At 41.5% G+C, this 140,384-nt stretch overlaps 1 protein-coding gene, 1 non-coding gene and 2 pseudogenes across 3 annotated transcripts; 2 read left to right on the top strand and 2 right to left on the bottom strand.

The window, feature by feature from the left end:
• Nucleotides 1-14,432: 14,432 nt before the first annotated feature.
• LOC147790254 (uncharacterized) lies at nt 14,433-14,648 on the top strand (the record flags this gene model as incomplete). The annotated part of the gene is made up of 1 exon (XM_087128647.1): nt 14,433-14,648. A coding segment is annotated over one exon (216 nt), but the record flags the coding sequence as incomplete, so codon positions are not given.
• Nucleotides 14,649-38,339: 23,691 nt separating this feature from the next.
• LOC147790253 (uncharacterized) lies at nt 38,340-40,599 on the bottom strand (annotated as a pseudogene).
• A 105-nt stretch (nt 40,600-40,704) lies between these two features.
• On the top strand, nt 40,705-91,542 carry LOC147790252 (uncharacterized; annotated as a pseudogene). Its single transcript, XR_015422969.1, has 5 exons — nt 40,705-40,894; nt 40,962-41,375; nt 41,562-41,672; nt 90,601-91,333; nt 91,438-91,542. The product of XR_015422969.1 is annotated as an uncharacterized LOC147790252 (transcript).
• A 30,050-nt stretch (nt 91,543-121,592) lies between these two features.
• Nucleotides 121,593-121,679, bottom strand: TRNAS-UGA (transfer RNA serine (anticodon UGA)). Its single transcript has one exon. It is a non-coding gene; the product is annotated as a tRNA-Ser (tRNA).
• Between the last annotated feature and the right edge of the window lie 18,705 nt (nt 121,680-140,384).

The following is a 140,384-nucleotide window of genomic DNA, read 5'->3' as shown; positions in this document are numbered from 1 at the left end:
AGTAGATCTATCGATTACGTTCATCTCATAAAGATGTTACTTTTCACTCCTAAATTCAAGCACAAAACTAAACGACAATAACATCACTCCTAGCGCAAAAGAGTAGCCGCTGGCCTATGCTGCTATTTTCTTTCCTATAGAGCTTGGACTCACGCACAAACTCCTATCGAAAAGCTAGTAAGTAGCCTTTTTCTTTCTATAGCTTCAAAGCCAAAGAAAAGAGGAAGTTTCTTCTGATTGGAAGGTTTCCGCTGTATCAGTAAAGAAGAAGAAGAAGAAGGAAATTTCTGCTGCTAAAGAGTTGTTTCAATACCAAAGGAGTGAACTATCAAGGTTATAGAAAGAAGTGCATCACAAGTTTCTAGAAAATGAAAGAAATGCTAAAGGGTTTGAATAGTATATGGAACGCCTGCTTACTCCCATCTCCTCTTATGTCCAAGAAAATAATGATCTCATCTCGAGAAATTTCGCATTGATCAGGGCTGAGAATCTCCACTTTCTTCAACCGCCCCTGTTCCACTAGTAGAGATAATCAAAGTTCAGGTTCTTCCTCTTCCCCTCAGCCAATTCCCGACCGCTTTCCCACCTTAATATCAAGGAAGCCCAACCCAGTATCATGAACGCAGAGCGCCAACTGTAACAACCGTGATGCTGTCGCGGAACAGAAAGACAGAAAGAAATGAAGTTCAATATCTTTTTCTCAACGGTGAGGTTTTGAACCCAGTCACTTTACACCTAGTGGGAGTCATTGAATAGCATAGCTCTGATCCATTGAAGAAAAAAGAAATGAATCGAATAGGAACTCTCATTGACCTACTTAACTCAGTGCAGTGGTTAGAGTCTGATATACGGCATCGGTTCACGATCCAATAGATAGTAGGGAGAGGTTCTTGCTACAAGACCAAGACTTGGAAGAACAGGCAGGCATTTCCATCCATTTCTATAGAGCAAAGGAAAGGGGAAGCTCACGGAGCTTTCTCGATGTTTTAGAAGGGAGACGGGGCTGCTATCCCAAACCCTTACTGCACACACAAACAAAAAATAGAAAGCACTGCCACCCTATTATGTTGATAGGGAAAACTAAGGCCTTACCTTTACAAAGGGCGCTCCAGGGCTTGACTAAGAGTTGAGAAAGGAGAGGGGAGAAGCTGTGAGACAGAGTTTACTATGATAGAATAACGAACTCGAATTAAGGAGAAAGATCAGAGACCGTAAAGAAAGGGGAGAAGCTGCGAGACTGTAAAGGAGAGAAAAATAGCTTTGAATTTGAAGAACCTGTAAATAAAGGAGAGGGGAGAGTGAGACCGATAGGTTCAGGAGTAGGAGACACACCGTATGAGTTTTTGTAGGAGCAAACAGACCTACAGAAAGAAAAGAAGGGAATGAGGTCAGATCAGCCGAGTGAAAGAATCAGAATACAGTTTACAGAGTTCAAGAATAAAGAGGAGAAAGAACAGAAAAGAGACATAAGGAGAGAAGCAGAGGTGACGGTTTGAGGTTGAATCTTGAGTTGAGGATTGACTGACAGTGAACGATCATTGATTCTTCTTTCGTTTTTACTTCCAGTTCACGATCATGAATGAATAAGTCGTGTTTACAGTTTCATTCATCTGAAGGATTGACTTATTAATTACCTTTACTAGATTTGATCCCTAAAAATAAGGGAAGGGTAGACTTTTCTCCCTAAAAATAGACAGAGTATAGGAGAATTCTAGTTTTTTGAGTGTTTACAGGAGAGTGAAAGAGTGAAATCAAGGAAAATAGCCCCAAAAATAGGGTAAAGCATCCATTTGATCCCCAAAAATAGGGTAAAGATACACTTTGATCCCTAAAAATAGGGGGGAGGATAGGATCTTTCTTGTTTTTTGAGTGTTTACAGGAGAGTTCCCGAGGAAAATCAGGGAAAATGGACTCTTTTATCCCTCAAAATACGGGGGGGGGGGGGGGGGGGGATAGAATTTCTTTTCTTTCAGCTCCAGCTATTAGGGGAAAACCGCTTTTAATGTTTTACCCCTATGCTGGATACAAAATCTTTTCTTTCAGCTCTCGCTATTAGTGAAAAAGCTCTGACGAACTTTGACAGTTATATGGGGATAGAATTTCTTAGCTTTCCTATGCTGCTGTTAGGGAAAAACCGTTTACGAGGTTTTACAGTTATATGGGGATAGAATTGATTTGATTTTGGAAACAAACCCATCTCTTCTTTTCGTTCCTATAAAAATGGGAAATGCCCTACCTTTCTTTGAGTGCGATTTGAACTATTGATTTACGTAATTGGAAGTAACCCATTAGGTTTACGACGAAACCTAGAAATCGATCACTGATCCAATTTGAGTACCTCCACAGGATAGACCTCAACAGAAAACAGAAGAGTAACGACAGCAAGTGATTGAGTTCAGTAGTTCCTCATATCAAATGACTCTAGAGATATAGTAATATGGAGGATCAGACTAAATTGTTTCAAGCACCGATAGAACCAGAAGGGTCCCTTGTTTCAAAGAGAGGAGGACGACGGGTTATTCACATTTCATTTGATGGTCAGAGGCGAAAGCTAAGCAGTGGTAATTCTATCTAAGGATTCCCGAGGGGCAAAATAGAGATGTCTCCTACGTTACCCGTAATATGTGGCAGTATCGACGTAATTTCATAGAGTCATTCGGTCTTCATGCTAGATGAAGAACATAAGCCAGATGAAGGAACGGGAAGACCTAGGATGTAGAAGATCATAACATCAGTGATTCGGCGGATTTGGATTCCTTCCTTCCTATATATATATATCCACTCATGTGGTACTTCATTGGACGATATATATAAGATCCATATGTATAGATATCAATCATCATTTACATCCAGAAAGCCGTATGCTTTGGAAGAAGCTTGTACAGTTTGTTTGGGAAGGGGTTTTGATTGATAAGAAGAATCTACTTCAACCGATATGCCCTGAGGTGAGGCACGGCCATACATAACGGAGAAATCACACACACTTGGGAAGGGGGGACAATTAGCGTCAGCAGCAGGTGCTGTAGGGAAACTGATTGCAAAAGAGGGGAAATCGGCCACATTCAAATTACCTTCTCTTCTGGGTAGGTCCGTTTGATATCCCAAAATAGCTGAGCAACAGTCGGACAAGTGGGGAATGCTGGGGTAAACTAGAAAAGTGTGGGTAGAGCCGGATCTAAATGTTGGCTAGGTAAGCTGTAGTAAGAAGAGTAGTTATGAACCCTGTAGACTAGCCCCATGGCGGTGGTGAAGGGAGGGCCTCAATTGGTAGAAAAAAACCCGCAACCCCTTGGGCCCGCACTTGGAAGAAGAAGTAGAAAAAGAGGAATAGTGAGAATTTTCTTCTTTGTCGCCTAAATAAGAGAGAAAATAGAATTAGATTCTTCGTCTTGACTTTACAAACAAAAACAAATAGGAGGGAAATTCAGCCCGCTCATTAAGAAAAAGAAATAAGCTTATATATAACCCGGAGAAAAAGAAAGAATTGTAACTTGGTCCAGGCATCTACCTAGCATTATACCCACAATGATTGGGCGTACTCTTTCTATTCATAATGGAGGGACCATTTGCCTATTTATATAACGGATCGCATGGTAGGTCATAAATTGGGATAATTTGCACCCACTCGACATTTTCGGGGGCATGTGCAAAATGATAATAGATCTCCTCGTTCATAATTCATATTATTATTATTAAGTGAATATATATACCTTTCATTACTAAGAGGTAACCCCTATGATAAAGAAGATCAAAAAGCATCCATCTACATCAGTATACGCTTTAGGTCAACATATATGTATGTCCTCTCACAAAGCGCGAAGAGTAATTTATCTGAATCATGGTCGTTCCTACTAGGAAAGACTGGTAATACTCAAACTCATGCCTTATCGAGCATGTTATCTTCCTATTTTGGATTTGGTTTATTCGGCAGCAGCAGTAAAGCGTAAGTCAACACTACTGTGACAAAATGAAAACCTCGAGCTAGAGGGCGAAGTTATCCCACGACCCACTTGTTCTATAACTATTGTATTGAAAGACTTTTGTCTTTTCTTCAGACAAGTTGAAAAGATACCAATACAACACATATTAGACTGAAACAAACCTGATAGATGGATAACGAAAGAAAAGTACCCAGCCAGATATGACGTCTTATGACATGTATAAGAATGGGTAGGGGATTATGGGACAAAAAGGAAATCCACTTGGTTTTAGACTTGGTGTAACCCAAGGGCATCATTCTCTTTGGTTTGCGCACCCCAAGATTCCGAAGGTTTACAAGAAGATCAAACAATACGAGATTGTATCTGGAATTGAGTACAAAAAAACATGAAAAGAGTCTTGGGAATTGCCACGTATCGAAATGCAAAAAAGAATTGATCTTATATTCAAGTGATAATCTTTATGGGATTCCCAAAGTTATTAATAAAAGGTGTGTCTCGAAAAATAAATAGAAGAATTACAGATGGATGAATTTACAAAAAGAATGAAATTCTGTGAACCGAGAAAACTCAACATTGCTTTTACAAGAATAGCAAACCCTTATGGACACCCTAATATTCTCGCAGAATTGATAGCCGGATACAGAATACAGTTTCATTTCGCAAAGCAATGAAAAAAGCTATTGAATGAATTAACTAAACAGGCGGAAAGGGAATTCAAGTCCAAATTGCCAGACGTATAGACGGAAAAGAAATTCCACGGGTCGAATGGATCAGAGAGAGAAGGAAGGGTTACTCTACAAAACATTCGAGCTCAAATTGATTGATTATTGTTGCTATCCAGTTCGAACTATCTATGGGGTATTAGGCATCAAAATTAGGATATTTGTAGACGAGCAGAAGCCCTTACTCAACTTGTGTTTACCTTTTAGCCAATGATCGACCAAGAAATGACAAAGACGAAAATTGCTATGCTTAGTGTGCGACTCGTGGGGGTTTTTAAGGTTAGGATTCAAACCAAAAATCATGATCAGCCCATATAGAATCTAAATGAATAATTAGACTAATAACCAACTCATCGCTTCGCATTATCTGGATCTAACCAACCAGTCAAGATATGTTATATTGGTCATATCATTCTAGCAACTTCAATCCTTTTTGCATCAAAATCAATCCAGAGTTGTAAAGCAATAAAAGTATGCCGCTAAATAGAAGGGTGAAAGAAAGAGAGAAAAAGAATATGAATGATATATGATTCCAATATGTAAGGTCGATGGGTCATCTCATAAAAAGTAGTGGAATAAAGCATTAAGACTGATGGATTCATAATTAGAGAAATCTGTAAAGACTGAGAAGATTGATTGAAGAAGAAATTAGCGTTTGATTAAGGACTCCATTATAGAATAAAGACCTAACCATTAATCCAGAGGCGATGGGAACGAGGGAACCTGCGAATACATAATATTCTATTGAAAACAAATCCTAATAATGAATTGGGTAGGATGGTGTAAGGAACCCAAGACAGACCAATCCATTTATTATGAGAAGTCGGGTCATGGGCTGGGCTAACTAACCCGAGCGAGAACCGAAACATATATAAAAAGAGGAAATATTCATTCCCCCGCACTCAAAGAATCCCATGATTCAATCTATTATTCAGAGTAAATACATGGACATTGTTGTGAATCGTTTCATTCGCCAGGAGCTGGATGAGAAGAAACTCTCATGTCCGGTTCCGGAGTAGAGAGAGAATTGAGAAATATAATAACCATACATAAACGAGAACTAGAAAAGAACCAGAGTAAACACCATAGAGGCAGAATGAAAGGAATATCTTAGCCAATCGTATTAGCTTCGGTAGATACGCTATTCAAGCACTTGAACGAACGAACCCCCTTCCCCTTGGATCACATCTAGACAAATCGAAGCGGGACGAAGGGCAATGACACGAAATGCAACGGAAAACTATAGGGATGGGACGTATATTTCCAGACAAACCCGTTACACTAAGACCCATAGAAAGACGTATGGGTTCAGGGAAAGGATGGATACCCCGAATATTGGGTAGCTGTTGTGAAACCAGGTAGAATGCTTTATGAAATGAGTGGAGTAGCCGTATAGCCAGAAAAGCTATTGAAATAGCGGACGGCATCAAGCCTATACGAACCCAATGCATTACTTCGGGATAGAAATGTAGAATCAAAGGAAAGCGGTCTTTGTTTGAGATGAAAACAGAAACAATGGAGGATTTCTTTTCTTCGCCCTTTGCATTGAAAGAAAAGATTCCAAAATCAGATGATTCAACCTCAAACCCTTTTTAATGTAGCAGATAACAGACAGACAGCGGAGCCCGAGAATTGATGTGTATTCGAATCATAGGGGCTAGTAATCCACGATATGCTCATATTGGGGTGACGTTATTGTTGCTGTAATCAAGAAAGTCGGCCCGGCCCAAACCTAACGAAAGAGGAAGAAGTGATCAAAGCAGTAATTGTACGTACTGAACTCAAACGAGAAACAGTATGATAATACGATATGATGACAATGCTGCAGTTGTTATTGATCAAGAAGGAAATGCAAAAGGAACTCGAATTTGTGGTGCGATTGCCCGAGAATGGAGACAGTGAAATTTCACTAAAAGAATTTCATTAGCACCTTCAGTCTTATAAGATGAGACCGTGAGATAGTTAGAGTATTTGAATGAAATGAATTAGTGTGTATAACGTATATACCTTTTCAAATGAATAACTATTTATGAATCAAGCCAAGCCAAGCATGTTGATTAGATCACAATGAAAAGTAACCAAGAATTAGCCTTTCTCATGGGTAAGGACACTATTGCTAACAGAATAACCCCTCTCCCTCCCGGTCGAGCTCTTTCACTCTCCTGTAAACACTCAAAAAACTAGAATGATCCTATCCTCTATCTATTTTTTTGGATCAAAGTCTACCCTTCCCTTATTTTTAGGGATAAAAGAGAGTCAAGGTAATTATTAAGTCAATCCTATCGAAGAATCAATTCGACTTAACTGTAAGTAAATCCGAAAGATTCCTTCTTTCACTCTTGAACTTGGTCTCGCTCTTTCACCCCTCTCCCTCTGCAATGCTGACATGAATAGAAAAGAAATGGTTCGAATACCATCTACTCACCGAAAACACTGTGAAAAGACTTTTACGAGAAGGTTTTATTGAAAACATAAGGAAACATAGGGAAAGCAACAAGGATTTTGGGGTTTGAACCCTACGACATAGAAGAGAAGGACCATAGAAAACAATTAGAAATTGAAAACGGATCAATAGACCTGGTCTCCGAATCTATTCTAACTATCAACAAATTCCTAGACTTTTAGGCGGAATGGGCATTGTATTCTTTCCCCTTCTCGTGGTATAATGACAGACAGACCGAGAAGCTCGACTACAGGGAATCGGCGGAGACATTTTGTGTTCCATTATATTATAATTAACTAACAAAAAGAGGTGTATTTGTAATAGCACTCCCCTTATCATTAATTGATACTTTGAACCGGGTTTCATCTGGAATGAAAGAACATAAAAGGATTTATGCAGAGTTCATTACTGAATAACTTACCAATGGTATCTTTGGGGTTTGTTTAGATAATGAGTGAGGAACCCATTCTAGGTTACGTTTCAGGAAGGATTCGACATAGTTTGATACATATACAAGGTCATATAGAGTCAAAGTTGGAGTAAGTAAGTAAGGTGTTAGGATTCAACCAGAACCAGAGGGCGTATAATTTATAGACTACGAAACAAAGATTCAAATGATTAGGTGAAGTAAGTATTTGACTTGCAATATTCTTTTTTGCGGGGATACTCAAGCAAGTATTTTCTTAAGGGGATTCGGAATAAGGAATGACAAATATGTAAGGGCCTCCATTCGGCTAATTTGTTCCAATCCGAGACATAAACAAAGACAAGGAGAATATTGATCAAAAAAGGACCCCTAAAGTAAAGCCCACCCACGATATACACATAAAAAGAAATGAAAGGATCCGGTTTGACATGAAATGGGTATATCCATATATCTCTCACTTCAATCAATTTATGAGATGAGAAAGGCAAAACCCATAGCAAGAATCGGTTCACGAAGAAATGGACGTATTAGCTCACGGACAAAGTACGCGTAAAATAACAAAGGGAAAGGGCCTTATTCATATGAAAGCAAGTTTAAACAATACAATTGTGACTGTTACAGATGTACGGGGGCGGGGAATTCCTTGGTCCTACGTTGGTACTTGTGGATTCAAAGGGCCAAGACAAGAAGAGGGACACCATTTGCTGCTCAAACCACAGCTCGAAATGCTAGTCGGGCAGGAGCAGATCAAGGTATGCAACGAGCAGAAGTCATGATAAAAGGCCCTGGTCTCGGAAGAGATGCAGCGTTAAGAGCTATTCGTAGAAAAGCGGTATACTCTTTAGTTTCATATGGGATGTAACGTAACCCCTCCCTCATTGAAGAGAAGTTGAAAGAAAAAGATATAATTCAATGATTTGATAAAAAAGGATTACTATGGTTTGAGAGAAAATCAGAGGAGTATCGACTCGGACACTAAAGTGGAAGTGTGTTGAATCAAGAGCAGACAGTAAGCGTCTTGATTATGGAGGCTTTATTCTGTCTCCACTTATTAAGGAAGGGGCAAGCGGATACTATGGGCATTGCGATGCGAAAAGCTTTGCTCGGAGAAATAGAGGGTAGGGTATCCAAATCAGAAAAAATCCCACATTCAGACTCTACCATAGTTGGTATTCAAGAATCCGTACATGAAAGACGAATGAATTTACAAGAAATTGTATTGATTGAGAAGTAATCTATCCGTATGGAACTCGTGATGCGGCTATTTGTGTCAAGGGTCCTGGCTCTGGCTGGATAGATGCGTAACTGCTCCAGACATCATCTTACCACCTTCTGTGGAAATCGGTTGATAATACATACACAGCATATAGCTAACCTAACGCAGCCAATTCATTTGTGTATTGAATGAAAGATCGAGAGGAATCGCGCGTATACAAACGCCAAAGAATTTGCAAGACGCAAGTTATCCTATAGACGCTATAGACGCTATATTCATGCCTGTTCGAAATGCGAATCATAGTATAAATTCTTAATGTAAATGGGAATGAAAAAGAAGAGAGACTTTTGATCGAAGGAGCCCTAAGAAGAAAAATAGCTAGGACAGTTCGGGAAGGACCAAGGGGACAGCCATTCCCTTGTCAAAAACTCAGTCATTTGAAAAGTCATTTTTCATTATTTGGCGAAATAGAAGCCGGTTCGATGAGATCCTTAGTCTTGGATGAATCCTCTTGAAAGGAAAGGGGTCGATCAAGCAAGAGAGATTTGGCAATTCCGGATGTTCCACTTTCACGGGGGAATCGGCTCTACGCCCCCATTTCGGTGCCCCACCTGGCCTCTTTATGAATATTCCGAGGCAAGAGCTCTTTCTTCTCTCAAATTCCTGTCCAAATTCCCTTTGTGATCAGGAGCGGGGACTCTACGTCGGGGCGGATCCTCTTGGTGGGGCCGGCAACCCGACCAGCTAAGAGCAACCAACTACAAGCTCCGGTAATCTTTTTCTTCACACTGGTTCTTGACTTTTAACGGCAAATGCGGTTATTGGGGAATTTGTCTCTCTCTCATTGATGCGTCCAAGACTTTTTCACTTTGATGCAATTTAGGATTGGATTAGGAACCCTACCCTAATTCTGTGAATCTTTTTCCCCCAATCTTTCTTCTTTGCTTAAAGATATGAACTGAGTGAGGAGGTCTTTTGCTTTCTTTTGCCAAGAGAGAATCTTGCTGCTTACTTGCTGAGTGAGAGCCCAGACCATAGCGGCTGACGAGACTTCTCTCTCGACCGGCGACATTTTCTCCCTCTGCTGGAAGTTTCAGATTCGATTCTGGGCCTCTCCTTTGTCGCTTCGATTGTTCAGAGAATCAGATCAATTCTATTAAGGACAGCAGAAAAGTGTCTGCTTGCAGAAACAAGGGAAGAAAGGTAAAGTGGAAGGGTAAGGGAACTTCGTGTCGCGGCTGCTCCAGAGGAAGACTTTCCCAGCAGGAAAACCACTTTCACGTTCAGAGAGCACTTTAGTCCTCGTTCCCTTTCGTGTTCATTCCACAGCTTGGATGTTCTCCCCTGTGCCGAACGCCACCGAACACTAAAAACCAACTAGCTTCATCAGGCAACAACGGTTCTGCCTGCAAACTCTGAGCGGGCTGACAGGTTTCGCCCTTATTTATTTGAGACATCTTTGCCTAGAATTGAATGGGCAGAAATGGCCAGGTGGATTGAATCCAATCCCATCCATTGCTCTTTTTCCTTCTCTCCACGAAATCACAAACGGAAGTAAGAAAGAAGAACGCTACTCATCAACGAATTCCGACAAAATAGAAGATCCAACTACATCAACAACCAGGGGGAAATTCACAGGTCCTACCTAATTCAATGATTAGAATAATGGAGAAGGGAGAGATCTTCAAAAAAAACCTATACTACCACTTCCCCTTATGAGAGATTTCCAAAAGGTGAGATTGACCTATCTGACTAATAAGAAAAAAGGGAGGGCGCCCCATAATAAGGGTGAGCGCTCACTCTTTTGGGGAGAACCGCATCGAGACAAAATCAATGTTTCGGCCTGCAGGAGAGGCATCTTTCCTACTGACTGAATCACTTGAATCAGTTGAAGGAGGTTTCTACAGGAGGAGTTGCGACTCCACGTCAGGGCGGGCGGGGGTTCATTACGAGTGGGCATGAACTGTAACCAAAGAAAGAAAAGTCAGCCAACCACGAATTCCTGAACCGGGAACCACCCTATAAAGTCAAGAGCCTCGCCTAACCAAACCCAGAGCTGAGAACAAGATCGAAAGCGCAACTTCTACTTCTCATTCGAAGCATGAAAGTGGTTAGGTCACAACAAGCCGGAAGAGAGAGGAGTGGCCTTCTCAAAGGTTGGGGGTTGCTCGAAATCTGTCAAATACGAGCCCTTCCTTCTATATTCAATCTACAGCCTACCTCCTCGATACACCTGTGTCACAATGGCGGATCTTTTGAGTGAGGGAAGCCGGAGCATTGCTCAAGAGAGAGAAAGAAGAGTAACTATAGATCAAGAAAGTCACATTAGCTACACCAGACCAGATACACCTTTTTTTGTTATCCTCTTTTTTGACTGACCGGATCCCCCAACTAAGACATTTCTTCATCAATTCCTCTCACCCCCCTATCACAACAAGGCAGAGCTAACCCAACATTCTACTGCTAATAAAAGGCCAGCCCATTCGACGAAGCAATCTTGGACCCTCTTGGCTGCGCTGTGCTTGGATACACTTGTATTCCACACGCCAGCGATGAGATTCAAACCGCCCCCATTCAGTGGTTCCCGTGCCACCACAATGGCATGGCATCGAAAGAGTGACCGGAACCTGTCCCTGACCAGCTCGTGAGTAGCATCCCGGGTCGGCCGTAGCGTCAAAAGCAGGTATTTTGTGATTTCTCCGCTGACCTTTTCTAGGCCTCCTTCTTGGGAAACTGGATTGTCGATATCGACCTAATTTGTACTAACTGAAGAAGACAAAAGCTCTTTTTTCTGCAAGACTGCCGAAGCCCTATGCATTGTTTTTCCTGCTGATCTTATTCATACCCCAAGTGATTGATTCCCTATTTGTCGATTTTCTTCTTCATTCAATATAATGGCAGCTTACTAGACAAGGCAGAAGGTTGATTCTTTCCATAGATGCCCGATTCCTTTCCGATATGCGCTTCCCTTCCATCCGACTACACTGAACTCCTCCTAACAAAAGCGCGTAAGGGGCAACCAACCCTTTCGCCTTAGCCCTCTCACTCCCTAAGGAATGAAACACATCTAAGTCCAAAAAACTGGAATACGAATGAGATCCACAATGCCATCATTGTATGGCAGATAGTAGTACATGGCTTGACTTGGCATCTTTCCTATCTTTCTCTTTCTCGAAGAAATTCACCCCTCTCCTATCCTGCCACTGATGACATTAAGAGCTCCAAGGCTTGAATACCGTTTTCACTGCCTGGATTATGGCAACTAGTCGAGCAGCATACTGCTTTCATCTCGAGTTACTCTATATCCCCGGAGCTGACCGAGCAAGACTTTGTGTTACGTCTAACTAGGTGTATCGCTCACGAGTAAGGGAATCCAAATACGACTCCAGAATGATATCAGCCTTTAAGCGCAAAGTCTCTGCGGAATACGATGCTGGCAGGTCGAAGCCAAAAAGTTCGGGATTTGTGGCTGGGTCGGGATGTGGTTCTTCAATTTCAATTGACTACGATTCAATTTCATTCTCTTTGGCTTTTCCAGTATCTATAGAATGAGCACTGTGAACTATTTCAAAAAGATAGTTGGTTGAATGAAACGTAAACCTTCTTTCTTTTTTCCCATCTATCACAAGGGGGGCCTCAGGCTCAGGGACGAGTTTAGGAGCAATTAGATTAGATGACGATGTTCTTTCTCGCTTGGCTTGTAATCGGAAATTATGTGCCCTCCTCTCTTTCTCGTTTACTCTGAGTGAGGAAAATGAACCTCTACGGAAAATATATATGATAAGGTAACACCCAAAAGGCCAGTCACCGTGTAGAGAGCAACTGAAAGGGTTTGTTTTCCTCCTTCTTTCTTTCGTAAATTTCCTACGCTGTGTCTGTGCCACTAGATCCTAATTCGGCTACCTCTCCCACTCATCATGGCAGAACATCAGAAGTGAAACGCCAAGGGAGCTTATCAAACAAGGTACGCTTTCTTTGCCCATGAACCTACAAAAGTCTCAGTTACTGGAGTGTTGCGCTTCTCAGGGCCGAGTCAGAGCAACCCCGCCTGGGCGATCCCGTCACCCGGAGAAGAGTTGAGTTGTGCTTACTTACTTATTCGCAAGCTCACCTAAAGGCCTGAATAAGTAAGGGAAAGGGGTCTCACTCTTCTTCTGAAAGAGGAGTTGCCGAGCTATCTTAAAGTCAAGCTCTCTGTCCCCTATCTATACAGATAGAATAGATCTTTTCATGGATTTAGATAGATTCATTCCATGGATTCTGTTGGGGCTTAAAAAGCTCGTCGATTCTTCCCTTCCTTTTATCTTGGACATCTCACTTGTAATGCTATTCATTCTTTTCGATCTTGTACTGAGGCTGAATACCGACCCAATCTCGATGAAAAAAGCAAAAACGTGCGTAACTACATCAAAAACCTCTATTCCTGAAGTAAACTCTAGTCGCTCTCGCTCCGTTCATATACTATTCGAAACCGAGAAAACAAAAGAATCAATGGTATACTCGTCTGACAGAGCAAAGACCCCTCCGAAGTAGTCTTTTAGTACAGAGGCATTCTGAGCCGACTACTACGACTACATGCGCATCTAGTGTAGTGGCTTAGCTACCTTGACCATCTTCCAAAGAAAAAAAGAATAGACAGACTGATCAAACGCGGACGGACTGCTCTACATTCAGCCACGCCACTCTGACCCCCGAAGCGATCTTCTTCTAGTTGCGGGACGAAATCCGGCAGCCAATTGCTGGCTCTGAATAACCTGCCCTGCAATCCGTTCAATTCTTCCATAACATAAGGGGGCGGGGTTGCGCGCGAGCCGAGTGCCGTAGGTGCACAAGAGTACTTCGGGCCACAACCATCTCTTTTTTATAGGTTCTACGTACCGATGCCTGCTGCTTCATCTGGTAGAAAAGAATCATTGATATGCCGGTCATTAGAAGGAAGAACCACCATAAAAATCTTCCTCGTGTATCATCTGTAGCAAAACTATGAACGGGAGCTAGCAATTCGGACCGTATTGAAAAGGTTCCTGAGACACAGCATGGAAAAGTCACAATATTCAGAAACGAGGTCCAAGAATGAAGAATGGGTAAAATGACTGAATGAATACGAGCTGTGGCTAATACCCGAGGCATAAAAGAAGCATTTTCAACGGGATCCCAAAACGACCAGCCACCCTAACCTAATTCATGATGAGCCCACCAACTTCCTGGCAAGATGCCTACGGTTAAAAAGCACCGACATATCAAGATCCAAATTCGAATGGGTTCCTGGTCCTGGTCAGAGACCACTGTGTTCGCGCCGGCAGTCCAAGAAAGAAGCGAAGTAGTGGTCTCTTTCTTTGCATTACGAACGACACGCTTCGCCAGCTCCCTCCCCGTGTCCATTAGCCCTCCCGACCAGAGGGAAGAGAAGGCGAAAAAGCACCGCCGAAGCAGCATGAGCAGGCTTCTATTGCTACGCACCAATAGAGCAGGATAGCATTTTGCGCCCACATCTTTGAATTTGAGGGTAAAAAGCTCGCTTCTTATACGGGATCCGACGCATCCAGCAGAGCGAAGCAGCGTTCCATTCTTTTCGGGGGCATCCTTACGCATTGGCGGGGAGTGAAGTGCCACAATCCCATTCATCATTTTGGATCTACATAAGCCAAAACCCATAGCACTGGCGACGTCTCCGGCATAAATACAAGGAGGATGTATAGCTGATATAGGATCTTGTGAAACAGGATTCGATTCTGCAAGCGGTTCGGTACGAACGAAGAAATTTCGAACAAAAGGATCGGAACTCGCTGATAGGAAAGGAGAGAAAAACAAAGCAATGCCAAGAGTTCTGTCAATCCGCTGTTCATCGATAGACGAAGCTCTCTCTTTATCATCTCATGCCAGATGCAACAAAGGATGAGTCCTTTTTACTTCTCGCGAACCACAGGAGCGCCGGGAGCCCAGAGGAGCAAAGCTCATTTGACTTTCAGGGTAAAGCGGCGCATAAAAAAGGGCTGGCCCGTCAAAAGTCCGGTTCCTCCGCCAACGAAGTTCAGAATCAACAAGGGTTCGGAGAACGAAGGGAGTGCACAACAGGGGCGCAGACCCACTTTTTTGGTCGTAACGAGGGAGATCTCGAATGGGGTTCTTCACGAAGTTCGAAAGAAAGGAATAAAAAAGAGTTTCTCTATGGCCTCCTCGTTTTAAGACATTACGGCTTTGGGGGCGACCCCGGTAACAAAGAAGGAATCCATAAACACTTGGGATCCGACACCATGATAAAATACTACCCTCATGATTAGACCATGTCCCTGAGATTTGATAAAAGAAAGGTGCATTCGCGGTTAATACGTTGGAATTGGATAAGTTATTAGGAATATGACGGAACGAAAGACCAAAGAAAGAAAGAAGAATACACCAAAATGCAGGTGCTGCACCAAACGCTGGTGGTTCTTTCTTGTTGTAAGTGAATGCAACGAAAAGACCGGGAAATAACGAATAATGAAACAATTCATATATTGACATTTCGTGCTCATTTCTGCTTCTTATTCCCATCATCCGGTAACCACAAGATGATCCACAAGAAAGGTGGCAGGATTCGAACCTATGGCCCCCCCTCTCCTTTCAAGTCGAGCTTCTTCGGCCCTGACCTGCTCGGTTGGGTGGCCGGGTTAGCACCCCTCCTCGCCTCTGTACCCGAAACAGATGCGCTGCGCTAACTAGCGCGTAACCTTCTTTACCCTACCCCTCCTCAGGTTATGCCATTACCAATCGCGGGGAACCCCAAGGCCAGCTGCTGCCCCTGACCTAATAAGAACCATTATCCTTATGACCAAACAAGGACCAGCTTACTTACTTCTCGAGCGAGAGTTCCACGATCCCGACTAGAAACTTGTCGGCAGTAGGGGCATCCAAACTTGCCCAACAAACACCTATTTACAAGGGGCTTGGAGATCGAGGGGTTTCTGGGGGAGATACAGACAGTAGAATAAGGTTGGATTTGAAAAAGAAAATAGGACTAGATAACACATGTTATGAAACTTGTTTGTTAAGAATTTTGTTGATCTCGTTAGACCTAAACTAATATAGACGCAGAAAGGGACAGATAGTGCTTCGGAAAAATTGGGGGTTCGTATGATGACCTGGGAGAGGAAAAAAGGAAGCTGCTTTACCGAGGTGAATGAGATCAGCAGCGAGACCGAGTGAAAGAACACTGACTTAGTCCTCTTCCTCTTATTTTTCTTTCTCGAGAGATCCATGAATCGGGATTCTAATGCATATAGATAGAAATGGTCCAATGGGAGTGGGAGCAAGAATTTCCAGGAACATTTCATTTCTGAGCAGAAGAGCCATTTTCAAGTAGTGTTCGATCGATTACGTATTAATCTATATTCGCTGGATTGGTCTGAGGTTATCTATAAAAAGGATTTGTCTGTCTAAGTCACTTCCTTTCTTTTTGTCCAAGTTTCTTCTATTCTAACTCACTTCCTTTTTTCTTTGTGAGTTTCGGGAATATCCCCATTAATAGGTCCGAGATCCACATCTATGAATTGAAAGGTCTGAATGATCAACTCTGGAATCAGTTGTTAGAATCAATAGGTCTTCAAAGAGTTTGAATTTGACAAAATGGAAAGCCTTCTTATTGGATGATCATGAGACTTCCCAAAAAGAGAAATTCTTGATCAAGAACAATATAACCATTTCTTTTTCTTCAATAAGATAGCAAAGTGGATGATTTACTCATTCCATACGTCAAAGAATCGCAGGAAATCCTTTGATCAAACTCTCCTATTTCTCAATGATATCCCACGATCAAGACAATTGGCTAAATCCCGTGAAACCATTTCAGAGAAGTTCATTGATATCTTCTTTTTATAAAGCAACTCTATCTACTCTGCTTCTATTGTAACAAAAGATTCCCTTTTGATGTATGTTGTTTATGTGGAAAAGGCCCGTATCAATAATTATGATTTGACGTATGGACAATTCCTCAATATCTTGTTCATTCGCAACAAAATCTTTTCTTTGTGCGGCGGTAAAAAAACATGCTGCTGGGAGAGAGATACTATTTAACCAATCGAGTCACAGGTATCTAACATATTCATACCTTCCTATTTTACACAAAGTGGAAAGGTATAACTTGTACAAATCTTTCCATTTTCTAATTCGATCCGATCCATTCGTTCGTCGAGCTATTTACTCGATTGCAGACATTTTTGGAACACCTATAACCTAACAGAGGGACAAATAGTCAATTTTGAATGAAAGAACTCATTGTCAACCTCTTTCAGATATGAATCTATCTTATTCAGAGGGAGGGGAAGAACTTGCATCAGTATCTCAATTTCAATTCAAAGATGGGGCTTTGATTCACACTCCATGTTCTGAGAAAGATTTACCATCCGAAAAGAGGAAAAAACGAGAGTCTTTATCTAAATGCCTTGATCAAGGGCAGATGTATAGAACCTTTCAACGAGATAGTGCTTTTTCAACTCTCTCAATTTGTAAAGGAATCTATTCCAAACATATATGCCATGGTTCCTTACTTCGACAGGGTACAAATATCTCACCATTTTGAGTTTAGAGACTTTTTCAGACCTATTGCCGATACTAAGTAGCAGCCACTAATTTGTATCCATTTTGAATGATATTATGCATGGATCAGATATATCATGGCTCATTCTTCACAAAAAATTGTGTGTGTCTTCCACAATGGAATAAGTGAGATTTCGAGTTAGTGTTTACATAATCTTCTTCTGCCCCAAGAAATGATTCATCGAAATAAATAATGAGTCACCATCGATATCGACACATCTGAGATCGCCAAATGTTCGGGAGTTCCTCTATTCAATCCTTTTCTTCCTTCTTCTTCTTGCTTTATATCTCGTTCGTACACATCTGATCTTTCTTTCTCGAGCCTATAGTGAGTTACAGACAGAGTGAGAAAAGGTCAAATCTTTATTAAGTTGCGAAAAGGGTAGGTATCCCACATCTTCACTTCATTCTTTCTAGTTAAAGAATCTCTTTCTAGTTGCTCTGGAACAATTAGGAGGTTCTCTAGAAGAAATAGGGTAGGGGGTTCTGCTTCTGGTGGCAACATGCTATGGGGTGGCGGTCCCGCTTATGGGGTCAAATCAATACGTTCGAAGAAGAAAGATTTGAATATCAATCAATCTCATAAGTATCATACCAAATCCCATCAATAGAATAAATAGCTTTTTCGAGAAATACGAGACATCTAAGTCATACAAGTAAAGAGAGATATTATTCATTGATAAGAAGAAATGTGAACGGTTATTGGATTGATGAGAAAGAAAGAGAATTCTTGGTTCAGTTCTCCACCTTAACGACAGAAAAAAGGATTGATCAAATTCTATTGATTCTGACTCATAGTGAGAATTTCTCAAAGAATGACTCTGGTTATCAAATGATTGAACAACTGGGAGTAATTGACTTACGAGACTTAGTGGACATTCATCTTTAGCAGAAAGATGGACATTCCTTGCTCATTATCAGACAATCACTTATTCACAAACCTCGTGTGTGGCTAATAGTTTGTTTGTTTGAATTTCCCATCTCATGGAAAACCCTTTTCCCTCCGCTTAGCCCTATCCCCGGGGGTATTTTAGTGATAGGTTCTATAGGAACTGGACGATCCATCCTATTTGGTCAAATACCTAGCGACAAACTCCTATCTTCCTTTCATTACAGGTATTTCTGAACAAGTTCCTGGATAACAAGCCTAGCCTAAGGGTTTGATTATTGATGATAGTGGCGATATTGATGATAGTGACGATATCGACCGTGACCTTGAGGCTGGAGCTTCTAAGATGAATGCGCTATGGATATGATGCCGGAAATAGACCGATTTGATATCACCCTGAAATTAGAATTAGCAAAAGCAATGTCTCCTTGCCTAATATGGATTCCAAAGATGAATGATCTGGATGTGAATGAGTCGAATTACTTATCCCTTGGTCTATTAGTGAACTATCTCTCCAGGGATTGTGAAAGATGTTCCACCCACTAGAATCTTTCGACTGGAACGAGAATCTCGATAACCTAAACAAAAATGCAGAAGTGAGCCTACTCCTCTCTCCCCCTTTTTTAGCCAACACCATCAACCCCATTCATTTTGAACCTTGAATGAGTCAAAGCAAAAAATAGAAGATAAATAGAAGGAAAGGAGATCAGAAAGATACGTGGACGACTTGACTCTCGTATAGGTCGGATGTTTCCGTGAACAGTAAGCAGTGGATCTCCCCTAATTTTGGGAAAGCTGGTGTGGTGGCCGCGTGTGAATTCTCTTTCAAGGCAAGGGGCCTGATCGACATTCTTGTTTACTCTGATCCGGTCGAGGTGGTTTTCGTTTACCAGCGCGTAGGTGGTCTAAGCTCCTATGACCGAGTCTTTCTGACCCCTGTGAACATCTTTTCTTAATGTATTTAAAGAGGGCCTCTCTAACCGGTGAAAAATGGTGGGTGTCCACTAACGGCCATTCCTGGCTCGGCTCCGATAATGCAATTCCAGGAGGAGTCGGTAGTTTGGCACTGGATCCCTTCGGACCTGGAGAACGTGGGACGCTGGGTCGGGGTTTGGTGAACCAACTGTCCTCTCCTTTACAGTCTCGCTGCTTCTCTCCTATTTATTCTTTATAGAGGTAAATAAATAGGTGTTTTCATCTTCCGTCCTGGACTGATTGAACAAGGTAAAGCGTCTTCGCTCCTCTCCTTCCTTTACAGTCGAGTGTCTTTGCTCCTCTAGTTTCAGTATCGGGCCTCTTTTTCGTTGCCTAGATTACACCTTCGGAATACCCCTGAAGGGAATTTAGCTTTACTTCTCTCAATCTTCACTTTACGCCACGCCGACTGCCCTTTCGTCATAAGGCGTGGAATTAGACCAAGGGGAATCTCCATAGGAACTAGTCCGTCCCTCTGATTTCGCACGTAGGAGATCGAGACACTGCCCCAGGGCGGCTATGGACAAGTAGATCGATCGCCCTATCTCGACAACTAGATGGAGGGTCTGACGTTGTATATATGTACTTTGATTTCGTTCCCCCCGTAAGATCAATATTGTTGAGTTATGGAGTCTGCTCCCTGTATTTATAGCTTGGTCAATGGCTATATCCGGTAAAGCTATATATGGTACATAGCTATATATAGTAGATGGTTAAATCTGGTAAAGCTATATTTAGTAGACTGAACCATATATATATCCCGTCCAGTAAAGCTCTTAAATGTACTTTTCTATTCTCTGTACTCTCTTGTTGTACATGCCTGAAGTCATCAATAAAAAATCCTTTTAACCAGAGTTCTCCTTGCAACTTCTCTCTATCCTTCTCTTTGTGTTCATCTAGATCGAGCGTGTGCGTTGTTGTGCGATCCTAACAACTGGTATCGATCCTAACAACTGGTATCAGAGCCAAGGCAAAATTCACCACGATCTGTGAAGATGGAAAGTTCAAAGATTGGAATTGAGAAGTTCGATGGATCCGATTTCGGTTTCTGGAAGATGCAGATTGAAGATTATCTGTACCAGAAAGATCTTCACGAACCTCTGTTGGGGGTGAAGCCGGATACCATGACCACAGAACAGTGGAAGCTCAAGGATCGACAAGCCTTAGGGATGATCCGGTTGACGCTATCCAGAAACGTGGCGTTTAACATCATCAAGGAGAAGACAACGTCAGATCTGATGAAGGCGCTGTCAAATATGTATGAAAAACCGTCGGCTATGAACAAGGTGTATTTGATGCGTAGATTGTTCAATCTACAGATGTCTGAAGGTGGAAGTGTTGCGGATCATATAAATGAATTCAATATGATCATAAGTCAACTGGGTTCGGTGGAAATTAATTTCGAAGATGAAATTAAAGCGTTGATTTTGATGTCATCCTTACCCGAGTCATGGGATACTGTTGTTGCCGCAATCAGCAGTTCCCGAGGATCTGATAAACTGAAGTTTGATGAAATTCGAGATGTAGTTCTCAGCGAAAGTATTCGCAAACGGGAAACTGGAGATTCATCAGGCAATGCTCTCAGTGTTGATCGAAGGGGAAGAAGCAAATCAAAGAGCTCAAACAAACATGGGCGTTCAAAATCAAAGAACCGGGGAAAATCTCCAAACAAACCCAACGTAACGTGTTGGAGCTGTGGGGGAAAAGAACACTTTCGGACAGATTGTACAAAGCTAAAGAAGAAGCAGAATCATAAATCTGAAGATGATGATGATTCTATATACACAACAGAAGATGCTGAGGACGTTTTAATCCTTAGTGTGGATAGCCCAGCTGAATCCTGGATTTTGGATTCAGGTGCATCGTTCCATTCGTCTCCAAGTAAGGAATTGTTTCGAAATTTCAAATCAGGAAATTTCGGGAAGGTGTATCTTGCCGACAATAAAACCTTGGAGATTGAAGGAAAGGGAGATGTCTCCATACAAACTCCAGCAGGAAATCAATGGACATTACAAGATGTCAGATACATTCCTGGTCTCAAGAAGAACCTGATCTCTATTGGTCAGTTGGATAGCACAGGCTATGCAGCAGAGTTTGGAAAGAGTTCCTGGAAGATTGTGAAGGGCGCCATGGTTGTTGCGCGTGGCACAAAATCTGGAACCTTATACACTACTGCAGAGTGTATAAACATGACTGCTGCTGCTGAGAGTGCTTCCAATTCAAGTCTATGGCACAATAGACTTGGACATATGAGCGTCAAAGGAATGAAGATGCTCACTGCGAAAGGAGCTTTAGAAGGCTTAAAATCTGTTGATATGGGTCTTTGTGAGAGCTGCGTTATGGGCAAACAGAAACGAGTTAGTTTCACAAAGGCTGCCAGAGAACCGAAGAAAGTGCGGTTGGAAATGGTCCATACAGACGTCTGGGGACCATCTCCAGTTTCATCACTTGGAGGATCAAGGTACTACGTCACCTTCATCGATGACTTCAGCAGGAAGGTATGGGTTTACTTTCTGAAACATAAGTCAGATGTGTTTACCACCTTCAAGAAGTGGAAAGCTGAAGTTGAAAATCAGACCGGCTTGAAGATCAAATGCCTGAGGTCTGACAATGGAGGAGAGTACAACAAATCAGAGTTTATAACATTTTGTGCAGCTGAGGGAATTAGATTAATAAGAACAATTCCCGGTAAGGCAAGACAAAATGGTATTGCAGAAAGGATGAACAGAACCTTGAATGAGCGAGCAAGAAGCATGAGGATTCATTCTGGATTGCCAAAGGCATTCTGGGCTGATGCTGTGAACACAGCAGCATATTTGATTAATAGAGGGCCGTCAGTACCCTTGAAGTTCAAATTGCCCGAAGAAGTATGGACAGGAAAAGAACTCAAGTACTCTCACTTGAGAACCTTTGGCTGTACTGCATATGTTCATGTTGATCCAGAGAAGAGAGATAAGCTTGATGCTAAGGCTGTGAAATGCTACTTCATAGGCTATGGCTCTGACATGTTCGGGTATAGGTTTTGGGATGAGAAAAATATGAAGATCCTAAGACACTGTGATGTGACCTTTGATGAAAATGTCATGTACAAGGACAGAGAGAAGATAAACTCTGAGACTACGAAGCAAGTGGGAGTTGAATTTGAGTGGCAAGAAAATTCACACAGTGATGGTACAACAGAAGCTCAAGAAACTCCTGATCCTATTGCTGAAGAACCAGACGTGGCTGATCCTATTGCTGAAGAACCAGACGTGGAGCAAGTTGCACCTGAACAGGTGTTGAGAAGATCATCCAGAACTACCAGAGCACCAGACAGATATTCAATCTCATTACACTATCTGTTGCTGACTGACGAAGGAGAACCAGAGTCCTTTGATGAGGCCCTACAAGTGGAAGATTCAACTAAGTGGGAGCAAGCCATGGATGATGAGATGAGCTCACTTGAAAGGAATAATACGTGGGTGCTGACTGAGTTGCCTACAGGAAAGAGAGCTCTGTTGAACAAATGGGTGTTCAAAATCAAGGTTGAACCAGATGGCAGAAGGAGGTTTAAGGCTCGGTTAGTAGTTAAAGGATATTCACAAAGAAAAGGCATTGATTATGCTGAGATCTTTTCTCCAGTTGTGAAATTAACTACTATCCGAATTCTACTGAGTATTGTTGCATCGGAGAATTTGCACCTTGAGCAAATGGATGTAAAAACGGCATTTTTACATGGAGATCTAGACGAGGAGATCTATATGCAACAACCCGAAGGATTTGCAGCTCCAAGCAAGGAGCACATGGTGTGTAAGCTCAATAAGAGCTTGTATGGACTGAAACAAGCACCGAGACAATGGTACAAGAAGTTTGACTCCTTCATGAGCAAGAGTGGTTTCCACAGAAGTGAAAAGGATCAGTGTTGCTACCTCAAGAAATACACTGATTCTTATGTGTTTCTACTCCTGTATGTGGATGATATACTAATTGCTGGATCAAGTATGAGGGAGATAAACCACCTGAAGGCAAGCTTGTCTTCAGTATTTGAGATGAAAGATTTAGGTGCAGCGAAGCAGATCCTTGGGATGAGGATTTCTCGAGATAGATCTGCTGGCACATTAAATCTATCCCAAGAGCAGTACATTGAGAAGGTGTTGTCCAAATTCAAGATGAATAACGCTAAACCCAGGACTACCCCCTTGGCAAATCATATTAAATTGTCAAAGGGGCAATCTCCCAAGACAGTTGAGGAACGTGAGCACATGGCATCAGTTCCGTACGCTTCTGCAGTTGGGAGTTTGATGTATGCTATGGTCTGCACTAGACCTGACATAACACATGCAGTGGGAGTTGTTAGCAAGTACATGGCAAATCCAGGGAAGGAACATTGGGAAGCTGTGAAGTGGCTTCTAAGATATCTGAGAGGTACATCCAATACTACACTTTGTTATGGCAATGGCAAAGTAGTTCTGCAAGGTTTTGTGGATGCTGATCTGAGTGGAGATGTAGACTCCAGCAAGAGCACATCTGGGTATATCTACACTATAGATGGAACAGCAGTGAGTTGGATGTCTAAGCTTCAGAAATGCGTTGCTCTTTCATCTACTGAAGCTGAGTACGTGGCCATAGCTGAAGCTGGAAAGGAGATGATATGGATGACAGACTATCTAGAAGAATTAGGCCGGAAGCAGTGCAAGAAGATCCTTTATACAGATAGTCAGAGTGCCATACAGTTGGTGAAAAACCCAGTCTATCATTCAAGAACAAAACACATTAGAAGACGGTACCATTTCACTCGCAGGTTAGTGGAAGAAGGCGATATGTGTTTGGAGAAGATAGAGGGTGCAAAGAATCCAGCAGACATGTTGACAAAATGTGTTGATGTTGGAAAATTAAAGCTATGCAAAGCCCTAATTGGTATGGTGTAGGATCAGTCTCCAAGTGGAAGAATTGTTGAGTTATGGAGTCTGCTCCCTGTATTTATAGCTTGGTCAATGGCTATATCCGGTAAAGCTATATATGGTACATAGCTATATATAGTAGATGGTTAAATCTGGTAAAGCTATATTTAGTAGACTGAACCATATATATATCCCGTCCAGTAAAGCTCTTAAATGTACTTTTCTATTCTCTGTACTCTCTTGTTGTACATGCCTGAAGTCATCAATAAAAAATCCTTTTAACCAGAGTTCTCCTTGCAACTTCTCTCTATCCTTCTCTTTGTGTTCATCTAGATCGAGCGTGTGCGTTGTTGTGCGATCCTAACAACTGGTATCGATCCTAACAAATATCACAACCAATATTCTTAGAAAGGGGATTTTTAGATATCGCTAGTTGTCCGGTCATACCCAAACAGTAAGATTCTAGAGGAAAATGCACCTAAGATCAAATATTTCGAGCCGGCTTCCGTGGAAATTCAGACTTTCTTTTGGATGCTGCCATCACATAAAAACATAAACTTTGAGGCTCAATAGCTAAATACATGGAAATTGAATCATGAGCCGAGATCAGATAGAGCATACTGCGAGTAGGAAGTGGAATTAATACAATGAATTCAAAAGCATCAAACCTCTCTTGTTCGAAAGAATCGAAACACATCGAAATGGTACCAGTCGTACTTAATAATAGAAGGATTTGGCAGAAATATGTCAAATTGTCCCTCCTAAAAAGATTATTCCAGAATAAATGGGCAATAGTTAGGAGAGGTGCGCCAGCGGCGAGCAGAAGCAAGGTTATTAGATACCTCAGGAAAGCCCGGCCAGAACCACATGTGCAAGTTTCCCTGCATGTGGCTCGTCCGTGATAACTTCTTCGGATTTGCGTGAACTAGCGGACCGATCACTCAGTGTGGATGCTCCCTACAGCATGAGCGAACCTTTTCGGAACAGCTTAGGAATGGGGGCCACGAGACCAGCCCGAATCCAGCCAGGTTCTCTTTCTTCTCATCTACCCTTCCCAACAATTGTACCTTGTCTTGGGGCTTCGCTTTACGAGAGAAAGCCCGCAAAAAAGTCTTTCTCTTCCCTCTCCCGTCCCGGATCATATTCAGGTGCGTCCACAGAAGAGGAAATCGTAATGCATCTTGCTCAGCAGGCGTAGCTTGGAGTGGGAGTGTATGTAGTAGGGTGGGTAGTAAGGTAAGGAGGCCACCAGAGAGGAAGCCAAACGGCCTATTAAGCGCAGCTAAGCTAGGAGAAAGCCAGGTGCCGGAGGTAAGCTCTATTCGGGCCGGAGCATTGATTCCCCATAACGAATAGGCTAGCTCGAGATCTCAATTGCCTATCCTGTGTTCGAGAAGGTCCCGCAGTTCCTGGGCAGCACCTCGAAGTTTTGTTTCTTGTCTTACATGAGACTCGAGATATTCCTCACTCCATGGCATGGCACCTTTCGCTCATCCATTATGCCCGTGCAGACGCCCTTTTTCTTTCATTATCATCTACCGCACCTTTCTTTCCTCCCGGCTATTCACGCATGAGGCTCGTTGTATGTATGCTCGACTTCGTTTGCCGGTGCTATAGGTAGGAGTACATTATGGCAGGATCAGTCACCGGGGCAAACACCCCTCCTCCAAGAAGAATTGTGCTATGCCCCCCCGATCCCTATAGATGGAAGGAGCTGCCTGGTGATCCCTAGGTTGCAGCACGTCTGGTCGTTAACTCCTCGTGCCGCTGCCGCCGTTTCTAGGACCGACCGACGCCTCACCTACACAGGTACCTACGTAGTGTAGTGTCGGTGGCACATTCAACATAGCGTTCGGACTCATGTGCCTTCCAGAACCAGGGGTCTTCAAGCCTGCTGCGTACGATTAGCCAGCCTTGCGGCGGCAAAAGGATTAGAGGTCCCCCCATGCTACGGTTCCCTGCAGCCCGAACCCGGTGCCACATTAGGTTAGGGAGTTTGGCGATAATAGCTCCTCTGCGTCCCCGCGCTGCCCTCCTAGGCGCGCAACACTAAGTAATCCAAGCCAACCCACATTACTGACTAACGGTGGATAATCATATTTCTTAGAGGTACTAAATACAACTCCATGAATGAGCAAAATGAAAGTTGCATTAATGATAAAGATCTCTGGAGAAACCGCTAAAAAAAGATTGAACATGTGGGTGGAAGGATCCGAACAAATTCTGCTTTCATTTCCCCCGTATAGAGCACTGAGTTACTTACGTTTCGGTCTTCAACAGGCAGGCTGCACTGACAATGGCGGCTAGGAGGGATTGCTAGACCAGCAGCCAGACCAACAATGAATGTGTAATGCTTGTGATTCCACACCAGGCTCAACAATAAAGAATTTCATGTCGAAAGGCCTCTAAACGAAAAAGGAGTCCATGACCCCGCGTATGAGGTCGAATTCCACACTTTTCTCTCGAGTATACCCATCATCATCATTACCAAAAAATGGACGTCACTTTGGGACACATGCGGATAGCCGCCCTATCGAAAGGGCTAAAAGTCAGCCAAACGAGCTCAAACTATTTTTTTTGAGTTCCCTTTGAGTTCCACTTCTCAAGGAAAGTAGAGTCTTATAAAAGACGCCACTCTACGAGGGAAGTCCCCGGGTCGAGTCTTTGCGAGTTCATCCTAAACAAAGCGAACCCCTTCTTTACTGGGTCTTGGTCAGGAAGATGCAGATAAAACGCCAATAGCCTGATACGGCATAAGCTTGAAAGAAGAGAGCTATTAATCATCATCAATTTGTCTTTCTCTCTCTCTTCCGAAACGAAACAAAATCCGTCAATAAATAACGAACCCCCTTATACAGATGATAGGACAGGGCTAAGGCAGTAATCTTGACGGAGATTAGGATGAGCTTTGATGAATAAAAGAGGAATCTGTAGAAACTCTCATGGGTGAAGCAAATCAAACCCATTTTCAGACAAAGAAGATAAAAAAACAAAACGAGAGTGGCTAGGAAAGCCCCAGAGATTCTATGGGAAATTGGAAACGTCGAAGTGAGCTGTGGCTTATAAATAGGAAGATGAGGAGATAACGGGCGAAGGATATTCATGATATTAGGTTCGATTTATGTTCTCTCGCTCCCCTATTCTTTATGGTCGAGTAGCTGAGCTTATTCGCCTCTACACCTCGGGCTCATAGCTTCGCTCCTCTCCCCTTCTCGTCAAGTAGCTTCGCTCCTTGATTGCGGAGCGGCATACCGAAAAAGAAAAGAAGAAAAAGCCCATCTTCCATTAGGGCCCCTCTTTCACTATCAAGAGTGGGGCGAGACTATATTGCTAGAAGCTGATTTTGCATTCTTGGAAAATGAAAGAGAGAAGATTGCGTTCAATATTGCGTTTGACCTGATAGTTTATGGAGCTATCATCTTTCCTAAGCTGCGTTACCAGCCCCGGGAAAAAGATTTCTGCTTTTTTTCCAAGTTCTCAGGATCAAAGCGCTGCGCATGCGGAAATAGAAATCCGAGCGAGACAATCCCCGGTGGAGCATTTCGGCCTGGACCTGTTCTTCAAGGACCCCTCCTGTCTTGGCTTTGAGCGACCCTTTCTTTCAGTTGGGCCTCCACAATCGCCCTAATGCGGGCTGGATCCCTTTCCCCGTACACATCCATATCAGGTTCGCCTCCTCAATCAATGGTAACTTCTACTTCTTCCCATGGAGGCAGATCGAGATCCATGTCCCACCCAAGGAAAGAGTTTGAGCTCGATGCGCCTGAACCCCGAACCATCTTGACCTCGGCTAAGTACGGGAAGCCGCTTACCGTCCGTACACTCATCCCAAGAATCAAAATCAAGTCCTTTTAAAGAGAATGCGAAAAGCTAAGATCCTTCTTTATTAGAAAAATGAATAAGAGGTTGAGCTCAACATTCAACTTCAACCTTTTGATGTTGAGAACCCCAAGAAGATCTCGTACTCTTTCATGTGGAATCATTGCAGTTTGTGAACTTTGAGTTTGGACTAAACTAATAAATAAGGATGCCCAGATATACTCAATCCTAAATGAAGAGCTCCCTCCTATGTTGACACCAACAACTGGCAAAAGAATGATGTGAATGAAAAAGAGCGAACGAACGGGAAGCGCTTCGCTGATGTACTGACCCAACAAAGAAAGATTACAGTATGTGCCTCTCTTCTTTATGACTTTTCTTGTTCGACGCTCAGGATCTTTCCCTCCCGCAGTACTCAAATCAGAATGGAAATTTGTCTGTAAATCCCCATCCTTCTTTTTTGATTGAGTCTATAGGCGTGAAATAAGGTCTATTATCGACCTCTCTATATGAAAGCGTGTAAAGATGCCTTCTACCATAGGCTCAGAAAGAGCGCAACTAATCAAAGTGAGACCAGCTCGACTCGAATATCGAAGAAAAGTTGATTTGTGTGTAACCAACTCCAGCTCTGGGAATCCATAGATTCATTTTGAAGAGTAAAACGTAATCGAATGAATCCATGTCGGCCATGCCAATGATAGAGAGAGGAGTACGACATATGAGCTCAGACCCTTATGTGAGCTTACCTACCTACCCTAGCCTCCCCGCATGTGCCCATGTCCGCCTCGCTACTCTTCTTTCAGGCATATTACACTAATTCCTGATTTTGAGTAAGGTATCATTACGCCCCTATGAAATGAAATAACACATTTTTTATCTAACTTGAGATCTATGATATTGATTGCTTTAACACGTCCCGTCCTCTTGCTAAAGAAATACGACCGACAATACAGACAGATATGTGAGATGATCGATACAGCCTATATTGGAGAGTGGAAGGAGAAGTCTCTATTTACATAACGGAAAGGATGGGAATGAAGAACGGCGCCCAGCCCATCCATCCCGAGCGGAGAGCTAACCAGGAATGGGCTGCATTTGAATAAAAGAAGGAACTTAACCGAAGAACTACAATTGAAACAAGACCAGGCAAAGAAGAAGAAGAAGAACAAAAAACAAGAGATTTCTAAGGAAACCCAGAAACTCAAATAGAAATTGTCGAAAGCTTTGCTTTTGGTTGAATTTAGTTGTAGCTTGCTGATATGCTTGTTTGATCAATTCCTCTCTTTGATATTCTCTATGGATTCTGGGCTAAGTACCTAAGTTAGTAACTAGCATAGTGGGGGGAAAGCCTAACACAAAGAGTATTGAACCTTAATAAAAGCATAAGTCTGCCCGATGCTCCTTCGGTTTGTTCTTTATTTCGTTCTTTCATGTGCTTTTTGTAATCATAATTCTTCTTATACCATCGCTCGGCGGATCTGCCTACTAATCAATCTCGTTGAAGTCGAAAAAAGAGGTTTGACCTATCCCACTATGTCCTAAATACCCATTTCTATTTCTTTTGAAAAAGGGGCTTTGCATTAAAGACAGTTGATTCACTAAAGTTCGAAGTTACTAGAATGTATGTATTCTTCGGGGTAGAATTTATGAAAGTCATTCGTACCGCACGAGATCAATCAAATACCGCCGGCAGATCCTGGTAATGATTCTATAACTGGCACATCTGTCTTTTGCTCCTCTCTATATGTATGTGCTTTAGCCCTGCCTACCTAATTTGTGAATACTGAAAGAGAAAGAGATTCGTCTTGCTTATGTGCTTGCTTATTGGATGGAGTGCGGGTTAGATGCTTCTGACCGAACGGCTCTTTGCTTGCTTCACCCAAGATGCTGTTTTATTCTATGGATTATAGAAGTTAACATTCTGAAGGAAACCCCGATTTCGTTAGTGTTTCGGGAAAAGGGAAATGAGGCGTTAAGAAAAGGAAAACAAAGCGCCCCTCTCCTTTACAGTCGAGCTTCTTCGCCCCTCTCCTCTCCTTTCCAGTCTTTGCTGCTTCGCGCGTTCGCCCATTGGGTCTCACCGCTTCGCGCCTCTTCTCGTGGAGCTTCTTCTCCCCTCCCCTCCCCTCTTCTCGTCGAGCTCCTTACTCCTTCCCCGATATGACCTGAACTTTACAGGAGAGTCAATGTGTGACTCTACTCTATTATCTGATTGAACTGTAAACAAAGACTATCGAAGAATGAAACTGTCAAGTAAAGACTATCGATGAATGAGACGGAACTAGAAGGAAAGAAGAAACTATCGAAGAATGAAACTGACGAGTGATAGAATAAATTCAGGAAAAAGAAAGATGAATGAGACAGAACCAGAACCGAGAGCTACTGAACCAGAACCGAAACCTAAAGACTATCCGACTTTACAGTGATAGAATAAATAGGGAGCCGAAAGAAAGATGAATGAGACTGTAAACACTATCGATGAATGAGAGTTCACTGTCAGACTCCCCTTAAGATTAATGAGACAGAACTCAATCACTTGTCCCTGATTTCACTCAAACACAAGGTAAAGCGCTATTTGAAGAACCTGCCCCTAAACCGGGTACGGTAAAGTGTCTTCGCCCCTGAACCGGGTACGGTAAAGTGTCTTCGCCTCTTCGCCCTATAGGTCTCAGGGCTTCGCCCCTTCACCGGGTATGGTTTCATGTCTTCACCCCTTCACCGGGTACGGTTTCATGTCTTCGCCCCTGAACTCAATCACTTTCATAACAGTAAATAAAGACGAAAGGAAAGAGTAAATCAAAGAATCAGACTCCTGATCCTGTAAACACCCTTGATTATTTTGTTGATGCTAGACGACTGTAAAGTGTCGTAAGAGCTTTTTCACTAACAGCAGCGGGTTCAATTAATTCAAGTTTATCTAGATGACTGTAAAAGATCATTTTTTAGTTAAAGAAGAAGGAACTGGCAGGCAGGGTGAGAATCAGGTCAAGCTCCGGAACCGGAACCCATTTCTTCTTTCACCTACTTATTAATGAGAAAGAACAGTAAGGAAAGACTAAACTCTCAATTCAACCTCAAACCGTCACCTCTCCCTATTTTTGAGGTCATTTAACTCTTTTACTGGACTGTAAAGCTGCTTCGCTCCTCTCCCTATCGGTCTCGTAGCTTCGCTCCTCTCCCTACGTACTCCCTCTTCTCTACACCCTGCCTGCATTGGACTTCAAACACTCTTTTTCCAGTAAAGATCAATAATGAATTTTTTCTATCCTCTCCCTATTTCTTAGGATCAAATCCTATCCTCTGTCTATTTTTTTTTTTTTGGCTATTTTTGAGGTCAAAGAGTTCTTTCGGCCATTGTTCAAGACTGAAGGGAGACGAAAGAAAGACAAAGACTCCTACCTACTTCTTTCCCTCTGACGGACCATTAATTAATTTATTCTATCCTATATAGGGGTAAAACATTAAAAGAGCTTTTTCCCTAATAGCTTCAGCTTCAAGAAAAGAAATTCTATCCAATATAACTGTAAAAGTTCGTCAGAGGTTTTTCCCTCGGTAAAGCTTTTGAAAGCTAATAAAGTCTATCCCCATATAACTGTCAAAGTTTGTAATCACTTTTGAACTAATAGCGGGAGCTTCAAGAAAAGAAATTCTATCCTCCCCCCTATTTTGAGGGATAAAAGAGAGGTATTTAGGGCCGAGGTAATGTTGAAGTAGAAGTCAATCCTATCGAAGAATCAATTCGACTTAACTGTAAGGAAAGACGAAAGATTCCTTCTTAATCTTGATCTTCTCCTCAACTCTCGATTCATTCAACAGTAAACACTCTCGAAGAATCAATGATCGTTCACTGTCAGTCAAGACTGAAGCAAGACAAGAAAGATGACTGAGACTGAGACTGATTGAACTCGGTAAAAGAAAGAAGGGAGACTTCTTATTCATTCAACTTTACAGTGATAGGGAGAAGAAAGCAAGACAAGATGAAGACAACTGATCCTCCTGAACTCCGTAACCTATTTATTCTGGAACAGCGCTTTCTCCTTTCTTTCTTCATGATCCTGTAAGGACCATTTCTGATTTAATTTATGCCTCTCCGTTTAGGTCCATTTTAGAGGTAATTTCATTAATAGGAAGGAAAGAGAGAGACTGAACAGCTCTTTCTTCTTTCTTGCTTGCTCGGGCTCCCGCCCCTCTCCTTTCCAGTCGAGCTTCTTCGCCCCTTCCCCTTGGCTGGCTTCTTTCTCTGATCTTTCTCCTTCACTCAATCACCTATTTACCCCGTCGTAAAGGTAGAGTCCATTCCATTCATTAGCAGCTTTGAAAGACTCAACCGAAAGCTAGCTACTGAACCTGAACCTTTACAGTCTTTGTTTGAAAGACTCAAGCAAGAAAGACGCATTCTCCTTTACGGTTAGTTAAAGAATAGAAGGAAGGAGTTAGCAGCTTGACAGTCAGCCGAGGAAAGAAAAGAGATAGTGAAACCTGAACCGAATCCATCTCCTGCCCTGGACCCTTATACTCTATTTTCTGATTGTGATTGAAGAGGGTAAAAGAAAAAGAGAAAGACTCCTTACTTATTCATTCTCCGATTCCTTCTTTCACAGTAAAGGAAACTCAATCACTTGTCCCTGATTTCACTCTTAAACAAGGTAATTGGGAAGGAACGACTCAAGCAAGATTCATTCTTTCTCTTTCTCTTCTCCTTTCTTTCTTGAACTGTAAACTAAGAAACCGCCTTCCCCTTCTCTCACTGCTGAGACTGATTACCTTATTGGTCTCACAAGCACTAAGTTTAAGTCAGTTCTTTGCCTGCCCGGATAAAAAAGATGATCTACACCCTGCAATGTACTGATTTCACTCTACAGCAATTTCTTTCACCTTTCGGATGTAAATAGGTGTTTGGTTCTTTCTCCTTCCTTCACCTATCAGCTCTTGGCTTATTCTAATTCGTTCCATTTGTAATAGTCAGAAAAGAAGAATAGAATTTGGAGAGAGTAACCCAAAGGCATAAATTGTAAGCTTCCTTCTCTCTCGGGGAATGGAGTCTGCGGTCAAGCAGCTAATGAATTTACTCGACTGTAAACACGACTTATGAATGAGAGTGAACTGGAAGAAAAGACGAAACGATGAAAGAAAAGGTGAGACTGAACTGGAAGTCAATCCTCAAGATTCATTCAACAGTAAACACTCTTTATGAATGAGAGTTCACTGTCAGTAAATTCTCAAGATTCATCATCGTTCACTGTCAGGAAAGACTATCGAAGAATGAATGAGAGTGAACTGGAAGTCAATCCTCAAGAGTCATTCTTTAACTTCTCTTTCTCCTTCACCTTAGCAGCAGCTTCAATCAAATCTTTTGTATCTCCATATAACTGTAAAAGTTCGTCAGAGGTTTTTCCCTAATAGCTGCATAGGAAAGAAAAGATTTTGTATCCACGGGTAAAACATTAAAAGACCTTTTTCCCTAAGGAAAGCATAGGAAATCAAATAAATTCTATCCAGCATAGGGGTAAAACCTTGTCATAGCTTTTTCCCTTAATAGCTGAAGCTTCAAGAAAAGAAATTCTATCTTTCCCGTATTTTAGGGGTATTGCACTTTTTCCCTTAAGGAAAGCAGCTAAAAGAAAAGAAATTCTATCTTTCCCCTATTTTTCGGGATAAAATCCCGGTATTTAGGGCAGAGGTATTGTTGAAGTCAATCCTTCAGATTCATGAGAGTTAACTGTCAGTCAATCCTCAAGATTCATGAAACTGTAAACACGACTTATTCATTCGTCATCGTTCACTGGAAGGAAAGACTATCGAAGAATCAATGATCGTTCACTGTCAGGAAAGACTATCGATTCCTTCTTGATCTTGATCTTCTCCTTTCCAGTTCAAGAAAGAGTAAATTCATTAGCAGCTTTTCAATCCTCAACTCAAGAGTCATTCGACAGATGGAACTCAAACCTGAACCTGATTTCACTCTGTCTTCGTCTTCGCTCCTGCCCCGATATTACCTGCCCTTCCCGGATTTCACTGTAAAAGATCAATATTCCCGATTCATTCTCATTCACTGTCAGTCAATCCTCAACTCTCGATTCGTTATCCTGAACTGTAAGTCAATCCTCAACAACTGAAAGATTTGCTCATTCACCTTCCCCTGAACCTCTCTTATTCATGAAGTCAATCCTCTCGATTAATTCTCCTTCCCCTTCTTTCACTGTAAAGTGGCTTCGCTACTTCTCTTTGGTTTCTTCTCCTTAACCCCTCTTTCTTTCTTACAACTAGTTGCTGCATGCTATGGGATCTCGAGCAATGGGAGGTTACTATTTGGAATCCCCACTCTCATTACATTACAGTCATTTTGTTTTATGTATGTCGAAAAGGTCTTTTCTTTTGGGCAATGAGTTTCTAATGTATTGGGCGTATCCGTTCTCTATTTATATGGATTCTTTTCGTACTAGCTTATCCGGTGCAGTTTACGCATGGCGAAATGGAGCATTGATTGTAAGGGTCTTAGCTCTAGAATATTCAGACGAAAAACAAAGAAACTGAACTTCAACCCCGGACACTTTCTTGTAATCTAAGTATAAGGGATTCTTTCTCTTATCCTCTATATAGCTCGTCGTTGGTCCTTCGCAAGTACGCTCCGCGAGCACTGTACATCTTTCTTAGATAAGAACAGACGGGTGCCTCAACTAATAAGCAGAGTGAAACAAGAAAAGCAAGCGTGCTTTTATGTTAGATGATGCCACCTCCCACTTGACTTGAGTCCACCCGGCATAACCGCATTTCCACCAACCGACTCACTTGCCTCTCCCAAGGGGATGAGAATCCATGATTTGATCTGCTAGCTTGAATGCCTGGATCATGCCGAGAAGAGAAGGTGAAGAAAAGACTGTCGGAACCGATCGGAGGAGGATTGAAGAGTCCCCTTTACTTTATGGAGAAGTTAGAAGGAAGAGATAGAAAGGTTGGGCATCCCAGCTATGATGACGCAGTTGAGTGTGAATTCGATCCACCACTCGACGCCGATCAAATCGAGACGTTTTTGGGTTCGATCCAGCCAGCAAGTAATCCATAAGCATCAGTAAAAGCAGAAGCATATACAGAAGCCGATACCAACAGCAGTAGAGAAAGACCCACGCTAGCTAATAAAAAGCATATCCGCCGATGATAACGAGAGCAGTACCGATACCCCCGCATCCCTTCGAGTTCCCTTTACTAGTAAGGGGAGCCATCACCCGGGCTGATGATCCAACCCCATACCGAGATGCCCTTCCTTATTATTATGGGCATGAGCCATAGCCGATGTTGGCTAGAAGCAGTCTCCGTTTTCGCTATGGAGCACCCCTTCCTTGTTTCAGATCGATATTGAGTTCCATAGCCTCTGACAGATATTCCAGATGTAGAGACAGATCCAAAGCCATTTGATCGAGATCGAGTAGCTATAGCAGATCCATTTAGAGATCGGAACGCCTGGGTCCACCCATTTTAGTAGCATTGAAGGAATGGTCTTGCTTTAAGGAATATTTGTGTAATCCCTATTTAAATAAGGAAAATCTTCCCTAATATCAAGAGTTGGATTCAAGAGATTGATTGATATATATATTATTACCTAGTATCTAGTAGGGATTTAGCTAGATTTAATTTGACCTAGTATAACGGAAGATTTAGCCTTTCTGTATTATAAAAGGAAGATCTATCTCTATGAAAATAAACGCAGAATTGAGAACAAGATTGTTTAAACTTGCAACATTGTATCAATCAGAGCCTAAAACCAAACCCTAACTCAATCGGTGAAGTCTGAATAGTTGCCGACCTCTCTGTGCATTACCGTAAGTCCAATCGAGTCTCACAGCAACCACCACTTCCAAACCACTGTTTTTTCCCCCGCTTACCACAATTTTGATAAAGTTTCTCGCAAGTCCCAGGAATAAAGCCGCAAGTTGCAAGTCCGCGAACCCACCAATACTAGTCCATACACATCACTGTAACAAGCCCATCCATCCTTACCACTAGCGTATTACGGCAGCAAGCCCAACAAGCCAGCCCATCACCATTTAACTTTATCCATCCATTCCCACTACTGCCATAGTCCATCTCTTTCTTAGATTCTTAGTCCCACTACCGCCAATAATTCTATCCATCACAGATTCATAGTCCTCCCCAATTGCCAAAAGTCCATCAAGCCCATCTAAGCCAGCCCCAGTGATCCATACACAGTCGATCCATACATAGCATATATACCTGGGTGACCCAGTCGCATATGCAGTAGCTCCAGATCGATACCCCAACCATGTGATCGAGATCTATACACCCCACCCCTTCGTATGGTTACAGGTCCTCTAGTCCTTGTTTGTTGCAGCGCATTAGTAGGTGATCCAAGACCAGAGATAAAAGAGGCAGCGGATTCATATATACTGACCTTAGTGATATAGATCGAGACCTAGATAGAGAACGAGACCTGTTAGTGAGGTCCATATCGGTAATAGAAAGACCTGCCACAAAAAGCATTCGGAGCAGAAGTCGACCCTTCCCCTGCCATAATAGGACCACCTAGCTTCGCAGCATCAGTCTCGTAGTAGCACATATCTTTATTTAGTGATCGTTATAGGGATAATGAAACCAATGATAGAGTTGACCTAGCCTAGCGACATCCATCCCTTGTCTCCGACCGTAAGATAGAGACTACTGAATGCGCAACTTCAACATTTCCTGGGGTAGGCCTTTTTTTTCAAAACCCCCTTCGGAAAACGCATTGGCTTTCACTCGACAGGATCCAAACAAGCAAAAAATACACGTTACAAACGAAAGGTAGATGTTCTGTGGCGAATAAAGAGAGTGCAAGCTATGCCAAAGCAGGTGTTCATGCCTGAAGTTTCTCATCAAGTATAAGGTTCGGCTTAAAGCCATTGGTATGCGGGTGACTTACATGGGGTTTTGACCTAAGAGCCTATTCATGGTATATCGAAGACTTTTCATCGTAGTTCAGAAAGTTAGAAACTTTGATCTCACCCCTTTTTTCCTATTCTTCTGTTTTTGTTTTGTCGATCTTGTTGTTGAAGCCGAATCCTCTCCAACAGGAGGGAAATTGATGCAGTCCATACACAACCTAAAAGAAAAAAAAAAACTCTAACTAAATAGAAGAGGAAAAACAGCAGAAAGATGGAGTTCCAAAAGGGTGGTTGGTTTACCTTTTCATTTTAGTCAGATTTGAAGTAACCCAGTCGATAGAAGATTTTAATGCTTACTTGGTTGGATCAATAAGCAAACTCATTTTCTTGAATTGCTAGTTGGCCTCCACTACCTCTTGAGTAAATAGGTGGTCTTTCTTCTTTCTTTAGGGAAAGCTATTCCTTGAGATACTCCTCGTCTCGATAGTTCCTCTTGCTTCTTGTAGTTCTACCTTTAACGAGTAAAGGCCCCGTAGAAGATCATAAAAAGGCCTTGAATCAGCTTCGAGATTTTGGTCTCCTTTCTCTTTAACCATATACTAGAATATGGTTAGCTCTTTACTCGTTAGATGGGTTAGCTTTATGCACTTGTTTGTTCTTCCTCGGAGTAATTAATTGGTTGGGTCGGGTTCATCTCTTTCTCTAAAGGTCTTTTCAAGTGCACAATCTTACAAGACTACAAGTCTCAGCAAGGAAGATTTTGGGCCCCAACGACAAAGGAACGGGCATTTTCGGGGACTAGCCCGCTTCCCATTACTCGACGAGGGAAATTCCTCGCACATAATTAAGGGAGCCATTGAAAGGTGACTGAAACACCAGAAACTAAGACTACCCGAGCTAATGATAGAGGCAAGAACACTTTCCGGCCAAGTCCCATTAATTGATCATAACGATATCGTGGAAATGCTGCACGAACCCATATATATAGAAAGAGAAAGAGAATCACCTTGATATTAAACCAGATCGAGCCCGGGATCCTCTTGAAAATAGGAAGATCTAGGATAGGCGGCCAACCTCCTAGAGAGAGCGATGTGCATGGACCAGGTGAGTAGGGATGCAGCTCCGTGGACCGCTCGTCGAGCCTGATAGGTGGTAGTATCACACCCTTCTCAAAGGAACCGTACGTGACACTCTTGCCTCATACGGCTCCGTCCCGGCATCAGGACCTACCCTTTCCTTTGACCAACGGGTCCTCGAACCAACCTATCCTCCCTTTCTATTCCTCAGTAAGCGCTTTCTTTTCATTCATTGATTGATTCAAGGTAGAGCTGTAGCTTGCTTCCAAGTCCAAGCGCTAGCGGTAGAAGCTAGTCGCCAGAAGCGAACTTACGGGCCAACTATTAGAATATTAGTAAAGGGGCCTTTTCTTGCTCGTTAGCGCTTTAGTTTGAAATAAGGACGTTTAGGCTTGACTAAGAGTCTCGTTAGGGCGGCTGCTCGTTTAGTATTGCTTTGGCTTCGCCATCTCTATCTTGCTGGCGCGGGAGCTACCACAACTAAAAGTAAATGAATGAAGGAAGAAGGCAGACGCATTAGCAAAGACTACAAAGGCATTCCAGGCCGACTACAAGACTAGGACTACAATACAAGTCATGAGCGATAGCGAAGCCAAGCCGGATCTTTGATGTCGAAAGCCCCAAAACTAGCTATCTTATAGCGGACAACTAAGGCAAGCTTACTCAACAAATCTCAATAGAAAAAACCACTACCTCACTCAACGTCTAGTCTAGTAGTGGTTCGGATCTTAACCGGGTTCGAGCTTCCCAAGCTCTATGCTGTTGGGGAACTCCGCTTCAGTCTGACCCCCTTCTTGATTGACTATATTTGGGTCTTTGGAGTACTTTGGGATTATATTCTGCGCTGAGGATTTGTGCTTGTGGGCTAGGGTGAATATAGCGGACCAGCGGATCTGGTGGTCAACAATCGTTCGTACTTGGTAAAGGTTGTCGCAGCACCTGTAGTACGACAGAAGACTGATTGCGATGCCCGCCGACCAATTTATGATGTCTCCGTCACTGACGTTCGTCAAGCAGGCCACGTGGATTGGCCAGGGTCTTCTTCGGCTAATGATACCTCGATCCCGAAGCCTTCGGAGTATCTTTTTGATAGGCGCCTCAAGATGTATGGGGAATTCGCTGCTGATAGATCCCGCCCAGTGTCCTCCTCTTTCCCCCGCCGCCTTCCGACCCGTAGGAGTATACAATTACAACTTCCCGTCACTCATGCCCGATCGTGAAACTGCCTGTTGAACGTCCGATGGGGCCTTGCTCCGACCTGAGCTATGCAACAACGAGATCCCCCTTGATCTTTGCCGGATGTGCTTGACGGTCCCCCATAATACGCTCACTTGGGGACAGATTACTCCAGCTGTTCCAAGAGTCTCTGCTAGTTGAACCCCGTCCAGTAGACTCCCTCTTTGGCTTATCCCCTTCGTCAGCTCTTTTATCGGGATATTATTACCTAGGTTCGTCAAGTTTGAATGGATGGCGTAGCGTAGGTGGCAAGCAGTTATATGGATACGGTGCTTTACCCGTAGACGCTTCTCGAGCTCTCGCAAGAATTGTATGGGAGTCGTCCTCGGAGGGACTTCCCGAATGACGGTACCAGGGAATTCTACCGTACTCCGTGCAGCTATTGTTGTTGTTCCTGCAAAGCCTACCCAAAGGTTCAGGCCGGATTGTAGGAAGTGGGCGATACGTTTTTGTATTTCTATGAGAAGCTCTACGGCACCCACGATTCCCAGTAGTAAGTCGTCGGCATATCGCGCGTAAGAAATCCTTATTAAGTAATGGGGTTTTAAGGGGGCCAGCTTAGGGGCCAGGCGTCTCTCTGACCTGATAACTAGTCTCGCCTCCTCGCCCAGCTCTATCATCAGTCCTTTTCTTTTGTAATACTTCTCAGGTTCTCTCATGGCCAATTTCTTATTACAGCGTTCTCGACCATAGAATTCGTCCTGAGGGGTCAACCCGGTGGCTTCTATGAGGAAGGCGGCGCAAAGGAGGCTCGAGGGCTTGTTAAGGAAGGCGGCAAGGGCCGTGGGTAAACCGAAAGGCGTTTTCTGGTCTCCCCTGAGCCGTGTGGTGCTTGTGTGTGGGGTGTGCCACGACGAAACAAGGGAATGAAAGGCCGCTTTGCGTTGGAAGCTCTTTACCCTCCCCATAATGAGGGCTCTGTAGTCTTGGGGAGCGTTGAAGCTTGCTTCTTCTCCCGAGTTTGATTGGTCATCACCTGTCCTTAATAGAACCGATCTGATTCTCTGAACAATCGGAATTTCGTACTTCTGTTGGATCCTCCCTATCTCCTGATCGAGCTTGTGTAGGTAGATGTTGCCTGGTAGGGCCGATAGTAGTACACTGTGTGGGACGGAGTAGTCAGGGCCCTTCTCACCTCCTACGAGTCGTCTGCCGGAAAAGACTTGATGAATGGAGTAAAAGAACTTGGGATCATCGATCTCTTCCTTCAAGATTGAGATGAGTCGATGTCGGTCGATGGTGTGAAAACACTTCCTGATGTCGAATTCCAAAAACCAACGAGAGGTTCCCCACTCTTCTTTGATCCGTCTTAGGGCCGAGTGGCGGCCTCGCCCCAAGTGGAAGTGCGATGTGTCTGGAAACTTGGGATCGTAAATGGATTCGAGTACCATTCTGATCGCCTCTTTCATGATCTTTTCTATAGGTCGAACTAGTGTGAGCGGTCTAAACTTCGACCCTTCTTTCTTTCTTCATATTGTAGGAGCAAAGCCCCTTTTTTGCTTCCTCTATCTCTATTGATAGATCAAGGACCCTCTATCATTTCAGTGACTCATAGGGCTTCCCTCAACTCAGTCTTTTTGGTTCTTGAGAATGGTCTCCACCTCTCCCAGGACCAGAATGATTATCCCTGCCCGATGGGTCTACATCCATCCCTGAATGTCGTCGGGTACTGTTCACTTCCCCGCCATTCTTGTAACTGTCACCTGTAATCCGCGCAAGTGTGTCCGCACCCCCCTGAGTGGACAAGAAAGAAAGGAGATTTCTCGGAGCAACACCCCAGGTTCCAGACCCAGGAGTCAACTTTCCCGTATGAGCATTCAGTACATGTATCAGTCCGTGGAAGAGTGAAAGGGTCACCACTACTAATGATCTCCCCCCTAATCTTAGATAGGTCGTCTGAGGGTTCACCGCGGTTCATTGCTGTGCTTACACACTAGGCTACCCTTCTCCGAAAGCTCCGCGGGACCACCTACCACTAGTCTTCGGCCAGAGGGGTTTATTGCACAAAAACGCCGGGACGCAGGCCCCAGAAGAGGGAAGCCCAACGAATCTCAGATGCAAAGCCCCGCACCTCATTAAGATCATATTGGCATACTCTCCCAAAAAAAAACAGAGCAGACCCCATTGAAGACGAGAGTGAGGTACAACAAGGCCATTTCTGTCCACCGCCCTTCTCACAGAGCCGTACGTGGACGTTACAGCTCATACAGCTCCCAGCCAGCAAGCAGTTAGCCTTCCTCTACAAAGAATGGAAGTGTAAATGAATCGACATCAAATAGAGGAATTCGCTTTTTCTTTTCAGCAAGCCACATCTCAGATACGGGGCATCCCTTTCACAAAAACCTATGGACCACCCCAGCACCTTGTGATCTTTGAGAAAGAAGATCATTACGAGCCCTCTCCCTATCGGTAAAGCAGCTTCGTTCCTCTCCGGTCCATAATCTTTTATCTTTTCTTTCCTCTCCATCAATGTTTTTGTAGATTGAGAAAATTCCATGGTGGATCAGGACGAGAATGAATTCGGGAATCCAGGCAGGACATACTCATCCTGGAGCTTCCGCTCTCCTCTGGGGAAGAGTTTATATATATATCTTGGAGGTGAGGAGAGGCAATGGAATTCTGAGACCGACAATGAATAGGTTCAGGCAATGGAATTGTGAGACGAGAAGAGGGTAGCCCCCTTACCGATTTCTCGGAATCTGAGGAAGACCCTGAACAAGAAGAAGCAGCTCTCGATGTGAGATCCTCAGGAAAAGAAAGAAGAGGAATTGGATGCCCCAGAGCAGCAGCCCACGGATAAGCCTTAAAAAACACACACACCACACCTCTTTTTCACTAATAAAGCCGGACACAAACAAAAGAAAGAAGAAAAGGGCCATGATGATTATCCTATCTGAGTTTTCGACCCAATTGATGCGCTCCTAGCTCGCCTACATTCCAGAACAAAGAAAAAGAATCTCTAGATTACTTTGATCAGAGAATCCTTGGTTTGATCGACGGACTACGTGGGAAATACGAGATCTAGGCAAGCCGCTACTTTCCCCTTGCCCTTGAACGATAGAAGAACTACTGAGATTCTCTTAGATAGCGGTCGCATCTATGGTCAATCAATACAAAAGGTCTGCGGATCTATTCTTCTATACTACAAGAAATCGCCATCTCGTAGTACCACCACGACACCGATTCAAGTTCTTTTTCCGAGCCCCCCACCCATGCCGGCCGTGACTTCGACTTTGAGTATGATGAATGAGTGGAAAGATCTTTATAGAAGTTCCCTGTCCGATCCAACCAAAGAGTTAGTATCTCAAAAATCAATCATATATATATGGAGAACTAACAGCGAGTTTTTTCAGAAAAGACTTCCCCCTATCCGACGCGAGTGACTAAGCGTGAGACGAGCCATAACGGGCGAATCGACTACAACTCATCTATAAAGAACTCTTCTTTTTTCGGTCTATTTGCATCAGGCTTTTACCGTACTAGCTAGTAAGAAGGTCCGAAAGGGGACGAAACCTGTCTAAGATCCTGTGTGCCGGCTTAGTAGCACGTAAACAGAAGACGTAGCCTAAGCTACACTCAATATTCAACCAACCTATGATCGATCCATTTATTCTTTCAACTTACTATCAATCAACCATGTCTTAGGTTCTCGTTGCGGGAGATCTTGGAACGTGCCCTGTGAATGCGCATACAAATAGGGTCACTATTCGCCTACTACTAAGTTAAGTAAAGGCAGAGAGTGGATTCTAGATTATATCAGTCGGGTAGGCTGGACTGGGGTTCTGGAAAAATCTCTACGAATTCTTCTTTGCAAGAGACATCCCTGGGTGGTTTAGTGATGTGGCAGCCTTGCTGGGATCTACAGATCGAATAATTAGTTTACAAGAAAGACGTAGGGGTCTTGTTTTCTCGGATTCCTGCTTTTGACTTTGAGGCTTTGACCTGATTGAAGGAGGTAAAAGTAGCTCTTTCCTGAACAGATATTACCTGACCTGTAAACAAAGACTACTTATTCTTGATCTTCTCCTGTTGAACCTCTATTCTTCTTTTCCGATATTCCCTGATTGGATTATGATTGAACAATGAAAGATGAATGAGACTAAACAGTGAAAGAAGAAGAATCAGATCTTCCTTTACAGGAGAGGAAAGACTGAAGCAAGACAAGATGAATTCAATCCTTTACAGGAGAGGAGAGGAAAAGGAGTTCTTGAAGAAGAAGAATTAGAGAATGAATTGATTGAAGAAGAAGGATGAATGATCAATAACTACCTCACCTTCACCGTAACCAGAACCTATTTACCTTATTCATTCAATCCTTCACCTGTCGGTCTCACTGCTTTCGCTTCTCTCCCTATCGGTCGAGCTGCCTTCGCTCCTTCTCTGTTCTTTCACTGTAAACTCCTTCCCCTTCACCTGTCGGTTTCGGTTTCACAATTCCATCTAAGGTTCAGTAAACTCTTATACTTCTCGCATGCAGTATCCAAGTCTTGCCCATGTAAGGAATATGGAGGAGGTATGTGTCCTCTCGCTCGCCTTGACCAATCATAGATCAGCCCGACTAACGGTCGCTTTGATCCGTTACACATCAGCTCTCAAAAGTACCCCTTTCCATTATATAGGGGTGGACGGTAGGGCTAAAACGGGCATAATCGCTGGCTAAAAGTGGGCCGACTCTCTTCCATAAAGATATATATGGATATTCGGCCTTTAATGAGATAGTGTTCGTTACTCAAGTTAGCAAAAAACAAGACTGAGGTCGATAGGGGCATTACTGGTAATTGCTAAGGTGCTTTCTTCAGTATTCACCATTGGCTATCGCTCATCTCCAGCTCTGTTTCCAGCCCCTTTCATTTCATATATCCCGTATGCCATACCTCTGATTCTTTCTTGCTATACGTCCAAGCCTTCTCCCATCGGTAGTTGGAAGCAGAACTGAGACTTGATGTAACTGAAGGAAAGAAAAGAAAGGGGATATAGATACGATAGGAGGCCACGGTTAAGTAAGCAGGTAAGCGAAGGCTCTCTCTCTCGCCTGTGTAAGGGTCTTGTGTAAAGCCTTTCATTATTTATCTTCATAAAAAGTAAGCAGGTCTAAAGTGAGGTGATAGCAATAATAAGCGGGGAAGCTGAAGAGGTCTTCAAAGAACTTTTGTCTAATCAAACTTCCATTTCATTGGTCTATAAGGCAAAGTCTCGCTTAATCGTTCATTTCTCTTTTCTTCTTTCTTCAACCAACCGGTCATATCTGATCTGTAGCTGGTAGCGACATGAGAAAAAGGTACGGAATGGTTTTCTTTGCTAAATTGCGAGTTTCAGGGGAAGGATGGGTCAAGTACGACCTCTAAAAAGATGTGAGTTTCGACTTTTTTAGTAGTCTCTGTCCTTCCCGGCCTGCTGTCGTCAACGGTCCGCTTCCTTGAATGAGAGTTGGTCTTCCCGCTGCGAAAACTGTCCGTTGTCCTTTACTTGTTTAGTGGCATCTGTCTGAGGGCATCTGGAATTGTCTCTTTCGGTATTCACTCTTGTAAACGGTCGCAAAGGCTCATCTGTCTACGACCCTTCTTTTTTCAATATCCCGGTTATCTATCCTTTTAGCGAATATCTCCCGTGCTTGGTTAATCGATTGAAGTACAGGTGCTTCGGTCAGCCAACATGCATGACTAGGTGCTAAAGAAAGATCCGCTTTTTATGCTCAAATTACACAGGATCAACTGTATTGGAAATTGGTAAAGCATGACTCCTCAATCCGTCAATACAAAATCAATACTGCTTCCCTTCTTTTATTCAAGGGGGGGCGAATACCTTGCTTGTAAGTAAGTAACATCATTTTCTTTCTTGAAAGATATGCTACTTCCCGCTCTTCTGTCTGTCATCTGTCAACAGGTATCGGTCGCATCTGGTCAATCAGTACACACGATATCTGTCTGTAAATAAATCGAGATCTTTTTCGTTATGAGTAGTAAGTTGGTTTATCAGAAAGGAACTGAAAGACTATATCTGGGCTAGCTCGACTCCACCCCAAGGCAAGGGCTCAGGCACTGGTAGGGGTGTGAGCGTTAATACAGTTTCACACTATTCAATCAAAAAGAGTCTTAACAATAAGGAGGGAGACTGTATAAAAATGATACAACAAGAAAGAAGCAGAAATAAGTGCATAACAATCAAAATGAGAATGACTGATAAGAGCAATCTCCTCTTCATTTTCGGGCATTACAGAGGAATAGTTATAAAAAACTATATTAAAGGAAACACAACTTCTTTGTTGAGGTTTATTGAAAGGTGGAATTCCCCCGATATCCAAAATGGAAGACTGGTCTTGGTTAACAAGCTTCAACCATGTCTGATACCAACTGCAACAAAGACCCCATACTGAAAACCATTTGAAGTAATGTTAATGTGTGTGGCCTTTCCTGAGCAAGTCTTAGCTAAATTGGGTTGGGTCATATATAGTGCATCATTAAGACTGGGACGATCTCCACCGAGATTCACTATTTCTTCATATTCACAGGTAGGTAAAAGAGGTCAAATGCCCACTCTTTGTTTACTCACTAGCAACAGTGGTGCTTCTATCTCTAATCATCCTTGCAGCTTCCTTCACCGGCGCTCACCTTTTTTGTCTGGGTGCACACAAGAAAGTCCCATCATCAGCATCCTTTCCATTTCTACCCCTTCAAACTGCCCCATCAACACGAATCACCTCAATTAGTTTCCCCTTTTTCCACGGGTCCCAGACCCAGTCAACAACCACAATTCCATTATAATCAAGAGGCCTTCTCCCCGTTGCCACCTCTAACACTACCACACAAAGGCTGTGAACATCTGTCTTCTCAGTGGGAATACCTAAATAAAGATACTCAGGTGCGGGATATCCCATTGTTCCTGCCGGTATAGTAGCTTCTCTTGTATTCGAACAGTGTGACTAAACTTCTGCCAGACCCCAATCCCCAAGCTTAGCATTGAACTCTGCATCAAGCAATATATTGCAAGTCTGAACATTTCTTTGAATGATTTGCCTCAAACATTCTTCATTCAGATAAGTCAGAGCGGAAGCAACCCCCCAAACGATATTCAATCTTTGCTTCCATGACAGGACTCTCGTCGAATTGGAGTTTCTGTGGAGAATATTGCTGAGGCTTCCATTGGGTAAGTAATAAGAAACCAGGACTCACTCAGTATCTGAACAGCACCATCCTTGAAGCTGAACCAAGTTAAGTTCTTGTGCCGTAAACAACCCAGCATTGTTTCAAACGAAAGGATTGCGCACGCATTCCATTGGCCCTCTCAACCCTTTTAATAGGTACTTCTCCACTTAATAGCCACACTTCTCCACCAGATGGAAGAAACAAACCCCTTCTGGTCGCTGATGCCCCTTCACCGGGTACGGTAAAGTGTCTTCGACCCTTCACCTCCCCTGTCGGTAAAGCTGCATCGCTCCTCTCCCTTCCGGTCTCACAGTTGAACTCCTCTCCCTATCGGTCAAGTTGTTTCACTCCTTCACTCACTACTGAACGAACCAACCTGATTAAACTAAACTCTTGAATGAGGGAAACCCTCTCCTTTACAGTCTCGCTGCTTTCTTGCTTGAACTCTTTTCCTCTCCCTTCACGGTAAACACTCTACTCAGGATGAATGAGATGAGAGTTCCCCTTCACCTTTCTGGAGCTACTTCATGAAACCCTGACCGGAACTGGAACAAAGAAAGAAGGAAGGAACCTGACCCGGAACGAACCTTATGAATGACGGAACCTGATTGAACTCGTGTAAAGACCTTTGATGATTTATAAGATACTTTCCCGGGAAAAAGGGGATCAAATCCTATCCTCTGTCTATTTTGAGGGCTATGCCATTTTCCCTGATTGAACTCGGTAACATAGTAAGTAGTTAGTCTTTCTCCGGAACTGTCAGTCAAGAAGAAGGTCAAGCTCCATACCCTATTTCTTCTTTCTCCGGAACCGTAACAGGAAGATCAGCTCCTTCACCCTATTGGTCTCACAGCTTCGCTCCTTCGCCCTATTGGTCTCACAGCTTCGCTCCTTCCCCTCCCCTGTCGGTAAAGCAGCTTCGCTCCTTCCCCTACACCTCTCCAACAAATGAAAGGATGGTCGCTTCCTTCGCTCATTCACCTATCGGTCGAGCTACTTACTCCTATTCTATTAATAATCAAGAACTCATTCTCCTATTCCTATTTATTTATTCAACCACAAGGTAAACTAATGAATTTCTTTCCTCTCCCGTAAGAAAGAAAGATGTATGAGACTGATTGAAGGAGGGAGGTAAACAAGGAATCTTAGCTCTTCTCTTTCTCCTTCACCGGAACCACCTCTATTCTCTGACCGGACGATATTCCCTTCCCTTCTTGAACAGCTTGAATAGTAAACCCCTGCCCCCTATGCCCTGAGCTACTTCTGACCCCTCTATGACCTTTACAGTCTTTGAAAGAGTAAATGAATGAAAGAAGGAAATGGAATTGTTCAACCGAGTTGTAGAGGTGAAGGAAATGGAATTGTTCAACCGAGTTGTAGAGGTTCATGAAATGCAATTGTTCAACCGAGAGGTCAATTCCCTTATTGTGAGTTATGAGAAGAAAGAAGGTAAAGCTCCGGAACAGTAGAGTCAATAGGGTAGGCCGATTCTGATTGAACTCGTGTAAAGACCTTTTCTTATTAATTGAATAAAACCCCGGTAAAAAGGGCCATTTTTTCCCATTTTCTATGATTGAACAGCTTGGTAAACAAGGTCGCTTCGCTCATTCACCTATAGGTCGAGCTAGCTACTTACTCCGGAAATTCAGTCAAGACATGAGAGTGAACTCCGTTCTTGTCCCTATTTCTTCCTTATTGATGGCGGTAAACTAAACTCGGTCTTGTGGCTTCGCACCTTTTCGATTCATGATCCCTGATTGTCCCTATTTCTTCTGGAACAGTAAACAAGGATCGGTCTCACAGCTTTGCCCCTGCCCCCGTATTCCCTTGCCTTATTTCATTGAAGGAGGTCAAAGTAGCTATTTCCTGAACTCGCCTTCACGGCACGGTAAAGGGATTCCTGAGAGTGAACTGTCAGACGAAACCTCAACCCTGAGCTACCAAATTCCCCAGCCCCTTTCTTTCTTGCTTGAACTGCTCTTTCTCCTTCCCCTATTGATTCAAACACTCAGTAAATACGTTCAGTAGCTAATGAGAGGACTCTCTTGTTTGTCCCCGGCCAGTTGGTTCCTTGTCTCACAGCTTGCTTGGCTCCTCTTGATTCTTTCCCAAGGTAAACAGGAGGATGATTATTGAACTCAGTCTTCTGTAAGAGAAAGATTCATTCTGCTTGGACTCTCCCTGTTGGTAAAGCAATTCCATTTCATTCACCTTCTTTCACTCCTCTCCCTTTACTTACTGTCTCGCGGTTGAACTCGTTCGTCTCGTAACCTCGGGCTCACCGCTTTCGCTCCTCTCCCTTTGGTCGAGCGGTTGAACTCCTTAGCTGCTTGCTTTTCCAGACTCAACTCAAGAGGAAAGAGAGTTCAGACTCAGCCTCCTTCTCCTACTGATTGAACAAAGAAGGTAAACTGTAGAGAGGGTCAAGCGACTGAACCGATATGACCTTCGCAGCTACTTCACCGGAACCTTATTCATCAAGTGTTTCAAGGAAAGACTCAAGCAAGACAAGAGGTAAGTAAAGCTAACCTTTCTTTACAATTAAAGAAGAAATTCAGGAGTTAGCTGACTGGAGAGTGAAGACGAAAGAAAGAGAAGCAAGCGACTGAACCAATATGACCTTCGCAGCTACTGAACCTGAACCGGAACAGTCAGTCTCGACTCTCGCAATCAAGATGAATGAAATATCCTTGACTGTTCTAGAATCAATGAAGGAGTTAGCTGCTTTGAAAGACTCCTTATTCATTCTCGTTTACAGTCAGGGCTGAAGAAGAAGAAGAACCCTCAACCCTCTCCCTTTGGTCTCGCGTCTTCGACCCTGTCCCTTCTTTCTCTCCTCTTCTCGTCTCGCTGCTTCGCACCTTTCCTCTTCGTCATCCTGTAAGGACCAATTATTAACAAATTCTATCCCCTCCCTATTTTTGGGGTGATTTTCCCGGTAAAAGAGTGAATTTGCCCTGAACCTTGACTGACGAGAATGAAAGAATCAGAATCCGAGAAAGGCAAGATTGAGTAAGAATCAGAATCAGATATTCCTTGGGAACCTTAACCTTAACCGATATGACCTTTACCTATTTCCCTTATTCATTCAATCCTCTAAAAGAAGAAGAAGATATTCCCTAACCCTATTTACTTACCTTATTCATTCAACAATCCTTAACCTGAACCTATTTATTCACTGTAAAGGAAGAGAAAGCAAGACAAGATGAATTAAAGGAGGGAAAAAAAGATCAGCTCATGAACCGTAACCTTTCCGGAAAGAGAATGAATTGATTGAAGAAGAAGACTCGGACAAGCTTAATTAAGTATCCTTCACTACTGAGTGAGCCTATTGATTCTTGAACTGTAAAGTGGCTGACTGGCTGGCTGGCTTCTCTCCTGCCCCTGCCCCTGTATTCCCTGAACTTATTGAACTCGGGTAATTCATAAGTCAAGACGAAAGAAGAATGAGCCAGATTTCACTCTTTGTACTCTCCTGTAAGTAAGAAAGATGAATGAGACTGATGGAACTCTTTCACAAGGTCAAGCAGCTGTATGAGAGAGAAGAATCAACCGACACCCTTTTCCTGTGATTCCTGATTGAACTCGGTAAACTCCTTCCTTCACTACTGACGGAACTGAACTCTGGAACCTATTTCTTCTTGATCCTCTCCCTTCAACCATGAGGTAAATAGGTGTTTAGCATCTTCCTTCCGTCCGTCCTGTCCTGGCTGGCCTGTACGTTACTTAATGTCTCTTCTCTGTTCTTTCCTTTGATTCTACTTTCAAGACTCAACAAATTCAAGCAAGATGAATGAGAGCATATTATCTCCTTCTTTCACTCTGAGACTCTCCTGTAAACAAAGACGAAACTCAAGGAAGATTCCTTCTTTCACTCTTTTACTCAGTCTCTGATCTTTCTCCTTCACCTGTCCCTTCTGTTATGGTTCGTTATTCTTTCACTACTGACCCTGAACTTTCTTTAACTCCTTAACCTCTCCCTTCCTTATTGAACTGGCTGGGGTTGAATCACTATTCTTGATCTTCTCCTTTCTTTCCCAGACGGTAAACGAAAAAAGACGAAACCTGAACCTTCTTGAGCTCTTTCACAAGGTCAAGCTATTTGATTGAAGAACCTTTACAGTCGAGAAAATGAATAGTGTGTTGAAAGTCAAGACTCTACTCCTTAGGAATGAGATTGAACTCGGTAAACTCAATCACTACTGAAACTCTCCCTATTCTTTAACTGATAAGACTCCTTATTCATGAGACAGACGAAACAAGAATGAGAGTGAACTCCTTCTTCCCTTCCCTGATTGAACAAGGTAAAGCTCCTCTCCCTATCGTTCGAGTGGCTTCGCCCATGAACCTCTCCAACTCTGATTCTCTTACCTCCTTCTTATTCTTTCACGGATCTTTCTCCTGAAACTGAAAGGAAAGACTATCGATTCATGCAAGATTACTGAGAGTTGTAGAACTGAACCTATTCCTATTTTGTATTCTTTAATAGATCTTGATCCTCTCCCTACTTATTATTAATTCTCCTTCACTCCTGAACCAGATGGAACAGTAAGAAAAGAGATTCATTCGGCTGAACAGTAAGTCAAGACTGAAGATTAATGAGAGTTGTAGAACTGAACTCCGTAACCTATCCTGAACCTTCACCGGAACACAAAGATGAGAGGAAATTCAATCCTGAACCTATGTATGTATGTATGTATTCTTCTTCTTTTTCGGAAGGAAAGACTATCGATTCATTAGAGTTTACAGGAAGTCAAGACTCACCAAGCGTAAATGGAAACTCCTTCCCCTCGGCTTCGCTCCTCTCTCTCCTCTGATTCTTCTCCCTACCCTAATAAAAAGAATGATTCTATCTAATTCCTCTCCTCCCTCTTCTCGTCGAGCTGCTTCCTGCTTCGCCCCTTCACCTTCAAACACTGGGTAAAGCATATTCTTTCTCCTGAACCTATTGGCTTCGCTCCTGAACACCTTTTTCCTTCCCTCGGTGAATAAGATTGGAAAAGGGGAAGACTCAGCCAGAGTCAATTCGTTCCTGAACCTATCGGCTTCGCTCCTTCACCTCCCCTGTCGGTTTCATTGCAGAGCTCCCCATTCATTGTCGGTCTCACTCCTTCCCTTCAAACACAAGGTAAAAGAAAATTCAAGGATGTTCAAGAAGACTCAAGATTCATTCTCCTTCACTCCTGAACCGGAACGGAACCTTTATCAATCTCTTTCACTTGTCCCTGATTGAACTGTAAATTCATTCACCTGTATCTACTTACTCATGAACCTTTGACTGATTGAACAAAGAGCTACTGAACCTCTGCTTCTCTCCTTCCCCTATGGATTCTCTTTAACTGTAAACAAAGACTGAACTCAAGAGGAATTATCCTGCCTGAACCTTCTTTCATCACTTTAGGTAGAAAAGAGGAAGAAACCGAAAAGGAGCTACTGAACCTCTGTTGATCTCCTTCACCTATTGATTCACTTTACTTTAACTGTAAACAAAGACTATCGATTAATTAGAGTGAACTCATTCACCTCTCCCTACTCATTCACCTTTGACTGATTTGATGGAACAAGGTCTCGTGGCTTGGCCCCTTGTTCCGTTCGAGTTCGTTATTCTCAGTTATTCTTTCACTATCTCTTTCACTTGGTAAAGCCGCGTCTTCATTTCCTCTCTCTCCCTTCTTTCCGTGTAAAATCAGACTCAAGATGCATTATCTATCCTGAACTACCTACTGAACGAAGCTTCTTTCACTCTGTCCTGTCTTCCTTCTCCTTTCGTGCTCTTCTTTCTTTTTCTCGTTCTTTCTTCTTCTTTTTGTATGCTTATGGGTGTCTCTTTTCTGTTCTTTCTCTTTTGCTTGAATTAGATTCTCCCTTCATTCTCCTGACGAGTTCTAGAAGAAATTCATTAGGAGCTTTGAAAGACGAAAGCAAAAACCTTTTCCTTCAAAGATGAGGTAAACTGGAGGATGATTCTTTCATTCTGGTTGAACTATTCAAACACTGGGCTGTCTCCTTCACCTATTGATTCTATCACAGTAAACGAGGGAAAGGAAAGCAGCTGAGGATTGAATTTCCTCTCCCTTCTTGAACGAGGTAAAGAAGCGTCTTCATTTACCTCGGCTTCTCTTCTCCTTGATTGAGCTGTAAACACAGACTCAACTACTTATTCATGAGACTCAAGATGAACGAGAGTCTCACTGCTTGCTTCTTTCTCCTTCACCACCCCTTAAGGTTTCACGGCTTCGCCCCTACCCCTCGTAAACTATCTGCTTCTCTTCAGCTTCTCTCCGGACGGAACCTAAGGATTCATTCTCCTTCACCAGATGTAACAGTAAGATAAAGAAGAAAGAAGGTCAAGCTCCTTTTCTTTTCCTCTATTCTCTGACCATCTGTTATTGTTTGTTATTCTCAGGAAGTGATTGTGTCAGTCGAGACTATCGATTAATTCGAGTTCCCTCCGTAACCTATTTCTATTCTTTCTTTCACTTACTTACTCTCCGAAAGATTAATTCTCTTCTCATTCAGCTATCCTTTCTTTAGATTCGAGTCAATTCAGATTAAATCCTGTAAACTCCTCCCCTTTACTTTCCAGTCTATCAGCTTCTGCCTTCCCTTCCATTTCCTAAATCTCTCCAACTCGGTTGAACAATTGCTTGAACCAATATTACCTGAGCTACGAAACTTGAACCTGCCCCTTTTCCTCTTGCTCTTGTTTTCATTAGCTATTTTCCTCTCCTGTAAACAAATGAGTTGTCTGCCCTTCCTCTAAGGGGTTGTTTGTTGTGTAACAAGTGCATAAGGATGTTCGAGCGTCTGAGCTCCTTTCCCTTAAGGTCAAGCTGCAGAGCTCCTGAACCTCCCCTGTCGGTTTCATTGCATCGCTCCTCTCTCTCTTGGTCTCACAGCTTCGCTCCTACACCTTTACAGTCTCACTCTCTCCTGTCCTTATTCTTTCTATTGGTTGGTTGGTTGCTGAGCTTCGTAACCTTTTCCTCCCTCTATTCCTTGACCTATTTATTTCTTATTCTTTTTCTTCTTCTTCTTACTCTCATCTGATTTAAGAAAAAGAGTAAGGTCAGGAAGGAGCGAACGAAGCAGCTTTATCGAGTTCTTGAATAAAGAGACAGAGAAAGAAATGATGATTTACCATCCGAAGTCAAAGTCAGAAGACGAAGACAGAGTCTATTTGTTTTTCACCTATTTACACTGAAAGAAAGAAGAAAAGAGAAATTCAAGCACGAAAACTAGTACTCCTCATTCACCTCTCCCTATTTATTCCTTCAAACACGAAGAGTAAAGAAAGACTCAACTCAAGCAAGATTGATTCGAGAGATGGAACTCGGTCTCGTAGCTTCGCCCCTGCCCCTTCAAACACTGGATAAAGCTATTTTACGGTCTCTTCTTTGTTCTTGAATTAAGGAAGGAAAGACTCATCAACAAGATTCATTCGAGCATATTCAATGTATTTACTCTACTGTAACTCAACGAAAGATAAACTCATTATCCTCTCCCTCTCGGTCTCGCTCTTTCACCCCTCTCCAACAAGGGTTTTTAACTATTCAATCAAAGACTGTAACCTCTTTTTCTTCTGTTCTTTAAGGAAGGAAAGCCTAAAGATGGGAATATATCTATACTATTCAGTGTGAAGTTATTGTGAGTTATTCTTGAACGAGGGTTGAACTATTCTTTCATGAACGAGGTAAAGCCTATTCTTTCTCATTATGAATCAAGTCAAGACTCAAGGAAAGATTCATTCTCCGATTCCTTCTTTCACTCTTAGTTAGGTAAATTAAATAGGTGGTTAAAGCATCTTTTGTCCAGAACCTGTTGGTCTCACTGCTTCGCTCCTGCCTGAAACTGATTCAAGTGATTCATCTCTTTCTTCTCTCTTTTCTTTCTCTCGGTAAGTAAATAGGATAGAATAGTAAGTAGTCTTTCTCTCTCCTTAACTGAATCACTTGTCCCTTCTTTCAGGGTAAACTACTGAACCTATGGATTGTTTCTTTCCCTCTGATGTACCATTTATGAATAAATGTTATCCTCTGTCTATTTTTAGGGTTATTTCTGAGGTCATTGAACTTCGCCTCTCCCTATTTTGTTTGGCTATGCCATTTTAGAAGTAATTTAATAGGCTAGAAGGATGAGAATCAGGTAAAGCGACTGAACCTGACCCTATTTCGTCTTTGTAAACTCATTCACCTTCTTTCAGGAACTGTAAACAATTCCATTGCCTTATTCATTCTCCTGAACTATTGAACCTGAACCGAGTAAACTATCAGCTTCTTTCTCTACAGAACCGGAACCGGAGGAGGTAAAGCTGCTATGCTAATTCGATACTATACTGTAAACGAGGGGGGCACTCTTTTACCGTCTCTTCTTTTGGCTTTCCTTTGATTCTGACTCAACAAATGAAAGAAAGATCAGCTGTGAGATAAAGAGAGTGAGAGTAACCCAGCATTTGACTGATTGAACTCTTTGACGATATTCCCTTATTCTTCCTTATTCTTGAAGGAACTGTAAACAAAGACTGAAGATTCATTCTCCTTTACTGTGAAAGAATCAATGAATTAGCGGACAGGAGAGCGGCTTACTCCTTCACCGATATTCCCTGAAGTTATGGTTCTTTCCCTTCAAACACAGTAAACAAGGGAAACTCCTGAACCGATATGACCCGAGGAGCTACTGAACCTAAACCTGATTTCACTTCTCTTTCTCCTCACCCTACTCATTCTGTCTGCTTTTCCTCGAGATATTCCCTGACCTGATTGAAGAAGGTAAAGCTCATTGTATTGTCGGTCTCATTGCTTCCGGTCTCATTGCTTCGCTATTTCACCTTTACAGAGGAGGAAAGAAAAGAAAAAGAGAAAGACGAAAGAAACCGACACCCCTTTTCCTTCAAACACAGTAACCAAGGGAAATAGACGAAAGAAACGAACTGTAAACACTCAAGCTTATTCATAATGAGAGTTTACTCCTCTCCCTATTTCTTCATCATTCTCCGGAACCTATCCCGAACTTGCCGTAACCTATCAATTAATACTCCCTTTATTCATTAGACAGAACTACTTACTGATTCACCTATTGATTTGAATGAAACAGAACTACTTACTGATTAACCTATTCCTATTTCTTCTTTACTATTGAGTGAGGTAAACAAACTGTAGGATGATTCTTTCACTCAGTCTTTGTCTTCCCCTGAGCCTAGATTGAACAGTAATGAAGAAGAAACCTGTCCCTATTGATGATTCTTAAACGAGGTCAAGCTCTGTCAGTTTGTTTGCTTACTCGGGTTTCACTATTCAAACACAAGGTCAAGCTATTTTCCTCTCCTGTAAAGTGCAGTAGCTCTTTTCTTTCACTCGGTCTCTTCTGTTTGCTCCTTCCACTGAACCTTGTAAACTATCTGAAGGTCAAGCTCCGGAACAAGAAGTCAAGACTATCGAAGAATGAGACTGTAAAGACCATTTCTTCTTTTTTCTATCCTCTCCCTATTTTTTGGGATCAAATCTAGTAAAGGTAATGTTGAAGTCAAGACTGCTTATCCTTATTATAGAGAGTTTCCGGAACTGGCTTGCTTGCTTTCTGGCTTTCTTGCTTGCTTTCTCACTCTTTCACTCTGACGGACCGACCAACAAGAAATTCATTCTATCTCTCCCTTATTTTTAGGGATAAAAGAGAGGTATTTAGGGTGAGAGGTAATTCTCAAGTCAATCCTTCAGATGAATGAGAGTGAACTGGAAGTCAAGACTATCGAAGAATCAATGAGAGTGAACTGTCAGGAAAGACTATCGAAGAATCAATTCGACTTAACTGTAAGTAAATCCGAAAGATTCCTTCTTTCTCTTTCTCTTCCCCTTCAAGTGTTGACAGGAAAGACAAAACTAAACATTCGTTATCCTGTAAACACTCCTTATTCGTCATCGTTCACTGTCAGACTCAAGATTCATTATCCTGATCTTACTTCTTTCACTGACGTACTCTCTTGTAAAGACTATTTCTTCTTCTTCAGCTTTTCCTCTATTTCTTCTTTCTCTTCTCTTTCTCCTTCTTTATTCTCTCTCTTGTTTCATATTTGATTTTCATACGAGGAATGTTCAAAGATCTATTTTTCATCATATTTACGGGATTCCTGGGTTCAGGCCGAAGAAGCAATGTAACTCGATCATTATCAAAATCAAACTGACTGCATTTTCTGTCCGTGAAGGATGTCCTTATAAATAAATAAGTGATCTAGTTGTCACTGATATTACACAATGTACATGTGGAGAGAATCCTATCCTATTCATAGAATACTAGCGGAGGAATTTCAGCAAAAACAGGAATTGGCAACGAATAAGAGTATAGAAAAGATAGATCAAAATAGAATATATCCTTTAGTACTCGCCATAAGTACTGCAATAGTTAGAAGTATGCTTCATTCTCAGGAAATATATCATTAATCAAGTAAGTAGAGCAACCTTGAACCCATACCCTTGAGGACCTGATCCCCCTTTATAGAGAGAAAATAGAATAAGAAAGAATCAATCTAGCGCCAAGCTAAGGGCGATAAGAAGTGCACAAAGAGAGCTTTCAAGTCAAGATAAGATGGGCTTAGGAAGGCATTACCGCTGGAGAGGCTTATCTTACTACAACTGGCTGACAAAATGGAGAAGGACTACACTGGAACTTAGAGGGATTATGCTGGCCTGGTAAGAGATTACAAAAGTGGTTTACCAACCTACTCCAGATTCTATTTTCCACTTAATCTTCTGCTCCTATCCCCTGTCTATTTTTTGGGAGATTTTCCTATCCTCTGTCTATTTTTTGGGTGAAAAACGAAACGAAAGAAGCATGAACCTCGGCTTCTCTCCCCTTCCCCTATTTCTTTCTTCAAACACTTGGTAATGAAGTAGCTCTTTGCTTTCCTTTGATTCAGCTTGAAAGACGAAACTCAAGATGAATGAGAGTGAACCGATATTCCCTGAACTACTTCCCCTGAACCTTCAAAGACAGTAAACAAGGTGGCTTCGCTCCTTTCCTTTACATGAGAGTCAATTCATTCATTCAATCCTACACCTATCTATCTTTTACTGTGTTTGGAATCAAAGAAAGAGATTTTGAAAGGGCTCATAGTGACTTGGAATAACCGTTCGTTTCTCTGTGGCGCGAAAGGGAAATAGATAGCCATTTTTGCCTATAGAACGTCTACAAACAAGATGATTGAATCGTCAATATCGCCGGATTCCTTTGTGTGTACCAAATCAATATGAAAATGAAAGAAAAAAGATCTACTGTTCTAATTTCATGCTTATCGGATTGTAACCGCTGACTTATGCCTTACCATGGCGTTCGTTACTCTACCACTTAGTGAAAAAGGCCTATTTGTTTGATTCAATTTCTGACTGAATAAGCCACTAGCCACGATGAGTTGCGTCTCTATAATTATTAGAAATGAGAAGAATGTACATAAATGGGTCTTATCCACTCGCTGATTTAGGAACGAAAAAGAGGATTGATTACTCTACTGAGTCTAGGTAAAATGGTTTGTTTATTGGATTTGATCCTAATTAAATGGATGAGCCCCACCCTAATTAATTTGATGGAGACATGTACACCCTTGAATATAGATCCATTCACCGAATCATTGATAAAGCAGCAATTCGACTTGGCGAGAAAAAGAATTCTAACAAGAACTTGTGGGTCCCTATCCCTCTCTTCCCTAGATTTCCTACCTTCCCTTTTCCTTGAATGAATTTCTTGGCTTAGTGTGAGATCGAAATATACACCTACCTAACCTAATCTTACCAATGAGATTAAGTATGAGAGAGTTTCATCCTGTTCATTTATAGCATATGGCAAACCAATAACTTCCCGAAGGGTACTAGCCTTCGTATGATTTAAATCAAAGAATTGATATATAGAATTCTATCGAATAATGCAAGACAGAAAACTCCTTCGAATTGCATCATATTAGTCGATTCTATTTATATTGACAATTTCGAAAAACTATTCATACTCTTTCTTCTCATAGATAGTATGATGGCAGTCGGGCAAGTATGCCCCCATCGTCTAGTGGTTCAGGACATCTCTCAGGAGGCAGCGGGGATTCGCCTTCCCCTATCTGTGGGTAGGGTACTACGAAAGGAAGTGGATCATGGATTATGAATAAGCTTGGAATGGATTCTTCCCAGGTCGATGCGAGAGCGGTTAATGGGGACAGACTGTAAATTCGTTGGTAATATGTCTACGCTGGCTGGTTCAAATCAAGCTCGGCCCAATACACTAATTCACGTATCCCACCATAAAATGAGATAACCCATTTGTCCTTGGAAATGCTTGATATGAAAGAATGAATAAAAAACACTCTTAATCCATGCTCCTCTCACTAAAGTCAATGTCTCTGTGCATATCAATCTATTCCTCGCGTCTCTGTCTGGTAAAGCCAATTCTTCGAATCACAAATCTACATAGAAAGGTTTGAAGGAAATGAAATCACCAACATATGTTGTACACTTGATTTCCCCGGGATTGTAGTTCAATTGGTCAGAGCACCGCCCTGTCAAGGCGGAAGCTGCGGGTTCGAGCCCCGTCAGTCCCGATGGATCCAAATCCAATAAGAACTAATATGGAAATTTCCATTTCTTCAACGAGTAGTGATGGGAGAAAGCCATATGTGCCATATGTGAATTACCGCACAATTATGGGTAGCATCATATTCCGGAAAAGAAAGAATACCGTACTGGGTCTAGTTGATTACACCACATTTAATGGAATCGAGTACTATACGTTTCCGGGAAGCACATACACAAAGGGAATTTATTTGGACGATACCCAAAAAGGAAGGAGTTTCGAATCTACCTACTTTTCCTTGAATGAATTTCGCTGCTATTGTTTGCTTTGAGTTTGTTTATAAACAGAGGGTAAAGAAAGGTTCGGTATGGATAAAAGATCTTCCTATCAAAACGGAAACAAAGAGATTATTGAAGTCGTCTCTATTCTAGCATTTATATTGCTACTGCACTGTTCGTTCATTATAGTTCCTACCGCTTACTTAATAATAGACGTAAAGAGAGTCAAAGTGATTAATTTGAATTAATCTTGACTTTCTTTGTTCTTATCAATGATTGAAGATAAGCAAAATGACAAGGATTCCCATTTCGCGTCTTAAATGAAATTGGCGGACTAGAATTATCAGTATTCTACGAGAGAAGTCTTCTATGAGATCTGAGAGTATGTTAGTAAAGAAATATATTAATCCTTCTACCATACTCTTATTGTTATTGAAGTGTATCAAATTGTACTCTATAAAACTAGAGGTTGAATATAGATGAATCTACAATATATATCTTTCTATTAGAGATATCATCTCAATTACATATATGTCTAGTTAGTTAATACAATATCCATCGTGGCCCAATTCTATATTCTTTGCTTCATACATTCACCTTGGTTCCAATGAATGAGAAATGAAATAATCGAAAGGCCCCCGCGCCGCCCACTAATCCTTCCTTGTTCTAGCATGATAAAGAAGTAATTGATTGAGCAATTGACAGATAATCCAGGGGTTCGGTTCCGTAGGCACTTTTTCTCTTCGGATTTATAAAAGAATTAGTCAATCCCATCTTTCACGTTTGAGCCATCATATGAAATGAGTTCGATAAAAGAAGCAGAAATCCTACTATTTAGTAAAGAAAAGAACTAAAAGACTAAGAATAATAAATCAAAGAAGTGGGAAGCACCGTAATATGGATGGGGCCGAGGTACTATCTTATTATGAAGTAGTAGATTCTTATGGAAGAGTATCTCATTGGACAACCACTATGTCTATCTTCTTTGCGTGTCGAAAGTATGTATCTACTTTTAAAGGGATAATCCTCTTTTTTACTGTCACAAAGATCCAAAAGTGTTGCAGAAGGATCTATCAAATAAGCCAAAAACAATCCATACGAGACAGTTTCATTCTTCAATTAGTAGTACTTCTAGAGAGAGTCCACTTACTTCTTCCCCATACTCCGAGTGAAAGAGAATAAAGACTACCATTAAAGCAGCCCAAGCGAGACGACTTACCCCATGTGAATTATGTCCCCTATCTCTATGAATAGAAAGAAAAGAATTATTATTCTATAATTGCTCACTCATTATTATTATGAACTAATAATAGTGGAAAGCGCATAGTCAAAAAGAGATTCGGGCACAACACCATTGATGAAACAATCCACAAATATAGAATTATAACAAGTTCTTATATGCTAGTATAATCAAATTAAGTACAAATCAAAGAAAGAGGCGGGGAAACTCTTGGAAGTCTGAAATTAGTACCATGTAGGAATAATCAGACCTAGTCTTTTGTTCTCCTGCATTTCATTACATTACAAAGAGTATAAAAAGAGTCAATCAACCACTAGCTATCGCATACCCAACCATACTATTATTCCTTTCTCATTTGATCTAATCTCCCCCTATTTAGACAATCAGAAGATGGGATGACCTATTACATGCTAGAGCTTATCGAAAAGAAGTTCCTTGGCAGATTCAAAAGGAAATTAGCCATTCAATATAATAGTGATTGACTGCTCGAGCACTCGGATACTTTCATGCATGAGTCCATATATAAAGTATCTTCTTCCCTATCCGTAACTCAAAATCAAATGAGATTCCCTAATTCAAGACTCAATCAGTAGACACCCGGAGTCGAAGGGTTATCATAGCAGCAAGATTTAACGATTTGCATTACTCTACTAAATTCTCTTGAAACCCGAAACCTAGACGAAAGGATGTATAGCATTTTACAGAACCCCAACGATGCTTAGAATCAAGCAAATCTAAAGAGAAAGAGAAAGAAAGAAAAGAGGCTTGCTTGTCTTCTCCTGGAAAATCAATGATAAAGTTATATCAGCTCTAAATCAAAGTCTTTACCATTCTTTTGTTTGTTGATGAGACGACACCCAGCAGATTTGAACTGGGTAAATAGGGAGGGATTCGCAGGCCCACGCCTTACCTTACCGCTCGACCATGCCGCCAAAACAATACTAAATCTTGGATTGGCTCTATCTCTTCGATTGATAGTATCTTACAACACCCAATATCGAAAACTCAAAAGCGAAAACCGGAACCTCGGCTTGGCGCCTTTTCACTATTCTATTCTTTCACTGCTGGGTAAATAGGCTGATCAGCTCCTTCCCCTCCCCTTAAGGTAAAGCTGCTTCGCTCCTGACCCTGAACCTATCTATCCTTTAGGTCTCCTTGCATCGCTCCTCTCCCTTCCGGTCTCGCTGTTGAACGAGTTTGCCTCGTAACCTCGGGCTCACCGCTTTTGCTCCTTCCCCTTTACAGTCTTTGAATCAATGAATTAGCAGCTTGACAGGGGAGTCAATCAAATCAAAGAGATAGTGAAACCGGAACCTTGCCATGAGAGTCAATTCCTTGCAGCTCAATCACCTATCACAAAGAAGGGAGAGGCAATTCAGATTCAATCCTTTCCCTCTCTCTTCTTTACCTGACGAGAATGAATGAGACTGAACCTAAACCTTAACCTTCACCGATATGACCTGACCTGATTCCCTGACCAGATGGAACTGTAAACAAAGACGAAAGGAAAGATGAATGAGAGTGAACAGGAAGGAAAGAAGAAAGATGCATTCTCCTGAACTCCTTCACTTGTCCCTGATTTCACTCAAACACAAGGTAAAGCGCTATTTGAAGAACCTTCCCCTTCACCTCCCCTGTCGGTTTCACAGCTTCGCTCCTGCCCCTCTCCCTCTCGGTCGAGTTGTTTCACCCCTCTCCAACTCGGTAAAGTGTCTTCGACTCTTCTATTACTTGATTGAACTAACTCTTGAACCTTCTAGACAGGATGAGAAGAATCAGGTAAAGCTCCTATTGAAGAACTCTTAAGGGAACTAGGTAAGCTGTATAATCCGAATTCAGGTAAAGCTCCTATTTCACTCTTTATCCGTAAACCCTATCGAACTCTTTATCCGTAACCGCTATTATGCTCTCTCCTAGTAACTGCTATTCCCCCCTAGTAACCGCTATTCCCCTCTCTCCTATTTATTCTACTTCTACTTCATTCTTGAACTATTCTATTGAACCTGACCCGAGGTGTTACAGTCTTTGTTTGAAAGAATGAGTTAGCAGCTTTCCTCTCCCTTCCGGTCTCGCACTTTGTTCCTCTCCCGACGCCCTTTTCCTATACTAGACAGTCGGTAAAAAACAAGATTCATTATCTCCTCCCCTTTACTTACGGTCTCTGTCTGTTCTCCTCGAGCCTTATTACTTTCTTTACTTAAATGATCCTCCTTAACTTAACTACTTTGACTATGTTCTTCGTTAGACTGATGGAACTCCTTGTTGTGAATTATCCTGATCCTATTTATTCTAGATCTTGAACTGTAAGACAAGACTCTCCTACTTCTTTTACTCAATCCCAAGGTAAGGTAGTAACTAGGCAGGATTATTTCTTTCTTTCTTTCTCCTTGCCCTTAAGCTGCTATCGGTCTCGCTCATTGCTTGCTTCTCTGCTTCACCTCTTTATTCCCTTGCTTTATCTCTGTAGGTAAATGGGCTGCTTACTTCATTCTCCTTCGTAACCCAACTCGCTACTTACTCCTGACCGGGACCTTATTCTCGTCGTCTTCTTTCTTTAGCCGGATTGAAGAGTAAAGTGTAGCTTTTTTCTTGAGTCAATGAATTAGCAGCTTTCTTTAGCCGGTGAATAAGAGTTTTAAAAGTCTTTGAATAAAGGGAAAGCCTCAACTACTTCTTCTCCTCCAAATGAAAGACTTATTCTCCTCCAAATGAAACACACGGATTCTACTTTTCCCTCCGTAACCTACTGAACTACCTACTACTGAAACCGGGAAGTCAATCAAGACTGAAACCCTCTATTGCTTTATTTATTCGCGCTTCTTCTCTTCTTTGTTTAACTGTAGGGAATCTTAGCTTAGCTCTTCTTCTCTTTCTGCTTATTCTCTGAACCTTTTCCTGATGATGTATAACTCTTGATCCGGGACCCTTTACTGTTTACTTACTCAATCCTTCACCCCGTAAACTATCAGTCTGTCTGCTGAACTACTTACTCTCCCTATGGTTCTACCCCCTATTTATTGTTGAACTCATTAAAGCTAGAAGACTAAAGCAAGACAAGATGAAGCTCATTCTTATCCTGTTACAGTCTTTGAAAGAGGTAGTAAGTAAATCAAGCATATTCAATTCGTTCCTTATGCATCCTTTACAGTCGAGTAAATCAAAGAATAATCCAGTAGTAAGTCAAGACGACTGAAGCAAGACAAGATTAATGATTCCTTACTTGACGGGAGAGGAAATGAATGGAAAGAAGGAACCTACCTCGGCTTCGCACTCAATCACCTGTGGGTAAAGCAGCTTCGCTCAATCACCTGTCGGTTTCACTGCTTCGCTCCTGAACCGGAACTCATTCTTGGAGAAGGGAAAGCCATTTTACGGTCTCTGTTTCTTGTTCATTATATTCTTTCATAGGTAAATTCAGTGTATTGTTGAGAGTTAGTCTTTCTCCTTACTTTACCGGTATTTTATAATGAGACTGATGGAAGGAACTCTTTCAGTTCACCTTCTTTGTATGTAACTAAGCTGAGCAGAAGGTCAAGCTCATTCACCTATTCTATTGATAAAGCTACAGCTAATGAATTAATTCACTCTTTCACTTCCAACTCTGTCTGAGTCTGAGCTCCGTAACCTGTCCAACTCTTCTTTCACAAGGCAATCCTCAACTACTTCCTTAGTTAGACTAAAGAACGGATTCGATACAAGATTCATTCTACTGACTGATTGAAGGAGGTGTAAAGCAACTTCTTCCCTTTACGATTCGTCAGCCTACACGATCCTTCACTACTGAACGAACTCTTTGACGGACTCTCCAGTAAAGACGAAAGAGAAAGCTAGCTAGCTACTGAACTTCACTTCCAACTCTTACACTTACTACTGCCTACTCATTAAGCTCTATTCATTCCCTGATGAGAACCTATTTACTACTTGACTTACCTTCCTTCAATCCTTTAAGTAACCTGACGAGCAAGCAAGACAACAACATTCATTACATACAGGAAGGGGTAAAGCTAACCTGCCGTGACGAGCAAGACAACAAGAACAACAACAAGAACATTCTTCATTACAAAAAGGTAAAGCTAACCTGACAAGAAAGACAAACAACAAGACAAGATGAATTACAGGAAAGAAAGGTAAGCGCATGAACCTGACGAGCAAGCAACCAAGACAACAAGAACAACAACAAGAACATTCTTCATTACAGAAAGATAAACTCATTCACCTATAAAGCAAGACAAACAAACAACAAGAAGATGAATTACAAGCAAGAAGGTCAAGCTAACCTTTATTCCCAGAAGAAATACAATAAAACACTATTTCTTTATCGGCCGGACACTCTATTTCTTGATTGAAAAAAGACTAAATATTGATGACTAAGATGACTAAATATTGATGAATGAGAGTGAACTGTCAGACTCAACCTCAAGCTCCTGTTACAGTCTTTGAATAAAAGTAACTGCATAAAAGGAACCTATAGTGTTTGTTTCAATCTTCAAGAGAACGGCTTAAGCAAGACAAGATGTGTTCACTCCCTCTTTCCCCTGCCTCGTAACCTGATTGAATTGATATTCTTTCTTTAACTGTAAAAGGATTCCTTAAAGAAAAAGCTGCTTGCTATTTTCCTCGTTATTCTTTCTTCTCGGTCTGGCTGCTTCGCGGGCGGCTTTGCTTTGGTTTTGTCTCCTTAACTACTTCCTTCACCTTCTTTCCTCTACGGCCGGAACCTCTCCCTTATTCTTTCACTCACTGTAAGATCAATCATTCAAGTGAACTCCGTAACCTATTTCTTCATAGATAGGACTTAACTACCTACTCTCTGACGACTGAATAAACTACTCTCTCTCCTTATTGGTCTCTTTTCAATCACTTGGGGGTAAAAGCCAAAGAAAAGGATTGATAGAGAAAATGTGGCTTCTTGACTTCTGCTTGAAAGACTGAAGAGTAAGCGTAAACTAAGACTGAACTAAAGATGAATTAGACTGAAGAACTCTTTCCTTTGTTCCTTCTTTCACAGTAAGAGAAGAAGCAAGATGAATGAGACTGAACCTATTCCTTCTTTCATCTATTCTATTGGTAAAGCAGCGTCTTCATTTGCTTGCTCTCCTGCCGAAACGAAAGAGGATATTAGGATTGTCGGAATGAACTACTGAACCTCTATGACCTTTACCTCGTAAACAAGGGTTTAGCTATTCGAGAACAAGAGAAAGCCGTTTTCAGCCCCGTATTTCTATTTTCAATCCGGCACCTCCACAACAAGCTCTCATTCGTTCTTTCAACTTACACTGAAGAGGAAGTCAGTCAAGCTAAGCTCATTCATTCACCCACCTATCCTTGAACAAACAAGTAAACACTAGACTCCTTGATTCATTCTCCTTAACTACTGAACCTGACCCGGAACCACAACAAGTGTCTTCGCTCGGATTCCTAGTTAGCTACTTCACTCCTATACCTATCTTTTGCTTATTCTTATTCCTTTACAGTAGGGACTAAAAGAAAGAAGGATTAATCAGACTTGACAGGAGAGCAGCTACTTACTCTCTTACCTGATTGAAAAGGTAAATAAAGAAAGACTACTTGCTTACTTATTCTTGATCTGCTCCTCCTGCCCGCCCCTCCTCTCTCCTTTACAGTCGAGTCGCTTCGCCCCTCTCCCTTCACCTATTTATTCTTGAACTAGGGTTGAACTAGGTAAATCTCTCTTACTCGGGTTTCACTATTCATTCTTTCTCTTCTCCTTAGATTATTACCTTCATTCTATTCTGTTTTTGTTCTTTCCCTTCTTTCACTGTAACCTCCTTCACTCGCATATTCTCTTCTTCTTGCTTTAACTCCTTCCCCTGCCCCGGAACAACTACTTGATTGAATGGTAAACTAAGAAAATGAATGAGATTCATTCTTTCATTCAGTAAAGCTATTTGATTTACGGTCGCTTTGCTCCTGGATTCTTTCTTTCTCTCCTTTCCCTCTATACAACAAGGGAAAGACTACTATTCCTTCACTCTGTCTTCGTCTTCGCTCCTGCCCATTCACCTCTCGATTCATTCTCTTCCCCCTCGTAAACTATACTATCTGTTTGCTCCTTCCCGTATTTCTTCTTTGTTTGACTTATCTTTCTCCTTTCTTTCACTCTTTCTTTTACTGTAAAGGCCAGGTTCATGAGCGAAGCAGCTTTACCTTGTTTGGGTTTGAAGGAATAAATAGGTAAATAAAGGAGAGAGAGGAACGAAGTGCGAGACCATAAGGGAGAGGAGCTAATCATCCAACCCCATTTACCAAGTCTTTGAAAGGATTAAGATCAGATCAAGAATAAAACACACACCTATTTAACGAGTGAAAGAAGCTCGGCTTGAGAGAAATACATTCTGACTGACTGACTCTTATCTTCTTCACATCCAGCCTGTTCCAGAGTTCAATGACCTTCAAAATAGGAACAGGAGTAAGGTGAACGATTATGACTAGGTTCCGGTTCCAGATTTCATGAATAGACTCTCCAGTATCAGTAGCTCATAGGAACAAAATAAGGAGTTCCAGAATAAATAGGTCTTTGTTTGGTAATATCTATCGGTGAAGGAAGAAGCCGAGCGACAAGCAAGATAAATTCCCGCAGCTACCATCCCATCGTAGCAGCATGTATAAGAAATCGGGGTAGGACCCTCCCTCCATAGCATCAGGTAACCCTACATGAAGAGGAAATTGAGGAGATTTAGCAACTGCACCCGCAAGCAAATAATGGGGACGGGGCACAAAGTAACAAATAAGAAATTCCCCTCCTTATTATAAAGCAAGTTATTGAATATTTGAAATCAATCCCGACCCGAAATTCTAAACTCCCTCTCTTTGTTGTCCAATAAAGACCTCAAATCCCTAATAATCAACCAAAATCCTCCACGCGATTAGTTACAAATGCCTTTTGCCAAGCAAGCATTTGCCGCGGACCCTATTAATAGATAAGAACACATTCCAAACCTCTTCCCCTTCCCTTCCCCCAAAAGAGAGAAAGATGGATCGATCAAATTCTCACTAGTAACTAATCCCTTTACGTATTGAACAAACTCATATACGCGGGCAATCTCAAATATCCTTGTGAGACATAGAATTTTCACTATAAATAAGAACCATAATCCCAACCAACAGTCGTGATTCATATTGAGATAATACAAGTAACTGGATCGATCAAGTAGCCAGCCCGCCCAACTCTAAAGAAAAAGCATGATAGTCCAAGACCATACATATTGATGGATATAACTACTACTATTTATTTGATCACTAGCTAGATAGAGAAACTGCTAAACTCCTAACTATACTAGACAATAAAATACTCGTAAAAGACCACATACGCCAAGCGAGGTTTTTGGGTTGCGATCGTCAAAAGTAGAATAGAAGTCCCACCCCTCCCTATTAAGATAGTAATTGGAAGTGAGATGAAAGGTATGATCTATGAATATGGGTGACGTATATTCCCTAAAAAGAGTATTATTGAATAATTATACTCAACCTCAACTATTTCATTTTGGTATGAATCATAAAAGCCAGTCTACAAGGGGATCCAGTAAAATCAGACTGATTTGTATTCAATTCGTTACGATTACGTCCGAATCATGAACCAATTCATTTGATAACCTTATTAGTCGATGAAAGCGTAGGACTCTATGCTTCGTCAGAAAAGGGGGCGGCATGATAGCTACTTTTTTCTGTCTAACAGGATTATTAGTTACTCGTTGGTTGGGTTGGATTTATTTGAGGCATTTATCATTAAGTGATTTATTAGAATCATTACTATTTCTTTCATGGGGTTTCTCCATTATTCAGCTATTTCGGGTATTTATGAAGAGAAAAATCATTTAAGTGTAAGCGCAATAACTGCACCAAGTACTAGTTTTACCCAAGGGTTTGCTACTTCAGCTTCAGGGCCCATGAGTTCTCGCTCCCCAATCTCATTGGTTAATGATGCAAGTAAGTATGATGGTATTCGGTTATGCATTTTATGTGGATCATTATTTGAAGGAAGGAGCTCTTATAGTGATTACATTTCCAAACTCTATAAGAATTGGGTGGGGGTAAAAACAATCATTTATTCAATGCCTTATTTTCCTTTGATGAGATCCAATACATGAAGGAAGAGAACATTTAAAAACCACTTCCTTTTTTCTTATACTTCTTTCTAATAATTATGATAAGTCTCAACTGATTCAACAATTAGATCATTGGGGTTATCCATTCATTAGTTGCGGGGTTCTCTCCCTTTTTAAGCATAGGCATTCTTTTCGGGGCCGTATGGGCTAATGAGACATGGATGGGGATCGTATTGGAATTGGGATCCAAAAGAACCTTGGGCATTTATTACTTGGACCATATTCGCCATTTATTTACATACGCGATCAAAGGGAAGGTGTAAATTCCGCAATTGTGGCCTCTATGGGGTTTCCATTTGGATATGCTATGCTATTGGGGGGTAATCAATCCGGGATAGGGCTACATAGTTATGGTTCATTTACATTAACATCTAATCTAATTGAATGAAAGAAAGGGCCTGACGAAGACAAGGGAGAGTGCAGATAAGAAAACTGTGTGTAAGACATCGGGAACCCCTAGATAAAAGAGCTTCGACCTTGTCAACTGACTGACTGATAGTGAGAAAACCAAATCCGGCTAAATACCAATACCTATGACAGGTAGGTAGGTATAAGGATAGAGATCGCAACAAACAACTCTACTCTAGGAGACAGACTATGAATTCTGCAACAAAACCGCTGATACCCGGCAATGCAAGGGAAGCCATCGATAAGATACTAACTCAAAGCCATTCTGCCCATTTCATCGAGATAACCAAGACGTATTCGATCATACATAACTTGTTCCCGCCAGCCAGCCAAGAAAAAAAGCGCAGCGCCAATAAATCCATGAGAGATTCCTTGTAAAATAGCTCCATTGAGTCCCGCTTATAGAACAAATTAATCTCATTAAACCATATGAGTGAGAGACGGAGGGAAGGAATAAGCATTCTTTAAGATGTTGAAGCTGCATAGATTATTTGACTTATGCCTACTATGATCAACCAGGGGGAAAAAGGAGAATGGGCGTGGGGGAATCCATATTGATCCGAACCAATCCATATGCTCCCATCCATTTTGAATAAGATTCCGGCTAGAAGCATACAAGTACTATAATGTGCCTCTCCGTGGGTATAGGGTATAATCGGGGCGGGGATTTGACAGCAAAAGCAATAAGAAATCCGATATAGAATATGATTTCCAGTGCTATAGGATAGGATTGATTCGCCGATGTTTCCAAATTGAAAGTTGGTTGGTCATTAGAACCATAGAACCCGATACCCTACCATTAACAAAAGTAACCTCCCTCCTTCCTGCAGTGTACAAAAGCCACTTTGTAGCTGAATACAACACACCCCTTTCTTTCTTCCCCACATCTCTAGAAGTAGATAAACGGGAATTCATTCTATTTTAACTCCCACATGAGAAGAGTCAAAGGTCTCGAGCAGAAAATGATCCTATGTTGACCGTTAGACATTGCTAACATTAGAAAATGGAATAATCGGGCGGGAATCTCGAGTAACTGGCCAAGCCGCTAAAGTCGTTAAAGTGGTGTGATAACCCTCGTCCGTCAAATGTGTCCTATGGAAAGAAAAGTCCATTCCCAATCTCCAGTCAAAATACAAAATAGGGATCCATTGATAATCCTCTGTCAGTTGGATTAATGGATCGGCTAATTCGAAATGATAACAAATAGGTTCTTATCTTAGAAGGAGCTCGAGTACACAGATACATATCGTATACTAAAGCTGCATTACTTTCTTTCCTCTATGAGGGAGGGAAACCGAAAAGGAATAACCCCGCAACTATTGGTAAAACTACAACTCTTGTTAACCAAGGAAAGAGTAGTAAAAACAAGATAGACTTGGACTAAAAAACCCCATGTTAGAAACGGATAGATATGTATATTGTCGAGCACGAGTTTTTGTCGGTAAAAAAGAGGATGGATTCAAGGGGGCTTTTCGAGAACGTATCAATAAGCTAGGCTAGCCCCCTGCTTCGAGTTCTTTCATGCCATAAGTAAAGGCGAACACTCACTCAAGAAATCGGACAGGCGGATTCACATCTCTTCCAACCAAGACAGTCTTCTCTTCTTGGAGCCGAAGCTATTTGCTTAGTTAGCTTTACATCCGCCCCAAGGTCTCATTTCTAATACATCCGTGGGGCAAGCTCGGACACATTGAGTACACACTCCCTATACATCTTATCATAAATCTTTACTGACTCTGTGACAACAGATAAATTGATACGACTTTCTTTTCTGTTACGAGAAGAGAAATTGACGAAACAATAGCTGGGCCAATAGCTGCTTCAGTGCAATAGCTATAACCAAAATTGAGAAAAGATTCCGGCGACTAGCAAATCAGAGAATGTTACGAAATGGGCGTATTAATTGCATGAAGTATAAGCTCAAGACACATAAGGGGCCTAACCATATTTAGGCTCGTGATCAATCCTTAGATACCGATAGAAAGGAAATAGATAGACACTTAGAATAAGTACATGTTCGAGCATGATTGACCAACTCCTTATCAATTTCGATTCATTTCCATATGAAGATGAACAAAAATGTAATAGATTCCTTCCATTCAATTGGAAAAGTAGAGAACGAACAAGGGAATATATTGGTAATTGATCGAATCAAAGAATTTAGCTTTTAGACAGACAGAAAGAATCCTCAAATATAATTGAAGGGGAGGGAATGTGTGCGATAACATAGAACTATGCTATTTCTAACTAAAGATTGATTACTGGCGAGCCACAGCAATTGCGCTGGCCGATCAAAGCAGCTAGCAGCTAAAAGAATGATCGAAATTTGTTCAAATGGAAGGAAGAAAAAAAGATGTTTATAAATACCAATTTGTTGACTATTTCAATCTGGCTGACGAATCAGGTTTGATCTTGTAGTCCAAATAATCCCATACCATTATGTATCTACAATAGTAGTCATTAGTGAAAGAAAAAGACTTGCACAAACCAGAAAAGTCACCCCATTCCCAACGGGCCAAAGATTCAAATCCAGGGAATAGTCTGAACCCTTCATTAACATCACAGCAAATATGATGATTCAAACATTTATAGCTCCCACGTAAATAAGGAGGAGGGAGTTGCGCGGCAGCTACAAACTGGGCGTTTGCTAAAAGATAAAATAAGAAGGGGACATAAAGAAGGAAGAACCAGTCCCAACGAGAAAGCAAGTCCTCACGATTGGACTAAGTCAGTCCATAAAGAAGTTCCTCGACTCGATGGTCATACAAATAGAATAGTTAGAACGCCGGCCGGGAGTAAAGAAGAAGAAGAATGAATAGGTTCAGGATTAGGCAAATTCATGAAAGAAAAGCCAAACGTGTCGTATGACCGACAATCTAAACTCTGAAGATCAAGGATATCACAAATACTGATGATGAAGACCAGGAATCAGACGAAATCGTTTTGCTACGGTAGGTATTCCCGATTTTCGTCGAGACGTAATGAAAGGCTCTATGCGTTGTCAAAGACGTAAAACAGGTATTTACCAAACTTAAGCAAATGTACGTACCTTATTATCTTTTTTTTGACAGACAAGCCAAATATCTTTTGTCTTCGGATATGGAAAAACACAGAATTGACTATTTTGAATAATAAATACACAAGAAAAGAGTGAAATGAAAGAAAAGCGGTTAAGAAGAACCAACCAAGGAGGAAGGAAGAGAAAGAAAGATGTGTATAGAAAGAGCAGAAACACGGGATAAGGCACTACTTAGTCAAGTAATAAGAGGTTGTTTGTTAGTAACTCATTGATTAGAAAATAGATTGTGATACCCTCATTGATAATAGCTCAAAATCGGATCTGTATACTATTATTTGAAGGTACTGACTAGTACAAGGATTGGCTAAATTGCAAGAAGGAAATGCATGGAAAATGCACTTATCCTATAATGGTGGGTGTGGTCAATTATCACAGCAGAATTTCCACTAAATTGGTTAAGGGGGTAGGTATTCAAATAAAGATCTGATTTCCTTGTTCGTGTGAAAGCGTGCGACATATATATTTAGGTTACCTAATCAAAAAGAAATAAAATGACTCAATCCATACGGAAAACAAATGAATCCTCAAATGCAATGATGAATGGAAAAACGGGTTACGGGGGGCATTCTCACTATTATTTATATCCAATTAGATGGGCAAAATGATTCCCAAATAACTATATCCTCTATGGAAAGAGAGAGGAAGGAGATTGAAATCCGGAGATGCTGGCTGGCTGATAGTTCCCAAGCAATTCCAGTTTCATAAAGAATGATGAACAAGGGGGAATATGGATTCTCGAACCTCTTCTTCGTCTGGCTGTAGAAAATGATAGAAAATTTCTTATGTCTCAACCCATAGGTATTTCATTAGTTCATAAGAATCAGTACCAAAGGAATGAATCAAAGATAGAAAGAAAAAGGTTATCCATCCTCCTTACAAGAAAAAGGCTATCCTACAGAAGAGTCCCATTGCAATACATCAAAAAACGAATGAAAATAGAACACCAGCCCAACAATCATTATGATTTGCTTGTTCCGGAAAATCTCTTATCCCCTAGAGCTAGAGGTCGGTCGTAGAGAGTTCATCATTCTCATTTCTTTCCATTCTTTCCGGCTGGGAATAGGAATGATATCCATAGAGGATTTGACAATGCAAATCAGGGAAAAACTCATGATCGATCCTGTTTTAGATAAAAGAAAGGAAAAAGAAATTCAAGTTCTTTACTCTGGCCCCATTATCGATTCGAAGATTGAGCTTGTATGAATCCTTATGGGTTGGTTACCATAGCAGTCGTTTTAGTTAGTATGCTATCCATATCTATCCACAATGGATAATTCGGTAATGCTACATTTTTCCTATATTGGCTGCTGCCCGTACCTTATATGGGAGATTCTGACAAAGAAATACACATATGGAACTGTCTTAGATTCTGATAGATGATATGAATTAGATTCAATGGCGGCTCTATTCGAAATGAATCCATCAAATGCTAATTAGTAACATTAATCATTTAGTAGTAGTAGAAAACAATCAAAAAAGGAGGCTAAGCGGATTTCAGTTTATGGTCAAAAATGCATTCCGCTCCGGTATCTCGCAAGAAAGAAGAAAAAAAGAGGATCCCTTGGCAAGTAGTCAGTTTCACCAATAAGATAAGATAGGAAGACTGACTTCCCATTTGGAATTACACACAAAATCCTAACTAGTTTTTGAGAACGAGTTGAGGGGGAGTAGCCATTCTTTCTGCAGAAGAGGTAATCCAGGTTCTCAGGACCAATGCTGCGAGCTGCCGGAATACCATGGGATCCTCGTCCAGTTGATCATCTTGAGTCTTATGACTCATTTGATTGGGAAGTTACAGGTCAGGGAGAGGCAATGAAGACGCTCGTTATTTAGTCAGACTTGGTGAGATGAATCCATCAACAAAATGATTCAACAAGCTTTGGAAGGAATTACAGGGGGACCTTATGAAAAGAAATACGATCGATCGAGGACAGTCTCCGGAATGGAATGGAATGACTTTCACTATCGATTCATTAGTAGTCAAAACCCTTTGCCAACTTTGGAATTGGCGAAACAAGAACTTTATGTTAGAGTCGAAGCCCCAAAAGGAGAATTAGGTATTTTTTGATAGGGGCTCAGGGGGGGTTTCCTTGGAGATAGAAAATTAGCCGAGGTTGATCCATTTGCTAATTCTTCCTCATTCTCAGTTAGTGAAAAGAATGAAATTGGCTGATATTATGAGAATACTAACTAAGTAGCATAGATATCATTATGGGAGAAGTTGATCGTGAAAAGGATAATTGATACATCACCAAGTCCAAGATATCCATTCTTTTTCCAAATTGGAATTATGAAAATCAGTCTGATGGTGTCCCTACCCTATTTTGACTATTGTACTGTATTGGGAATCACAATCGATCGGCTAGTATAATCAACTTTCACTTTTTCACTGCCAAGACTCGGATTTGCCTTTTGGGGGGTAGTAATGCCCTTAACTAATTACGGGGAACCTTTATGACCGCGAGGTGAGCCCAAAGCAAAGAAGAAAAAGAACGAACTAAAGCGAGGAGTTAATTGGCTGGACATACATAGTGAAGGGGAATGAATAGTGAAGAGAAGATCAAGAAAGAGAAGAGAAAGAAGAAAAGACCTATTTACGAGTTCCAGAAGGAAAAGGGGCGAAGGAAGCTATGAAATTGACACCCCTTTTCCTTCAAACACAGTAACCAAGGGAAATAGGCTCGATGATCAGCTCCCTTTCCTCTACCTTGAACGAACTGTAAACACTCAAGCTTATTCATAATGAGAGTTTACTCCTCTCCCTATTTCTTCATCATTCTCCGGAACTCGAACTGATATTTATTACCTTTCGCTCACAATTCCATTTCACTCGGTAAAGCTATTTGAATGAGACTTTACAGTAAGTCAAGACGAAAGACTAAACTCAAGCTCCTTCGCCCGCCCTCTGGGTCTCACAACTTCGCTCCTTCGCCCTCCGGGTCTCACAGCCTTCGCTCCTCTCCCTATCGGTCTCACTACCGAAGCTCGTTCGCCTGTACAACTCGGTTTCATGTCTTCGACCCTCTCCTTTGTCGAGCTGCTTCGCCCCTTTTCCTTCTTGAACGAGGTAAACTCATTCACCTTCTTTAACTGTAAACAAGGGAAAGCATATGAAATGAATTGACTCGCCATTCACCTGTCTGTCGGTTTCACTCCTCTCCCTATTTTTGAGGCTATTTTACAAGGGAAAGCCGAAAGATTCATTCTCTTCTCCTTTTCCTTCTTGAACTATTCTTTAACTGTAAACAAAGACTCAAGCTTATGAATGAGAGTGAACGTTCACTGTCAGTCAATCCGAAAGATGAATTCAACAGTAAAGACTATCGAAGAATCAATGAGAGTGAACTGTCAGGAAAGACTCAAGATTCCTTCTTTCTCTTTCTCTGATCCTCAAGATTCATTCTCGTTCACTGTCAGTCAAGACTATCGATTCATTCTATCTTGACCCTATTTTTTGGGATCAAATCCCTATTTTTTAGGTAATGTTAAAGGAAGTCAAGAGACCTCAAACCGTCACCTATTCATTCACTCTCTTCTCCTTTCTTGCTTTCACTCTTTTACTCCCCCTCCTTCCTTCCTTCTTATTCATTCTCCTGAACCTATTTCTTCAGTCTCCTTCACTATTATTCTTTCCCTCTGTAAATAGGTGTTTCTTTCTTTCTTTCAGTCTCCTTCACCTCTCCCTTGCTTTCCCGAACAGTAAACAAAGGATTAATGAGAGTTTACGGTTTACGAACTTGACTCCTTCACCTTCTTTCACTGGGGCCGCAATGGCTCCTACTTTCTTTATAAGAGTTTGTTTTTCAAAGGTCAAATTCTTTCTATTCTTCTAGCCTGGCTACCTCTTAACCCACATTACATGCTTTCTAATGTGGCCATGATTCAATCAGATCCTTTATCTCCTCCTTTTATCCATCCGGCCGTTCTGTAAGCCACTATCCAATGTATACCTTAGGCAGGACTAGCCCTCGCCCATTTCGTAACAAGGCCAAAGACGCCCGAAGAGAATGATGTTTGGAATAATTATTCTCAGCTGCATCTTTCTCTTTCGTCGTTATTCTTTTCATTTGAAAGAGAAGTAAGGCCTTCAACGTGTACTTCTGATGTATATCTTGTTGTGATTTAGCATTTCTTTATTCGTTTCTTGGATTCGCATCTAGGTGTATTCTCTCTCTCGTAGGTATGATGGTTTTGCCCCCCTCCCCTTATTCCCGCTTGTCTTGAGTGTGGGGACGGGGCCGGGGCTTCCTCTGCCATCACCATCCGACCTATCCAGTGAGTTCTCGTGGAGTGGGTCGTGGATTAATAATTATTATGGCAACCCAGATATATGAGGCATCATCTTCCCTACCTAACCTGGCTGCACCACATGAAACTCAGCAAAATGTAGAGGGTGAGGGGAGTTCCGCCCCGGGGCTGACCCTTCGAGTAGTACAGGAAGCATCGAATGCTCTTGTTACAGAATAGGCAGGAGGGTAGTAGGTTTGGATTGGACAATAAGGGCTTTGCTAGACGGTCTTGTCTTTCTCTTTGTGCAAATCCAGTGCTGGTGTCGAAGGTTTAGCCCAGTGAATCAAGCAATTGAATCAGGAAGCGCTGCTCCTCTACTCGGGATAAGGGCTGAAGATGGAGTTTCTGTTTGCAAGCGGGAAGCGAGTAATGCCTCTCTTGTGGCTTGTTGCTCTGCGCTGCGATTATGAAAGGGATGGGCCACGCAGCAAATTAGCCATTCATTTTCTAATATGGTGTCTAGTTAATGGATTCTGCGTTCGCGTATAAAAGACCAGCAGCAAGCAGCTCCATCATCCACATCTCATATGTCAGGGGGTCCCATTCGTCATGTGCCGGATCCCATTCCCAGTAAGTAGAGCAGCCTTGAACCCATACCCTTGATTCCCGCCTTGAGCCTCAGCCCGAAGGCCTAAAGGTTGCTGTTTGGTCTTGATAAGCAGGCATGGACAGGCTCCTCGAGCGGATACCATTCCAATGGGGAAGTCTTCCCATTACCGGCGGAGAACTCAAAGGCTCCAAACTCCTTAGGTCTTGTTTTGTAAGCTTGAAGCTTTTCAACCTGTCGAGATTAACTTACAACTCCACTAACCTAAGCTTACCAGATCAAGTAGATCACTACCACTACCGAAACCCGTACCGGACACGCTTCTTTCTCGGCTTCGCCTCTTTCTGCCAACGCCGACCCTTCTCGTACGCTTTGAGGGACTGAGCCTTCCCCACCTTATTGGTCTTCTTTCCGCTGTCGCTGATAAATGTTTAACGTATAGCGCTCTTCCGCTGGTAAATGCCCTCCTTTTGTCTTCGCCTTGTGGTCCCGAGACATATGGTTTTGGTACAGAAAAGAAATGTCACCAAGGGGCCGCCTTATCAGTAGATCTCCCTCCTCTCGTACCTCTAGTAAACAAACTTTGAGCTGTTGAACCGGGCATAGAACAAGGGTATATTGTTTTTCTGCTTGTTTTGAAAGCTTGAAACGATAGACAAGTGGTGACTATGAGACGGCTTGCTACTGAGCTTCTTGTGTTCGTTCCATCTTTCTTGATTATGGGGTCCGCGCAACAAGAGCGCTTCCTCTTTTTCTTTTCCACCATGAGACCTTGCCTTATTTGGTTGGTAGTGTAGGGGTGGAATCAACGCAATTCGTACTGGTAGTAGTGAGACGTCGCCTTCACTGGGTTGGAATACTAGGTCTATCTCTCGAGCCTTGTTCTCCGCGGTCATTCTCGCAGCCCTTGCCTTTCTCACTATCAAATCTACACCTGACTTGTTGAACCAAACTAAGGTCACTAATGAATCTACATATCCTAGGGACGAGAAATTCTTCGTTGGTGGTAAGTTAACCGTGAATGGACTCTAACTCTAATGGCTGAGCTAGGTATGTATGCTTACCAATCTTGTCCCGAGCGCGCGGGAGACTGCCTCCTGTACCGATGTTAATTGAATGAATGGACACCAGAACAAGTTCGTGCTCCGAATCTATAAAGAGCTGCGTGCCTGAGTCCTTCCCCAAAAAAGGATTGTTCCTTGTTGGTACGAGCTTTTCTTGTTCTCTTCTACCCTGGGATTGAATTGTTTTCCTAATGTTGTAAGGGACTCCCAAGCACATTCATTCTCTACCCTGTCTACTAAGAAAGAGAAGTTAGTGAGAAGATTCGCTTAATTGAATTGATCGTAGATGTATTGGGAATCTTCCTTGAATTGAGAGGAAGTAGGAGCATTGTGTTAAGACAAGGGCGGTGGGTAGGTAAAGACAGGGTGGGTTTACAATCAAAGCTCCAACTGTCTGTCATGTCGAGTAAACCACTAGGGTATGAATTTGGATCTAGGACCGGTAGCGGGCGAAATTACGTGCGTGAGAGAAAGTCTTGGTGGAGCCGAGGACGGAATAGCACAACTTAGTGACTAGGAGCGTAGGGAGAGCCCGTTACGCCTTGTTTTTGTTTGACCGGCCTATCCTCTTTCGAGAAGCAAGCTCCCTCCGGTTGTCCAGTCCCTGGGCGTCTCTCAGTTTTTGTGTTGGGAGATTAGGAGGCAGTTTCAAGACTCCAAAGCTTGACGAAGAAGCAAATCAAGCCCTAACTACTCTTTCTTTGAGTAAAGGGCTTTTACTAGTCAAATGGTAAGGTAGGGCGTATTCTTTGAAGAAAACAGACTTTAGGAAAGGGGCTCATGTAGCTCAGCTGGTTAGAGCAAAGGACTGAAAATCCTTGTGTCAGTGGTTCGAATCCACTTCTAAGCAAAGGGTCCAAAGGACACGTAGCCGGGACCTGATTTGGAAATGAAAATGAAAGAGGAAGCACAAAACAAGTAGATTTGATAAACAAAGCTGTAGATTACTCGGATTGGTTCTCGCGTCCCTGTGCCAAAATGGGCGAGTCTGTCATTCTTTTGTCTTTCCCCTGACCTTATCAGTCATCAGGCAGGGTTTTGGTATCATATATCGAGATAATTATTATGAAAAAGCTATTCCACTGGTGTGACTTAGATACCCTTTCTTTCTTTGTGGTATCAGTCATGCTATTTGAATAGCCTGAAATCATCATAGCCTCTCCACCGGTTCCGAAGACTCCTTCGGCATCAATGTGCTCCAATGAAAGAGATCAGACCCTTTCCTTCACCAGAACCGGAGCGAGCTCTTTTCACACGCAATCTCGAAGCCCAATTAGCTCACGGACTGTCTCCTCAACCCTGGCGAGTACGAGAGCTTGGTAAGAGAGAATGTCGAATGAGAAAGACATTCGATTACGGCAACTAACTAGATAGCGAACTTTTTGGTAGAAACTGAATGATCCCTTGGCTCGGGCAAGAAAAGGAAAAGGTAAGAGTACTTACTCTTATTCCGACGATAGGAAAGTTTGAGCTGAAAGATTGAATCACACCGGGTAAGAAAGGCGGGCTTAGCAGGGTTCTCCAAACGTATACTTATTAGGTTTCTCCAAACGTATAAACAAAAAGAGGAAGCAACCGGTCCTGAAGAGGATACCGATACGCAAACATTCTCGCATGGAAGAACCTAGCTGAACCGGATCAAGGGTCCTAACCGAGTCCGACTGACCTTCTTTGGCTGGCCCCTGCCCCTTGTAACAAGGTCAACCCGTACGTGCTCCTTTCGTTTAGCGAGATAGCTTACCAGCTCTTTCGGCTCCAGCAGTATGAAAAGCGGAATCCTCATCCTGAGTCAAGTCCGCATTGCCATACGAATCGACATCGGACAAACCAAGAACTCCTATTTTTTCTTTAACGAAAGCAGATATAACAGTTTCGAGAAAACAACCCAACCTCTTTTAAAGAAGGAGTCGCTCCGCCTTGATCACCGTGGACATACGCAGCTCCCGCTTTACCTTCGCCTACCGGGAAAAGGAAAGTTCCCTCACGATAGGCCCTCCCAGCTCCCGAACGTCTTTCTATCAATCGAGAGAGGTACAGAATAGTACAACAAACCAACAAGACAAGAATGGACTCATAAGATGGGCGGGAAGCTATTTCATTTTGTTATCCGCCAAGGAAATGAGAAAGGAATTCTCTATACACGGCTGAGAGATGACCGTATTGTTGCACATCCTGAATAAAGTACCGTAGGCAAGCTCAGTGAAAATCAAAGCGTGTAGAACTAGAACTCAGCTTTCTCTTCGATTCGTAAACTTCGGATCTGCCTTTCGTCTCTGGGTGACTGAGAGAGAATTTGGGCCTTGCGTGCATCCGGTTCGGTCAACAATAAGGTACAAAGCAGATTGATTAAATGGGCTTGAAGTTCCCTTATCGTTAGGTCGAAGATCTCTACTAGGTTTAGTGCACTTTGGTAGTTGCGAATGTTGCCGTAATCCATGTATTTCTCATTTCGTGTTAGCTCCTCCAAGAGCTTCCTGGTCCGTAGTAGACGAAACCTTGGACTTCTATCAGACTTATAGCATTGCCTGGTGAGCTCGCCGTTGAGGGTTGGCCTTACAGGAGATCGAGCAGCCTTTCTTTCCCTGCCTGGTATGCTTTCCCGCTTATCGCGCAACTAGCCAACTAGCCAAAGAGAGAGGGAGAGGGGTGAAAGAGCGAGACCGAGTTCAAGAGTGAAAGAAGGAATCTTTCGAATTTACTGACAGTGAACTCGAATGAATCGATAGTGTTTACAGGAGAGGAAAAGAAAAGAGTGTTTGAAGTCGAAGAGAAAGAATGTTGAGGATTGACTGACAGTTCACTCTCATTCATCTGAAGGATTGACTTATTAATTACCTTTACTAGATTTGATCCCTAAAAATAAGGGAAGGGTAGACTTTTCTCCCTAAAAATAGACAGAGGATAGGAGAATTCTAGTTTTTTTAGTGTTTACAGGAGAGTGAAAGAGTGAAATCAAGGAAAATGGCCCCAAAAATAGGGTAAAGCATCCATTTGATCCCCAAAAATACGGGGGGGGGGGGGGGGATAGCTTTTTATCCCGAAAAATAGGGTAAAGCATCGATTTGATCCCGAAAAATAGGGTAAAGATACACTTTTATCCCTCAAAATACGGGGGGGGGGGGGGGGATAGAATGAAATTGATTTCAGGAGCTTTTGTTAGGGAAAAACCTCTGACGAACTTTGACAGTTATATGGGGATAGAATTTGAGAATTCTTGGTCCTTAAGAGTGAAAGAAGGAATCGGAGAAGGAATAAGTAGTCTTGACTTGAAAGACTTTCAGGTTCAGTAGTTCCGGAGTTTACCTCTTTCCTGACTGTGAAGGAGAATGAAGAGAGAGAGAGTGAAGACTTTCAACACTTGAAGGGGAAGAGAAAGAGAAAGAAGGAATCTTTCGGATTTACTTACAGTTAAGTCGAATTGATTCTTCGATAGTCTTTCCTGACAGTGAACGAGAATGAATAAGGAGTGTTTACAGGATAACGAATGTTTAGTTTCGTCTTGACTTGAAACACTTGAAGGGGAAGGTGAAGGAGAAGATCAGAGACCGGCCGGCTGGCTTCTTGTTTCGTCTTTCCTTAATAATGAATGAATTACCTATACTAGATTTGATCCCTAAAAATAAGGGAGAGATACAGTTAAAAATACGGGGGGGGGGGGGGGGAGGGGGGGGATAGGAGAATTCTAGTTTTTTGAGTGTTTACAGGAGAGTTCCCGAGGGAAAGAAGGGTAAAGCATCTCTTTTATCCCCAAAAATACGGGGGAGGATAGAAAAAATCATAAATGGTCTTTACAGGATCCGGAGAATGAATCTTGTCTTGTTGTCTTGCTTTCGTCTCCCTTCTTTCTTTGATTTACTCTCTCTCCTGTAAAGGAATAGAATATCTGATTCTTCTTCTTTGACAATATTACCTAACTAACCGGATTGAACTGTAAAGGGGCGAAGCCGTGAGACCGAGAGGGAGAGGGATCATCTCAATCAATTTGTATGTGCATTTTGTCCTGTACTTGCCTGCTTAGCTTTCTTAGCCAACATCTCCGGTTTCCCCCGAACCAAGAGGTCCTGCTTATCCAGACCCAACAGTCACACTTGAAGCCGAAAGACTGATTTTTGCATAAAGTAGGTTCATAGATCAAGAAAGAATGAAGCTGCTTACAGGGATGGTTACGCGATACGTCTTTTCATACTGTCCTTTTCTTTAACCCTGCTATCAACCTAGCCATTCTCGCTTGTTGCTTTAAGGGGTCTCCCCACTTTATGTGGGTATATATAGGCTTCGTCGAGAATACCAAGTGGATCGGCAACTACAGGGTTCCCTCGTCCTGTGAGGTAGGAAGGGTTCCGGGATACCTCGAGGCCCTTTTTCGTATATTTCATCATTAGCAACCTCCTCTTTCTCGATCGTCAAAAACATATGCTTGATCTCCCTAGTGGTATTGCCTTGTAACTGACCAGCATATACCTTTACTAACTCCACTGCTGCTCCCTCAATGCTATGCGGAGCGGAGGAAGATACTAAGGGCAGAGATTTGAGCTAACAATCAATGGCTTGACTCCTTGCCTTGCTCAATGCTTCTCCATCAACTGCAGTAGGAAGGACAGGAATAGGAGAAGGAAGAAAGAGACCTTAACGGTTGGCCCTAGGAAAGGAAAGCTCTTCACTACCATTGCTATCCATCTGTCTACAATTATCAATGTATCTGGTATAAAGAAATCTTCATTACATTATAGAAAGAGGTGAAAAGCAATCAAAGCAGTATCCAAAACCCACCACCCAACACCTTACGCGCCCAACTCAACGCTTCCTTGCTCACAACCAATTCCTCAAAGCAATGAATGCGGCTAAAAAAAAAGCACGCCATAGAACAAGAAAAAGTTTCTGCGCGGCGTAATATGGCATTGAACGGTGGTACGTACGGCTTAGAGCCAAGGCATTCATAGGTCTCCTGTCGGACGGAAGTGATAGCGGAAAAGGCAAGTCTTCCTTCCTGGGTCTAGAACAGCAAATGGGAAGGCTCTTTCTCCTCACACTAATATGTATATACTTCCCAAATCCTAGTGTTGGCTACCATCTTCAAAGCTATTGCTGCTACACTCTAATTCTAATTCATTTGATTTTCTACAACCCTAGGCGACACAACTTTTCAATGTTAACCTGCTTTGCTTCAGGGAAGAGTGGATGATCCGCCAGCTCTTGCAGAAATTTGTCAAAGTTGTTGCGAACCCCCAATTCTGCAGTGGCATGAGAGACACCCTAAGGTCAACCCAGATTTCATCAAAACTCTGTGCACATTAGCTTCATTCATTCCACTCTAAAAGAGCCTTAGACAAAAAAGCAAAACGAGGAAGAGGTTTCCATTCCAGGGTTTGAGTAAAGGATCTCCGGGAACGCCTTCTCATGCCCGTTTGCCAACATCCAGCTCGCCTTCTGCTATCTTCCACTCCGAAGTTTAGGATTGAGTTTCCGATTTGGTTGGTGATTCTGACTTGCCTTATTTGATTTGAATCACTTGGTTGGAAGGGGGCGGGATGCCTTGGAGGCACCATAGATTGCACCCTTCGTTGGCAACGGCGCTTTTGAGTGCGCCTAACCGGGGCCGTAGATCGAGTTCTGGGCTAAGGTTACCGCCCAACCTCCCTTCTGGAAAAGGTGAAGTAGATCGACCAGGTTACCGGAACCAAAGAAGAACAACAAAAGCCAAAAACAGATAAAGCATCAAATGTTCATCCTTGCCCGACTAAAAGAAAGGGTTTGTGCTGCCCGCTCTAAAGGCTTTCCAAGAACTTCCTTGGGTGGGAAAGTCTAGACTAGAGCCGACGACTCGTGAAGAGATAAACCGCCAGAAACATGCAAGAAAAAGTCCCTCCCCTTTTTGTTTGCAAGTAGAGCACTAAAAGCACCAAAGCTAGCCTATCTAGTAAGCGTGCAAGTGGAGAGAATTCCATACTTGAGAGAAACTATACCACAAAATTGGCAATGAGATTCCTTGACGGCTGACTTTCGTCTAAGCAACTACTGAACTCAACTGAGCTATAAGTTGGAGACCAGATATGGGTATAGCACAGGCTGCTATGAGAGGAAATTTAGGCTCACCATCCGTCCGCATAGCGCCCAACCTGGGAGACAGACGAGGAGAGATCCTTAACTCAGTCTCAAACACGTCCGTCCCGTAAAGACATCTACTGTGTTGGCCTTATCTTTTGTTGCTAGCTTCCGCCACATGAATAAAGGAAGATGGTTCCACGGAGCGCAAGGCATCTCTTCCTGCCTGCGCTAAGGCATTACATGCCAACGAACTTGGCCGACACTCTTGTCATGCCCAAGTCTGACTTCGCCCTCATACCGAAAAAGCAACCAACTCGATAAACCAAAACATATCTGACGCCTGCTCCGCTTAACGCTCTCTTGCATGGCTCATTTCCCGTGCTTAGACCCACCCAAGTTTAGCAGCCCGAAAATAGATAAGGGAGAACCCACCGCGCCTACTGGGGCTCTCGCGAAAGAAAGCCTAAGCCGGTAATTGGCTAAGATCCGTTCCTGCGCGCGAAGTGCAACAAGCAATTAGGCCTTGCTTTCATTTGGTTGCTTTAGTGAGATCGTATTCTTCCTCAAGCTTGGAGTTGCTCTTAGCTGGTCGGGTTGCCGGCCTGCGGACCCGTTTCGTTGCCATAGTTCCGGGCGCATTAGGCCCTCTTTTTGATCCCAATACCCTGTGAATGGAAACAAGACCACTAGAAATAGCTAAGGAATTGAGAAGAGTATATATAACCTTTTTTGTGGAGTCTATTCTTTCTTCATGCACGGCGCGGTATAGTATAAGGGTGGTGGGTTTTAGTGGGCATAGGTTGTAGTTCCTTTTCCAGAAGAGAATGAATCATCCGATGAAAGATCCAGACCTGTGCGCTTGAGCAGCACTCCCAGTGTAAGGGGATAACTCGAACTACACAATTCAGGTGGCATAGCAAAAGCCTCATCTTCTTTTCTTTGAATTTAGGGGAGGGGCGAAGACCTGAGACCCTCCGGGTGAAGAGGCTCAGAAGCGAGACTGGAAAGGAGAGGGGCGAATGAATCATTTTTTCACTTCTGATATGGATGTGGAATCCTATGCGCTATGCTTGCTTCTGGTTGGTAAGAATCAGTCCCCTTTCTTTTTGCTTTTCCAGGGAAGAAATTAGCCTATGGTTGATTTTCTATCAGAGAGAAAGCCAGCATTAATACCATACCTTCCTTCAGCTTTCATAGGGGGATCTGAATAGGCCCTAAGTTGCCCGAAGCAAGGATCTGCTTACCGATAAAAGAATAATGCCTTTTAGGGTGGGTCTTTATACCTTCGGATCTTTTTGAGTTCATCCAAATTTCACTTCTGCAGAGATAGCATAACATAGATTGACAACCAATCCCCACAACTTATGAGAGGTTAGGATAGGACCAGTGAGAGTAATCCCGATTCAACTCCCAACTCATCTTCTGCCCCTCTGTGATGAAAGGAGGATCATCAAGGAGGATCTTCTGCCCCTCTGTGATGAAAGGAGGATCTTCTGCCCAACTAAAGAGAACTTGTGATTTTCCCCCCTTTTTCTAGTTGTAAGGTCTTGTCTTAGCGTTACAATGAAAAAAGAACTTGATCATCATTGCATCCTTTTCCTATAGGCTATCTTTCTTCAAGTGAGAGATCGGATCGTGAAACCTCCTTATCCTAAGGGCTATAGAACTCCCTCTGGCAAGCATTAAGCCAACTGCCGCCTGACGTTGCTTCTACGTGCTATATTCTCTTCGCCTAACACATTCAACTACCTTTTCTTGCAAGGAGTGAGACTGCAGCTCACATTTAGTTTCGAATCTCTTTTGATGTGGCTCCCCCTCAGGTTCGGTTCTTCTTAGTTGTAACCTCTTTTTCTTTAGAGCCCGAGCTAGATGACAAAGCTGAGCTCGAAGGTCCCTTTTTGATGCGGTAGAAGTACCTCGCAATCTTTTCTTCTGTTGCTGGGAAAGTCTTCCTCGGAATGTCAATCAAAGCCTTGAAGGAGTTGTCTCCCCAATCTGACTCTGGAATCAAAACCCTTGATTATTCCATGCATCTCGATATTTGATGAAGAGTGAGTGCTGGCCTTTTCATATTGAATCACAGCCATTTCCCTCTTTCTTGGGGATCAAACTCCAGGGAACAAGCTTAAAGACTGATGCAAGCTGTCAATCATTAGATTGTTCTTTTGGTTTGATAAAGGCCGGAGCCCTTGATAAGCAAGAAGCCAATATTGTCATTCTTGAGGATGATTCTTTGAAGCAATCATTCCATAAGCAAGTACATGACACTGACTTTCAAGCTCCGAAGAAGACTGAAACTGACCCCACCCACTTTCATTGACTAGTAAGTGATAGCTGTCAGGTTCGCAGAATGACCGAGGAAACCAAATCCACTCTCGTGACATGAGAGAAGTTCGATCCACCACTTTGAGGAAAGAGATGAGACGCTCTACCCCTCTTTACACATAAATCACTCAGGACAAGAGGTGTCGACAACGTGAGCTTGACTGCCTGGCTTTCGGCCTTCTTTCTTGATCCAACTTCATTACTCTAATCGACCTACTTACTGCTTGTGCTTGGCTTAGGATATCCTCCTTTCTTCAAAGCTTTCTACTCAAGTGAGGAAAGAAACCTTCACTGCCTTTTTGTTTGCCCAAATGAATGAGAGGTATGCGGAGAGAGTCCTGACTTTTCTTTCTCTTGCCTTTTTCGACAGAATTCGGGGCTATCGGTTCCGTTCTGTTCTCTCTCTCTACCTCTTTTGACCTAACTTCACCTTTATGCCCGGCCATACCAACATGGGAAACCTAGCTTCCCTCCCTTTGAAGTGCATTTCTCAGATCAGCTCCCCGAGTCACTAGAAAGAGAGTGAAAGGCCCACTACTTCTTCATTCATGGCCTATTTGGGTATGGATCTCCCTTTCGTCGTATTCATTCGACCTGAGTGAGGCAAAAGAGAAGAGTCATACAAAGAAAGGTTCTTTCATGCAATACATTGTTGGGTTTTATGTCCTAAAACTTATAGTTTGTAAACAAAGATATATTCTATTTTCAATAAAGTTATTATTGATGTTTATTCAGTAAAAATTGTTATTGAATAAAGTGAACTTTACGATCATTAATCTAAATCCAATAAACTAAGAACACTCTGGCTATAGTATGATTACTTGAACTACATGTAGAGACATAAGAGTGGATCAAGTTCAAGTATATAGTCAAAATGATCTATAGTATAAGGATAAGGCTGAGTACCTTATTCTCGGGACACTATGGATGCGGCCCACTTTTGTATATGATATAAACAATGTGATCACTAAAATTGTGCATGTGGAGACATGTGAGTGGGGGCGTCCTATGCAATGAGTATTGCATAAGATCGGACCATGAAGAAAACCACTCTCACTTTATGAAGTCGTTTACTGTTGAGACTGATTTTCTTTTCATTCGATAACCTAGGTAACTCGGTTTTAATCCTGAGCTAACCATGAACTCCTATTTATTCGGAATTATCCTTAGATTTGCATGGGTGAGAGTGGCTCTAGTTCGCCGACTCAACAGGCCTCCCATTTCAGGGGTAAGACTGGGTGAATGGCTGGGGACGTGGGGTGCAAGACGGAATTCACTCCTACCCACTTTTAGGGATAGAAGAAAGGTAGTTCCCTTAAGCACTGACTCCAGGTCTTGAACAAGGGGCCCCACCCTCTCATTGGCCTGAGAGGGATTCGGTTTACTGGTTGGACCACAAACCAATTGTTTATTAGAGGATCAGTGAGACATAAGGAACAAGAAGTAACTTCCAGGGTAAAACGGTAAATTGACCCAGCTCTAGTTACGAACAACCTGTGAAGGATCGACTTACTAATCATGGTTATATCAGATGGACAGAAATATATCTATAGTGAGGGGAGTGCAACTACTAGGCTATAGTGGAGTGTCCTAGTAGTTAACGAATGTTGGTTAACCAGGTTAATGAGTTTAATCGGTTAATCTTGAATCATTGGAGCCCATGATCTATAGGTCCATTAGGTCCCTCTGCTAGCTCATATCGGACTAAACCATAGAATAGTGTGACGAGTGAGTTCGAAGTGTTCGAATTCAAATTAGGGAATATGCGTTACATATATACGATATATTTAATCGCAATTTTGTTTTATTTACGAATTAAACGAAAAGAGAGAATCTGAGATATTTAAATAAGATTTAAATATCTTAATCAATTATGTGTCGGAATTGATTGGGATTGGCATTTGAATTAATATTAAATATTAATTAAATAGTTTAATTAATCATTTAATGTTACTTTAATTTGAAATTCATTATTCAAATTAATTGTTGAATTAAAATGAAGAAAGTCAAAAGGTTGACTTTCATCTAATGGAAAAATCATGTTAGTGGAATTTTGAGGTGTCAAAATTTGGTTTAACCAAACTTGCATGTTTGCCAAATAAACCCCACAAGTTTGAGTGGAATTTTGAGTGTCAAAATTTGGTTAACTCAAACATGCATGCTTGCCACATAATCCCAAACATTTGAGTGGAATTTTAAGTGCCAAAATTTGGTGATCTCAAGTTTGCATGAACATGCAAACTTGACTCTTTAAATAGAGTGATCATGATACTTGGAAGGGATTCTTCATCTTGATGAAAAACCTCACACAAACACTCTCTTTCACATATACAAAATCCCTCCCAAGTTTAGTCACTCACCGGATTCCACAATCCCGTTCTAAGGACGGAGAATAGTGGAGAAGACACTAGTGGTGGTTCGAAACCGGTTCGTGAGGCAAAAGGAGTTTGAACTACAAAAGGTTAGTATTTAAACTCATTAAGTTTTAATACTTATGAACATGCTAGTCATTTACAATAATTGATGTTCTAAAAGTGCCTAAGATCCAAATTGCTTCCGCATGTGTTATATTAACACCATCAATTGGTATCAGAGCAAGTTTTAGGCATTTTATTTACATTAATTTGATCATGGTGGGTACCATTTCATGCATGAAATTTGTGGTTGCTAAAGTGGATGGTTTTGGTTTTGGCATTTTTTTATGCTTCCATTTGATACAATTATTGTAATAAGCCTAAGGTGTATGAGCTTTAATAAATGAAGAAAGATCTGTAATTTTTATGAAGTCATTAGAGTCCATTTTAGGTTGTAATTGATCGAAAATGGAAGAGATAAGCAAGCTGAACCGAAGAAGATGGAAGAGGCGGTTCGGGTGTTTTTTCTGTCGTTGGGGACCAATTGAACGTTTTTAAGGGTTTGTTTGTCCAGTTCGTGATCCTCGGGAGCGACTCAAGTTATTTTTAATTATTAATGTAATAATTTAGTTAATTGCTTGCTTTAAAATGCCAAAACCAACCCACTTTAGTGTGTTTAATTAATTATGCATTATGAATGTATGTTAGAAAATGTATATGCATAAAGTATGTCATATAGATTTAAAATCCCACCATAGGCTAAGCATGTTTCATGCATTCCAAGTATGTTATAAGTGTTATAATGTATAGTATGCATGTCTTAGGGTTCCATGAGTGATAGATATAAATTGTTATATTATTGCATGGAATGGATGATTATATAAATTGTTATATAAAGCATGTTATAGGTTATTTTCAACGTCATAAAATGAGGTAGACGTTAAAATCTATAATAAAGATAAGTGCATGCTCACTAAGGGTTAAGAACCGAGCAAGATCAATTTTAACAGTTAAAAAGGGTCGATGTCTTATAAAATTGCGGTTACGAGAAAGCTCACTTGGCTCGATCTTGTCAAAGGCTGAAGGTACTTAAGTTGACGGTTTACGGAACACCTACTACCTGGAGATCGGACCAGTACTTAAGCTTAGTTAGCCCAGTTTTATGAGCATGCTTAAGTGATTTAAGATTTAGAAAAATCACCTAGACTTAAGTTATATTTAATTAGCCGGAATATACTTAAGTAATGAGTATACCCAACCATCTAAAATACTTAGTGGGAGGAAAAAGGTGTATAAGATACATCGTTTTCTCTTCACGCTCTCTGTAAAATTTACATAGTGAGATTCATGCTCGGCCTCGTGTCGCCCTGGGAGCGTCCTCCATTCGGAAGATATTTGCATGAGTCAATAACAAGGTAAATTGAGAAAGTATTTATAGTAAGTGGGAGAAGGAAGTCAACACGTCCTATGGTCTCCACCACTAGGTTGCACCGTGAGATTCCCATGTTCCGCCTGCATGTTGCCCTTGAGCAACTACCCATTCGGAGGGTCGTAACATGGGAGTCGGAACAACGCAAACTCCAGAAATGGATAGGATTTCTTAGGTCCATTCCCAACTTTGGCTTTTTCATTCGATAGCGTTGTTGGGACCGATTTCTGAGGTCTGAAATTGGTGGGTCACACTTGCGAAGAATTACTAAGAGTTAGTATATTCTTGACCAAAATAGCGATAACTAAAACACTATAGGAACAAGAGTTATTCTGGAATTAGTGTTTAAGTCAAGAATGTCTTGGTTTAGTGAATGAGTGATTGACTGCCCCTCGGTAGCAGTTGCTCTAACTCACTAAAGTATCGTTGCAAATTAATAATGATTTGGGTACATTATTACATTTGCTAAAACTGAATGGATTAAACAGGATTAAGTCAAATCACTAATAGAATTTTCTTTATATCACAGCATGACAAACTCAATAGTACAATTACTCGCTTCTGAGAAATTAAACGGCGACAACTACACAACTTGGAAATCAAACCTAAACACAATACTGGTCATTGATGATTTAAAGTTTGTTTTAACTGAGGAGTGTCCCCCAAACCCAAACTCAAATGCAAACCGAACAGCTCGGGATGCATATGACAGATGGATAAAGGCAAATGACAAAGCCCGAGTGTACATTCTAGCAAGCATATTTGATGTTTTGGCTAAGAAACACGATGTTATGGGTACTGCTAAAGAGATTATGGAATCTCTAAAAGGGATGTTTGGACAACCGTCCTTCTCCCTTAGACATGAAGCCATAAAATATATTTACAACTGCCGTATGAAAGAAGGGACCTCAGTTAGAGAACATGTCCTGGACATGATGGTCCATTTCAATGTGGCAGAAGAAAATGAAGCTGTCATTGATGAGAAGAGTCAAGTCAGTTTTATCATGATGTCTCTTCCGAAGAGCTTCTTCCAGTTCCGCACCAATGTGGTTATGAACAAAATAGAATATAACTTGACTGCTCTTCTCAATGAGCTACAGACTTATCAGTCCCTCTTAACAAACAAGGGACAAACAGGAGAAGCAAATGTTGCTATCTCCAAGAAATTACTACGAGGATCGTCCTCCACAAATAAGCCTGGACCTTCAACTTCTAAAAGTGTTTTGATGAAGAAGAAGGGAAAAGGGAAAAATAAGATTCCTACTAACCGCAAGAACAAGGTTCAAAAAGTAGATAAAGGAAAATGTTTCCATTGCAACGAAAACGGGCACTGGAAGAGAAACTGCCCAAAATACCTTGCAGAGAAGAAAGCCGAAAAGACACAACAAGGTAAATATGATTTACTCGTTGTAGAAATGTGTTTAGTAGAGTATGAAAACTCAACTTGGATACTAGATTCAGGGGTGACTAATCATATTTGTTCTTTTTACCAGGAAACTAGCTCCTGGAGAATGCTTGCGGACGGCGAGATAACACTCAGGGTTGGAACAGGAGAGGTTGTCTCAGCAAGATCAGTAAGAAATTTAAAGTTGTTTTTTGGAGATAGATTCATTATATTAGATAATGTACTTTTTATTCCTGGAATGAAAAGAAATCTAATATCCATCTCTTGTTTATTAGAACAGTTGTATAAAGTATCTTTTGAAATCAATGAAGTGTTCATTTGCAAAAGAGGTATTCATATTTGTTCTGCAAAACTAAAAAACAACTTATATATGTTAAAACCGAGCAAAACAAAAGCTATTTTAAATATTGAGATGTTTAAAACAGCTGAAACTCAAAATAAGCGACAAAAGATTTCTCCCGATACCTATCTTTGGCACTTAAGACTAGGCCACATTAATCTCAATAGGATTGAGAGATTGGTTAAAAGAGGACTTCTAAATAAGTTAGAAGACAATTCTTTACCTCCATGTGAGTCTTGTCTTGAGGGTAAAATGACTAAACGATCATTTTGCGAAAAAGGCTATAGAGCCAAAGAAACCTTAGAACTCGTGCATACAGATCTCTGTGGTCCAATGAATGTCAAAGCACGAGGAGGGTATGAATATTTCATCAGTTTTATTGATGATTATTCAAGGTATGGCTATCTTTACCTAATGCATCACAAGTCGGAAGCTCTTGAAAAATTCAGAGAGTATAAGACTGAGGTTGAGAATCTATTAGGTAAAACTATTAAAACACTTCGATCAGATCGAGGAGGAGAGTACATGGATTTAAGATTTCAGGACTATATGATAGTACATGGAATAAGGTCTCAACTCTCAGCCCCTGGTATGCCTCAACAAAATGGTGTATCAGAAAGGAGAAATAGAACTCTATTACACATGGTTCGGTCTATGATGAGTTTCGCCCAATTACTCGATCCGTTTTGGGGATATGCAGTGGAGACTGCTACACACATTTTGAACATGGTTCCTACTAAGAGTGTTTCAGAAACACCTTATGAGTTATGGAAAGGGCGTAAAGGTAGTTTACGTCACTTCAGAATTTGGGGATGTCCAGCACATGTGTTGTTGCAAAATCCCAAGAAATTAGAACGTCGTTCAAAATTATGTCTATTTGTAGGATACCCCAAAGAGACGAAAGGTGGTTTGTTTTATGATCCTCAAGAAAATAGAGTGTTTGTATCAACGAACGCTACATTCTTAGAGGAAGATCACGTAAGAAATCATCAACCTCGTAGCAAACTAGTATTAAGTGAGATTTCTAAAGAAGCTACTGATAAAACAACAAGAGTTCTTGATCAAGCTGGTCCTTCAACCAGAGTTGTTGATTGAGCTGACACTTCTGGTCAATCACATCCTTCTCAAAAGTTGAGAATGCCTCGACGTAGTGGGAGGGTTATTACTCAACCCGATCGTTACTTGGGTTTGATAGAAACTCTAGTCATCATACCTGATGATGGCGTTGAAGATCCATTATCCTATAAACAGGCAATGAATGATGAAGATAGAGATCAGTGGATTAAAGCCATGAATCTTGAAATGGAGTCAATGTACTTCAATTCAGTCTGGGAACTTGTAGATCAACCAGATGGGGTAAAACCTATTGGTTGCAAATGAATCTATAAGAGGAAACGAGACCAAACCGGTAAGGTACAGACCTTTAAAGCACGACTAGTAGCAAAGGGTTATACCCAAAGAGAGGGGGTGGACTATGAAGAAACCTTCTCACCTATTGCTATGCTTAAATCAATTAGAATACTCTTGTCTATTGCCACATTTTATGATTATGAATTTGGCAAATGGATGTTAAGACAGCTTTTCTAAACGGCGATCTTGAAGAGAGTATCTATATGGCTCAACTAGAGGGGTTCATTGAACAGGATCACAAGCAAAGGGTTTGCAAGCTTAAAAGATCCATTTATGGGTTGAAGCAAGCATCTCGATCCTGGAACATAAAGTTTGATACTGCGATCAAATCTTATGGCTTTAAACAGAATGTTGACGAACCTTGTGTTTATAAAAGGATAGTCAACTCTACAGTAGCTTTCCTGGTGTTGTACGTTGACGATATCCTACTAATTGGAAATGATGTGGGAATTCTGACTGACATTAAGCATTGGCTGGCGACACAATTCCAAATGAAAGATTTGGGAGAGGCCAGTTTGTTCTTGGAATCCAAATTGTTCGGAATCGCAAGAACAAAACACTAGCATTGTCTCAAGCATCGTACATCGACAAAATGTTGATTCGATATAAGATGCAGGACTCCAAGAAAGGATTATTACCTTTCAGGCATGGAGTTCATTTGTCGAAGGAACAAAGTCCTAAGACACCTCAAGAAGTTGAGGATATGAAACACATTCCCTATGCATCAGCGGTCGGTAGTCTGATGTATGCCATGCTATGTACCCGACCCGACATATGCTATGCTGTGGAAATTGTCAGCAGATATCAGTCCAATCCGGGACGTGCTCATTGAACTGCCGTTAAGAATATCCTCAAGTATCTTAGGAGAACGAGGGACTATATGCTAATGTACGGTGCTAAGGATCTGATCCTTACAGGGTACACTGACTCAGATTTTCAGACCGATGTAGATTCGAGGAAATCGACATCAGGATCTGTCTTCACTCTGAACGGAGGAGCAATAATATGGAGAAGCATAAAGCAAGGTTGCATTGCTGATTCCACCATGGAGGCTGAGTATGTTGCTGCTTGTGAAGCAGCGAAAGAATCTGTATGGCTTAGGAAGTTCTTAACTGATTTGGAAGTCGTTCTAAATATGCATCTTCCCGTCACTCTTTATTGTGATAACAGTGGAGCAGTTGCAAATTCAAAAGAACCAAGAAGCCATAAGCGAGGAAAACATATTGAGCGCAAATATCATCTCATAAGGGAGATTGTGCAACGAGGAGATGTGATCGTCACACAGATAGCTTCAGAACACAACATTGCTGATCCATTTACAAAGCCCCTCACGGCTAAAGTGTTTGAAGGGCACCTAGTGAGTCTAGGACTACGAGTTATGTAATCTAGGGCAAGTGGGAGAAAAGGCATGAGTATGTGATGCCCTAGTTTATTGTATTTCTCTCTACTCAACGTTATAAAACCCCACTAGAGTTTAAGTCCAAGTGGGAGTTTGTTGGGTTTTATGTTCTAAAACTCATAGTTTGTAAACAAAGATATATTCTATTTTCAATAAAGTTATTATTGATGTTTATTCAGTAAAAATTGTTATTGAATAAAGTGAACTTTACGATCATTAATCTAAATCTAATAAACTAAGAACACTCTGGCTATAGTATGATTACTTGAACTATATGTAGAGACATAAGAGTGGATCAAGTTCAAGTATATAGTCAAAATGATCTATTGTATAAGGATAAGGCTGAGTACCTTATTCTCGGGACACTATGGATGCGGCCCACTTTTGTATATGATATAAACAATGTGATCACTAAAATTGTGCATGTGGAGACATGTGAGTGGGGGCGTCCTATGCAATGAGTATTGCATAAGATCGGACCATGAAGAAAACCACTCTCACTTTATAAAGTCGTTTACTGTTGAGACTGATTTTCTTTTCATTCGATAACCTAGGTAACTCGGTTTTAATCCTGAGCTAACCATGAACTCCTATTTATTCGGAATTATCCTTAGATTTGCATGGGTGAGAGTGGCTCTAGTTCGCCGACTCAACAGGCCTCCCATTTCAGGGGTAAGACTGGGTGAATGGCTGGGGACGTGGGGTGCAAGACGGAATTCACTCCTACCCACTTTTAAGGATAGAAGAAAGGTAGTTCCCTTAAGCACTGACTCCAGGTCTTGAACAAGGGGCCCCACCCTCTCATTGGCCTGAGAGGGATTCGGTTTACTGGTTGGACCACAAACCAATTGTTTATTAGAGGATCAGTGAGACATAAGGAACAAGAAGTAACTTCCGGGGTAAAACGGTAAATTGACCCAGCTCTAGTTACGAACAACCTGTGAAGGATCGACTTACTAATCATGGTTATATCAGATGGACAGAAATATATCTATAGTGAGGGGAGTGCAACTACTAGGCTATAGTGGAGTGTCCTAGTAGTTAACGAATGTTGGTTAACCAGGTTAATGAGTTTAATCGGTTAATCTTGAATCATTGGAGCCCATGATCTATAGGTCCATTAGGTCCCTCTGCTAGCTCATATCGGACTAAACCATAGAACAGTGTGACGAGTGAGTTCGAAGTGTTCGAATTCAAATTAGGGAATATGCGTTACATATATACGATATATTTAATCGCAATTTTGTTTTATTTACGAATTAAACGAAAAGAGAGAATCTGAGATATTTAAATAAGATTTAAATATCTTAATCAATTATGTGTCGGAATTGATTGGGATTGGCATTTGAATTAATATTAAATATTAATTAAATAGTTTAATTAATCATTTAATGTTACTTTAATTTGAAATTCATTATTCAAATTAATTGTTGAATTAAAATGAAGAAAGTCAAAAGGTTGACTTTCATCTAATGGAAAAATCATGTTAGTGGAATTTTGAGGTGTCAAAATTTGGTTTAACCAAACTTGCATGTTTGCCAAATAAACCCCACAAGTTTGAGTGGAATTTTGAGTGTCAAAATTTGGTTAACTCAAACATGCATGCTTGCCACATAATCCCAAACATTTGAGTGGAATTTTAAGTGTCAAAATTTGGTGATCTCAAGTTTGCATGAACATGCAAACTTGACTCTTTAAATAGAGTGATCATGATACTTGGAAGGGATTCTTCATCTTGATGAAAAACCTCACACAAACACTCTCTTTCACATATACAAAATCCCTCCCAAGTTTAGTCACTCACCGGATTCCACAATCCCGTTCTAAGGCCGGAGAATAGTGGAGAAGACACTAGTGGTGGTTCGAAAGCGGTTCGTGAGGCAAAAGGAGTTTGAACTACAAAAGGTTAGTATTTAAACTCATTAAGTTTTAATACTTATGAACATGCTAGTCATTTACAATAATTGATGTTCTAAAAGTGCCTAAGATCCAAATTGCTTCCGCATGTGTTATATTAACACCATCATGCATAACGGGGGCGGGCCTCCTATGGATTCCTCCAACTCAATGAAAGGAGTATGAGTCAGGCAGGCTTTCTATATGAAGATGAAAAGAAAAAGGGTCAAACCTTACCATATCTTACTGAATAATCTGACTGAATGAGGAAGAGCTCTTTATGTGGTCTCACTTGACTTTACCACCATCTGAAATGCGCGAAACTTCGATTGTGGAAGCCAGTCTATGAAGATTCTCCCTTTTCTGACGTGCAATTCCCCTCTTTCGGTAAGCATCAAGTATCTCAGCAAATGAACATTTCTCTAAGCTTATCCTGTAGCTTATACGTCGTTTGAAAGCTGCTTCAAGGATCCAACGAATAGCTAAGGTTTGTTGACGATCCCTGGCTACAATCCCAGGGACATCATAAAGAGTACCTGCTACTCCTACTTTTTCGACTTCGCATATGGGCTTTATATTGTCTACGGCGTCAACCATCAGTTTGATTACATCGCGTTCAGTTTGAGCTGGGCGATGAAAAGTTTGATAAACAATAGAACGAACTCTCGTTCTTTTACCTTCTTTCATGCGAAAGTTGACCAACTTCTTGATCAATTGTTTTTGCTCACCATCCAAGCCGCCCATATAGCTGAGAATTTCCGAGCAATTGGAAGCCGCTTTTGATGACGAGGCCGAGAAATTGATATTACGCAATCGTAACTGTCCGTCTTTATCAGCCAACTCCCCTCTTTCCATCTTTCTTGTCAGAGTTGACCACTCAGAATAACTTCTTTCACTTTAGGGTCTCGCTCCCGGAGTTCCAGAGTATACACTCTCCTGTCATACGGCTCTGTCCCGGCATCAGGACCTACCCTTTGACCAATGGGTCCTCGAACCAAGCGGTCTGGCCTACACCTACATTCACCCTATGTCGGGGGGAAATAGTTGTTGGAACTGGGTTTCCAATTCCATCCAGAACCGGGAGTTCTCATTTTCAATGGAGGCCTGTTTACGAGCGAGGAATTTCAGATCCCCACCCGTTCCACCAAAACAAAGTATATCTATTGCGCGGCTCACGTCCTCTGGCTCGTGCACCGGAATCCTTCTAGTCCTCACGAGTTGGTCTCTCTTTTCTCATTTTTAACTTGTGGTTGAACTCCCGCTCTGTGGCGCAAAACTGTCTCGAGGTCATGTTCTCTCGCTCCTCTCCCTCTCGGTCGAGCTCGTTGCTTCGCTCATTCACCTGTTTCACAATTCCATTTCCTGAACCGGAACACCTTTATGACCTATCTCTATTTACCTTATTCATTCAATGAAGAAGAAGAAGAAGATATTCCCTGAACTTTCCCGTCGAGTAAAGAAAAGGAGAAAGGAAAGATTGAGTAAGATGCACAGAAGAAGATATTATATTCCTTCGGAACCTTCTTGAACTCCGTAACCTAACCTCTCCCTTCCTTCTTTCACCGGCTGGGGTTGAATCACTATGTCTTTCTCTGATCCTTGATTTCACTCTGTTACTCCCCCGTAAGCAAGATTCATTCTCTTTTTTAATTCCTTGTGTTGTGCAGTTCAGTTCTTGTAAGTTATTCTCAGGAAAGGAAGTTCTTGTTCTGTTCCATTGCCTGCCTATATATACCTATTTCTTCTTTTACTCGTTGTTAAAGCTAAAGCAGCTGGATGAGAAGCTCCTTCAATCCTTCTTTCACTCCTCTCCCTATCGGTCGAGCCGCTTCGCCCCTTTTCCTATTTCTTCTTTTATTGTAAACTAACTAAGACGAAACGAAAGCAAGATTCATTCTCTTTTTCCTATTTCTTCTTTCCCAGTAGTAAACTAAGACTGAACTCAAGCTTCATTCTCCTTAACCCCTTGTTCCGTGATTGTGAGTTATTCAAACACTCTTTTACTCGACTGCCTGTAAGAAGGATGAATGAATTCTCCTGGACTCCGTACCCTATTTATTCATTCACAGTAAACAAGGGGGGAAAGCGAAGCCGCTCCTTCTTCCCTCTCCTCTTCTCCTCGTCTTGCTGCTTGGCCGGCCCCTTTCCTCTTCATTATCCTGACCCTATTTTATTTATTCATTCGAGTTGGTTGACGTTGACTCCTCTCCCTATTTATTCGTTCATTTGAGAGGTAATTGCTGAATGAGGAAAGAGACTCAACTACTGAACTTGTCCCTGATTTCACTCTTTGACTCTCCCGGATTGAACTGTAAAAGAGAACTACTCCTTATTAATTAGCCTCAACCTTTAATGATCCTGAACAGGAAGACTCAACTCACTCTTTACCCTTTCCCTGAACCTCTACAACTATCAGTCTGTTTGCTCCTGAACCGATTTATTTATTCTTTAACTGTAAAGTGGCTGGCTTCGCTCCTCTCCTTTGTTACGTGGGTGGTTGTGAGTGATTCTTGAAGAACATACTAAACACTCCTTATTCATTCTCGTTCACTCCTTGCCTTGTTCCGTTATGGTTCGTTATTCAAACAGAGTAAACAAGGGAAACTCCTGGACTCTTTTTCTTATTCTAGTACTCTCTTATAAAAGAAGAAGAAAGATGAATGAAGTAGCTCTTTGATTGAATTGGATTCTGCTTGAAAGACGAAACAAACAAATGAAAGAAAGATCAGCTCATGAGACTGCCCAGGAACCAGTATTACCATTACCTGAAATTCTTCTTCTTTCCTATTCTTTCGCTGTAAAAGCTGCTAATTCATTTACTTACTTTCCTCTCTCTCCCTGATTGATTGAACTGTCAAAGATCAATACTTCTTCCTTATTCATTCTTGAACTCACTCGGTAAATGGGCTGGAGGATTCTTCTTTCAGGAGGTAAAGCAGCTAATGTACTCTGCCTGAACTGTCAAAGTGAAATACTCCTTTTATGAGTTATCCTGAACAGGAAGGAAAGACGAAACGAAACTCAACATGAGAGTTAACTGTCAGTCAATCCTCAAGATTAACGATCGTGAACTACTGAACCTGAAAGTGTTGAAAGTCAAGCCGCTGAAAGAAAATCTTTTGTATCCTATATAGGGGTCAAAGTTCGTAAGAGGTTTTTCACTAATAGCTGGAGCAAAAAGAAAAGAAATTCTATCTTTCCCGTATTTTTGGGGTATTTCTCTTTTTCCCTTAATAGCTTCGGCTGAAAGTTAAGAAATTCTATCTTTCCCGTATTTTTGGGGATCAAATCGTCCATTTTCTCCTATTTCCCTCGGTAACTCAACTGTAAACACTTAAAAAACTAGAAAAAAGTCTATCTTTCCCGTATTTTGAGGGATAAAAGTGTATCTTTACCCTATTTTTGGGGATCAAATCTGAAGTAGAAGTCAATCCTATCGAAGAATCAATTCGACTTAACTGTAAGGAAAGACGAAAGATTCCTTCTTTCTCTTTCTCTTCTCCGAAACTCTCTCTTCATTCTTTCTTTTCTCTTCCCCTGAAAGTGTTGAAAGACTCCTTATTCATTCTCTCTCCTGTAAACACTATCAATTCATTCTCGTTCACTGTAAGTCAAGACGAAACTCAAGAAGAATGAGATAGAACTAGAACTGGCTGGCTTGCTTTCACTCCTTTTATTCATGAGACAGAACAGGAAGATTTATTCTTGATCTTCTCCTTTTGCTTCTTTCACTATTCTTTAACTGTAAACACTATCGATTCATTCTTTCTCTTCTCCTTGACAGTCCGTCAAGACTGAACTCAAGATTCATGCTCCTTCCCCTCTATTCCTTCCCTTCGCTCCTTAGCTTTGGTTTCAGACTCCTTATCTCCTTCACTCCTTCCTTAACTTTGTTTGGTTTCTTCTCCTTGACTCAATAACTTTCAGAAGAGTAAACTCTGTCTTCCTTTTCGTCTTCTTCCTTTTCCGATTCCTGCTGAACCTGAACCTATCCTTTCGGGTCTATCTCTTTTCTTTCCCTTCAACCACTGTAAAGAAGGTGTCTTCTCTTTCTCCTTACCTGATTTTTCTTCTTTTTCGTAAGGCTAGGCTAGATGCTATCCACATTCAAATGTAACTGGACTTTCAAGTCTGGGCAAAGGTGTATTCCCTGACCTCATTCCCCTCTACAACTATAAGTCTCGCTGGTTCTCTCCTCTCCTCTGCTTTCGAGTTGAGTCAATTAAATGCTCTTCTCGTCTGACTGCTTGCTTGGCTGGCTGATTCACCTAGTATTCTTGTCTCATTGCTGCTTCGCTCCTTCCTCTCGGTCCCCTCAAAATGGGTGGGTTGGATCTATTGAATGAGATCCTGTAGACAGGGCTGGTAGGTCTGAGTCGATCGTATGCAGGTAGGGAAGACCAGGCAATCCGTACCTATGAATCATTCGTCAGGAAGCAGTATAGAAGGAATCAATCGTCTTTTTCAATCACTTTGTTTGTAATGAATGAAAAGCTAAAGAGAAGGCATCTGAAAAAAGGTAGGCATTTGATCAGCATAAATTAGTAACTGAATTAGACTCACTTAGTCTGTCTTAAGGCAATTTCCGTGCAACTCTGCTTTCTTTAGTGCTATGCCAGGGATAGGGAATCCTTATAAAAGCGTAACTCCCCCGATATGTGAGGAATGCAAGTTGCGTGATAGTTTGATTGATTCCCCACAAATGATCAGTCTCCAAGCTTGACCCCTCCCACACAGGGAGGACTGGCAGCTGAGTAAAGAACTGCAATAATAGGAGTCTCGCCACAGCCTATTCTATTCTATTTCGAAACAGGGATGAAAGATTTGAGTTCTATATATATAGTCTTTCAAACGTCTACTGCACTCACGCCTTCCTTTGGGTTCCTATTCGAAACTGATTCTTCTTTCTTTCTTTCTTTCTTGAACAAGGTAAAGAAAATCTTTGCATTTAATAAAGGGTGGGTCGGTCGAGTGCTCCTGCCCCTTTCTTTCCTCTTTAGGGCTCCTACTGCTGCCCGGTTCTTTTCTCATTTTGAATCGGAATAGGTAGAACCCCGTTCATAGGATTCCTACAAGGATGCCCCCAATCCGGAATATGAACGTCAAAAGCAAAGACCTATTGAACAGATCACTGGAATACCTGTTACAGTCCCTATCAGGTAAAAAGGAATCCTGATAGTAGTCTCGGGGATTTACCCTATTTCATCAAGTGGTCATGCGTCAGACATAAAGAGTCATGGAGAATGATGTCAGAGATGATACCCGTTCGTTGGGATAAGAGAATTCCAATTCCTTTCCTTCCTTCATTTCTTCTTCTTTCGTCTTTGTAGGTGTAGGTACAGCTGCTAGTCCGTGAACAGCCAAGGCCCTGTCAAAATGGGATAGGTTTTCTCTATCATCATTTGTTCCTCCTTACAAGATCTACTAAATTCATCGAGTTGTTCCGGCCAGTGATTAATGGAATTCCTTAGTCGCCTCTCTGTAAAATACTTGTTTCTTTGTTTGGACGAGAGTTGAAAAAGACATCGTAAGCTAACCCCGTGTTGATGAATAACCAACCTGCAATGAATATTACAAGTATAGTAATGCAATGAATGCCGCAGTCTCTCTCTTTCTTCTACTGGTAATAATAGAAAGAAGGTTCTCCTGTGCTTCCCGACATGCCTCTACATATTCTTGTACAGTCAAAAGAGGGATTCCATAAAGGATGAGATAAGTAAATTCAAATGAACGTAAAATGGCATCTTTGGTTGATCGTTAGTACCCAGAGCGTCTTGATTTAGAGTATACCGAGTATAGCTATCCTTCTTCTGTCTGAGACAATAAGGCAATTTCACAATCGGTCTCTAAATTCCGCGCTAGAGAATTTCTGTCTTCTTCTTCTTCTTTTCTTCTTGCTTGTCGATGTAGAATCATGTACCATTCAATAGCAAATTATGCAAATTCCAGTATGTAGTATTATGTAGTATTTAGAGTTCTCTCGGTTATTGGCTTGGGGCTAGACAACGAAGATTGGGTAAAATGTGAGACTGGTTTTGGTTTCTAATAATTCAGGAAAGGGATTCTCATAGTCCCCAAATTCAATTCAATTTGACGTTCAATCAATCTATAAAGATTTCTTTTGTGTTTATAGTTATATGAATCTTGATTTCTTTAAAGGAATTGGTTAGTCGTCCAGTAACAAGTAAGAGTAGTACATAAGATGAAATGAACGAAAGAGAACAAGGAATAGAATAATAATCAATATTGTTAATGCACGCATTATTGTTGTTTCTTGTTATATTAGACTCAAAGGATCGTTCTTCACCTAATTATAGGAATGGTTTGAATATGGAAAGAATGAATGTGGAACCTAGTTTTGAGTGATCTGATCATGCGAGACTTTTGATTCAAGATTTGATGGGAATGAACCCACTACAGAAAATCTAATTAGTTGGAATCAATTCAATTGGTATTTTGACTTATCCATCCGCATATCTTTCAAAAATAGAAACTTACGGAAGTAGTAGATTACATTATAAACATATGGATAAAAAGAAGGTATTTCATTTAGCCTCGTCATGCCTACCCACTATAACTAGTTATTTCTGTTTTCTACTAGCAGTTTGATTTCCCCCTAACCTCAGCTCTATTTATCGGTCTGAATAAGATACGACTGATTATCTTTTCTTTCAATTAATTGAATGTTCAAAAGAGGGAGGAAAGGTTTCCGTGGTATTCCATTCTATATATTGCGGAGTTCTTTACCTTACCTTGTCAATTCAATTTCCAATTCCTGGTGAGATTCATGGGCACGATTAAGATTTTTCGACGGGATAGATATTCCCTTTCCCTCTCCCTCTCCTTGTTCCTCGTTCAACTAAATGGAAATGATTTCTTTTTTTCTATTTGGAATCGTATTAGGTCTAATTCCTATTCCTTTGGCTGGATTATTTGTGACCGCATCATATTTACAATAGAGAGGTGTGGATCTGTTGGGCCTTTCTTTGATTAATGAAAAGTGCTTTTTTTGCTGGACCTACTACTTTCAAATTGTGATTTCTGTTGAATGATTTCAGTCTCATTTTGATCTAACACAACAACAACAATCGAATCATGGTAGGATTTGAACCTACGAGATCGGGGGAGACCCGCCCGGCGTTCTACTATTAAACTAAATGCAACCCTAATATATATATCTTGCATACATATCATATGGATCTCCATTGATTCCTCGTTACTGTTCAGAAGTAATAGGGGAAGGGATGACAGGATTTGAACCCGTGACATTTTGTCTTTACTTGTTAGGTTTAAGGTTCAGTGAAGATAATGAATCTTTAGTCAGTCTGTTCAATATACTCCTCAGGTAACAATATACAATACATACTAGAAAGGTAACAGAATTGTAGCAGCAGCTCCGTGAAAGACAGTCAGTCCTCTTACCTTGTTTAGCTATTTCAGGCATAGTTAGGAGGATCGTCTAAATCGTTGCTCAATCCTGGTCTTTCCCCTTCTAAGTAAGGAGTGCTCGCTTCTCTTTATGTTGTCTTTCTTAGCTTTCCTTTAAGCCCCCCAAGAACCAACTCTCATCATTCTTTACACAATCCATCTTCTTTGATTTCAGGCGTGAGGACAAGGATGGGAATTTGAGTTAGGATGGGCCAATCCCTTTGCTGAAAGGCTAGCTGTAGGCATCCATGGTCTCTCTCTCTGGTTTATATAGCTTGACTGACCTTTGTTTGTTTATTTGAAAGTGGATCAATGTTTAGGGAATTGGGGCGAAAGCGGATTCTTTGCTCTAGCCACTAGACATACGGTTAGAGAAAGAGAATTAGATGGAGGGGGTTCTATTCTAAGGGTTAGGTTCAGAAAGCAATGGTAGTAAGTCAAGCATGCTATCAAAGAAAAAGAGCAGCTATGGCCAGACAAGTGAATAAAGTGTATATTAACAACCTCCTTGCCACTACTTCGTTTACTCAATCATCATCTCTTGCTCGATATTCCCAGTGAGTCAAGCCCCTCTTCAGCCGGTCGGTACTTAGGAAGTCAGGAATGAAAGGGTAGAACCAGCTCTATCAAGAATCACAAGGAAGATGCTTATAAATCATAGCATATAGAAAGACTCTGTTGGTCCTTGGGGGCCTCCCGGGTGAGTCGAGGTCTTATGGAAAGGTAGCTCGTTTAGTAACTTCCGGATGAGGTTCAAAATCAGTAGCCCTTCCTTCCTTCTGCTCCTAGTTTAGGAGCCAGCATTATCTGATATGAAAGCATTTCTTTTGAGATAGCCAGCCAGGTGCGGGGCTAGAGCTAACCATACCAGTCTAAGGCCAAGGGGAAAAGCCTTGCAAAGAGGGCAAAGGGTACCAAGCAATCTAATCTCGCAAGCTTCAGTTTTCCAGTTCTGAATCTAATGTGAGGAAAAAGAAATACTAATCCTAGGTCAAGGCAGTAGCACGGTACGGGATCAGTCCCTTGTTCTCAGTGCTTAGTGTGAAATGACTTAGTCAAGAGATCTTAGGATACCAGCAAAAGAAAACGAAAAAGAGTCTGACTATACTAGATTCATCTGACTTTCTTTCACTTCTCTTTCTCCTCACTTACTCCGGAACAGGAATGAAATCCGGGAGACAAGACAAAGACTCCTTCTCCTCCTCTAGCTCCTTCCTATTTATTTATTCCGTAACTGTAACCCCTTACCTTTTGACTCTACGATCTTACCTGACCTTTCCTTTCTTCTTACTTCCTGAATAGGGTTTGTTTCGGTTGAGTAAGTAGCTGGCCGAGGAGAGGATTTAATTGACTCAATCAACTATAAAGAAAGGATCAGAAGACGAATCATTTAGTTAGTAGGTAGCTGAAGAAGGAAGAATCCAAGAATCAGACAAAAGACAATTCTATTGCTTGACGGGGGAGGAAATGAGCTATTTCACCGGACCCTACTACTATTTACCATAAGTTATTGAAGGAGGTAAACAAGGGAAAGCCGAAACGAATCATTAAACTGTAACTATTTCTTTCACTAATTCGACTGACTGATCTCGGTCTCTTCTCTTTGACTGTAAGAAAGATGAATGTGAGACTTCCCCTAGCTAGGCTTCTGTAAACTAAGAAAGACTGCCCGAAGGATGAATTCTAGTTTCCGAACTTGACTCCTCTCGCTATTGGTCTCGCTCTTTCACTCCTCTCTGCCTATTTCTTCTTTAACTGTAAACTCATGAACCTGATTTCCCTCTGTCTGAGTCTTCGCTCCTGAACCGTAACCTAGTTATTCTTTAACTGATCTTGCACTCCCAGTGTCAGTCATAAGGAGTATTTTGCTTCTTTGGAGCTTATTATATGGTCTAAAAACACGAGAAAGCAAGACTTAATAAGCTTTTTCCTCACTCACCCTGCAAAAGGATGTCACCCCTTAAAGGGATGATGCAGTCACCGAAGGAAATACCACTACGCCTTTGGTATTGGCGCACAGTGGATGGTGCCTTACATCACAGATTGTGCCTCTGATGATATATGTTAACAACTACGAAAACCATCACATCAGAGTATTAACATTCACAACCTTAGTAAGGAGTAAGGGTGGAGCTTATTATCAGTCTAAACATCAAACCTCCGTATCTCTACCCCGCGCTGCATGAGGATAGGCCAAATGCAGTAACCGAAGGAAATGCCACTACGCCTTCGGCTTGTGCGCACAGTGGACGGTGCCTCACCGTAAAAGGAGGGTCCGGTCTACGATGCAACAGTTAAACACGTAGTTTCCGGAGGGTGTAAGGAGTCTGGGATACATTGGTGTGAGTTAGCTGTTATTGTGATTTGTAATTGTGTGATATTTTTGGTGTGTGAGTGTTTAAAACTGCATTCTGGGTATCGTTTTATGTCTTTCGGCTCAAGGAGGCTAAATCGCAATATGCGTTATGTGAGTGTATTTCTAGTGGTTGTTAGTAATGAAGGGTATTTATGGAGTTTGTGTAAGTGTGTCAGTAGTCTGATATGTGTAGTGTTATAATGAGAGTTTGTAGGTGTTGTAAAATGTGTATGTTTTTGTAAAGTATAGTGTTTGGGTTTTTGTGTGTAATGAAGGTAGTTATGAGTACGAGTACTCTAAAGGGTACGTTTTTTAGGAGAGTACATAAATTTAAAATCCATTGGATTTTTTTGTAGAAAAACTTTAGAAAAAAAAGACGAAAATGAAGTTTGAATCTTTAACGGAATCCGTATACTCAAAATAAATAAAAAATTTCATTAAATATGTGTATCTAGGGGTAATTCACTTTGAAGCAACTATTCCCTAGATACACACGTCGTGATACAGGTCGTTTTCTTTACCTTTCCGATTCCTGCTGTATTTCCTTTTGTCCTATATTGAAAATCAAAAAAGCGTGAAAGTCTGCTCTTAGCCTCTAAGTCCGCTTCACAGTCAGCTTCCGAGTCAACGAGAATAGGAAAGGGTATTATGGTCTGAATCTCAGGCATACTCAAAGGTAACCAGGGGTAAGTCTTTCAAATCCTCCAAGTGAGACGATCTAAAGCCTGCGATGCCTATTCATTGATTTTTGATTAATGGAGTAGTCTTCGTGCCTTCGTTTCATCTTCCTAACCACTAGTAGAGGGAGGCTCCGAAGGAGCAGTAACGGGTAACCATAGGGCGAGGGTAACCGAAGGGGTAGTTGCCTAGTAGCCAGCTGACTTACGAGTACCAGCAGCACTGACGGTTACGCTTTCCTTATGCCGATTCTTCTTTCTAACAAGAGAAGGCTCTGCAATTGCCTGCTCCTTTGACACCCTATCCTATTCCGATTGCGAGAAGCTCGAGTAGGACAAAAGTCAGCAAGGCACGTACGGGACGGAAGTCAGACTTGGCTTTAGTAGAGAGGGATGAAATCGATTCCTTTGCTCTGGCATTGGAGGGACTCCGTCTTGCGTTCCCCTTTTTATCCCGTGGACATTCGTAGTGGGGCTTTGAGTTCATTCCTCCTTAGCCGGGAGGGCACTCTTTCCCCTTGAGAGCTTTCAGTTTAAGTAAGAAGGTGATCCATAATCAATGGAATTCGATGCTGCTTCGAAGATGCTCTTTCCCTAACGAGTCCCCTATACATCCTGATCGCTCTAGGCTGTCTTGTAAGACTTCCCCTACATAGTCGGATCCACTAAGCCTTACAACGAGTTGGGGATTCACCCTCTCTTCCGGCCCCGTGTGGACCCTTAGAATGCAAATCCATACAAGGAATGGCTTCTCACTTTCCATCCATGAACTCTGACTAGTTCACATTTATTCATGCTCAGATTATACCTCATGCTGGGCCTTTTAGAAGGTTTTGCCTTATTTAGGCACATCCAACCAATCAATCCCCCTTCCCAAGAGCTAAGGTAAGGTAGTTGGAAAAGAAGTAGGCAAGGATCGTTCGCTAGAATGAGCTTGAATAGGGCTTCTTACCGCCCGCCCTTCACTATCAATCAGGGTCAGATAGATATGCTGCTGACGAGACATTAGGGGAGTTGACTTTGGTCATTCGAAGGGGGATGAAGGTCGCAAGGTGGGATTGACCAACAAGATAGATTGTATGGGCTATTTGCCTTAACAACTGAATCAGTAGTATCAGCTACTCAATGAGAGGAGACATTCGGGCGTTCTAACTCCCGTTCTAACGCTTAATCCGTTACAGCAACTGAAAAGAAAGATAGAAGAATGAAATACGCAGACAAGCTCGCTTTAGGTGGGAACTCAAGCCATTCTACTTCGGGACAATGGGAAACTAGTCTCATGGCTGCATGCTCTTCTTCCCGATCCCGATTTCCGAGTTATATAGCCTGGATGGGAGCTTTCAAATACCTCTCTTATACAGCTCCTTGTTCTATTTGAGTAGCTTGGTTTGGTTAGCAGCTTGGCATGAGTAGCTTGGAGTTTAATAATTGCTTGGGACTTGCTTGTAGTAAAGCCTGCAGTTATAAGGCTTTGGGGGTAAGCACGCAAGCAGCATTTGATGTGGGAGTCAAGGCAAAGAAAGAAAGGGTGGGTTTTGAAAGAATAAATGAATAAGGGTCAGATTGAAAGCTCACAAGAAGCGTCTTCTGCGTGCTAGGCCTACCATAGAGGAAAAGCTGTCTTTGATTGGCCGTTGAAAACAGATGGTGATCCAGTCCAAAACATAGTTATGCCTTTAGCTCCTTAGGAGTGTACTCCGCGGTCTAATTATGCTTACTGAGATAGTCTATCAACTTGGCTTAAGAACCTTCAGATTGTCAAAGGAACTTCTCAAGGTACCGTTACCGTAAAAAAAGCCTATTAACGAGGACCACATTAGAGTCTATATCAAACCAGTCTTCGCACTTGGATAGGTTATCCAAGACCACTTGATTCGGGACAGACAGTAGTATCCTATCTTGTGATGCCTAGAGGACAAGAGCTCGTTCAGAAACTCATTCATCAACCGAAGAAGCAAAAGAGAAAGGGGAGTGGAATGAATCTGAGAAAAGGAACGAATCCGAGTTCGAAGATGCGACTAGGAACTCAAAGTCGAGGTTCGAAGAAGATGCTCACAGGATTGGGAATGAAGCTCAGTCTGAGTCTGATTCTTCTGAGTGAAGAACTCCCATAGTGATTTTCTTAACTATTTAAATCGCGTGAAGGAAGAGAAGCTAAGGCGAGGGGAGGGGCATAAAGTAGTAGCTAGAGTAGGCAATGGAATTGTGAGACCGAGTTTACGAGGCGAACGAGCGAAAGCGGCTCGAACCATAGCGAGAGGAGTGAAAAAACCGCTCGACCAAAGGGAGAGGAGTGAGGTCTTGTAACGACCCGAAATTTTCTACTTAATTTAAGGTCGCTACTGTATACCTACCATAAACATTGAATGCGGAAGACTTCATTTAAATTCCACAAAACATAACCTTTAACTTAAAAACACAGCCATGGACTTACGTGTTTCGAAAACATCTTTAAAATACACAACAAAAGACCCGAAATAAAACAAATAAGCGTTTAAGTTTAAAACATCCTATTCTATCCTAAGTCTAAGAAAATAAATACCACTATCCTATGCATGTGCCATGATCTCGAGTTGCGATGCCGTCGTCAGCCGTACAGGAATGCCTTGCCTTAACCTGAAAAATGTATGCCTTGCCTTAACCTGAAAAATGTAGTAGCACATGGCCTGAGTATTTAAAGAAATACTCAGTGAGTGACTCCACTATTGGGGTTAAATGCAACAATCACATGCAATGAAATGATGGGACCTATCTTTCATTTCGTTTCGTTTCATTTCGTTTCGTTTCGTTTCGTTTCATTTTCCCTACGGTGTAATCCTAACAGGTAATCGTGGACGTGTACCATATACTCTACATGCAGCCCATACGTGCGAGTATGGGCTCACCAGCTAGTTCGCACACCGCTGGGCCACTGTCCCTAGCCGGTGGGCATGCTCTGGGGGCCCACCGGGACCCGTTAAAACTAGAACCGTCACGGCAGCGCTATGCAAAGCATAACGATCGTTGTCCTGCCATTGGATGTACGCGTCCGTACCCTCGTGATGGGATAGGGGTATCCCCCCAAATGCATGAGCACACAATATGCATGAGGTCCCACTAGTCCTATAGTTATCATTAATGAACATAACCCCCTGTCACGTTTTCATGCTTACATGTCATTCTCATTCTCATTTCTTTACATATCATACATATTCCTAACAGGGTTATGTTTCATGCAATTTACCGTATTTCATGTCATACAATTCATGCAGTTACATTCAAATATTCATACAAACAAGCCATAATCGTTCAAGGACCACACATCGTTACATGCATTACACATCACATCAGACTAAAAGCATACATTCACGTTCACATAACTACGTACTTAAGCACCATAATCTAGCATACAATGCATCATATCATAAACAAGTCATAACGTAAACACTTCATAGTCATATCGTTCTCTAACTTACCATAGCCTTAATATTCTTATACCTATCACAGACATATCATTACGTGACGTACCTTAGTCATATCGTCACAAGAACGTACCCTAATGCTATCGTTCTATCAATCTATCACAAACCTAACCCTTTCTACCAATAACCTAACCGTATTCTTTCACCATTCTCTCCTATCCATAGCACTTCAGTGTGTAACCTAACTCTAACGTTTCATGAATGTATCTTACTCCTATCGTTACATTTCGTTTTGTGCATCCTTCTCGTATCCTATCTCAAACATCTCCTAGAGCACATCGTATGATAATTATTATCATACAATCCACATATTATATAACATAACATAACATATAGGAAGCATATCGATCCACAGACAATTCACACATATCAATATATATGACACGTGCAGAACCACAAGGCACGTGACAACATAAAAAAAAAAACCATGCCGATAGTAAGGTCACTTACCTGGCTAGCTTAAGTCATTGTCACGAATATATCTTTAACGAAAGTTTGATTCCGTCCTTTGAAATCTGGGTCAACCTATATGAGCCCATGACATTAGTTTCGGGTTTGAATTCTACAATATTATTTCTCTAATTTACATTGGTTCATTGTTAGAAGTCTTGAAATGTTATATATCTATAATTATATTTTCATGGTTACTAATTTACATTGGTTCATTGTTACTGTGGTATAAAAAGTAGGTACAACTTAGTTATTCTGAGCTTTACTGTTTTCCCTATTTACCCTCTCTACTTACCTTTCCCTTCATATTTAGTTTGTGGTTTTTAATTCCCTAATCTCTTTTTTTTTTTTTTATTTGTTGCCTTTTAATTCTGTTCTCATGTATTTCAAATTTACAGTGAATCTCTATTTCTAAATCTTCCATAATCTCATTGTTTCCTACTTCTATCTATTTCATATTCAGAAGTTTTCTTGGCCATTCTATCTCTAATCTATTCATATTTAATCTAATATTACTAATATGACATGATTGACTAGAATTGTATAAATGATTTGACATTTAATTTCTAACTAAAAGATGGGTCATAGTAATAATTCAACAACTATAATTGGTTGTGATTTCTAAACAAAAATAGGATAAAAGAAAATGAAGATTTAATACATACCTTATTGATCAGATCTATCTTCACGTAAATCTTCAGCAAACCTCACCTGGGTAAATGTTATTTTTTTTTCTCAAGTAAATCTGACAATTATTGTTTTTCTTTTTCTTTTTGCAGTAACTGTTACTTTCTGGCGTCAGGATAGGGAGGAGAGACAATTGTGGGAAGGGATGAGAGGTTAGTGGAGAGAAGTGGGGAAATGTTGTTTTTATTTATTTATTATTAATATTTTAACTACCTTATTATAATTTTTTTATTTGTTTTTTTATTTTTGGCTGTTACAGGTCTTGTCATAGTTTGAGATGAAAGTTTTTGTAAGATGTCTCAGTGGATTCAGTTGCAAGGGAATCTTCTTCAAGCGGAGGTGCTGAGATACTCAACTAACCAGTCCTTTCCCTCGACGGAAACCTCTTTCATCACAGTCTTGTAGGAGAACTCGCCCAAAGGTTCATTCCTTCCCTACCCTATTGGATAGGTGTGTTGACAAAGGAAGTAAAACAAGAAGGGGCACATTGCTAGAAGGACAAATTCCCACTCTTAGCATTACTGAATGCAAGGTTAGCGTCCTACCTTCTTCTTGATTTTCCCCCTACCTAAGCTAAGTGGAAAAGAGAAGAAAGACCAGATACCAGAGAATCAACCAAAACTGGGAAATCACCAGAAGAAGCAGAAGTCAAGAAGCTAGGGGTTTCAAACGAAACTGATGGACAACCAAGAGATGATTTTCCTCAACAGGAAGAGAATGAGGTAGCTCAGCATCTAGCTCAGTAGCAGCGAGAGAGGAGTCTACTAAAGGAGTGAAGCTCAGTCATATACCCTAATAGTTCGTATTCTACTCTTCGATCTATCTTCCGGTTAAGATAAGGAAAGCGGGGAATCTACTAAACGAATAAGTGTGCAGTATTTCATTATTCTCTGAACTTCTTCATCAAGTAAGTCAACTTTGATCTTCTTCCTAGCAGCTAGCATCTCTGGGCTACCCGATCCATCAGTAAACGAGAGGTCGAAAGTCGCGACCATTGAGATCTTACTTTGATTTTGATACGAAAAATCTCTAACCATAGAAATAAGAAAGACGACTTGATGCCCCGAGTCAAAAACTAATTGATTTCGTAGTTGAAACCATGTCAGTATAACCTGCTTCAGTTGCTTTTGCTTTGTGCTCTTCTCTTCTTCCTGACCCTGAAATGCGGGAAGGTAGTCTATGTTAACCTGGAAACTCTGCCTCTGTGAGCCTTTTTTCTTTCCTTCTGGTCTAGTGGCATAAAGGCTGCTATGCCTTCTCATATATCAATCGAATGTTAGACCTCATCTCATCAAGAAATAGCGTCTCGTATATAGACTCACCCTTCAGACTATCAGTTCCTTGCTTTCCCCTGTCCTGGGTGGGGCTTTGTTTGACTGACTTGCTTTCGTGCTTGATGGAAGATAGGTGTCAGGCTCATAAGGTTTATCCTATAATTCTAATAAGGTGAAAACTCATCATCAAGGCGGTTTTCTTTCTAGTTCTACTGTCGAAGAACTCACTTGCAGGACGGACAACCTACCTAATTAAGAAAGTTGACTTCCTCCAAACAGCATGCATCTCAGATAAGGAAGAGCAAACTACAGCGACTGACAGGTGAACTCAAGATCTCTATCTTACTCCGGAGGAGGAGTGAAGTGATTAGAAAGACCTAACCTTTGACTAAGCATCGACATCGAGTCAATTACACATAGCAAGCATATAAGGCAACTTCAAAAGAAGCTTACTTAATAAAGAAAAATAGATCATTGGATAAATCGGTCAAAAGCCGCCTCTACAACCTTTCCTTCTCCATCCACCTTGGGAGTCAAACCACCTTGTTTGGGTTGGGAGTCAAAACGGATCTAAAGACCTTGGTAAATGCACCGATCGTTCCGACCTTCCTTACATGTCCTTTCTGGGTGACCAGCCCGCCTCCTTCTTCGGCCTTCTTCTCGCCTTGCGGTGACAGCACCAGCACCACATGCTGACTGTGAGACTGCCTTAGTGCAAGAAATACCTGAAATGGGTGCACGAACTACCAGAAATGGACCTTCAATAGAGCGAGCTTTTCCTGGCCTTTTCTCGGGATCGATCTTTCATGATCGAAAACATTGAGATGCCAAAAAAGTCCCATGCCTTTCCGGACCAACCAACCTGGCCCTCGAAAGTCTCTATGCATTTTGGGAGCTGGAGCAGTCAAAGAATAAAAAAGAATAAGATGTCAGTATTGAATAGTCTAATTGATTGAAGAAGAAAATGAAAGATTAATTATAATAGTTTACAGGAAGGAAAGAAGAAACAGAAAGATTAACGATCATTTTTTACAGTTCAAGAATAAAGGGAGAGGAAAGAAAGATGACTGAGAGTGAACTCCGGAACCTGAACCTGACCGTTTGGTAAATGAATGAAGAACCTTTACTGTGTTTGATTGAAGAAGAAAATGAAAGATGAAGGAAAGACGAAACGAAAGAAGAATTAGACAGAACAGAATAGGACTATTACTGATGAACCAGATTGAACGGTAAAGTGGCTGAGCACCTTTACGATGAATGATCCTGTAAAGACCATGAATTAATTAATTCTATCCACATATAACTGTAAAACAGTAAAAGGGGTTTTTCCCTAACAGCTTCAGCTTCAAGAAAAGAAATTCTATCCAGCATAGGGATAAAACAGTAAAAGGGGTTTTCCCTTAATAGCGGGAGCTTCAATAAATTATTTTCTATCTAGCATAGGGGTAAAATAGTAAAAGACCTTTTTCCCTTATTTTTGGGGATAAAATAGATGCTTTACCCTGATTTCCCTCAGTAACTCGACTGTAAACACGAAAAAAACAAGAATTCTCCTATCTATCCCCTATTTTTAGGGATAAAAGTCTATCTTTACCCTTCTTTCCCTCGGTAACTTTCCTGTAAACACTCAAAAAACAGGAATGATCCTATCCTCCCCCTATTTTTAGGGATCAAACTCTATCTCTCCTTTATTTTTTTGATTAAAATCCCGATATTTAGGGTCGAGGTAATTCATAAGTCAATCCTCAACTCAACAAGAATTCTCGTTCATTGTCAGACTGATTAGACTGATCCTACTGATTGAACTCATGAGACTTCCCTTCGCTACTGAACCTGCCTTCCCTTTCACCAATATTCCCTTCCCTTATTGATGGAGGTAAAGCATATTCTTTCAATTCATTCAATCCTGAACCGTAACAAAAACAGGAGAGGATAGTCAAAAAGGGGTAAAGCTCCTTCCCCTTATACTCAATTACCTGACCTATACTAGACCTATTTCCTATTTCTTCTTTCACTGTAACCGAAGAAAATGAAGAAAGATCAGCTCATTCACCTCGTCCTTATTTTTTCTCCTTCACTCGCTATCGGTCTGGTCTCATGGCTTCGCTCCTTCACCTAGGTAAAGCTGCTTCGCTCCCTTCTTTCATTCAGTAGCTCTTTTCTTTCCTTTCCCTATCGGTTGAAATGTGGAGATACCTTTACCGGCACCTGTTAGCTCTGTCCGGCATGGGTTAGCAACATAAAGTGCGAATCAAAGTTCATCGGGCCATTCCTTTTCTTCGACAACTGAACTATCATCACCGTTCTTAAGCCTAGTGTGGTCATATGCAAAATCTTGCTAAGCTTCATTCTACAAGCATTCCTCTATTTGAATGCATTTTGAAGGTATATGGATTCCGGATCATAAGGTAATTTCTTCTGCGACCAATGTGACCGAAGATTGAATTGGTACCAACGAACCAGGAACTGATGGAATTGATGATTTGAACAGGGTGCAGAAGAAGAAAGAAAAAGGTATAGAGGCTTTAGATAAAGATAAAGGCTGGAAAGAGAAAGGTGGAAATCGAGTTCCAAAAGGAATGGACTCCTCAGAGGGGGTAGGAGAACTCAGCTAAGTCAGAAAGTCTTTCTAGCGAGGGGAGCGTAGAGTTAGTTATAGCAATTTCACTCTTTTCCTAAGTCAGGGGTATTCCTCAGATTTTGAATAGCCAAGGTCTTTTGGTCTAGGGCAATAAAGAGTTCCGATTGGTAATATATAGGAGGGTTAGGTTTTTCTTGCTCAACCGGGAATCTTGCCTGACCCCGAGCAAGGGCCTAATTCACGTACGTATGTAAAGGGAAGGGTGGGGTAGGTCTTTCACTCTTGTTGTTACCTCAATAGATGAGTGAAGCGAAGGGACGAGACACCGATAGGCACAAGAGGAGTTCCTTCCAGGAGGGAGAGCATGTAATTGAATGAAGAAAATCAAAACTACACCAAGCTATGGGTGCAATCAGTACATATGACTTGGCTATCGGCTTGTCCTTTTTTGCAAAGCTTGGCTAAAACTTATTTGCCTAAATATTGGCTAGCTCAGAGAAAGATTCCAGCTAGTCAAAGAAGGCGGTCCTGAGCAGATGATCTTCGGATTCCATAACAACACGTCCGGCGGCTATTCAAATGGATCCTGTTCCTACCCGCCCGCAACCCTGATTCGGAATGGAATCCTATCGACTGGCTACTTTTAGACCAAAAGGATTTGAGCCACTTTCACTATGCGAGGGCTTTGGTCTGCTTCCTTCTTTTCTTTTCAATCACAGGAAATGAATGATTCAATCTCGAACTGGGCCTGACTATTCAGTTGAAGTGAGAGTCAACTATCGAGGGTAGACATTTTGAGGCACTTTTTCAAGACTGCCATCTTTGCTAGTTAGTAAGTGCATCGGAACGCTAACGGCGAGGTGCCAACTAACCTTTGTCCCTGGCCCTCAATCAATCAATGGGGCAAGGAGAGGGGAGAAGCTGACAGACCGAGGGGAAGGAGAAAGAAACAAACCAAACAAATACCTACCTATTTACCGAGAAAAAGAAAAGAGAGAGATAGTCAAACCAGAACCGATATTACCTAATGTGATTGTGAGTTAGTCTTTCACAGTAAACAAAGACGAAAGGAAAGAAAGAAACAAGAATGAGACAGAGTTTACAGTCTTTGAGGGAAGAGGAAATGAATGAAATCCTGACCGACCCTATTGATTCTTTTTCTTTTTCGGAAGGAAAGACTCAACCTTAAACTAAATCTTTTCCTATTTGACAGTGAAAGAAAGAAAGAAAGGAGACAGAGCATGAATGGAATGAGAGTTGACAGTGAAAGAGGGGAAAGAAAAGAAAGGAGATAGTCAGACCGGAACCTGAACCGGATGGGGTAAGTCAAAGACAAAGAGAATGAAAGAGAAGCAAGCGACTGAACCGATATGACCTTAACTACTTCCCCTGATGGAACTGGGTAAAGCATATTCTTTCTCCTGAGCCGGAACCTAACTGTAAACTGATTGTCCTCTCCCTATTTTGTTGGTCATTTCAGTCAAACACAAGGGAAGGAAATAGGTCAAGCTATTTTACGGTCTCATTGCTGCCCTCGCTCCTCTCAAAAAGCATTACTGGCGAGTCAATTCTCTCCTGAACCTATCCAACTCTGTCTGAGTCTTCGCTACTGAACCGAAACCTGATTGAGCCTACCCTTTACAGTCTTTGAAGGGAGAGAGAGGAGAGTCAACTGATCAGAAGGGAAAGCCGAAAGAGAAAACCTTACCCTCTATTCCCGGACCATTCTTTCATTCTAAAGCAGCATTCTACGGAACTTCTAGTACATTACCTGAACTTTACGGGAGAGGGGAGTGAATGAATTAGCTAGTGAACCGGAACAAAAACTGGACAGGAAAGCAAAGAGATAGTGAGACTTTACAGGAGGAGAGTCCATTCATTGAATCCGGAACCAATATTACATATTACCTGATGGAACTGTAAACAAAGACAGACGAAAGCGAAAACCAGGACTATTCTTCAAAGACGAGGTAAAGCTGCGAAAAACAAATAGAAGTAGCAGTCGAGTCAATGAAATCCTTTACAGGAGAGGAAAGAAATGAAAGGGGAAAGAAAGATGATCAGCTCATTCACCTATTTGCTTCACTCCTGCCCCGATATTACCTGACCAAACAAACACCTATTTATCTTATTCATTCAATCCTGAACCTCATTCCCTTCTTTCTGTAGGTCTGCCCCTTCACCGGCGATATGACCTTCCCCGATTGAACATGAAGTAGCTCTTTCTTTTCTTGAACGAACTGTAACCCTGAAAGATGAATTCTTTCTCTGATCTGATCCTTTCTTGAACTCGGTAAATAAATAGGCTGAGATTACTTACCTATAGGTCTCAGAATTCCATTGCCTGATCTTTCTCTTCTTTGATCTTGATCCTTATTCTGTTGCTATTCAATCCTGAACCTTTACAGTCGAGTCCATGAATTAGCAGCTTGACCTATTTACCTCTTACCTTATTTATTAAGATGAACCTGAGCCTCGACTTCGCTCCTCCCCCTATCGGGCTCATTGCTTCGCTACTTCACTATTCATGAGCAAGGTAAAGCATATATATGAAATGCATTCGAGTGAACTCCGGGGAACCTATTTATTCCTTCAAACACGAACAGAGTAAACAAAGACTCAACTCAAGAGTTTACGAGCTGAACTCAATCACTTGTCCCTGATTGAACAAGGTAAATAGGTAGTTCATTCAGTAGCTCTTTTCTTGAACTCGTTAAAGTGGCTTCCTTCGCTCCTTTTCCTCTATTGCCTTGCCTTCTTGAACAGTAGGTAAACTGCAGAACCTGTCGGTTTCACCCATTCATTGCCTGAACTACTGAACGAACTGAACTCATTCACCTTTTCCTATCCCTTACGGTCTCCTTCACTCCTGAACCAGATGGAACTCGATCAAGCATATTCTGTTTAGCTCTTTTCTTGAACTTGGTAATGAGGAAGTGAAGACGAAAGATTTCTTCTCCTTTACCTGAACTGATATTCCCTATTTATTCTTGAACTGTAAAAGAGAAATACTCAACTCCTTATTCTCCTGAACCTCTATTTATTCTCGTCCCTTCTTTCACACTTACTCTCCTGTAAGAAACCAGAATGAGAGTTTACAGTCAGTCAAGACGAAAGGAAAAATGAATGAGACAGATTGCACTCGGGTTTCACTATTCTTTCACTGGGTAAATAGGTTAAAGGTTCTTTCTTTTCTTTCACAAGGTCAAGCTGCTTGCTGAGGATTGAATGTAATCTCTTGTAAACTCATGAACCTTCTTTCTTTTCCTCTCCTGTAACCAAAGACTGACCGAAAAGAAGAGGAAAGACTGAACTCAAGATGAATGAGACCTCACTCCTATGCTGCCTACTTACTCAACCGACAGCCTTTTCCTGACCCTTCAAACATTCTTTTCCTATAAACTAAGACTCAACGAAAGCAAGATTCATTCTTTAACCGATCTTTCTCCTCTGCCTATTTCTTCTATTCCTCCAAACACTAGGTAAAGCGGCTGGCTTCGCTCAATCACCTGTCCTTTCTAGTCGTCTCGGTCGAGCTAAGCTACTTACTTGCTCTTCTCTACACCCTGCATTGATTGGACTGATTGAACTCGGGTTGAACTATTTTAGTGTCTCTTCTCTTTTCTTTGCTCTCCCTTCTTGAACTCAGTAAAGCAGCTAATCTAATTCATTGACTCTCTCTCACTGTCAAAGATCAATATTGACGATTCATTCTCCCTTTCCTTCTTTCACTGGGTAAACTGTATGGGGGATTCTTCTTTCACTCCTGAACCTCTACAACTATCTCTCTCCTTCTTATTCTTTAACTAACTGATCTTTCTCCTTCACTCCGGAACAACCTATTTACTTACCCCGTAAATAAAGGGATATTAAATTCATTAGGAGCTTTTGAAAGACTCAACTCAAGATTAATGAGAGTTCACTGTCAGGAAAGACTATCGATGAATCAATGATCGTTCACTGTCAGTAAATCCTCAAGAGAAAACCTGAACCAAAACCGACACCCTTTTCCTTCTTTCACGAGGCTCGGTAAAGCAGCTTAGCTTCTCTCCTGGACTGATTGATTGAACAAGGTCTCTTTTCTTTCTCCTTCACCTGTCGGTCTCACAGCTCGGTTGGTTCTTTCTCCTTCAAACACTCACTCTGCCTGAACTGTCAAAGAGAAAGACTCCTTTCCTTATTAATGATCCTCTCCCTTCCGGTCTCGCACTTCGTTCCTCTCCCTTCCGGTCGAGCACTTCGTTCCTCTCCCTTCAACCTTTTCCTTCCCCTCGGCGCTGAGCTTACCTCCTATTCCTATTTCTTCTTTCCTTGAACTGATTGAACTCGATAAAGCATATTCTCCTCTTCCCGCTCCCTGATTTCACTCGGTAAAGTGTATTCTCCTCTTCCAGCTCTTTTCTTTACTCTCGCTTCAAAGACTCGGTAAAGCTAGAAGAAGAACCTGAACCTTATACGATATTCCCTTTACAGTGTATGGAGAGGAAATTCATTAGCAGTAGCAGCTTTGAAAGACGAAAGCAACTATCAGGTAGACACGATTAATGAGACTGATTTATAGTTCAAGAAAGAGTCAATTCATTAGCTACTTAACCGATATGACCGGAAGGAGGTAAAGCAATTCCATTGCCTTCCCCTGAACTCCTCCTATTTCTTTCTTCCCTTCGCTACTGAACCAGAAGGGCTGAAGAAGACGAAGACAAGATGAATGAGAGGAAAGAGACTGAACGAACTGATATGACCTTGCCTGAACTTTACAGTCGAGTAAATGAATTAGCTATTTCACCCTCACCTCTATAACCTGACCGGAAGGAAGGAGGTAAAGCCGCTGGATGAGAAGCTTCACTACTTGTTCCATTATTGTCCCTATTTATGAATGAACTGTCAAGCAATTATGATCCGGACTGAGCCTGCCCCTGAACCGGGTACGGTAAAGTGTCTTCGCCCCTGAACTGGGTACGGTTTCGTGTCTTCGCCTCTTCGCCCTACGGGTCTCAGGGCTTCGCCCCTTCACCTCTCTCGGTCTCACAATTCCATTTCCTTCACCAGATTTCACAGTAAGAAAAGAAGAAGAAAGATCAGCTCAAGCTCCTTCACCTTTCTTTATTCCCTTCCCGGATTAAACTGTAAACTAAACACTCAACTCAAGACTCAACTCAAGATTCATTCTTGATCTTCTCCGGAACTCAATCACTTTCAGAACTGTAACTGTAACCTCGGTCTCTCTTGTCCTTTCTTTCACTCTTTCATTAAGGAAGGGGAAAGCTTTTTGATGGGAATATATTTATACTATACTAAACAGTGTGAAGTTATTGTGAGTGATTCTTTCACAGTAAAGACTCTCGATTCATTCTTGATCTTCTCCTTCACTGAACCTGATTTCACAGTAAGAAAAGAAGAAAAAAAAGAAAAGAAAACTAGAACCGGAACCTATCGGTCTCGTTGCTGCGCTCCTCTCCCTTCTTTCAAAGACTGTAAACTCTCATTCATCCTTGAACTGTAAACTCTCATTCATCTTTCTTTCGTCTTTTTCAGAAACATAAGAGCTTGGAGACTGACCTACTCTTTTGCTTGAATTTGATTCTTTCTCTTCTCTTCTCTTTCTTGATCTTCTTTCTCCTTTCTTTCACTCACTCTTTCTTTTACTCTCCTGCAGCCAAAGTGATAGCGGTTGTAGCATCTACCGGTAATGTGTGTGTGGAAGAGGGTAAGCTTTCTATGTGGCTGGGACGTATCAACACCTTTTGCATCTTTCTTTGACTTTTCAAGACAAGATCGAGGAATAATATTGATTGTGTTGGGTCCTGAGGACTAGGATGGCCGAAGATCAAAACCTTTAATGTGCCAGGGAGGGGTTGATCATCGAAGCCAGGGCAATAACTCAGAAGGAATTTGAGCGGTAGCTAACAGCCACCTTCATTCATAGTCGATTCATTAAGGTCGTCACCTTCTACCCTCTCACTTGTTCTACCTCTTTAGGTGAAAGTATCAACCGTTTTCTTTGTCTCTTATCTTAAGCCAGGACTTCCTAAAGAAAACTGCAATCGTAGTTTATCTATCAACCACTAACAAGACCACCGAGATCATCGACTTAGCTCCCAAAGGTAATCCACCCGGCCCTTCCTTCCCCAACCTATACAAGGGGAAAGATAACGAAAGGGAGACAAAGTCCTAACTAAATCATCATAAAACAAGCTAAGCATTCCATCTATCATCTCAGTCGAGTCGATCCAATTCATTCGTTCTTAATCTCTCGATAACACAAGAGAGAACTTATGACTTCCCGGATGGAGAGGGATTCGAACCCCCGGTATTCCTATCAATACTTCGGTTTTCAAGACCGACTCTTTGAACCGCTCAGACATCCATCCCCTTCGCGCTTCGCCCGCCCTATCATCTATGCGCTGGCATGTAGGGGCTTATTCCATTTGATTCGCTACACTTGCTTGTGGCTATCGGCGGACTGACTCTATTGCCTGCCGGTTCACTTTTCCGGTAGTACGAATCGCTACGCTTCGCTTGTTTCTATTCTACTCTATATGGGAATATGCACCTTGGTTGGTTGCTGCGCTCCTTGCGGGTTAGGAACAAGAGAGTGAAGAACGAATGATCCTCCAAACGGAGTGATTTCGTCCGACTCAAGCGAGTGAGTGAAAAGCGTGGCAAGAGAGCGAGTTTGACTCACGAACGATCAGCAAGTGAAGGACCGATCCTTTTGCGCTAGTACTGTACTGTTGCGAGACTGGTATACTATACTTTTCGGCTCACAAGCAAGATATAGACTGCCTGTTGCCCATCACTTACTCGCTCTCTTTTTCAGGCCCTTTCTATTCTCTTCTAGTATGGTTCCCCTATAATCACACTGAACACCTCGCTTCGCAGAGCTTCTCTCTCCCCAGCCCACAGCATAGTGTGAAGGATCCTTTCATCGAGCACCATTTTCTTTGATCTCTCAATCTGACTCTATTTATTGGATTAAATCATAACCTCTGCCTGAGACTAGTATACTACTATGGAGAGACTAAGCTCTATTTCAGAGATTGGACTCTCTTCCCCTACTATTAAGTAAGGACCCTACTATTAAGAAAGAGTTCCCAAGCCTGGTTCCCTGGATCCACGTGTTCCTAGTCAAATGGATTAATAAGGGGGCGGGCAGCACCACTATAAAGAAAGAAGCCCGGCCACACACACCTCTCCTCTTTTTAACCGACTAAAGCCGGATCCATTACACGGCTAGAATCAGAGAAAGATTGAGAAAGAAACCCCAACCACCTTGTTTGTGTACTGTAACCCTATCTGACTCATAATAAGAATTAGTAGCGGGGAAGGTATGTATATAACTCAGCGGTAGAGTCTCGCGTGGTTCCCAATACGAACGAGTCGCTTCTAGCCCTCTCCTGTTCCTTGCCAATATGCCTATTTCTTTTCCGATTGATGTAATATGGACTTAGCTTCTTATTCCGAAGAAAGATGGAGACTGACTGCCTCAAAATCGTTTCGAGTGACCAAACAAAACGAAAGACCCCTCATTTCTTTAGATCAAAAGGTAACCTTCTCTTCTTCTTCTTAGTCATTGTCAATTAGTCTTAAGGGATTGACTGATTTTATCCGTAAATTGGATTCTAATTCAATTCGTGACGAGCATAAGTATAAAGTTCATATTCTTTTGTCATTAGTCATTGAGAAACAATTTGTTGGACAATATTCAACGCAGTTACCACAAAATATACGGATCCCTAAATCCATTCCATACTGTAATTAAGCAATCGTTTCTTTCGAATATCTGTTTCCAATTTCCAATCAACAACGGGGAGATCTATAGGACATAGACGAACACATACTTCACAAGCAATGCATTTCTCATCAAATTCAAAATAGATTCGACCGCGGCTCCGATGCGATTCATTTTGCGTGAGGATATGGTATAGTTAGAGGCAAACGATTTGCATGGGATAAAGTAATCATGAAACCCTGACCAATGTACACCTTGCAGCTCGTACTCTTTGTTGACCATACCATAATGAATGAACCCAGTTACCATAGGGAACATATTGTAATATCTCTAAAGAATTGGTTCTTTCTTTCTTTCTCTTGTTTCACCAAGTCTATAATATCTACTAATATAGTATTCCTTTACAGTGAAAAGAGTTGAAAGGAAGTTGTTTGTTTGTTTGTTTTGTTAATAATGGATTAACGAGAGATATAGGTAAAAGAAATGTTTGTTTGTTTTGTTAATAATGGATTAACGAGAGATATAGGTAAAAGAAATTTCCATCCGAGGGGGTATTGAATAGTTGGTCTATTCTTAGTCGGGGTAAAGTCCATCTTCTTGCTATAGAAATGAACAAGAACAAAGAAGTTTTAGCCTAATCTAATAAAGAGACTAATTGTCATTCCAAAGACTGCCTGAATACGCTTTATTTATTTATTTCAATTCATAAGATGGAGATATCCCACCCACCGAAGTAAAGAACCGTTACAAATAATGAAGAAACTAATTTAGATAGGAAGCAAGCAAGAGAAAATCAACCAAATTTGATACCCGAAGGAAGACTCGGTTTGATAACCCGCTACTAATTCTTCTTCTGCTTCTGGTAAATCAAAAGGTAATCTCTTGCATTCTGCTAAGGAAGAAAGACGCAAAATAACAAACCCTATAGGTATAGCCGCCAGAAATTCCCCTCCCTCCACTACCTTTGATTGAGCCTCAACTATATCAACTGTACTTGAACTCTTCTATAATCATAGTCGGTAATACCATCACTGTTCTCATCGCTATTACAGAACCGTACATGAGATTTTCCCCTCATCCGGGGCCATAAATCAATCTAAGGAGCGTGTCGGTTTATCTTGCTGGATATGTCTTTGTTTGTGGAATAGTATAGGAGGATCAAAATCTATCGTGTGGTGGCAAATGCACCCAATATCATTCTGTCTCTTTTAATAATCAAGAATAAAGGGTACTTCTTCATTGATCTCATCCTTTAATAAAAGGAAATTGGCTATTCCATCATTCATTCGGACACGAATTCTATCTCTATAAATAGGGAGATAGGAAAGAAATGAATATAGGAATAGATGGAGATTAAGTAAGAAAGAATAAGAAATCTCTCTTTTTTTTATTGGATTCTTTCCATTTGACTTTTTCGTTCCTATTCATCTTTCTGAAAAAAAGGGGACTTACTAAATCAGGGATTATTGAGTTTACCCTAGTTATTTATTTAATGGGTGGATAGGCGCATACTCTGGATTGGAATCGTGGGGAGCTTGATCATTTCTCTACAAACTTCAAGCCCCAATTCCTATTCTTTTGATATTATGCATGTCCTTCTCTCTCTTTTGGATAATTTTGAAAATGTCCATAGAAGTTTCTGTCTCAGAATCACACGTACAGATATTGATAATACACATAGAGTGTAATGGAATGGTATTTCATAACTAATTGATTGAGCAGCAGCTCGTAGACCACCTAAAAAGGAAGGAATCTTTCTTATTGGATCCATATCCTGGAAGTCCCATGGGAGCAAGACTTGAAATGACAATCCATAAAAAAACACCTATATGCGGATCTGCCTAAAACAAGGCGATAACCAAAAGGAATTACTAAATAGCTTAGTCAAATGGATATGACTGCTATGGATGGATGGTCCGATACTGAATAAACGCGTATCACCTTTAGATGGAAGGAAGCAGATTTTCTTTCAAAAGTGGTTTTGTACCGCTTGAAGAACTCGCAAAGGACCAGCATATTCAGGTCCAATCCGTTGTTGTATGCGTATATTTCTCTTTATAACCATACAATTACTAGTACGCCGATTGTGATTCCCAATACAGTAGTCAAAATAGGGACAAGCACCCATAGAATTCCTTTCATAATTCCAATCTGTACTTCTCCCCAGTCAGACTCAGTATCCTTGGTTTCAAAAGGGATTGGATAAGGCTCACATTACTGCCACTTCACCGGGTACGGTTTCGTGTCTTCGCCTCTTCGCCCGGAGGGTCTCAGGGCTTCGCCCCTGAAAGTCTTTGAAGTCTGAACTCTCGATTCATTCTTTAACTGATCTTTCTCATTCAGTTCTTGTGAACCTTTCACTCTTTTACTCTATAGGCTGGATGGATGAGAATCTCCTTCCCCTATTGATTGAACCACTGTAAACAAAGATAAAGACTCCTTATTCCTTCTCGGATATGAAATCCTTCTTTCACTGGGTAAAGCATCTTCTATTCCATTGCCTTAACCTCTCCAACCTGTCTTCTTCCTTTCTTTACCTGAACAAAAAGAGTTGAGTCAATTCATATTCAATCCTGTAAACGAATAAAAGTCAAGAAAGATCAGCTGTGAGAGTACCACCCTGCATTGGACTTCTTTCACTGGGTAAAGCATATTCTATTCGTTCCTTTGCCTTTAAGTCTCGCTGCTTGCTTGGCACCTTTCCCTACTTCCTCGCTGCTTCTTCCTTTCCCTACTTCGAGTCGGTTTTCATTCCGGCCATGGCAGTAATTATATGACACCGGTATGAATTTTCTCCTGCTGAGGAAAAAGGCTTAGGCATTTCCTGTGTTGGCATTCCAGCCTTCCTTCTCATCAATGATTCAAGATAAGCAAAATGAAAAGGATTCCAATTGAGCGTGGATTTACTTTCTTTGTTGGGGCGAAGGAGCTGGAACAAGACCTGAATTAGTAGACAATTATGCCGAGATATTCCTCACTTCCTCGGGGCGGTCCGAGGGTAACCGAGAGGAATCGCGGATAAGAGATTTTGGAGGAGGTCCTCTGGATTACAAAGTCTCAGAAGAAAGAGATTGGTCTCCTTTCCTTTGTTTGAGGAGAAGGAGGTAAGTAGTCGTCATTGGATTTTCTCGAAGTTCAAACCTCGCCTGCGTTGTCGTCTGGGCCCAAGAAGAAGCGAAGCCAGAATGTCAGAGCCTTCTTTCTCTGGTGAACAAAAATGATGAGCTGTAATTCCTCCCCAGAACTCGATCTACGGCGGGAATGAAAAAGAAGAGAGACTTTTGATCGAAATATGAACCAATGGGGAAGTTTCACTCCTAAAGAAGCACTGAATTCAGCCTCTCGTAATTTGATTGATTTATTTATTCCTTTTTTACATGCGGAAGAAGAAAACTTCCATTTTCAAAACAATAAACAGAAAGTGACTTTACCCCTGCCTTACCCCTTGTTTACTTTGAATGAGAAATTGGCTAAACTAAGGAAAACGAAATAGCAATAGATTTAAATTGAACCAGAATTGAATCAATTTCAAAAAGACCTCAAGTTAGGGATTTCTCAATCGGTAATCTTGCTCCCCAACCAAAGGGCTACTGCGGTACCAATCAAAAGGTTGTCGCTACTGGACGACGAAATGGATTTTGGAATATATTAGACAATTCTCCCAAAACGGTACAGTTAAGAATCCCGCCGGTACGGAAACCATTAAAAGAACACCCAATGACTTATTCTTATTTGGCACGTAACCCCTTAAAAGAACACCCAATAACTTATTCTTATTTGGCACTGTAGAAGGATTTGAAATAGGGGAAAGAAATACCATTCCGGCAATATTTCCAAAGGAGTTGCAAATGGATCTGCGGGTTCACCAATCATTGATGGTCCTATAACCGATAAACCCACATTACATGCAATAGTACCTAGAATGACTACTGAAAAAATATATAAAAGATCATTAGGCCATGCGGGTTCTCCGTAATAATGATGACCGATACCCTTAGCCAATTTAGCTCTTAATACTGTCTCATTCAAATCTGGTGTTATTAGGTGAATTATAATGGATCCATCCCCCGAAAGAACCGGACATGAGAATTTTGCATCATCCGGCTCGAGCACAAATCAAACGAACCAACTGGATGCAGATATAAAATCAATGATTGATATGTAAGAACAAATAGAGCCGATTCCGTTTTCCATAGAATTCTCCATTACACCTCATTCAGTTCTTACAGATAAATGCTCAATACCCAAGTAGGCTTACAAAGTTGATAATGTTCAAGTGCTTTATGGGTCGTCTCAGACCTTGCGAGCTTTAGCCCACAAATAGCATTAAAGGATACTGACTTTTGACATCCAAAGCAAAGGATTTACTTCTGACTAATAGAGTCTAGCCTATGTTCTTCTTTAGATCCCTTCTTTCACTCCTATAGTATCATAAATCGAGTCAATGCAGAGGAAGTGAAGTAGATAAAACATAATCTGAAGCCAGATGTATCACCTATTCTACTGGATCTTACGGAGCCTGGTCATGCACGACATGGTCAAGTCTGATCATAGATAGAAAAGATTCTCTTCAAGCGAACCAGCCTACCCTCTGTATGGAGCTTTCCCGGTGGTTGGAATAAAGACACATTTGGTTGTGAATCCCAGTAGATAAAGAGACATATATATATATCCACATGGCCCAATCAATAGTTCAAGTCACACACTCCCTCCCATAATCTATTTTCTCTTCGAAGAATTCCCTGAAACTATGATTTTTCAATCAGACATATTTGCAGCAATGAAATACTCTTCTTCCTCCCCTGAGTAATCATAACTAACTAAGACGAAATATATTCTTTCTATTCTCTAGAAAGGACCAGAAATGCCTTGCTTACGTATCATTGGGAAGTGCATTAACATAAGGCAGTAAGAAGAGGTCAAAGTGTATAAACTAGAAAAACGAGTCAAGGTAGATTGTCCCCCACTAGCACTTCCGCGTAATAACTCTAGCAAGACCCTATGTACTGGAAGAGCTTCCGGTACACCTGTTACAATTTTGACTGCCTGCCCAATAACCGGTCCCGAGGTAAGGAATAATCAGTTACACCAAAGGATGCGGTCAATACAGCCAGAACCACACCTGTAACCCAAGTCAATTCACGAGGTTTTTGAAATCCCCCAGCCAGTAAGTAAGATACACGCGAAATACGTGCAGGAGTATCATTACATTAAGACCATCTTGCCGACCATCTAAGAAGGATTAACCAACCAAAGAAAGGGAGCTTCCGTCATTATATATTGAACAGAAGGAAAAGCCTCAGTAACGGTCGGACGATAGTCAAAAGTCATAGCAAACCCCCTAGCTACTTGTACTAACAAACAAGTAAGCGTAATTCCTCCGTCACAAGAAAATATGTTGCCGTGAGGAGGAACTTGCTAGTTATATCATCTGCCTGAATTTCAAGACGTTACGTTCTTCGAACCAATCATACACTTTATTGAGATAGGGAACCCAAGGAGACCCCCCTCTGAGAACCGTCTATGAGAATTTCGTCTCGTCCGGCCGGCTCAAACAGAAAGACCCAAATACCGCTTGTAACGAATATGTGTACTAACAAAGGGTCAAACTTCTTCCTTAATGCAAAGTCAGATTTGTAGTTATAATGCCCAAATATCAAGTTGGCTCATTCCATTCATTCGTATTTCTATTGATCGATCATTAGGGGCCTCTTGAATCTTCCTTCTATTTACCTCTTTTTTCTTTGATTTGTGTGTAATGCGACTTGACTCTTGTTTTCTTTATTATTGATAGGAATTCTTAAGACCCTATGAATCAATGAAACCCTTACATCCTAGAACGACGATGATTCAAGAAAAACCAACCCTTTCCTTAAAAGTTCCAACCTGAGTAAGAACCCTTGGACTTATTCAATGCTTACTCAATGACTGAATATCAAGACAAAGAAAGGTTTCTCCATTCACCTAAGTCAGTATAAACATAAACTAAAGAATCAGATTTTGGGACTCTCACTTCTGACTCTTTTTTTGGAGTCCGGCCACGAGGTATGATAAGTATGACTCATAGTTCTCAGATTTGTTCTAATATAGTGTTTGGAATCTATTTCATATATTCTGTGCTCCAGATACTAGCCTAGACTGAATATCCAAGGAGATCAAATCATCTTGATCAAGATGACCGACTTCTTCCTTCTCTCTCGTATTCATAGGATCAATTCTAACAAGTCACACAACACACTCATATTCCGGAAATACAGAAAAAAAGAGATTCCACGATCGAACTACCAAAAAAGAGTGGGCTAAAGGAAACCTACATACTTTCTACTTGACTTTTGATTGAAAAGTTATTTAGGTAGATAGAGGGGTTCTTGTGAATCGAATCGAATTGCTTGAAATTCCGTCCAGCCAGTAAAATGGAAGAATAATCAATCTCCCCAAAATAACAGATAGGACAAATAGACCCATCGCGACACCCATCAAACAAAGGCCTAGTTCCCCACCCAGGAGCCACTTGATCATATTCCCACTTCAATGGTTGAAATAAATCCCTTACATTCATTCGTCTTGGCCCAGATTTAGAACTCTCCTCAACGGGTTGTGTAGCCTCATCCCATATTTTTGTTGATTCAGTGAGATCTGTTGACTTTGTATACCATTCCATTCCCTTGTAAATAAATGATCTTATCATAGTTGTGGTCTTTCAATTCTATAATAATGGAAACAGCAACCCTAGCCTAGTTGCCATCTCTATATCTGGTTTACTTGTCAGTTTGACTGGGTATGTATACTACTATACTGCTTTTGGGCAACCCTCTCAACAACTAAGAGATCCATTCGAGGAAGACGGGGACTAGTTGAAGTACTGAGATAATGAGAAAGAATTAATTAATTACGCCTTTCTTTGTTATAGTTGGAACTTTAGGCGCGAAAAAGGATAGCGAAACAAATTCTTCCTAGAGTCGAGACTAAAAGGAATGTATATATAAACCAATATGCTTCCATAGATTTGATTTCGGTTTACAATTATAGCTTCCATACCAGGTTAGGTGGGATCTTTTTCAAAAGACCAAGCAAGATAAGAGTCAAAGAAATGAAAAGTCAGCATCTATGTCAAATCAAAAAAGAAAGAAGGACAAAGGAGGTAGGTTCGAACGTCACTCCTGACTTTTTGTGTATCGTCCAAATCAGGGGCAATCAATCCCAGCAAAGACATCTCTGAACAAGGTTCTAGCACCATGCCAAACAAATGGGGCCGAAGAAGAAGAGCAAAGCAAACGAAGCATGCCCAAAAGTAAACCAACCCACCCCTCTCCCTCTCGGTCTCGCTGTTTCACCCCTCGTAAACTATCATCAGGTCAAGCTCCGGAACAGGAAGTCAAGACTATCGAAGAATCAATTCGACTTAACTGTAAGTAAATCCGAAAGATTCCTTCTTGATCTTGATCTTCTCCTTCTTTCACTCTTTCACTATTCAAAGACTCGGTAAAGCATATAAAATTCATTCGTTCTCTTTTCTTTTCTTTCACTGTAACCTCATTCACCTTCTTTCACTCATGTCCTGCACCTCTCCCTTGCTCTCACGTTTGAATGTTTGCTCGTTGTTTAGGCCTGTGATTCTCCTTGCATTCAGGATTCATCGCACCGGGGTAGTACCAGGACCCTTGTGCTCCCTTGATCAGAGAAAGCTGTCTCTCTGTCAGCCAGCCCTATGTATGTGTATGACAACTATAAATGAGCCTTGCGATGAGACACTGACATTTCCGTAAAGTGAACGTGCCCATTGAGCAGCTTCCAAAAGAAAGGGGAAGAACTGCTACAGGGTTCCAATTAAAGAACCTACTTCCAGTTAGCAGATCGACAAGAAAGACAGGCACTTCGCCCTATCTCATTGTGGAGAAGGAAATGAATGGAAAGGCAGACACAAGCCCGCTTATCAGTGTATTCCCCCTACTTACTTATGACTGGACCTTAGGCCCAGCTCTTGCTTTCTTGCTTGCTCGATGCTTTTATTATTCCTCATGTCTTCTGTGTTCGTAAATCCGAATCAATTGAGGATTTCCCTATGGAAGCCGGATATCCACTCTTCTTTTTGTAAACTCATTTCCAGATCCGGGAAAATAGATATAGATAAGGTACTCACACGGAACAACTTCTCCCCACTCCACGAGGCCCAACTACCTGGATTTGTCCAATCAAGGGAAGAAAGAAAGGAATAGCAGCAGCTCAGTAACTATCGTAGGTAGAGTCAGAGAAGACCTTCAAAAGATCTTCATTCAAATCAAGGGTACTCCTTGGTTGGGTCAATCCAGCTAGTGGTGATACCCTTCCCTTAGATAGAGAGTAAACGCCTTGTAGCTTTCAATGGGTTCCGCTCCTTATAGTCTTCTCATAAGCAGCTATTCCAGTACTTATGAATGACTTATTGAATTAACGATGATAACGTCTATCTGATTAGATGAAGGTATTCGCTTTAGCGATAAAGCCAGAATACGGATGAATCGATTCTTTTTCTTTTGCCAACCTCCAACTACTTTCTGTTGAGATGTGATTCAAAATGAAGATATGATTCAAAATGAAGATATGATTCAGAGTAGTAGAGATATGATTCAAATATTCAAACTATGAGATTTTTAGGAGATTGTTAGTAGATTTAAATTCTTTCTAGATTTCGATGATTTACTATTTCTGGTCCAGTGTATAAGCTATAAATACTGGAATTGTGTAAGCCTCTGAGCATTAAGTCAGTAGACATTAATAAAGCACTGCAGCTTCTATCTATTCTCATCTATTCCTATCTCTTTCACTATCCCTCTTTCCAACAATTTTGGTATCAGAGCCAAGTTCGTTCGACACGAGGGCGAGTGATTATTTTCTTTCACAAAACAAAAATGGCAGTAGCTGGTTTCTCTTCCTCTGCACCGTTGTTACCAATCTTTAATGGTGAGAAATATGAGTGGTGGAGCATCAAGATGAAGACCTTGCTCAGATCGCAGGAGCTATGGGACTTGGTGGAGCACGGGTTTGTTGATTTATTAGAACCCACAATAGAAGAAAAGGAGAGACTAAGAGAAACCAAGAAAAACGATGCCAAGGCTTTATTCATTATTCAGCAAGCAGTTCATGAGACTATCTTTTCACGAATTGCAGCAGCAACCACATCAAAGCAGGCATGGTCAATTCTGCAGAAAGAGTTTCAGGGAGATTCAAAAGTCATAACAGTGAAATTGCAATCTCTAAGACGTGATTTTGAAACTCTGCTCATGACGAATGGCGAATCAATTGCTGATTTTTTGTCCAGAACAATGGCAATAGTCAGTCAGATGCGCACCTATGGAGAGAAAATTTCAGACGAAACAATTGTTGCAAAGGTATTGAGAAGCTTAACTCCAAAGTTTGACCATGTGGTGGCTGCCATAGAAGAAGCTAAGGATCTATCCGTACTCTCCGTTGATGAACTAATGGGCTCGCTTCAGGCTCATGAGGCAAGAATCAACAGAGCATCAGAAAGAAACGAAGAAAAGGCACTACAAGTGAAGGAGACAACCAACAACGAAAACAACGAAAGAGAAAATATTCATTTAGCAGGTAGAAGTCGTGGAAGAGGAGGATTTCGCAGCTTCCATGGTGGTCGTGGTAACAGGGGTAGATGGAGAAGTGATGGACAGAGACAATTCAATGAACAAAGGAATGTCATACAATGTTACTATTGCAAAAGGTATGGGCACACAAAATCTAATTGTTGGTATAAAAATCAACAAATGAATTTTGCAGCAGGGAATGAAGAAGAAGAAGAAAAGCTGCTTATGGCGTGCATGGATACTAATCCAAGAAAAGGTGACTTATGGTTTTTTGATAGCGGATGCTCGAACCATATGACAGGCACCAAATCCTTATTCAAAGAGCTTGATGAGACACAAAAAATTAAGGTGCAACTTGGAAACACAAAAGAGATGCAAGTTGAGGGAAAAGGTACGGTGAAAGTCGAAACCAGTTATGGTAAGATAAAACAATTAGATAATGTTCAATTTGTACCTGATTTAGGGTATAATTTATTGAGTGTTGGACAATTGATGACTAGAGGACATTCAGTTCTATTTGATGACAACACATGTGTCATTACACATAAAAAATCAGGTCATAAAGTTCAAATTGCCATGACTTCAAATAAGATGTTTCCACTTGATATTTCTAACATGGAGGATTTTGCTCTTGCTGCTAGCACTAGCACGAAAGATGACTCAACATTATGGCATCTCAGATATGGACATCTTCATATGAACGGCCTGAAAATACTCAGGAATAAAGGTATGGTTTTCGGATTACCAAGAATTGACTCAACTAACTTATGTGAAGGATGCATTTATGGCAAGCAGACTAGGAAGTCCTTTCCTGTTGGAAAAGCTAGAAGAGCTTCACACTGTCTAGAACTAATTCATGCTGATTTATGTGGGCCAATGCAAACGAATTCCTTGGGTGGGAGTATATATTTTTTACTATTCATTGATGATTATAGTCGCATGAGCTGGGTCTATTTCCTACCACATAAGTCAGAAACTTTTCAGAAGTTCCAGATGTTTAAAGCTATGGTAGAGAACCAAAGTGGCTGTCACATTAAAGTTCTTCGAACAGACAGAGGTGGCGAGTTCATATCTAAAGAGTTCAATCTGTTTTGTGAAGAAGAGGGCATCCAAAGGGAATTAACAGCTCCCTACACTCCAGAACAAAATGGAATCGCTGAACGGAAAAATCGAACTATTGTGGAGATGGCAAGAAGTATGTTACAAGCAAGGAGACTTCCAGACCAATTTTGGGCAGAAGCCGTAGCAACATCTGTTTATCTATTAAACATCTCACCAACAAAGGCGGTTATGAATCGAACTCCCTATGAAGCATGGCATAGAAGGAAACCATCTGTAAGTCATTTACGAATCTTTGGTTGTGTTGCTTATGCTATGAAACATCCTCAAGTTCGTCAAAAGCTTGATGAAAAATCTGAAAAATGCATTTTCATTGGCTATTGTACTCAATCAAAGGCATATAAATTATACAACCCCATCAGTGAAAAGATTTTAGTTAGAAGGGATGTAATATTTAATGAAAATGTGAGTTGGGATTGGAGTAAAGAACAGGAGCAGCAAAAGATTGCCGTTGAAGTTTCCCCAAATGAAGAAACAAGGGTCAACTCCAGTGCATCTCCTAGTGTCTCCACTGCAACACAAAATGTGTCAAATTCATCATCTTCAGCATCACTAAACAGCGATTCTTCTCTTGAAGAACTTTCGGATGAGACACCTCCAAAGAAGTATAAATCTTTAACTGACATATATGCATCATGTCAATTTGCTCTTACTGTTTCAGATCCTATGTGTTATGAAGAAGCAGCTGAAAGAGAAGAGTGGAAGAAAGCCATGGTAGAAGAGATGCAGTCCATTGAGAAAAATGGAACATGGAAGATGGTTGACTTACCAAACGAAAAAAATGCAATCAATTTGAAATGGGTGTTCAGGACAAAATTTGCACCAGATGGAAGCATACAAAAGCATAAGGCCCGTCTTGTAGCAAAAGGGTATGCACAACAACAAGGTATAGATTTTGAAGAAACTTTTTCTCCAGTAGCTCGTTTTGAAACTGTAAGAACTATTCTAGCATTAGCAGCAGAATTGCGGTGGCCAGTTTATCAGTTTGATGTTAAGTCAGCATTTCTTAACGGAGATTTACAAGAAGAGGTTTATGTAGCACAACCAGAAGGATTCATAGAGAAGGACAAAGAAACAAAGGTATACAAGTTGAGAAAGGCACTATACGGATTAAAGCAGGCCCCTCGAGCTTGGTACAGCAAGATTGATGGGTATTTTCAAAAGAAAGGATACATGAGAAGTGAGAATGAGCCTACTTTATATGTGAAGAAGGAAGGTAAAAGTGATTTCATCATTATTTGCCTCTATGTTGACGATATTATCTACACTAGCTCTTCTAACTCTCTTTTGGATAAATTTAAGTCTCAAATGATGAGTGAATTTGAGATGTCAGATATGGGTCTATTGCACTATTTTCTTGGTCTTGAAGTATATCAAGTTGAAGATGGAATTTTTATTTCACAAAGAAAATATGCCAAAGATATTATGAGTAAATTTGGTATGCTTAATTGTAAGCCTGCAGCTACACCTATGAATATTAATGAGAAATTACAACATGATGATGGAGCAGAAATGACAGATGCTAGAAGGTTCAGGAGCTTGGTTGGCGGACTGATTTACTTAACTCACACACGACCCGACATTGCATTTCCTGTTGGTATTATTTCTAAGTTTATGCAACATCCTTCAAAGGTTCATTATGGAGCAGCAAAAAGAGTCTTACGTTACATTGCCGGAACTATGGAGTATGGAATTTGGTATTCTAAATCCTCTAATTTCAAACTATATGGATTCACTGATAGTGATTGGGCAGGATCATTAGATGATAGACGAAGCATTTCAGCCAATGTTTTCACTTTAGGGTCAGGAGCGATCACTTGGAGCTCAAAGAAACAAGCAACAGTGGGCAACTTCAGCAGCGTGTCAAGCCATTTGGCTAAGAAGAATGTTAGCTGATCTTCAACAAGAGCAAAAAGGGGCAACAAAGATATTTTGTGATAATAAAGCAACTATTTCTATGACAAAGAACCCAGCGTTTCACAGTAGAACAAAACATATTGAACTTCGACATCACTATATTCGTGATCTTGTTGCAGACGAAGAAATTGTCTTGGAATATTGTAACACCGATGAACAGCTAGCAGACATACTTACCAAGGCATTGTCAAAAGAAAAGTTTTGCTACTTCAGACAATTACTTGGCATTTGCAACTTTGAATCAAGGGGGAGTGTTGAGATGTGATTCAAAATGAAGATATGATTCAAAATGAAGATATGATTCAGAGTAGTAGAGATATGATTCAAATATTCAAACTATGAGATTTTTAGGAGATTGTTAGTAGATTTAAATTCTTTCTAGATTTCGATGATTTACTATTTCTGGTCCAGTGTATAAGCTATAAATACTGGAATTGTGTAAGCCTCTGAGCATTAAGTCAGTAGACATTAATAAAGCACTGCAGCTTCTATCTATTCTCATCTATTCCTATCTCTTTCACTATCCCTCTTTCCAACACTTTCTTAGTCTAAGCTCGTCCCTACTTAGGCTTACTTGCTCTATATTGAGGGGCTCCCCGCCTGAAGTTAGCCAGATTTATAGATTTCCTATATTCAAAAGCACTAAGGAGAAATCAAACCTTTCGATGAGTGGACTCCTTACCTGGAGTAAAGATCTACCTGTTGAAAGACTGAAGTACTTTCCTTCTCGACTACAAGAGCAAAGAGTTAGGATAGGAGAGGTGCTACTGTAGTTACTGTAAGAGGACATCGATTCATCAGCTACCGGTTTGTATAAAATAGTTGCTTTCTAATCAATCCATGGTTATGCTTGAAGCAGGCCGTAAACAAAGAGAGGTAGAGGCTAATTTGCCTATGAAAGTGTTCGGTACAGGGGGTCAGTCGGTCGGAGTAAGGCTTTCTCTTCCTTTGTGCTTTAGAGAAGGAATGCCACCAGTGGTTGGTTTGTTTAACTGGACTCCTCTATTCGTATTCTGGGTGCTATAGATGCGGCTAAAATCGTACCCGAGACCTTTCTTTCGGGGGAGTACCACGAAGAAATAGAGATATAGTGTGATTTCTTTATATCCAATTGCTTGCTCAATCCTGCCTGAGAAGTCTTCTGTTAACCATCGACGACCTAGTCTGTTGATCCCAAGATGAATGAGAGATCGATGTGACCGCGCCTAGTGCGGGTGCTTGCTATGGATCGATCAACCTTTTCTTCCAACTGTCGTAACACTTCCCTTCTTTTGTCGGAACAGAAATTCGCTTGACTCTTCCGACTAATGTGCTAGTATCCCTTTTAGGAGTTTGACTCTTCGCGAAGGATTTAATAACCTCTACAGAGAAATGAATTCCACTATCAGAGCTCTCCCACAAGATCCTATAGAAGCGCAAGACCGCCCCCTTTTGGTTAAGCAGCTGTCAAACCAAACTGAATTGACGCTGTCCGGTATGATTTCCTTCAACTCCATTTTTTGAGGTGGCAAAACGGGATCTCGTGCATTGACTTCTCTACTCATTTCCCTTCTCGGATGGCTAGCTTTTGACTTCTTAAGCCTCCTTCGGATCCTCCATCCCAGAATCTGAACCTAATCAAATTTCTTCAACTAAGATCCCGCGTCGTGATTCTTTCAATTGAATTAACTACGATCCCTTCTTAGATTATTTCTTCTTTCTATTGATTCCAGAACCCCTGGGACAAGAACGATCAAGCTTCTTCTTCTTTGGTTGATGGACTCAGACGTCAAGCTGTGGATATTTGATCTGATTGATTTCATTTCGTTCAAAAGTTGTCTAGGGCAGTCGGTCTTCCCGAACAGGGTAGGACGGTGCCTAAGCCTTTTTTTTCAACTAATCGAAGAGGGCGAGCCGCCCCATAAACCATGTATTCCTCACTCACCGTCATCCTTACGAATAGAAATGAAATAGAAGAAAACGTTCGCTAACAAGAAAAAGGTGGTCCAAACATTCTGACCTCGCCTTTAACATTCTCTTAAGCTTCTGCCTATACCTATACCATAATAAGCTTCTTCCTTCGTTCATCAAGTCCCAACTCTTATAGGTGAACGCGAGCAAGAAGGGTGGACTTTATGCAAGAGGCTTGACTTCGATCTGAGTTAGAACATTAGAGTAAGATAGTACCAAAGGCAATTCCACTACTATTGAGAGAGAGACTAGCAAGCTTTGAGATGGTTCGCGCGCCAATGGACCCTTCTTCAAGCGAGGCTTTTAAAGTCAAGTATGGTGGGCGTCCCATTATGAGCATATGATTAGTTGCAGCCTGCCCGCAACTTTTGAACATCTTCTGCCCCCCGAACCCCTGCTTCTACCTGATCATCAAGATCAGTTCAACAGGTCCATCAGGTGACGTAAGGCCCTGAAGATTCTACCCCTACTCCTTCTCTCTCACAGGCCCAGTAAGGAACCGGCCTCTCAAAATTGCAAATCAAAAGAGAAAGCTAGAGATTCTTCTTAATATAGAATATGGGCCGATGTAGAGAAAGATTAGCTCAACTGTTAGCTCATTCATTGTCAACTTTCAATCAGCTTAGGTCTCGAGCTAAAGGATCTGCCCTTATCGTCGAGTGCACCCATTATCTTCTTTGAATAGGCCGCTTTAAGGAGACTTTTGACGTCCTACCCATGAGGATCTCTTATAGATCAAATTGCCCAATCTAGTTCAATCCTGAGTTGATCAATCTCTATTGACTATAGTCAAGGATGGAGATCCCAAAAGGCCAAAGAAGGAAAAGTCTCTTCCCTCCCTTAGATTGATCACTGAGCCCAGGCCGGACCCCTGCAAAAGCCAATCGATTGAATGCTGTCGGTTGTAGCTAAAAAAAAAGAGAAGAAAATAGGATGGGCGACTCAGGAGCATCTGCAACTACACTTCTTGATATAGGCATCCAGCCTGCAACTTTCGCTGGCTCACTACCTATTCAGATATGATCTATCCCTTTATTCAATATTCAATAGAAAGAGGGGAAATTCTTCAATCGAATGCAGACCATCGACCTCCTGGGCCGGCTATCTTTCAAGGGCCTAGTCAAAGGAAAGCAGCTAGAATCCCACTCTTTTAATCGAAACCGGCTCGTATGCCAAGTATCTAATCTCTGTGTCTCAAGGAGGAAGAGTAGCAAAGCAAGGATATCGAAGGACATCGAGAGCTGAAGAAGAGAGAACTTTCTCAAGCAATGAATAGAAGGCCGCTTTTAGTCCGGGTTTTGAAAGAAAAGAAGAAAGACTAGTATAGTAGGAAGAATCAGTTAGGGAATCCCTTGTTGAAATTCCACCCGGGTTCGTCAGAGGTATAAACCACTAAATCCGGAACCCGAAACTCCCTAAATAGGTTTGACTAGGGTTTGTTTGAAACAGAGCTCAAGTGGAGCCAGACTCAAGAGTTCCTTAACTCAATGGATCTCGCTCAATAGCAGCCATAGCTCACTAACTCATAGCAACTGTAGCTCATAGCTACTTGAACTCAAGGACAAGCAAGAATAGATCAAGGAGAGAAAAGAAAAGGGTGGGATCCCATATCTCTTTCTCTCTGAGGTCTACCAGGCTGAACCTTTACACCTACCTATTCGAAACACCCATCCGATCCCGAGTTAGATGCGCGGGTGCCTTAGATTTCCAATCCTCAACTACTAGCGCAATCTCATCAATCGACAACTTCCGTTTCGCCTGCCGACTGATAAATAAATGTTGTAATTTCTTCCAGTGCTTGCAGGTGATTAGATCACATACACGCCATTTCTTCAATCCCTGCTTCTCGTTCATTAACTATACTCTTTGTCGGCAAATGGCTGAATTTCTATTTCCTATCCGGAGAATTAGAAAGAGCTCACTATTGCCAATGGTGTTTTGGCCACTTCTCAACTATTACGAAATCTTCACTTGCACAAACCTCCCTCATATGCAGTGGAATTAGTGTCCTAGGCGAAAGATCCTCGATTCATGTCGCAAACAGTCTACATTGACTCCCTCACAGACAGAGCATTCCTTGTCCCCGTCCCTTTTCTTCAGGTTGATGTCGATTCAAATAGTTGTGCTGAGGTTTATGATAGCTTAGCTAGTTGAGCTGAGGAAGTGGATTTCACCCTACACCCTATAGCTGGACTCCTTTATAAAGATAAAGAAAAGGGGGCCAGTTAGTTTATTGAAACCTCTGGATAAACTCCTTCGGTTGGAGCGTAATCCTACTCCTTCTTTATTCTTGTTGAGTTAGAGTTCCTGTTCTGTAATGATTATTAGCGCCTGTGTGTCGGTCAAATTTCTTTCCTTCAGTGGACTAATCTAGGTATACATCTTACTTCTTCGCTGGATTGCGTAATAACCCCTGAGATCTTAGGAGAAGCAAAAGAATCTGCCGCCTAAAAGTACCTTCTTCTTAGAAAACCCAAGGAAGTAGGAACAAGGAAAACGTAAAAGCTGGCAAGCTATAAAGCGAATAGTTCCGGACTGAGTTATTCGATCACAGCACGCAAAGATCGCGACTTAGACTTAGTCCTTGACCTTACTACGAATCCCGTGCACGAGTAGAGGTTGCTTTGCTTACTTCAGACAATAATTGACAAGATTACATATAAGATAACCATCTGCCCTTCTTGCATACCCAAGCGCTCCTCCCAATGAGCCATTTTTGACAAGAAAGAAAAAGGGTTAAGTGACCAAAACATCCGAGGCAGCTTCAGCATCTGATGCAG

This window comes from Cucurbita pepo, chromosome 11 (assembly GCF_057944985.1).
Source record: "Cucurbita pepo subsp. pepo isolate OVF chromosome 11, ASM5794498v1, whole genome shotgun sequence".
NCBI lineage: Eukaryota > Viridiplantae > Streptophyta > Magnoliopsida > Cucurbitales > Cucurbitaceae > Cucurbita > Cucurbita pepo.
This window is presented reverse-complemented; position numbering and strand designations above follow the sequence as displayed.